Source organism: Thunnus thynnus, chromosome 5 (assembly GCF_963924715.1).
Source record: "Thunnus thynnus chromosome 5, fThuThy2.1, whole genome shotgun sequence".
Classification (NCBI taxonomy): domain Eukaryota; kingdom Metazoa; phylum Chordata; class Actinopteri; order Scombriformes; family Scombridae; genus Thunnus; species Thunnus thynnus.
In genome coordinates, this window is record NC_089521.1 from 12,238,401 (window position 1) to 12,352,478 (window position 114,078).

Consider the following 114,078-nt stretch of genomic DNA (forward strand, 5'->3'; position numbering starts at 1 on the left):
AGAGGGAGACTTCATCCCATTACTCCTCCAGACCCTGTGCCCCAATGTCTGACCTCACATCCACTACAATGTACCCCCAGCGGGGGTAAGAGTGATTGAAGGCCCCCTGAGTGGAACATGAGTCCCTGGCTCAGCTGGTTCAGACCTGGCAGGAAATGGACCACACTGACAGCCCACACTATACCAGGGAGGGAAGTTTCCATCAGTTAAGATGCCATGGAGTGTGTGTGTGTGTGTGTGTGTGTGTGTGTGTGTGTGTGTGTGTGTGTGTGTGTGTGTGTGTGTGTGTGTGTGTGTGTGGAGGGTGCTGGAGGGCAGTTAGGCATTTGATTATTATGCAGTCATAATGTTCACCAGTTGGCACAGGCATTTGTCACACTATATCAGAATGTCCTGTCATCCTGACAATTGACTTGTTTTTTGCCACAAGAAAAAGGAAACCATTTGCGTCATCATTTCATTGGCTGTTTATTTGTTGCTTTGGTCCATCTGACAACTGATATGAAAGTATAGATTCATAAAGGTCAGAACATAGCTATATTGTAATGTTTAGTTTGCACTGCCTGTCACACATAACTTAATTGGATTGTCCAATAAAATAAATTATCAAGTTAAATCGAATCCCATTAACTCCAAAATCCATGTTTTGCAGAGTATTTTATTAGAGTACAAAGTGTAATGTGCAAGGTGTTCCAGTAATATTGTGTTGTCATTTATGCAAGGCAAGTGGTTTGTTGCTGGATGGGCACTGGTTCAAATCCTGGACCAGCCAAAACTCCTGTCCCTTTTTTATCATAATTATTGTCCCTGCTGCAGCTGCTGTGAATGTGCGTACTTGTACTTGAGAGAGTGTTAAGCAGGGTAACATGAGAAAGTAGTGCGTGTCAGTTAGCCTAAACATATACGGTAAAAACATCTAATTTCTAATATTGCAAGTAATTAATGACCTTTCTGAGCTTACTGGGACAACTGAATGTGTTGGCAATCTAGGACACAAAAGAGTGAAGAAACCTTATAGAAATCTAAACTAATAAATCATTAACAATGTAAAGAAATGCACTTAATAAGTGATGAATTTGCTACAGGGTCGGATGTGTGTGTGTTTGTGTGTGTGTGTGTGTGTGTGTGTGTGTGTGTGTGTGTGTGTGATTTCCACATTCTTATGCCCCCTATCTCTCCCTTGGCCTGAACTTGCTGTGGGTGCAGTAGCAGTAGCCGCACTCATTACCTCACTCAGGGTGCCAATGTTTAGCAAGGCTCCAGCCAATGCAGACCAGGCCAGGTCTTGGGGGAGTGGAGGGGGCCAGCAACATGAACCAGTGCAACCTTCAGCCAAAGGTCCGGTCTCACACTCTTGTCCAACTCTGCCATTTATAGACGCGATTCAAGCCTGTTTGTTAATGCACACAGTTGGGATCTTTGATGGAAAACAAAATGTAATTATATTATCTAATTTTACTGGTTGCTTTAATAAGACAAACCTAATTAATGAGGTTTTATTACTTTTCAAATGACCAGGGCAAAACCCTGTGAGAGCTCTGCTGCTCTCACAGGCTTTTTAAAATTTGCTCTTTGTTACTTTTTTTTTTCTTCTTTTGCTTATGGTTCAGTTTTGCAGAAGTCATATTCTTGTGAACGGCTTGGCCACTAAATGGCCTGGCCTTTATAGCTACAGTACTTCATATGTGCCATGTACTCACACACATGCAAGCATGCACACACAAAAAAGCCTCCCACACGCGTGGGCCTATGCAAGCCTGCACACACATGCATGTCATCTATACCCTCCTTAGGTAGTCAGGTACAGTAATTATGAGTTCTGTCATCAATCAGTCATTATTAATTGTTAGTCAGACATTCAGCAATGTCCACAGTATATTTACAACTAAATGAGACTTACACTACTTTGTGTGTGTGTGTGTGTGTGAGAGAGAGAGAGAGAGAGAGAGAGAGAAAGAAAGAGAGAGAGAGAGAGAGAGAGAGAGAGAGAGAGAGAGAGAGAGAGTTAGAGAACTGGAATGAAGGTTCAGGTCTGGGGCAGTGGAAAGTGGGTGTTTGTGCGACAGGACAAAGAGGGAGAAAGTAAGGCAGGAGGAGGGAGTGCTCTAACAGCAGAGGTGGATAGACGGAAACAGTTCGGTCTACAGTGGGATTGTCCCGCCAAGAGCAGGCACTGGGGCCGCATGGAAACTTTCCCCCTTCAGCTCTCAGCAGCCGGGGAGAAGTTGTCGGTATTGAATATCCTAGAGAAGAAAAAAGGGAAACAGTAAATTGAAGATCCAGACGAGAAGATGGAAAAGTTTGTCAGCTGAAGTGAATAGTTTTGCATATAACAGGACCTACTGTTTTACTGTTTCCCTCTGAAGCCACTTAACCATTGCATGAAGAATGGAGCATCCTGATTGTAAATAGTTGGTAAAAAGATTAAGATGCAATAATGACCACTTAGTGACAACTTTTTACATTTACACTTACATACCAACAGTAGTTGCAGCACCTGGCCTGACTGCATATAGAGGGACAGATAAGTGGATGAGAAACAGGAACATGACTAAAAACACAAGCAGCAACAAAATGTGAGAACTTGGAGTCCAGGGCGATTCAGCAGTGGCCTGTCGAAGGCTGATACAGTAGGCTTGAACTACAGTATGTTATGTGTGTTATGTACCGCAGTGAGGGATGAGGAAGAACTGTGTCGAGGGAGTCAATTATCATTTTTGGCAGTAGTTGTTTATAAAACCATTCTCATCCCCTGTTGACAATCTGTAGCAGATGTTTCATAGACTGGAGCCCTCAGTGGCTTGTTATCTATCAGGGGTCATTGAGCAAGTCAGTTGATCCATACTCACATTTTTAGCCACACTAGCAGCGTGGCTACATGGACTGCAAAGTCTGGTCCAGACTGAAATATCTCAACAACAATTGGATAGATTGCCATGAAATTTAGTGCAGACATTCATGGTGCCCAGAGGATGTATCCTAATGACTTTGGGGATCTCCGACTTTTCATTTAGCACAATCATCAGGTCAAAAATTTAATTTGTCCAATACTTTGGTTCATGACCAAATACCTGCAAAAAATAATCACATTCCCATCAGCCTCAGCTGTACTTTGTGCTTAGTGCTAATTAGAAAATATTAGCATTCTAACACACTAAGATGGTGAATATGGTAAACAAAACCTGCAACACACCAGCATGGTAGTATTGTCATTGTGTGCGTGCATGCGGACTTTAGTATTTAGCTCAAAGTTGGGTTCAAGTACAGCCTCACAGAGCTGTTAACATGAGTGCACACTCTTAGTCTTGTTAGATAATTGTGATTGAGATTTCCAAATAGACTCATCAGCACTTGATAAATACAGAGCCATAAATTCAACCTAACTTAATAGAGATCATGCTGATGCTGAGAAAAAGACTAAAAAATCTTAGAAGACCTATTGTGTTAAAACAGTATTACAGGCATGTTTTAAGTATCTACACTTTTGAGAGGAAAACATATTTTCCAAAATATTTGGTCCATGAGATTTGAAGCATCTGAGCGACTGGTGAGAGAGGGTTTAAGATTTCCTCTGCAAGTTGTTTTAATTGCAACTTTGGATTTCTATAGCCTGAATGAAGCAGCAAGTCCACTTGACACACAGAACATAAACCATTAGCCCCTCCACCACACACCTAATTAAATTCTTGCCCCCTTGCCATCAACACTAAATGTGTGGTCAGAGGTAGTGGCCAGTTCAGGTCAGATTCCTCTGTTTTTTCATGTCCCATGTTCACACTCTCGGAGGGCGCGGGTGCATGCCACGCAGCAGTCCTCTGCCTATTAATAGCTGCAAGGGATGGAGTTGGGGGCAATCTGGATGGCGTGTAAATTTAGACCCTCCCCCTTGGATGTTCCGTTGATGTCATAAGCTTGACCTCTGACCCAGGAGCCTGGCTGCCTCAAGGCCCATGCTGAACTTGAATTTCAGGGGTTCGAATGCCGACATGCACACACAAACATACACACACTTATTTATCTATTGCAATTGAACATGCAAACACATGCACTTATAAGATGCAACATCTGAAATAGGTTGAGGCAAAGAGTTATATATATACTGTGCTGTGTATGAATGCATGTGTGTGGGGGGGAGGAGAGGGGGGTATGACTTAAGCCACTTTCAGGGACACAAACCAGACTTAAGACCGGTTGACTGGGGTCAGCTTGTGTAATTGGGGACAAAAGTCGTGTCCTCAATTGATAAAATGCTGATTTTTGGGTCAGTGGTTAGGGTTAGGATTACGATTAGGGATAGAGTAAGTCTCCAGGAAATGAATGTAAGTCTATGTAAATACCCCAAAGTGACCCCAAAAGTGACTTAGGTAAACCTGTGTGTGTGTGTGTGTGTGTGTGTGAGTGCATGCGTGTGTGTGTGTGCATGTGTGTGCGCGCGCCTGCGTGTGTGTGTGTGTGTGTGTGTGTGTGTGTGTGTGTGTGTGTGTGTGTGTGTGTGTGCATGTGTGTGCGCGCGCCTGCGTGTGTGTGTGTGTGTGTGTGTGTGTGTGTGCGTGCGTGTGCGTGTGTCACAGAAGATGCTGAGCAGTCTGTACATTCATTCAGCATGAGAAAGCTCAGACCATCACATGACAACAACTGACACACTAACCGACTGTGAAGCTTCTCTGTCTTTCATACTTAGATAGCACTGTTTGTGCCCTGCAAGAATCAAAGTACATACTGAATCATCTGTCTCACTCCAACCTGAAAATTTGGCACAAAATCATCACAAAGCCACACACAATCAAATGTTGATTTGCAGAGATTTTGAACTCCTCTGCAGTTGGAGTGGGGTGATTAGGTAGAGTGCTCACACAGGTTCCCACAGCCTTATCCAGTGTCCTTGCCTCTGCCAGAGTTATGTGATGGATCGGGGGGGGCTGACATGCATAAACGGGGAGAGGGGCAACCGATCTTCAAGGTATGTCAGCCGACACCCTTAGAATATCTGGTGCACTGCACTGTGGAAGACCTTAACCTACAAACATAACAACATTGTCAAAGCCATGATTCCTTCTGTCTTATTTTTGGGTCCAATATAGTTGCTGTTGGATACCAATAGAGCCATGACCATGTTACAGTAAGAACTGTGTTGAAATAAATGGATAGTGACACTGAATCAAAATGAGTGAACAGGAGCAGTGTACAGTTTAGGTTTCAGAAAGTTATGACAAAGGAAACGCTTCTGTGAGAGCTAAGAGTTGAGCATTAGTTTGAATTGTACATCCACATACTGCACAAACACATTGACTCAGCACACATATTTATTGTCGGTGTGTGTCAAACAGTAGCTCAGCTATACTATGTTGACATTATAACTCCAGACACAATGGATGTTGACAGTCCAAATGCCAACAAATGCCACCTTCAACCAATCACACCTCCACCCGCTCCGCTTGAGGCGCTCATAAACAACATTCCTGCCCATGGATGTCTTTTGCACACCACATGAGCAACACAGCAAAACTTGCACACAATCTATAATGCATTTTCATATTTCACAAAACACCCTGAATCCACTGCAGATTAAGCGCATGTACTTAAAATAGTAAAACTAAATGTTTGGGCTCTACACAAATACAATAAAAACAATAAACAAGAACACAAGACTAAGATGGAAAATGTGTCTGTCGGTAATGAAATTTAGGATACTGTATGCCCTGTGTGTATGGGGGGGGGGGGGGACTAAAGTAATGCTTTACATCAAAGCTACTCTACCTCACTTCCAATGTATTGCAACGCTGTTTTTTTTGTTTGTTTTTTTTAAATTAGGATAAAACAAACCCTCATTATTTGCATATCAAGATGTCCTGAAAAATCAAAAACTGAGTCTCAGTCTTTCAATGCTGGTGAGAAAATGTTTTTGGTGCTTCCGTCAGAATTTTTTAGAATCCAGTGTCCCAACTTGTAAAAAGCAGAATAAAAAGAAAAAGCACTAGTTGCAAGAAAATAACTCTACAAAAAGCCCATCTGTATTTGAGAGAAGATTTTCAGCTATTTCAGCTAAAATTGGATCAGACCCGAATGGGTGGATGTTGTTTGGAAAGTTGACCACCAAGTAATGTGTCATTCATTCAATCCATTGGTCTATTTTAGTGTCTTATGACATGTAATACCTCCATAAAGAACAAATGCTTGGTTGGCAATTGGGCACGTGGATTTTTTCTTTTTCATATGTAGCTTTTGAATGGATTATTCTGGACATTGATACACAAATGAACTTGATATGAGATGACAAATTAGTATGTATTATAAATCTTGGGGATGTGGTGGAATATATGTAATTTATAATGATAAATATTACACAATAGATTTCAGTGCATAGGTACAGTTAGTAAAATGATAATAATATGTAATATACAGTAGGTTATGGTGAACTTCAGAGCATTGCCTTTGGGGCATCAGCAGGTATGTTTGCTGGATGGTGGTTGTTCATCTTGCTTTATAAATGAAGCAAAACTGTCCAAACAAACGATCCAAAGCCAGTTTAAGCTTTACATAAAACATACATACATAGATCCAATATGATTTGTCACCAAATCAAATGTTCAAACTAAATTAATTCCGTCTAAGTCCTTGAACAAGTGGAAGCATTAATTCATTACTGAAAATATATCCTTAACCTCTTGGTCAATTTGATTTAAGAGCCTATTCGTTGCAGCCAATTAAACTACTAAATGCAAACGCACATAGCATATAAAGACAGCACTGGTCCTAAATATGCCTCTGGTAAGATGTTTTTACTTGTCGATTTCAGGCATCAGTCTTTGCTCTCCATGAAAACGTGAAACGCCTCAAGATCAAATTTGGATAAAGCATGGCAAGTGCCCCGACCTTGCCATTCCCAATTTGACGCCTCTGACCGTCGACCAAACCTCCGGCTGACAAGTCTCCACAGTCTTTACGCACGGAGAGCGCACGGAGAGTTTGCGAGCACGCATGGGGATCCCTCCCTTCCAGGCTGTCCGTGGCCTCTTCGCCCCGGCGGGCAGCTCTAAGACTTTGCCAAACCCTCCCGATCCCCCATTTCCCTCTCTCTACCTTACATCTGAAGAAACAGCCCGGCGTTACGTCAGAAAGTGCAGGGCAAGCAAGACAGCGTCTTAGGAGCTATTCGTAGGCATTGCTGCCAAACCCGGCTTGGGACTGCTCACGAGCTTACTGCAGCCAATGCAATTTACAAATTCAACTCTTTTAAAAGAGCAGCAGTATGTGGTAAGTCAATTATTCATTCATACTGTTTTATTTCCCCGCTGTGATTTTTTTGTTCTCACAGCTTTCTTCACATGACAGGTATCTGTTGCTGGCACAATTGCGCAAAAAAATCCCAACAGTATAAACGGTGTAAAGATAAAGAGTACGCTGGTTTACCTTGTAGCCTCACTGAAAACACCATGACATGATGAAGCAACAGAGATTTTTGACGCACAGAGATTTCTGCAGCATTTTTTGAGTTTGATTCTTTGCTGATCTCAAAAACAACATGCCCCACGCTCGAAATAGGAACCCTAGCCCCATCCCAGAGGTAACATGGGACACGGGATTGAAGGAGATGAACGAGACCTGGAAAGGAGCTATAGCTTGTCTCGGGGTGGCCGTCTTTTTTGTAATGACCATCGGAATCATATACTGGCAAGTTGTGGATCAGCCTAACAAAAACTGGATCCTCAGGGGGACTTTTAGCGGACTGATCTGGGAGAGAAGAACCCACTCCTTGGTCATACAGACCTTGACGGAGGACAACACCTATGTGGAAATTGACGTCGGGAATGTGGGGAACCCCGACATTGAGGTTCCCTTCGTGAGGAACCTGTGCTGGCTGAATAAAACGGAGTTCTGCTATACGTGGGACTCGGTGGCCGAGGTGAAGATCTCGCTGGAGGTGAATGAAGAGACGGAGACGGAGTGCTACAGTATGACTTGGACGCCGGTGCACTGTCATGTGGAGTTGAAGGTAAGGTTTCTGTCAGTGTGCACTCTATAACCAGCTCTCACTGCACTAAACACAGTCAGAGCCTTAAGAATATGACGCTTTTACGCAACATGTAACATTTAAAAGGGGCCTATTCGCTTTTAAAATCTGCCAACATAATATCAAGCGTTTTGCTCATATAAATCAGTATACAAGACGTTGTGTTGGTCAAGCATTTGCTTATATGTATATATATATATATATATACAGGTGATCACCCAAGATTTACCTGATTTCAAAACCTGTTTATATAAAATTAAGCCACAAGATACTCTTTAAAAAGAGTGGAATTATCCTTTTCAACTGGAATTAAATAAATGGTTTTAATTCTTTTTATTTTATTTTAATTTTATTTTTATTTTTTTGCATTCAGTGCCAATTATTTGGCTTATACGAATCTGATTTTTTAAATCTGCAATATATAGGCCTATACTAACATTTTCGTGATTTTGCTGATTTGAATTGGAATTTTTGAAATTGTGATATTCGATTAAATTGAAGGCTATGAAGCAAAACACAACCATGACGCTTGAGTAGCTCATTTATACTGACATGATGCTCCAGACAAAAAAAAAGTCCTCTCACTTTTCTCAGTCCTCCATGTAGCTGCTCTGAGTGGAATATATTTGGTGTTAAAACTGCTTCGTCACAGTTGTTGTGCTTTTTTTTTTTTTTTTTACATGCACGGTACTTACTGTACTTTCCCCGCCAGCTTAATTATCAAAGGCATTTAACTATTTGGATGTTTGGGGAGGTTAATCTGTCCCCACTGGAACATTCCTCGCCATAACTCCCTGTCATGTGGTGCGACTGGACACAGAAAATCTTTCCAAACTAAAGTCGCATTTATTTTTATAATTTACAAAATCCGGCTCAGTGCCTCTCAGGTGACCACTTGGCATCCGTTTTGAAAACTCTTTAACAGAGCCTAGATTTGCTGACAGGAAATAAATGAGCTTCTGGTTTTGTCCCTCATGCGTAAAGACGCTTTGAGGGCAGACAAGCTTTCTAAATCACTCTCTGAGACAGTCTCATGTGTCACCTATCACATTCAATATTAGATCTATCCATACTCTTAGACATCAGGTGCATAATGTGACAGCACTCTCACGTTACACCTATAAATGAAATATATACTCATCATTTACTTTTAAGTGTGCTTAAAGTATAGGAGTGCTCTTATGAACTTCATCAATCATTCGCTAAATGTTGGATGAGTGTTTGAAGGTGTGGGATGAAAAACAAGAAATTAAACTTTTCCTCTTCCCTCTACTGTCTAATGTGGCTCTTTTAATTCTCAACTCCTCAACTCTCCACTGGAGTCTCCTCAGCATCGATTTAACATTTAGTTGCTGTGTCAGTTTCTGTCTTTATGTAAACCTTTTTGTACCTCTGTCCTGTCTTTATGTGTCTTTCTGTGTGTCCGTGCATACGCGTGTGTGTCCGTTCAGGACTGTTTCTCCATGACCAACGTGTCCTGGTACGGTGGCGCCAGTGTCCGGGGTCAGACCTGGCCTATCAACGACCAGAACGCCACCATGCAGCCCTTCATTGTCAGTGATCTGAAGGACAATCCCTCTGGCTTTGGCTCGGCTCTGGAACGCTACTTCCTGGGCTCATCAGGTAAGAGGTCATTGTTGGGATCAATCAGTTCAAATGACTATTAGTAGAAATGATCTCATTAGCAAAAGTGGGGGTCATAGTTCTTCTTTACACCTAGGTCTGATACAACAAAGAAGACCTTTTCAAGTCTTTAAAATGACACAGGGTCAGCTGTTTTTCCACAGCTGCCATCAGTGCAGAGTTTGCACCAAGAGCTCGGGAAATCTGACCCCACAACAGCGGGGTGTACGAAGTGTGGCGTGAATCCCAGGGCGTGAGGGAAGCCCTGTGGATGTTGTGTTTTCTTATCCCCCTCCCTCACGATGCGCTTGTTTGTTTGTGTTTGAGTGCAGAAAAATGGTCCAACTGCCTGCAAAAACCAGCACCTCCAAAACACACACCACTGGATAGGAAACTGGCCCACAAATAGACTGAAACACGATACAGTCTGCAGCATCTCGCTTTATTAATTTAGAGATTAGACTACAAAGGGAAGCAAACCACCTTTAGCATCTTAAATTAACTCTTAGGGATACCGGGGTAATTGCCTTTTGTTTCTATTAAAAGGGCAGGTTGGATGAAGGCCCTGCTGACTCTTATAACTCACCCGGTTATTTTGGGGGTGTTAGATTTTATCCTGGGGGCAAAAGGGGGAGGCAGGGACCACTGGCGGATGTGAATGGTTAATGTGACTGATGAGGAACGTGTGGTGTGTGTGTTGTGTGTGTGTGTGTACATGTGGTGTAGCATTAACATCAGGGACTTTGGGCTCTCAAGCTGAGTTTGTGTGGTGTTTGATTACTGAGCTGCTGTTTAAACAAACCAATCTTTGCTCCCGAATGATTTTAGTATAAATATAACATTATCATTATAATCATGCACATTATAACATGTACTTTTTAGGCGTACACTGAATGTTTCTGTTTGTCGGTGTCTTAAGGAGTCCTCTGCATGTGTGTGTGCATGTGTGTGTGCGTGTTTAATGAGTAGCTGAGTAGTGCTGACCAGCTTTCCAGGCAGTTGATTAAGTCAACCAATGAGGTGATACAATCAATCATCCGTTATGACCTCACTGATTGTTCGTACTAGCCTCACACATTTTCACTCACACACCGACAGAAACAAATGCACATGCATGTACACACATACACATTTCGGGATGTTATGTAACACAGTGGCAGGCTTAACAAGGGGGTCACATGCCTTAATTCCCTTTTCCACCTTGTGAGAGGACGGCAGTAATTATCAGGACTGTATAACCCTTTGTTTCTCTCTTTAGCTTTGCAGAGAGAAAAAAAGCACACACAGATGAGATGAGATCCTGATGAGAACACCTGTTTGAATGTTGCCAAGTAACCACTCGCAGACACATACTGTACATAGCCCCAAACATAGAAAACTTATGCTCAGCAATGACAGCGATGCCTATTGGAGCATTAAAGGTATATTTAACACGATATCTTGTTTTCAAGTTCAAGGATGTTTCTTTTTTGGTTCTTAGATCTACATCATGTGCACATTTGGCCTCACAGCGGCCTTTCCTATGCGCAGCGTCGGAAGAAATTATTATTGTTAAATGATTTTCAGACGTGTAGTATGTGTCATTCTTTCTTCATGCATACATCTCATGAGTTAAAAATTAAAGAGACCAGTAATCAGATTTGGCCAATGTGTCAAGAATATTTAATTTATTGGAACATTTCACATCCGAAGTTCATTCACTGAGTCAAGGTGCACAAGTCAGATAACATGACACTCTCAAGCTCTAAAACTCTCAAACCCTGAAGCTATGTTTCTGACTCATTTTCCAACAATGCAATTGCACTGATTTATGTTAAGTACTGAGACTCTGTCCTATATGTATATCACATCGCTAACAAGGGATGTAACAGTCAGACCTGTTGGTGTTTTGGTGATTTGCTATGTGTCCAGGTGTAAGGATGGACATAAATTTAGAAAGTGTCATAGGCAACTCAATTATGCGCTGCTGTTTTGGTGTTAAGACTGACACCAAAATTGACTTTAACTGCATGTCTGTGCACCTTTTATACTCAAACAAACCGCTTTTATATATGTAACTGTATTAGTGTATGTTTCTTATTCATTATGCATTCTTACACCAAAAGAACAGCAGAACAGCGAGAATACACTTTACACATCTGTTCTGGCAATAATGCCAGTATGGCAGAGTAATAACATCTCTCTCCTTACTGGTATCAGTCATCCATAACAAATTGCATGCTTAAAGAGGGCCGTACCTTAAGTCTATTGATTCTCTTGTATGTGTTCCATCTGCAGTCTCTAATTTGTGTGATGTGCATTGCAATTTTGCATGTCAGAGCCACTTGTTACTTTGTTCATAAATCATTGATGAAGGCTTGTACAACCAGCACCAGGCTACTGCAAAATAACCACACAAGCATCTGTGCTCTTGGCCGGCTGGTTGGTTATGGTTCATTATTATCATAACTTTCTCAGTTTATGCACTAAAATATATCAGGGTTGTTTGAGACTGACAGCCTGGAAATATTGCTCATAGACTTTCATGAAAAGCTGAAACACTTAACATCAGAAAACAACCTGTGGACCTCTCAGGAGCTGCGTTTGTCATATCCTTCTTTCCAAAAGGTCTGACAGAAATAGTACCTATTTTAGATTGCACAAGATGACTGTGGCTGTGATAAACAGCATGATGTGATAGAGTCATAACTGTATTATTGTTGCTGTTAATAGTGGTGGGGCAGGAAATAATTATAGCAGCTGTTATAGAGGGAAAAAACTCCGCAGTTATGTGTGGGTAGTAAACAGGACCATAATGGGAAGTGAGTTTATGCTTCTGCTTATGAAAGTGTGTTTATGATTTCTTCTAACGTTTGGCAGCAAAACATTAACATTCTAACTGAATCTAATTGAAAGCAGCACTAAAAATCACTTACAGTTTGCAAAAATAAAGACAACATACAAAGCAATGATCCAAATATATCCATACGTTTTTTTTTATTATAGTCTCAATTTTATTTGTAAATGCAAATGTTTTTGTGTTAATTGTTCGACCAGTAAAACTGAACAGAAAGCACATTGTCTGGCTTTTCAATATGCCTAGAAAGCTCATTTCAACTTCAAATATTCATCATGTGTGGGACGACACTGCTTTTAAAGGAAAAGAGAGGAGCTGATTGATCATGTTTGATACCGGCCCCTAACAAACCCACTGTTACAGTATGATTATGATATAATTATTTTAACCAAGTACTTTGCACCTCTATGAATGACAATAAGGCCCAAAAATATAAGGCATACAGTTTTAGTGTAATGACTTCATAAAGGAAAACAGGTATTCTTCTTCTTCTGTGCTAAGTTTCAGTTGGGTGCTCTGTTTTAAAAAAGAAAACAGCAGTATTCTTGTTTTCCCCAAAACAGATCCAGCAAAGGCAGCAGTCCAGTGGTAATAAAAAAGTAAAAGAGTCACCACATGTCTTGGTCATTCTGGTGAATTTTATTTATAACTGACAAATTTGCTGACGCATTTCGGCATGAAGCCTTCATCAGAATTCTGATGTTGCCTCTTTTTCCTTAATCTGCTTTGAAGAAAACAAACATACTGCAGTTTCTAGTGTGATATCAGGCCTTACAGCTATGTGAACTCATTGACCACTAGCAGCATTTCTGTTGAGCAGTTCTGTTGAGCAGTTCTGTTGAAGCGTTGTGTGTGCGTGAGACCTGTCTTCATTGATTCTAGTTAGTCATAGGAACATATTGTAAATGTGGTTGGGAATATGGAGCTGTGACTGACATTACCAACTTAAAAGGACTCCTGGGAACGGTTAAAGAGCAAGACAGACATACTGAAACATAGAGCAACAGACCAAAATAACGACTGCACGCTGCACTACTATAGTCAATATCAAACTGAGTGAAACTGAGAACAAAGAGTTGCAAAGTAAAGAAGAGGTAGAAGAGTAAAAGCAGAGACACAGGAGAGAAGATATGCAACAGAGCAGGAGAGTGACATTTGAGAGTGTTGCCAACTGTAGGAACTAGTCATGGCCCCACCTGTCTTTATCCATACAAAAACAACTGGGCTACCAAGAACAGATTAGATATCACTGAAACCACATCATGCATTAAAAACATAAGAAGAGACTCTGTGGGAGACATTTTCCAAAAGCTTTAGGGGCTTATTCTTACATTTCCTCTGTAATGTAGGTCCCGAAGATGCAATTTACACACAGCTTTAGTAACCAAATGGAAGCAGAAATAGTGCTTTATAGCTATACTTTGGAAATTCATTACCGCACACAGTCAAATCACCATGACAGAAATTAGTTGCTGTCTTAAAATAATAAACTGAGGATGCATCAACACTTGTCTTTGTTAATTCACACAGATGCCATTATTATTCTTCCATCCTTCTATCCAGGGCCAATATCTACAATAGAGTTTTCCTGCATCAAATAAAGATATAAAGAAATTAATAATTTTACACATACAGTATATAGATCTACTTTTTTATTTATATGTCACAGCTACAATCCATTTATTTTTTATTCATTTCAATTCACCAAACATTAAGCTACATTAAAAAAGAAAGGCTGTTGTTTAGTAGCATTATCTATCTAGAGCTAGGTTTGGCTATTAGATAATGTAAGTCCCTCCATGAATACAGCTTTTTTCAGGCTGAATATTTGTAACACGGCTGTCAGTTTTTTTAATCCTGCAGATGGTTTATATGCAGTTTTAAAAACTTCATTAGCTAATTGATGGTTAATGACATGTCAAAGCCGATAGCCACACCAACATTTCAGCCACATCTTTGTCATTATTACAGTCCCAGATACTGACTTTATTTATTTGAATGCTTATATTAGATTCTGACATCCTATTTGGCACACAATACGCAGCATATTTGCCAGGATTTGTTTTTTACCCTCAAATGTAGTTTAACAAATTTTTCCATTCTCTTCTGTTTTTTATATTAGCATTATTTAGACTCAAAGGGCCTCATTCTTCCATTGTCTGCATGCAGATCCTGTAGTCCTACGTCATAACTTGGCTCTCATCAAAGTTTCCCCAACTCATCATGACAAATAAGGGCTTGGAAAGATTTGTTTTCACAGCAGGCTGTTGTAATAAGTGAGAGTGTGATAGCTATAATTTTGACATTACCTACTTTCTTCACTCAGTTTGGAACCAATAAAAGTAATTTATCTGCTGTCTCCTCATATGTGGCTTTTTTCCATGCTAGCCTTTACAAAGTGAGCATCAGAGATTAGAATCAGAAATTAATTCTGTAAGACACACATGGCTTGACAGCAACTCTCTGAGATATTCGCTGAAACACACACACACACACACACACACACACACACACACACACACACACAGCAAGAGAGAGATACTGTATATACACACACATATACACATTATCTATCTTCTTGTCTGTATGTCTCTGGTCTCTCCATCTTTCATTTTAGCGTAATTTTTCTCCCACCCATTTTTCTTTATTTCTATCTGTGACTTAATCTTTCCATGTGGGATCCAAAGAAATGATGCTTTATTGCTCTTTCTCATTTGTTGTTTGGTCTCTCGGTAGGAACCAGCCAAGTACAACAGACAGATAAAAGTTATGTAACCATCTTGGACTTTGATTTGCTCTTTCAGATAATGATACTTAATCAGTTTTATTTGATACAAGTCTTATGAGTCTTATAATGACAAAGATGGGAACAATAAGCCAAAAGCGCACTGTGTTTCCATTATGGTCCTGGTCATGGTGAGTAATGGCAATGGAAACAAGATAACCACAAAAGAAAAAATAATAGTAAAAATTTGATTTAAAAAAAATGGGTTTTTTTGTTTGTTTCTGGAAGCCAGATTTTTACTTTTCTCCTCAAGCTGCTTGGTTTTGCTGTGGCTATTTAACATCAATAGATTCACATGTAATTTTTTCACACGCAAACTCTTCTTGACATACATGATGTTCCCATCCTATGGGAGCTTTCCAACCAAGACCCAACATGTTTACTGTCTAGGCCTTTTAAATGCACAGGTACATAATTTTGACATTAAACCATCACTTTCTCTGTCCTAAAATCTGATAAAGAGTTGCTGAAACAAGGTTTAGTACTAAATAACAGACAACATATAGGAAATGATCAAAGCTTTTTGTAGCTATGCTCTTTTTTATTTTTAATAGCATCTTTTAGGGTATAGCTTGAGTATTTTCTTGTCTGTATGTTAAGCCAAGATCACTAAGTCATACATATACAGAAATAAATAATAACAATGTAAACAAGCTGCTCAAAACAGGCTTCAGTAACTCAATAGGTCACCGGGAGGTCCTCAGGCAGCTGCCCCGAAACCTTGAGTAAGAGGTGAAACACTTCAAGAATGACTTGCTTAGCCAACTGAAGCTTTGTTAAAAGCTAGATGTCATCTCCTGTATGAGAGGGCTACTGTATGAAAATCATCCCACAAAATGTTCCACAGTCAATCTCCTAGCAAATACTTTCCATCAAGAACAAGCAAGAGTAAGTGAATAGAGACTTTTCTAAATCCAGATTGGACTACATACAACAGCTTCTCTCCACTGATGTACCTGTATGTTTCAGCTCATTCATAACCTTCTCTAGAAACAAAGTGACAATACATAACTAGTCTGTGGTTGTCCAGGTCTGTTCTGTTACCTTTCTTAAACACTGAGCTTTTTAATTAAACCAAAATCTTGCATCTTGTCATCTTACTTTATTAGCTGAGACATCAAAGGGATCTTCCTGTCTGATCTATCAATTATCGTGAGTACATGTTTTATATTTGTGATATTTGTACAATACAGATTGTCTAACACTTGAAACATTAAAACTGATCAATGATAGGAATAGAGCAGAGAAAGTTTCTTTAGTGTTTCATTATTTTTTCAATAAGTGGGATTGGAAATTTACTACTATGGCAAGATCCCAGTTTTGTGGCCATCAATTTCTTGAGGTTGGGCAAAGAAACTAAGTTTCCATTGTTAAGAAAATACATGCCTGAACACACACACACACTTGCTCACATACGTGCGCACACACAGTTAGTATTTGAATACACATTTTTATAACCCCAGACAGGTCTGTAAGCGTGCGCAGGTGTCATAAATAACAGTGTAAATATGACAGGTAAAAGAGTGCAGTCCATCTGGTCCGCAGCAGCAGGGAGTCAGGCGGCAGCGATTTCCTTCGGTTTGAGCCACTCTCTGAGGGCCTAGACGCCACATTAAAACCTTCCTGACCCCTCAGAAGCTGCATGGGGTCACCTCTGCTTCCACCTCAGCTCAGACGGAGCGAGAGGAAGCGCAGAGTCTTTATGGTCCTATAAGTCCCACTATGTTTTTCTTGGAAGTCTACAGTTTCCCATTAAAGAAAGTGTGTGTATGTCTGTGTGTGCGTGTGTGTTTTTACGTGTGTGCAAATCTACATATGTTCACGTGTGTCAAGAGACAACCTTGATTTGTGTGTTCGCTCAACAGCTGTAAAACTGAGGCATGTGTGTGTCAAATCATTGAAATCTGCCCAATAAACTTCATTCACTTTTACCTTTGCCTACCTGATGCTTTGAAGGTGAGTGGATACGCTCAGTCAGGCGTATAATTTTCTTTTGAGAGCTAGTGGAAAATATTCAGGAGAAGCTTGGAGTGTTTAAGGAATTGTTCTAAAAATAGGGTCCTCCTTGCTTCCCCTTTAACTCATGGGCACCCCACCTTGGCTGTAACTCAAGGCTTCAAACCTGCTTCACTTTCTTTAAATAACTCTTATTGATTCCTACTCCTGTCTGCAATATGCATCTAAGGGTACTATTCAGTCAAAGATGTGTGTCTACATCGTATAGAGCACTGAGCTTATATAACCAGGGTTAGAAGTTCATTTTTGAGCAGGAGTTCCCCCAAACTAAAAACACGCACCAGTACATGCAAAATGCTTTGAGTAGAAGTATATAAAGATATAAGACAGGATTGAGTGTATTTAACTTGCATGTTTGGTCAAAGAGGGAATAAAGGTGCAGCCTTTTTTGACCAGATCATCCAATTTCCTTGAGGCCCTGCCATATCATTTCCCATAAAAATTAAACATGACTCAAGAAGTCATGCTTCCAAATCTAAACTCCACTTTCCAGCCCATGTGCACTTTGGTAAAACACATTGTTTGTAGCCCGCTGTATCTGCACATCATTTGACAAGGCTTCTTGGTGTCTGGTGTACTCTGGTGGCCTCTATTTCCACTGCCTGCATTCCACCTCCATCCTCCCATAAAGCTATCTACCGAAAACTAACATTTTCTACACTGCCCCTCTTTTTTACTTCACTGTACATGTGCAGCGTTGACATACGCAGTTTCACAACACCTTTGCCTCGTTAAAAATTGTTTTATCGTTTTTTATTTCTGGCAGTTTAAATATACCACGGTTTTTCTTAGAAAAAAATCTACATTTATCTGCCATTTATGAATATGTAACAAGCAGTTGGGTGGTGACCTAATACCTTGTGAGAGGCAGCTGAGGTGTTACCAGTATCTCTTTGACATTATCCGTTGCAAACACGTGAGAATTACCCTGAGGTTGAAGGCTCTTCACTAAGCTTTATGCAGTACTTGAATACTGATCTCCCAAACTATTAATCTGATTATAAACTGGTACATGAGTATCCTGCCCACTCCTGGTCTCTGCCTGCATGAGAACAGTAAACCCATTGAAACTGGAGAGGGTGACTGAAGTAAGCCAAGCTCTCAGCCTGGGTTCTCAGACTGTCTGCCTGCTTTGGAGAGACCTAATCTGTTCATTGATCAACTCCAAATCCCAAATCCTAGTTTGGCTGCTTTCGAGCAGATTACACAAAACTCGGGTGAGGGACGGGGTCCCAGAAGGCTCAGACTGATACTAGCTGGGTTCTGCTGACCTGAGATGGAGAAGACCTGCAGAGCAGAGCAGAGCGGAAAGGAAGTTAGTGAAAAGTGGTCGGAGGGGAGGGAGAAGGTGGGAGTCAGGACGGGTGAGAAGTGGTGAGGGTAGGGGTTGGGGGTAACCTGAGAGGGAAGAGGCATTCCTTGCAGGGCAGCTACATCTGCGGACACAATTATCTGCTTCGCATAATCTTATCATTTCACACGGCCTCTAAAAAGGCCGTATACAGTAGGACAGAAAATAAGGCAAAAATCTCCCTTGCTGGAGATTATTGTAAGGCTGAAGTTGACTAATTTAATCACTGGTGTTCTTCTTAGTTCTGCCTCCTTGCTGTTTTTGTCACAGAGAATAGAGAGATAATGGTTGGAAAGATATAAAACAGATACGTCACACTGATTGGCCTGATTCAATGCTCTGGAAAAAAACAATGATTAAAAAACGATTAATCTTCACTATCAATGTAACTTTAAACATATATCCGGACTACTTAACTCTTCTTTCAGTGTAACCTGCCTCCATAGAAGTTGCCAGCAGTCCCAGGGTAAATTCATCCAACCGCATACTGCTATATCTCATGCTAGGGAGTGTTTTTCTCACATCTGAGTGGGGTAATATCAGCTGACGCAGCCTCTACACTCTACCACCCACAACACTCAATCCGTCACACATCCAAGTTGCAATAACACTCTTGCACTATGTCATATAAGAGGAATCTGCAATGGACTGTCTCACACAATTTTGCTTCACACTAAAGTCAACATTATACTTACATTAAGGGGCAAAGTAACCATTTATGCTGTTGTTTCAGTGTTGAAATAATGGAGTGACTGCGCTGCATATGCTAAAATTTTACATTATGTGTTTATAGTGTGATGTAATAAATGTCTGTACCCTCTCCTTTTCTGCCTCACATCAATGCAGGTGTTGCAGTGCTGGTATCTCCTGATATCCCCCTGCAGCTGGGAGTGGACAGCAGACAGCAATTCTGCCTGCAGTCACTGCCTAGTATGGAGCGTCTCCCTCTACAGTACTCAGTGTGTGTGGCCCACAACGTGAAAGCCGCGCACCAGGAAGCAGTGAAACAGCTCTCACAGCACAGCAGGGAGCTGCCTAACATGAAGGCACTGTGGTTAGTTCAGTTTAGATTAGTGGGGATGAGAATTTCCTCATTTCTTTGCCAGACAATGGTGTATCTGTGAGCACTGACTGAAACTTTGTGGGTATTTAGGGAGTCATAATCTAATCTACATCCGAATTTAGATCAGAAGGACCTGCATGATCCTACTTTGTGTCCTATAGGTTGCCGTTTTGGAAGCTGCTCACCAATGTGGATTCAGGGCCGAAGGTGGAGAGGGAGCTGAGGACCTTCTCTAATCGTCTGAGGAGACACCATTTGGGGGAGGGAGTCATCAGCCTCAATGAACATTCCACCAACCTCCTCTCTGATATGGTACGTGCTGTACCGCAGTGTATGTCTCTACCTCCAGCCTTGAAATCTGAAGGCACAAAAAATCTCACTGGTTGAGTTAAACCTCAAAGAAACAGAGCCAAAGAATTGTAGTTTTACCTTACATTGAAGCCCAGTGAAGATGGCTGTAAGGTAGCGAATAATATGAAGCTTAGTGCTCATCCATCTAAGTGAAAAAATAACTATAACTTATTGCTATGAACTGTATCTAGGTGATATACGCTGAATGAAACCAATAAGAAATTCAAGTCAACAAAACAAAGACAGAACAATCTTTCACTTACTTCCTAATGGATTTATAATGATATCTACTGAGTAGAAGGACAAAAAGAAATCTAAATAAACAACCAGAGATTTTTGAACAGTAGCCCTCCACATCACTAATCACAAAAACTGTCTCACTCCCTAAAAGAAATCCTGTTGGTTTACACTTTTCAATTTTCCTTTATGTGTTTTCAGTAGGAAATACACAAGAACAAAATAAGATGTCACTTCATGGGGCCTTTCTTACTTTTCATCTATATTTTGAGACCAAATATTTTCATTTTTTTACTCAGATTTGTTATTTATCTTGCCATTTGAAGAGCAGTGATTCTTGGGCTCTGGTCATGCAAGTTTGTACCTCCAGAGATGCCAGTTCCCCAAGAAATGTTTGTATCAAGTGTCAATGTTTAACTTTCTATTACACCTTTGGAACATCTGAAACCAAATATTAGACTATACAGAAACATTCACTACACATATACCTCAGCACAGAGGTCTGCTGCCACGCATATCTCTTTTGGTACAAGTGCTCTTTTTTTCATCTTCCCCCTCTTTCTGCCAATTCTTGTATCGTGTAGCTGTAGACTCTCGTAATCCTTCTCTTCAACCATCTGGGCTGTGAGGCTGGTGAGGGTTCATTGGGCAGAGGCTCAAAAACCGGTCAGGGATTGGGATGAAAGAGTTTCCTTAAGTGGATCTCCAGAGCACTGGAGACAGGCGGAGAATGAAGTAGGGAGGACAAGTTCACCAAAATGTCACAATGTAGGAAAAAAATGGTTTAGGGTTTTGCTTTCATGTTGAAAAAAGCCCACCACACTACCTGTGTCTTGCTCACCTAATGCATTATGATTGAGTTTTGTTTTGGTGTAGGTGTGTCATCACCTAAAAAAATTATTATCGTAATAGAAAAATGGACAGGAGACATTTGTCTCTTCGTTGCCATGCCGGTGCTTTCTGTTATTGTTTCTCATCTATCCAAGTACTTTCCTTGAATGTTGTTTGGCACCCCCAGGAAACAAGACCACCAGGACCACTGTCAAGTGTTGTTAAGTCAATACTTGATGATATTCCATTACAAAATAAATATAGCTAAGAGAAGTCAAACAGAGTTTCCTAACAGATCTCAGGTTGCTCTGAGTGTGGTAACTGTGGGATGGTGAAGAATTGGATGTATTGAGGTTTGAATGGATCTCAGCCAAGACTAACTCGAGCAGGTGATGCTGATACCATCTAGATGCTGTGATCTGACCTGGACCATGCAACAGAAGAGGAGGCAGAGGAGTTTCACAAAATATATATCCATCTGAGAAGTTGACTTCAGCCATCTCACTGTATACACTTAAGAATATGTTTCCATTCTGAGTTCAGAAGGTGTAAAATGAGAAAAAGAGGGGTGGGAAATGGGAGGCATAACACATGTCAGCTGATGGATGCCATTTGGTGAACAAGAGTTTCCTTTACCCACAATCTCAAGTTTTTCTGGTACATCAAAAATATTTAACACCAGTTTTGTTGGCTCTACATCACCCGGTTCCCCCCCAATAACGAATCAGCCAAGCGTACAGTGCTGCATGGAAACTTATGGAGCTCAAAGTTGTCCATGAAGTGTGCGGCTCTACAGAAGTGTGACTGGCAACAATGATCCTCTTTAAAAAACTAGGCTTCTATTTCACTCCAGTTTTACAAGTATTCATAAATTATCAGTCATGCTATTACCTTTCTTTTCCAGTTTCCATATTAGTTTCATGAAACAAAGTCATAATTTGGAACAGCTTGCTGGCATTGGAAATTTGGGTTATTAATAAGTTTCTAAACATATTACTTACACTGTTTAATTCAGGGTTTTTTTTTAGCAAACCACGGTTAAGATTATTCTAGCATGGAGGCAATTATGTTGGAATTCATGTGTACATTCAAATTCAGAGAAAAAGCAGAACAAAGTGAAAGATCAGAAAAGAAATTACATAATATGTGCTAATCTACCCTTTCTTCCCACCACAGCTTCCCCTCCTGCAGTCAGCCTTTGTATTCTTAAGAGATTTTGTTCCACAGTTATGTAATCTGAAATGTCTCTTTGACTTTAACATGTAAATTCCAAAGGATTATAACATATTGTATGTTAAATGGTTCTGACAGAGGTCATATTGTCACAGCTACAGGTCAGAGAGATCAGCAGGTCATCTGTGAAGCTACTAAAATCTGTCAAACCAGTTTATGAATAGTTGAATTGTTCCATTAGTGCATCACATTGTTACATTTAAATTATTTAGATAATCATGTAGGCAGTTATTGATAAAATGAAAATTAAATGGTGTTCGAAATAGGTGCCTTCCGAATGCACACATTAGGCTGTATAGTGTTGACTTTACCAGACTGTTATGTGGTATCATAGTGTATCTCTCTGTCTCTCTGCAGGACCATGACTACCTCAACAGCAGGAAAAGGGGGATGTCCAAGAGACTGACCAGGGACCTCCCACTTGTCAAGCTTCTTAACATTTCCATCTCCCTGTCCCCTTTCCTGGGCGTGGACACCACGCAGTTCCACACCTCCCTCATGGACGGCACTGAGGCCTACTGGCTCAGTCTCCCCTCAGCACCTCAGGGACACCTGGTGAGACCTGAGTGGGGCATATTCATCTCTTTTAGAGCATGTGACTGACCTCCACATTTGAACTTTTCTACTTTAGTTTTCTTTTCAGTTTTCTGGTTGAGAGGTGCCGTCCTAGACAAAAAGAACTCCACATCCTCTCTATTGTGATTGGTCCATTCATAGAAAAACAGACATAGTGTTTTCCAAAGTGGACACTTTCCATCTGCCATGCAGATTCTCTGAATTCACTAGTGGCAGTTTGATAAAAAGCAGAGCTGTGTGAACGTGGCCTTATCCAGAAACTCTATCATTGCAACAGCAGAGGCAATGAATTAGTTAATTATCATTATATTGATAATATGATAATAGTGGGAAATTAACTCCAATCAAAATTCACTTAAGTCCCTCCATCCTACAGATCCCTGTGATGAGTCAGTGGCGAGGGAGGTTCTGTGTAAAGCTGAACATTACAAACCCAGGAGCCGTGAGCTGGTTCCTGGATGGAGTGGGATCCCTGGAGGCCCACTTGGGGATGGAGTACATCATGCTGGAGGGGGGCGAGGGGAATCCATTTGAGGAGCAGGCCCTGCGGGCACCACATGCTCTAGGTGGAGACAAGTACATCAGCCTGCTGGCCGACCTGGCCACCAAGATCGGAGACTCCACCATTATGACAGCAGGGACCCGGTAACGCTTTCAGGCATCTAATCTTGTCTGTATGCTTTATTAACAGACAGATTACCCTAAAGATTTCTGTAATTTTTTAAGAATGATCTTCTACAGTTTAAGATTGCTCCTTCAATCTGCTTTTCATTTTGAGTCATGCGTTTGCTTATTAGGATTCTATTTGTGCCTCAGGTCGAGCCACAAGCCGCTGTTTGTGAGGATGACCCCCTTGCAGTCCGACTGGAGCCCAATGGGCGTGAAGGGCATCATTCCCTCCCTGCTGCACCACACTCTGCTGGGATACAACTTCCTCATTCCTGATGCAGTAGGTAATACCACAGCTTATGGGTCATTTTTCTTACCTTTACTAAGAACATATTGTAGCCACAACTGATGGGCATTTCTACTGTATGCTCTTCAAAAATCTTTCATAGTGTTTGCACTATTTTGAGGGATTTGCTCAGTACATTTATATTCTACCCATATGTGAAAACCAAAAAGTACATAGTAGTTGACTGTGGAATCGCTACAAACAAAAAACACTTTGGATCTTGTTGTCAGGGAGTTGAAACATCCTCTGTATTCCTGCAATATTCGAAATTCCTGTCATAGTGGATCACAGCCAGTCAGACAGCTGATGTCTGTGAGACAACTATTTACTTTGATGTAGAGAAAAAAAAGCTGTCAGTGTTACAGACAGAATTTGTGGTGTCTTGCCCACATGGGCTTACAAGACACCACAAATTAAAAATGAGCAAGAATGCTGAGTGTTCAGTATTCAGTCAAAACTTAAGAAAACTAATGATGTACACAATCAGATTTTCAGACCTTCACACCCACTTTAAAAGTTGTAAATCACTGACTTAACATGTACTGCAAGTTTATAATACTGGAGAATAAATATTAACTAAATAGTTCTCCTCGCCTTCTTTTCCAGACTTTTTAAACAAAGTTAGCTACATTTTTGATCATCTGTACACCCGAATGTTTCAGGGTTTTGTTCAGACATTTCATGGAAAATTCATATTATGTACTTTCCACTTCTCCCAAGTAGCCCACACATAATCTGTTTCCCCTTGAGTATTTTTGTATCTTTAATATTCTCTGCCTCTCTCTGTCTCTCTCCCTATAGGTGGCTCTCTGTCTGGAGACCTGGTCACAGATGAAGAGTTGTTCATCCGTTGGCTTGAGATTGCAGCTTTTCTCCCTGTTATCAGCTTCCACACACCACCATGGGTCTACGGAGAGGATCGGGTATACATCTATAAACCAAAAAAACATTACAAACCAGTCAGAGCACCTCATGTGGACACCCCAACGCACTTAAACCCCTTTTTGTAGACACTTTTTCACGCACATTTGGCCCTCCCTACACCATCAGGCTGAGGTGGTTGTCATTACAGATGCGTCATCCGCATTAGATGTAATTACAAAAGCGACAACGCAGTAGGTTCACATTCTTTTCTTGACCTGATAACAAGATTTTCACTTGTGAAGATTTACAGCGGAGAGATCAAGTGAAGTGATGTGTGAATGCTGCCAATTAGATGTTCTAAAAGGGAGTGAGAGATTATCCTTTCCTTCTCGCGCAGATTGCTTGTGAAAAGAGTAGAGACAGGGAGAGTTTATTGACCCAGCAGCCTCTCTTTAGCTCTGCAGATCACCATCAAGAAGTTCCCACCAGTGTCAGTGAGCCGGCCGGTGTGTTTGCAAAGGAGCACGAGGGCTGCTGAGTGGCAGTCTATCAAAACTCATGCCTGGCTCTCCCCCCAGCAGCAGAGCAAGTACTCCCCTGTGTCCCGCCTTGCAGGAAATCAGAAACGTACTGTTCAGCGTGCATAGCAGGAAAACAAGACCTACAGTTTCAGAGAATCCGGTGACAGTATTGATACTTTCACAGTAAGGGACCAGGGCTCATGTTCCTGAACAGAAAAGCACTTGATGTTTCTCAAGAGGGTGAAGGCTATTTTTCCCTCCCTCGCCCTTCCCCTCTTCCCTCAATAGGAGCGATTGCTTGGCCCCCTCCAAACATCACCTGTGGTTAAGAGTCCATCTGTTCTGAATTACAATCCCTACTCTAGATTTATGGCTCACTCTCGCTCTCGAGAGCCACTTCAGCAGGAATGATAATGAATTTAAGGACAAGTCTTGGAAAAATACTTTATTGTGGCAATTAAGATTTTCCATGAGTAATTGACAAGTGTGACATAGTGGGAGTGATCAACTACTTTTTTTCCTCTAGGAGAGGACTGAGGCAGCGAAATATATTGGTTGTGACTTGTGTTGCGTGACAGAGATAAAAATAGGCCTTTTGGACAGCTAGACATTTGACAGCAGCAATGTTTTCCATTTTGGTCTCTTGCATGGCCTTCAACTTATAAACTCAGATGAAGTGAGACTGAGAAGGCATTTTAGATGGTAAAGTCTTCTGTTTTATGGGCGTTTTACTGCAGTTTAAGTGTGGCACACCTTTTGTTCCAGAGTGTGTGAGACTTCAGTCAGTCATAGACAGGTCACAGCAGTAACCACGTTGAAATCAAATAGCAATAAAACCTCAAAACCACACACATGCCTGGCTTCTCAATTAGAGAAAGATCCACTCAAACCCGGGCTGTGACTTCAAGCTCATTCCTACAAATGTTCTCAATCCCAACTCATAAAAATACATTTTTTATAGATGCGGTCAAGTTTTTGTTTTTGTCATAGGACACTGGAGAGGATGTGACCCTTCCAGGAATGCTGAAGTAATTTGGCCAGAGGGAGACAGGAGAAAGATTTGGACAGTGTTAAAACCACTAAGTCAACAATGAACTGCTCTTAAGTTCTGTCTCCATGTCTGGGTGTAGAGATGGCACAAATGTCTTTAGCAGACCTCATTGTCAATATTATTCTAAAATCTTTGTGGCAGATGATTTGGTTTAGGAAATGACTTTTTTTTTTGTTGGTTTCAGTTTCTCAGTCACTCTGGATTTCTTGAAAATATATTTGGCTGGATATTAATAAAAGACATAAGTGACTGAATGAAAATACAGCTCCATATAAAGGAAGACAATGATCCTACATTGACTTCTTCATGAGCTAGCTTTTGTGATGGCAGGAACAATACACACTAGGTTATTAAGCTCCTAATAATTTTTTTCTGTAATCCTCATTATGTTGTTCTTCTTCTCTCCATTGGTGTCCCACAGGTGCTAAACCTTACTCAGACCTACATAACAAAGCACCAGAGGGATGTGGTCCCACTCATAGAAAAGTATGCAGATGAGTGGCAGATGACAGGAAACCCCATCTACCGGCCGATGTGGTGGCTCAGTCCCAGTGACCCCATGACCTTCACCATCAATGACCAGTTCCTCATCGGAGACGAGGTGACTTAATGATGTTCTGATGGGAGGGGATTGAGTTGCTTCTGTCAGCATCCGCTATACTTGGCATCCAATAGCGTATAAATCAACTCTGGCTGTAACCTGATGCCTTGCTACTTAAGTCTACAATCTCCCTGACATCTGAATTTGTTTTACCAAACTAATGTGTGTTGTTGCTTGTTTCCAGGTCCTGGTAGCGCCAGTGGTGGAGAAGGGAGCAGTGCAGAGGGATATTTATTTGCCTGACGGAGGCTTCCAGTGGCAGGACAGCCAGAACGCTCAGGTGTTCGATGGGGGGACGTTTCTACAGGACTACCCCGTGCCCCTGGAGGAGGTGGCCGTTTTCTTACGGAGAAGCTGAGTCGTATGACTGATTCAACAAGTGACCTGACTTATCCTGTTTCTCTTTTGAATCAAATTCTTTTTTAATATTTGTGCTGTTCTCAACTTGCACTTTTCCACAAAAGACCATTGACCCTGCCTCAAGGCCCTGTCTTGAGACAATATGTAGAAAGATTTTTTTTATACTTGCACTTTACAGTTCAAAATGATTTGTATTTTTTTTTCCCTTTGTGACATTTTTTCTTCCTTTTTTTAAAAATGTTAATCGGTTTTACCTCTTGGCTGATTTGTTTCTGGACTTTTTGCTCTGTTCTGCTTTTTTGTATGTAAGTTCCAGAGCAATCTGTGTGTTTACATACTGCATTTCTACAGTCTTTACATTTTTAGTTGCTGCTGGCTCTCTTGATAAGGAGGAACAAAGCAAGCCCCTTGTTTGCTTTAAAAGCAAAAAATCTGAATCTCTCCAGAAGACCAAATGAAGATAGAAAAGAACAAAGGAGGATGTCTGAAAGGGCTTTATCGAGGGGGAAACGCTTATTGGGAGGAGATGAGCTCACAGAAAGCTTTGTATGGAGACTGACGCATCGTGATACCGTATATATCTTATTGACTCATCGGAAAGGCTTTTACTTGAACTTATCAGGCCGAAGGGCTGATGTTTTATGAATGTACCTCAAGTTACAGTTTTCCACTGCTTTACAGAGTCATCAGACACAACAAACTATCACTTATCCCTTAGCACTTATTCTTAGAATAGTTTAACTTAATTTATCAACATACCACTCTGTTGGACACGCCTGAATGTCCCTTAGTACTGTAGGCCAGATGAACTTGAGGCCACTGTCATTGTAACTATATACTATGTTTGAATTTATCTTCTAGATGTTACCTTCTTATTAATCTGCTGTAGTAAGGGCTTTTAAATTTGCTGCTCTTTTTTTTATACTAACGCTGTCCGATATTGTGTTGCTTTATGCTCTTTCATGAGTGCCAAATGAAGTTATATAGAAAAAGCCTTGTTGATAACACCACAGAAGTGGAAAGGAGATTTGGAAATTATAGTTAGACATTTGGGAAAATTTGCTTATTCACATTCTTGCTGAGAGTCAAATGAGAAGACCAACACGACTCTTGTGTCTGTACAGTAAAGGTGAAGCAACATTCAGAAGCTAGCTAACTTAGCTTAGCACAAAGACAGGAAATGGGGGCAACAGCTAGCTGGGCTATGTCCACAGGTAACCAACAGCTCATAAACATGTTATGTATCATTTTAACATTTTATATATCATTTGTTTAATTTGTACAAAAAGGAAGTGCGAAAACGACAAATTGTGGTTTCACATGCCGGACTAGTTCTTGGCCAGAGGCAGTTACTTCCACTAGTGTCCACTCTTTATGCTAAGCTAAGGTAACCTTCTCCTGGCTATAGCCTTCCTATTTAACAGGCAGATATAGGAAGTGGTATGGATTTTCTCCTTAAACTCATGGTATGAGAGTGAATACATGTATGTCCCAAACTGTATTCACAAGGACGACATGGGGAAAAGAGTCTTTAAAAGCATAACATAACCCCATATGATTTCTGCCTTCATGTGTGCCTTTATTTAGCCTGCTCTGTTGAAGTGCCCTTGTAATCACATCCATTTCCATTGCTTGCTTCAGTTCAGTAGCATTTCTTATTGGGTTTGAACCTGGACTAAAAGCAAATGACATGTAAATGAGAACTGATTCTCTTTTGTGATTATATTCAAAATCAGCCCATGAAGAAATGTAACCACCACGTTTGCACCATGATATATTGCTCCATATACAGTTAGTTAGTTGACAGTACTCTTTGGAAGTACTTTTACCTTATTGATTTGTTCTTCACAAGACAATCTTAACTTGTCAGCGGTGATGATACAGACTTAGTGAATGCTTTACCACTAAATTGACTGTAACTTTGATCTAACAAGTTTACTGTATCAACACTCAGGTCTACTGAAGCTTATCTAATCACCAAATGTCTTAGCACAACACAGTATGTTGTGAACACATCAACGTCTTAATTTCTCCTAAAGCTGAATGTACAATGGACAAACTGTGATTTCCCAACCAAGCCCTTCATGTGAGGAGCTTTTCTAGTTCCCCGTTCTAATGTTTTAAGGAATGCTGTGGTACGTTCGCGTATAAGTTGCAGGAAAAGCTTTGTTATTCCCTCTACAGACTGAGCAAACATGATGTCATTTGCCTTAATATGCCACTCTTAAATCTGGACAACACAAGTGTCTGGATTATTGCAGTATCAGCAATGTACATATTACGATGACTGTGCCATTACAAGTGTTTTTCTCTTCTGTAAATCAGAGAATTTAGACTGACAATGTTGCAATAAAGTTTACATTTTCTTACTTCACCTCCTCGAGTCATTGTTCATGCTTATTTAATGACAATATGATTTTATATATTAGCAGTGAGAAATCATCTTGGACTGGTTTTTGTCACATAGCAGGAAGGTCCCTGGTTCAAATCTCAGTTCTTGTCCTTCTTGTGAAGGTTTACATATTCTTTCCATGATTTCCCTTGGATGCTTTGGATCCCCTCAGTCCAAAAACGTGCCTCTGTGTGATTGACTGTCCATGCAATGAACAGGCGACATGTCCAGGCTGTTTCCCTGCCTGCCACCAAAGGATTGTGGGATAGCCTCCAGCACCCAGTATGACCCTAAACAGAAATATGTGGACATGGAAAATGAATAAATAATAGTTTTTACTTGTGATATTTGTTGCATCTACTTGTCCATGTTTGCTTGCACATGTGCATGCTCCAATGTGGAAAGCTTTTATTATTAACACTCCTTGCTCTTCCTTCTCCTCATGTCAGAAAGTCTACGTCTTTATATCCGTGAGCTTGCTGACGACTAACATCTCCACTAATTCCACTTAAACCTAATAAAAGTTATTTATAGCTTTGTTGAGCAGGCGGTGCAAGCGATTTTCAGGGGAATCACATTCAGCCTAACCTCCTTACCTTCCTCTCTTGCTGCCCCTTGGCCGAGATCCACCTTGGGGCCCCAGGCTCTGCTCCTTTAGCGCAGTTAGACAGGTGCAGCTGGCCGCATACATGCGCCATCCCTACACGCCAACCACCAAGCTCCCCCTCTCCATTTACACCCTTGCTTTAATCACTTAGATTCATAGGGTACTTTTTAAAATCTGGGCGCAGTTCTCAGCCAGATAAAATTCACAAGATATACTAGTGTGGCTCCATGGTTTGTGAGGTGATGAAGTTACAGTGTTAGAGGCTTCAGAGGACAGCAGAGGTTACAGAGCTAATGGAGTTGGAGATTTTTGTGCGCAAAACCTTAAATGACCTTCATCATTCTATATGATTCATTTTTGTCAGTTAATAGAAGTTGACAATGTTAATTTTAATATTGTTATTTCCAGCATTCAACACAATGTGTGTACAATAAATCAAGTTTGTTATTTGTTTGAGATGGATCCTTCCTTCTGAACAGTGAAACTCCCTCTGTGAAGTCCACTTTAATGTTAAAATGTGGCACAATAACATAGTTCCTTCCAGAAAACTTGTGGTCAAAGACATCCAACCTTAAACTAACATTTAGTTGCAGGACACAGTGGTCCAATTATTTTTTCCTCATTCGCTGAATCAACATGTAACATTGAATCCAATTATGTTTGGGGCATAACAGAGCCTTACATAAGTTGTTCAGCATTGCAGGAAAAACAAATTGTCCTGCCAAAACCCAAATCAAGAATGACACAAATCATACAGTAGCTGCAATGAGAACAATGTAATTCTCCTCTGTTAACAGCTAACAGCGATTACCGTCAGACAAAACGGGAACATCCCTGCTCCTGCGTGAATGAATAGCTTATAAAATAGGATATGCAACATTGGCTCTCCTCATTTCTTTGAGGGTGTTGTGGAGCAAGTGGCACATGAATTAAACTGGTGACAAGCACAGGCCACAGATCTCTCTCAAAGTCTACTTTTAGAAAGTGCAAGTCAAGGTTTTAGGTTTCAGTGTCTGCTCTTGAGTGAATGGGTTTTCCAGCTTGCCAATTAGGTGTACAATTTAAAGACTTGTTGTCCGGAGGCCAGCCAGTTGAACACTGTTGATTACGCTATATGGATTTTGCCTGTCTTGTGTTTTGAATAAAGGTACTGCCTTTTTTCTTTATATAAATACTAATCAAATCTGCCTTCATGCACATAAAGTCAGCACACCCTTCATGCTTTTGATAAAAAACCAAAGATTTACAAAGGGCTGGCTTTGAAAGTGATCCTTTTTCTCAAGCGCACAATGCAGGTTCGCAGAGTAAATGAGGAGTAAGCAGACCTCAGGAATGCAGTCTTGAAACGTTAGCCTGCTCTCGGAAGCCCAAGGCAGGGTGACACTGGGGCGGGGGGTGTCATTGTGGAGATGTGTGTGTGTGTGCGTGAGATAGAGAGAGTGAAAAGGGAACTGTGCACAAGTGGTGGATAGGAGCTAGAGCGAAAACTACTGTCACATGTGACCACTTCCTGCCCACGCTCTTCTTGGAAATCTGTCACCTCGCAATGCCTTTAAACGTCTTCCGGTTAATTTTAGTTAATAGATAAATACGCCCCGAGCAGCCTCAGTGAAGGGACATATTAATACCCTGAGGGATAGAACTGGCTCCTCAGTGCCATCCACTTGAGCCCAACCACCTGGCGAGGTGACAGGCCTATGTTGCAGGCAGCTTCCTTGTGATTAAGTAAACACCGAGCTCCGGAAGGAAAGATCTCATTTTAACAACAGTTTTCGGGAGGTTTACAAATTGTAAGAACTAAGAAAAGCTGGTAAACATAGCTATGACCACAAGCCATCCTCAAAATAAAATGCAACCAAGGGCTAAACCATCATCATGTTGCAAAGTGCATGACTTTTGTGCTTGACAGAGGCCATTTCAAATTTTTCACCTGCTGTATAGTCTTGCAGTTCTCAGGAGGTAGATGTTTAGATTCTCTGAGCTAATGGTTAAAGGAGATGGGTCATAATAACACCAAGATAAGCACCTGGTAAATGCTCAAAATTAGGGTGGCAACTAGTGATTATTGGTCGTGCTGGTAGTGTGGCTCCTGCAGGACTAATAACTTTCCCATTAGCCTCAGCTGTACTTTGTGTTTTGGGCTAATTAACAAATAATAGCATACTAACACGCTAAACTAAGACAGTGAACTAGGCAAACATTACACCTGCTAAACATCAGCATGTCAGCATTGTGAGCGTGTTGTCATGCTAGCGTTTAGCATGTACTCAAAGTGCAGCCTCACAGAGCAGTCAGCATGGCCTTACTTTCATAACTGATTTACTTGACTAATTATTTGGTCAATAAAAGGTCAGAAGACAGTGAAGCAAAAAGGAGAAAAATCCCAGATTTTCTGAAGCCCAAGTTCGCAAACTAAAACCCAAAGATATTCTAAAAATAAATTAAATTAAAATTAAAAAAAAAAAAAAACAGCAAATCTTCACATTTACAAAGCTGGAGATTTCTTTTTGGCATTTTTGCTTGATAAAACATTGTTTCAGATTTATCCAAAACTTAATTGTCTTGGTTTTTACAGTCTTCAGCTTGTTTGGCCTTAAGGGTCAATACAGTTCTTCTCTTCCCTAAATTATGACATTATTAACAGGTTGCAAGTAAAATATGACATACTCAGAGCTGATACAGCTGTCCGACATTCACTTTATTGTTAAACTTGTTTTGGTATATCAGCTGCTTGTCTTTTTACACATTTTTAAATTAAAAGGCAAACATATACAGCATCATCTTCAAAAAACATGCAGCAGTGTAAACATGAGGTCTACTGAGATAAAAAGTCATACAACTACAACATACTGGCAAAGTCAGTGATAACAAAACTGTCATGAGGAAAAAAAAAGAAGCAATTTGTCCATTTCACTTCTTAGATCAGCAAAGCTTTGATGCTTATCATTCGCCGCATTCAGCTGGTAAATATGCATGTGTCCAACAGTTGTGTGTATAAAGAGGTTAAAACATGAAAACAAATAAATATGATGTGCTGCCAACATATACATAATAATAGAAATGTTTTCCTAAACACAAGGGAGCACCTCTCTATATCTGCATTTTCTAAGCACTTCCTTTTATACTGGAGGGATACAACAACCTCAAAGTGATTCTGAACCTCACCTTGACTAGGCAACAACAGCTGCGACACCACTATGCTGTAACTGACATTTGACATCTTGAAAGTTCACTCATAAAACTTTACAATTCATCGTGTTTAGAGAAAAGGCTACCAAGGTAGTTAGGAATTTAGTTCGGAGGTTAGTTTGAAGGTCAGTCATGGAGTGCACAACAGAGTACAGTTAACCAACTCTTTTTTTTTTTTTCTTTTTTAAACACAACAAACAAAAAAGCAAGTCACTGTTGGCTACACACTCAGTCTAATTCAACACATTGTGCAAGTGAGATTCATGCCAGACACAAACCCTATCCTTCCTAATCCTTCACTTCAACAGCAAAGTTAATGTTGTACTGCATCTCAACTTTTTTCTTTTACTGTTGCACATGTATCAACATAAGCACTAAGAAGCACCTAGAATACTAGGTCAAGTTAGGAAAACCTGAGTATGAAAACAACAAACACACACGCGCGCGCATTCATCGCTGCATCATACAATCACGGCAGCTAAAAAGAACAAGCACACCGGCTGTGCACTTCAGTCAAAAAAGGCAATGTAGACCCGTTGATTAGACAGTAGGAACAACTTTCCATGTTCTGTTCGGTCTGTGTTGGTATCCAGAATCACACTGATACAGGCTCATTTTCCAGATCAAAGCTCAATATTATATACAGGTTTACTCATACAGGCTTCGTTAGATTACAGATTACTGGATACAACTGTTTAGCCTAGAGAATCAGACCCTGCAGTAACTGAGTAGTATGAAATTAATGGACACCATGCAACATGCAATTTGTTGACATTGGTTAACATCAAATTTGCTGTTTTAGCCAGTTATACATGACTAGGGTGCTGAAACTGAGAAGATGAAAGAAACCTAAAAAACTAAAGGAATTCAAAGGTTTTTCAAAATTGGGACGAAACTATTAAAAAAAAATATTGCACCATCTCTCAACTTAAAACATGATTAAAATATTGGATGATGCTACTGAACAATCCCTCCGCTGAAATGTCTCTTACTGTGTTAATGAAGACTTGATCTCAGACTGGAGTGGCTCTATTTTTTTTCCTCCCTTTCTGCCCTTTTTACATTAGTGGGTCACTAAGGCACCGGTGCATACAGTCCCGTAAATAAACACTTTGATCTTTGCACTACCTGTACCAAAAAGCGCCAGAATCTCACCTTGCCTATACATACAGTACACATAAACGCCTCACAAACATAATAGCAGTGTTTCCAAATACCTTTCAATCATCCTTATTTCTGTAACATCAATTAACTTAAAATAATCCCAAACCCAACATTTGATTCTGTACAAGCTTCAGGAAGAAAACATGTCTTGCTAAAAAGAACTTCTTATTTTCATTCCACCCAACGAGAGGACGATCACTTGGCTTTCTTGTCGAGCTGGAAGAGACCCAGTATGTCCAGCATGGCCTGTCTGATGTTGCCGCCAAAACGGTGGGAGTCCTGATAGGAGCAAAAAAGCAGGAGGATTATAAAACCTGCTTCAGAAAAACCATGGACACAGATTAATCTGAATTGTCTTCAAGAACATAATACCAGTGAACTTACAGTTTCTGGACTTGAGTGTTTGCTGGAGATGTGGAAGTTGATGAGGTCCTCACCAACAATGATGTAGGAGACGCCATAACCGTCATCAGCCACCTTGCAGACACGAGAAGAAAAGCAGGGTGAGTTTCATCTCACGGACAGTGTCAATGTTTCCAAACTGATTTATTTTTTAAGTCAGAACTTTTGCCATTTTCCTACAGTTATTTTACACTCTAATTCAATATGCACATGACAACAGTTGAATGGAAATGTATTCAGAGTGATATGCTATCCCTTGGTGATGATAGGAGTGATTCACTCATCCATAAAAGGACACAAATTACATGACAGTGTTTTTAAATTGCAGGAAGCAAGACTGCATGACCTTCTTCACTCCTCTTCAAAAATTTCTGTAAAAACTGACAACTCACTGGACCAAATCCACCTCCGGAGGACACGTATTCTGGGTGTCTGACCAGGTCGAATAGCTCCACCTGCTGCAATGGGGTCTGACTGGTGGACAGCCTCCATGGCTCAGACAGGACCTAAACATAAAGACACACACAGTGTCTTGGTTAAATCAACAATACCAACAATACCACATAAGGAGGAGGTTGGAGTAGAAGAGGGAGCTGTGGCAATTCAGACCGTATCATTAGAAGAACAGTGATAGAGTGAGTAGCAGGTTATATGGTCCTTGCTGTACACCTGCATGAATATGATTGGTTGCCACATAGCTGTGAATGAACTGTTGTGAAGTATATAAGAAACAGCTGATGCTAGTCAGCCAACACAAGCAGGACTTCAGAGCCCTGCCTAACCTAATGCTATGCCTTGTTAAAATCAAGACTACTTAATTCAATGTAAGACAAGACTAGGCTAAGTTTACAACTATTCCAAATCTCATCTGAAATCATCATCATTTTAAGCGCAAAATTGTCATAGGGGTTACAGGTGTTACCACCCACTCTCAAATTTTCACAGATGCACTCGGACCATAGCTGTAGATAAATGAGAATACAAGTGTGTGTAGATTCAGATGGACAATATATCTGTAGGCTAAAAGAGCAGGTATGTATGACAGCTTTAATAGCAGAAATCCTTCAACCACTTGCAACAACAGCTCATACCTTCTTGAGGAAGGGTGAGTCTTCTCCCAGGTATTTGGAAACCACGTAAAGACAGAAGAGGTGGCGATCGATGCCCTTCCCTGTCATAGCCAGGCGGTACATGTTTTGGTGCTTTTCTGCTGCCAATTTGAGTAACTTCAAACGCTCTTCTATCTGGATTGAAAGGAACAAGATGGAAGTGAAACATGACTAAAAACTTAAGAGCAATGTCTCCATATCGGATTAACAATTAGTGATCGGGAGAATCACTGAAATGACAGCCTTAGCCTTACCGTTTCATCTCTGATCATGGAACGGACGAAGGCACAGGTCTCAATGGTGCAGGAGCGAACCGTTTCTGTTCGGCCCTCACGGAACAAACGCGTCATGGAGGCTTCGTATGTCAGGCAGAACTTCCCTTTGTCCTGTTGAGAGACAGTATGAGTCACCACCAACATAAATTCTTGACATAAAGGCTAAACCAACAACTTGTTAATGAGTTAATAATAGATTTTTAGACATGTTGATAATTATGTTTGGGTCAGTGAGTTCCCGAAGGCTTACATTTACACTTGCAGGAGACTAAATACCAAAAACACCTTATCTGAAGTTATACCTAAACTGACAAAGACAGCAACATAAATGAGTTATGAGGCTAAATGCCCATTTGCATCAGCTTTAAAAGATGTCAGATTATCACAACCTTTATGTAAGTTTTTTCCATCCATCAAATAATCAGCCAGATTAGCAGGAAATTACAGCCTCAAACTACAGCTGAGCAAAGTTTTGATTAAATCATTCATTGTCAATTTGTAACAGTCTTCGATTTGTTGGCTGGCAAGTTGTGACTGCCCTCTGGTGGCATTTAAGAGAAGTGTGATTGGACTGTATCAGTTTCTGCTCTGCATAAAGCTCTTGCACATATCTTTCATCCTCAAATGTTAATAATCTTAAAAGGTATAAGAGTATTCTTCTGTAATATAATACACTTGCATTTCAAAATAATAAACAATAGGTGACAAAATGTAATAAATGCAGAAGTACAGGATAAAAAGGGTAAAATATTAATATTTTATATACCTACAATTGTAGGGAAACCATGGAAAGACTACTAAATATCAAATAAGTAATACTATACAAATGTTAGTAAGATATTTTGTTGATTGAGCAGTGAGATGGATGGACTAACCCTGTAATGGGCCAGCTGGAGGGCGATCTGAATGAAGGCATCGGGACTGGTGCGGCACTTCTTGATCAGACCCTTGCCAAAGTCATTGAAGGGGAAAATGTGACTGTCCACATCATCAGCCAGAGCCCTGGCTACTGTCAGAGAGCTCTCGATGACCTCCTGGCACTAAAGGAAGTGTTGAGTTGGATGTTACTCTTAGCAAATGTAGCATGGCACAACTGACAACATATTTATAATACAGTACTTTAAATATAAAAAAGCTCAGATTGATACAAATGTATATCAGTAGCATTATTAATACATACAACTAGCACCAGTTATTGTAGCGGCACATTTTCAGATAAACAATACCCCTGGCTCTGTACCTTTAAATGAAAGTAATAAAATACAAACACTGGTGCACATAGTTAAGGCTACCAGCAGAGGGAAGCCGAGGCCTGTGGATATCAAATCTCAAGGTATTGGCCTGTAGTATGAGAGATGTTGAACGGTCTTACCTCAGCAGTGATGTCCCACTGCAGCCTCTGGGGACCAGGCAGGTTGGGGTGGGGCTCCCCACAGCAGTGACCATCCTCAGTGTATCCCAGTTTGAAAGGGTCCATGGAAAGTACATGCTGCAACACAGAGTCAAGTTTTAACATGGCTGACTTCATGTTTCTGTGTTAAAATTTCCATGGACAGCATCATGCCAATGAAAACAGAAACAGTTTATTTTTTTTCATATAATTACATTGTATTAGTTGAGACAGTTTGTTTTCCTTGTTTTCCTTATGCTAATGACAAAAGGTAAACCGAGGTATTGCTACGTTTATTCCTTCCTTCCATAATTAGATGCTGCTTTAACGCACAGGTGCGAAATTCATTTGACACAAACTACATTGACACACCTCCCACAGATGGCCAATGATTGGAGCATCGGCCCAGGAATGCTCTGCGTTCAGTCCCATGGTGCCGTTCTTGAAAACTATCAGGTTGAAGGATTTATCAAACCATCTGAATGAAAACAAAAAAGAAACACCTTCAGTTTATTAATAAATTAGCTTGTGCCACACACTCTAGAAAATTTGCAACAACATGTATCTATCATACCTGTCATAGCACTTTCCGTGGAGCAGGGACTTGGCGTAACTGTCCAGAGACTTGACTGGGTTGGCTGCATCGTAACGCTGCTCACTGTCATCAAGGGTTACAAAGAAGGCTGCCTTCTCAATGGTGTCCAGAGCTTGCTTGTTCTTACCACGACTGAAGAAGGTCTCGCGGCCCTTTGCCCATGGGGTCCTGCAGAATTTCAAATCTGGTATTGTTATGTTGCAAACAAGACAGTACAGACACAACTGCATGTTTTTAAAATAAGGACAGCACTTTTGCATTTGTGTGGTCACACCCTTCCTACCTTCAAACACTAAAAACACAGATACATCAGCTGAGCCATTAATATGAGTTCATTTTAGCTTGTCACATTATTGTTATATTATAAGATAATATATATCTGTTGCAAATAAATAACAAGATATTACAGAGCCACAACGCCAGAGATAGGTTTGAGGTAATTAGAAACAGTATTGTCATCACATCAATGCAATAAACGGCACTTCCCATGTTGTGCTGCATAATAGAATGTAAATTGTGCTGCCTCATAACCACTGGCTGAAGCTCATGCTGTGATGTCCCCACCTGTCCCCTGCAGTAAGTGCAGCTAGTTTCTCCTCTCCTGGCATGGGCTCCGACGTGTCAGCCAAGATCCTCTCCATCTGCTGCTCTATCTCCCGTGGCAAAAGCAGCCGTCCGTCATAAAACATCCACACTTTGAAGAAACGGCCCTTATGGTACACAGCTATGTGTTTGCTCTCGTTCATGTGCTGCAAGATGTCTGGGAGAGAGGGACCAATGGTAAGGAGAGAGAAGAAGAGGAAAAACAGGGAAAAAAGGACAAATGGAGTGTCGTGGGTGGTGTGAGGAATAATAGATCTATGTGTTTGTACATGTATCTCAGAAGTCTAAGAATAAAATTGCATATAATTAAAATGCAACCAAAGAAGGCACTAGTTCATACTGGGTATGGGTGACACAGCATTGAATTTCTGGGAACAATAAAAGTAGCAGTAATAAAATAATGTGATATTTGTAACACTAGCTTTCTGTTAAGAGCAATATTCCCCTAGGGCTGTTCAGTAAATATTCTTCTTATGAAATTACATTGACTTGAAAATGGAAAAACAATTCAGTTCATGTTGATGTACTGTGTGATGGGAGGGGACTACATCCAGTTCAAAAACTGAAGCAGCTTGAAATGGGAAGTGCAGGAAGTGAGATGAAAATGGAAAGTAATTTGGGAACAGGGCAGTGGTTTGAAATACACCAAGTTGAGGCAACGTTTGTTTGAACATCACTGTGCATAACCAAGAAACCAAATCAAAAGCATTGTTTGCATGTTTTCTTTACTACAAAGTTAGAATATTGTTTTGGTGATGCTCACAGTGTTCAAACAAACATTGACCTGGTTACAGGCAAGACAAAGGAGACACTAACTTACACAAGGAACAACCCCAAGAACGGCAACAACCTCACATCCAGCCTACTGTGCTTCCTCTTACACTTAGGACACCTCCAGCAATATCAGAATGAATATGGGGCTGACCATTAGTTATTACTATTTGTTATTAATACACTTTTCTTAAGACACATACTACTGTACCATATTTCTTCACTGATGCTACATTCATATTTTAAAAAAAAATCAACTTTCTGTCCTCCTATCACAACATTTAAATTGTATTTTTTGTCAAACCTGCAAAAAGTATTACTTTTCTTTTTTTCAAAAAAAAAAAGGGGGGGACATCACTGAATCTCTCTACTTCTATGCATTTCACTTCATTCACACTTCTGTTCTTTACAACAAGAGAGACAAAAAGAGTATGTCAGGGCTCAGAATGTCTACACATTTATGAATGTACACATTTTGCCTTACATTTAGATGTCATCACAGATCAGAGTCTTGGTTTAAGGTTTCGAGCTCCAAGGACACAGAGTTGTTGATGCTGAACCGGTCTTTCTCTTGGATGTAAGACTAAATGTTAGATCATGCCTTACAGGTCTTTAACACACTGACCGTGCATGTTACGTATCATGTTAGTTCTTCTATGAATGAACAACACTCAATTTCAGCAGCAAAATGGCTTCCTGCCCTCTTGGAGGTCAGTCATTGATCTAAGATAACACATGCCCTTGAGCATCACCCAGGATTAAAGCTGATTATATTTTAATATCTTTCAAGCTCATTGAAACACATACTGAACTCTAGGTGAATTAATGCTCTTAAATTCCCTAAATACAGCCATAAATATATTATCAGGTCAGCCCAGCACTGTTTGATTTCCAGGTCTTACCTTAATCATAACAGTTTTGCCTTCTCAAACCCAAACACTGGACTTCAGTCACATGCAAATTAGTCACTAACATGTGCATAGACCAGTACACATGCATTATGATTTATAAAAAGGTCAGATTATTTCTAATTCAAACTGATGGACAAAATGTCCCAGGGAGAAGTACAGTAGGAGTAGTGTGGAGGAGGCAGCATTACTAAAGACTCTACCTGTGTCTACACCTGGGACACGACTGGTGTTGAACATACGCTCGTATTGGGCTGAACACATGGGGATAGTGTTTAGGAGCATGAGCTGAAAAGCAAAAGGGGAGAGTCAAACACAAAGAGATGACATACTAATTCACTAAAATCCCCAGAGAGCAGCAGACACACACCTACAGGGAAAGGAGCATGGATGAAGTGGAGAGGGAGTGATGAGGATTGGTTTGATAAGCAGTCTTAAGGAGCAGGAGGAACTTCAGAAGGCTGCCAGGCAAGGAGACATGAGCAAGGTCCAGAAACCAGTGGCCTACCACCTCAATGCCACCAGCAAAGCCCTGATATAGTAGTAGGATTTGAACTAACATGTAGATAGTTTTAGGATATTTTGACTGAACACTTTAATCAGATAGATTTGAATATTTACATCTATGAAAAGGTAGTAAGAGGTAGGATTGTCTCAGGGCTTTGCTGTTGAGAAAGAGTCTAGGAGTCAGGGTTTCCAATGGCTGTTGCCTCGGCGATGGCTAGGGTTACAGGGTAGGGATGTCAGAGTCACATTGGAGATGTGCCCTCCTCTTACCTGTCTCCAAACCAGGGATGCGGGTGGTGTTAAACATCCGCTCCCACTGAGCCGAACACAGAGGAACCTTGTTCGCCAGCAAGTATATCTAACGTAGCGTCCGACAAAGCGAAGGGAAAAAACAGTAAAACAGAGACAACTGACTGTGAGTGTGTAACAGCAAGCACATGCATTGGTGTTTGTATAAATGCATACTATCGGTCTTTGCAAGAGACCAGTGTGTGTTTAACCGACATGTTGCAAAATGTGTGCCAGGATTGTGCAAATGTTGTCAGAATTTGCACTTAAGCACCATGCAGGTTGGTCAAGGACAAGAAGCAGGGCACAAAATTAGCACCAGCCAAATGCTGGTAAAATATGTAAGTGGCTGGTAGATTTGCTTCACTCACCAGCCCAAAAAACAATGGTTATCTATTGAGTGACTGGTAAAATTTGAATATTAACTAGTCATTTGGCTGGTGGACAAAAAAAAGTTAATTTTGCACCCTGAAAGGAAGTCATAGAGGTGCAGGAAAAGATGACACAACAGGGTGTCAGTAAAATCACCAGCATTCATTCATTAAGCCTTGTTGAGGAAGGCTTCAGTAAATGCTTATGATCTCACTTTGTCAGTAATCACAGCTCAACTTCCATCAAAACAAGCAAAAAGCAGAGTGCGTGGCTCAGTCAGAGTTAGACACAGTGAGCTGAGGACAATATCAAGAATCTACATATCACCAGTGAGATTGTGGATAATAAGCTAACTCAAGAAAAGGTGGAGAAAAAAATAAGCAGCTCTCATTCTACACTTAACAGATAAAACACACTGAGATAACAGCTGTTGAATCAATAAATCACAAATCAGAAAGTTAAACATTTACATATGATTACCATGGTTAAACATGTACCAATGTAGTTTATATTACAGCTTTGCACAACATCTGTAGATTAAACAAATTTCAAGAGAATCATTTCAGAAGTGAAACAGAGGGACAGACAGAGATGCTCTGTACTCACTGGTTTGACCTGAGCTCTGTCCAGTTTCCTCCTGTACAGCATGATGGCATGAATGGCATTACCTGCCCTGGCAGCCTGGATAGAAGTGGGGTTGACATACAGGAAATCCTGGAGAAAAAGAGATCAATAGTAATAAAATCAATAATCAGTCATATTTCCTCAGACACATCCTGGACACTATCCAGAAAAACACGAGGGCTTGTGCTTGTCCTTCTGTCCTTGGACATGACACAAACAGAAGAGAAAAGAAGAGCACACAATGTAACTGTATGATCTGTCCATCTTTGTTGTTATTTTGGTCAAGGACTGTAGGCATTCATATTGTACAGTAGCTATCATGACCTGCTATTCCAAACATGTTGAGTGCTGCTCCACTGTCCCCATACCAAATCTACCTTCCTACGGCTTTGTAAGCTAGAGCAGAGATGTATTTTTGTGTACAAAAAAATAACACATTTTTGGAGAAGCTGGCTTAGTAATATCCCAGTTATACTATCTGCTTGATGACTACACAAGGACAAAAACAGATCTGCAAGACTGTGTCCCTGGAGGCAGTGATCCATGTCTGCCCAGCTGCATTAACAGTCCACTCTACTGTCTCACTTGTTCAGGCAGACTGATAGAAAGGAACTTGTGGGTCTGTGCCAGAGTCCCTCTTAAAGACCCTCTGTGGTAGTTAGTTCTGCTGCTGAGTTCACTGAGTCCATGATCACAAATATGACAGATTTGGAGCAATCCAACTATCCACTAAGTAAAATCACATTGTAATACAGTGATAGTAGCCAAGCCAGCCAAGATGCTGAAAATCTGTAAAAGACTGAAAGACTGTAGCTGTAGTGAGTTAGTATATCCTATTTCTACACACACAGATGCAGGGGTTTTATGTCTTACAAGAGTGCATCCTTTTTTGCATAGAAAAACCGAAATTACCCAACAATGTAGATCTATAATACAAGATATTAGACTGGTGACAATCCATAAAAATATCATTCAGTCATTTCAGGAAGTTGAGGAGTTTAATTTTAGTTCAGTTGTGGGAAGAAGGTACAACAGTACTTTCACAATTTAGTTATCAATTAGTCAACCTACCTATTCAGACCAATAATAATTCCAACATACGGTTATATTTACTATTTAGATTTACTTACATTTTAGTCTGAGACATGCTTGGCAGTGCTGGCAAAGCTCCTCAAGAGCTCATGTATATGAAATACTATAGATCTCACTTTTAGAATGGTATGTCTGGAGAACACATAGGTTGCACTATAGTGACAAATTATTAAAAGCTTACTTATAAACAGTTAATAATTGAAGAGGAAATAAACTTTGCATATAATTCTCAGCATTCCACAGCTGTGTTTTAGATCATGGCGCTGGCAAAGGGTCACACACACACACACACACACACACACACACACACACACACACACACACACACACACACACACACACACACACACACACACACACACACACACACACACATACACACCAGTGTCACACAAAAGTATTGATAAATTTTGGAATGTACTCTAATGTCTCCAAATAGACAGCAGATACACACTGTCAGAGAATCAATCACCACCTACACGGAGGAGCGTATTGCTCAATGCTCAAACATTGATTCATTGTTTGGAAATGACTAACTACTAAATAAGAAACATTCTTACCATGGCATAATAGTTGCTGTTGACCATGATGGGCCCACGGCCTCTTAGGTAGATATACTCTTCCCACCAGTCACTGACCTGTGTCACACAAAGAGAGGCAAGGGAGAAAGGAACAGAAGGTGGCATTAATGGAAACACTGCTTTCACTAACCCTTCCTTGAGGCCAATTCAAGACCCAGGACACAAAATCCCTTGAGAGAGGAGAAGAGAAAAAGGGAGAGGAATTCTTTCTGACTCACATAGTTGGACGTCCACCAGGACTTGAGTTTGACGTACCACTGAAGTCTAGGTCCAAGGTTCTTCTCAAAGTCTTTAGTCAGTACCTTCGTCTGTTCAAACTCTTCATCATCCATCAGTGGGCGTACTGACTCCAGGTACTGTACAGAGAAAAATAAGTTGTCACAAAGAGTGAAGCACAGGTTGGTTAAACAAAGGAGAGAACAGAACCAAACCTACACCGCTTTTTGTTTGCACTTATTCAAATGCCTAGATTTGAAATTTGTTAAGAGTCTTACTGAAATTTAAATAGATAGTGAGGAAGGGCATTATGAAGTTGTGTGACATTTCATTGCTTAAAAGGAAGCTCTTAGGCCGTATTCAGACCAAATCAGGCGGTGTGGCAAAAACGTCAGTCCTCCCATTCAGAGAGAGAAAGAGAGAATCGGTGGTCGAGTGAGCTAGAGAGTGAATGAAGAGAGGGAGTGCTGGTAACGATAAAGCTGGTGAATCAGATCAATAAAACATTATTTTCTGATTGTTTCACAGCGGTTCCTTTCTAGAGCACAAACACACCCACACACCTCCGCCCAACCCTGTGACAGTGAGCCACTCCGCCTGATTTGGTCTGAATACAGCCTTACTCAGAACAAAACAAGAGCCCTTGACTACATGCTATGATAAACACAGATAACCCTTTACATCTGATTAAATAGTACTGAATGGATTTTAATTAACTGATCATTCACTGAAATTTTAATGGACAAACTTTAGTTACAATCCAATAGCTTGGACCATTATGACCAATCAGGAATGTGCATTAAGAACCCATTCAAACAGGAAATGACATGACATGTAGAAATTACCCTTCTGCAGGTGTCCTTGACAGAGGGAACAGGTAGCCTTGGCAAGGAGTTCTGGAAACTGTAGAGCATTGGCTTCCTGCCAGAGAACACCTTCACTAATAGCTGGCGAGCAGGACAGATAAGAAAGAGAAGAGAGGGCAAAGGTCATTTAACGTTACACTTTGTGTTTCACCTGGAGATCTGCAGGTTATAAGGGCAAAGTGCAAACACATAACTAGCCACGCAAACTAAAAGGACCAAAGAAATATGTAGTCATAAGTTAAATAAATGCTTGTTCCACCTCTTGTGTCTCTTACATTTAGCTCCCACAAGCTGTAACAATGTCTTCCATTTGGTGTCAAACACTGCATTCTTGACTCATACGGAGCAGTATACCACAAGGACATTCCACTATGAATCAGCTCTAAAGTGACTTGAACAGAAAACACATTGTCTCACCATCCACATACGAGTAGACCAGGACACAGATCCATGGCGTGCATACATCCAGCCGTGCCATGACAACAGGCACTTTAGGACATTCCTCATAATCATGATTATGGTCACCCACAGGCCTGTGCCCACCAGAACTCCTCCAACTATCCTCTGGCTGTCTGTGGATATGTATTGGCTGTGGACAGAGAAACAATAACAGCAGAAAATAAACACTTTCTTATTTAACTGCACAGTGGAGGCATTGAAGTATGATGATTGTTTCCTCCCACTGGAATACCGAGTGGGAAAAAATGTGATGTGATTGTGATAAATTAATATTCTGAAAATCTTGGTGGGGGGGGGGGGGTGTAACGGGACAGTAAACTCGGCAGCCACACATTTCTCTGTTCTGTATTTCTCTGTTTTGTGGTGGGGGTTCTCGTTGTTATCAATATGGAGAAACACAGATTCAGTAAACGTCCAGTATGGTCAATAAACGTTGAGTACAGTTAGACCCAGCAGTCTCCATTAGGTTGGGCGAGTTCAAAGTTTTGAAAACGACGGGGGTGTTTTGAATACACCCCCGTTTTCACAGGTAATTTGTTAGTCTGTCCCTCCTGCCGCAGGAAATAATGGATTACTCCTGGAAAGCTATTGATGTAGCACTTTTCTCTTTATGAAAATAACACAGAGATTATTCGACCAATGAGAATTTAGTCGGACGAGAGCATATCGACCAACTAATCGACTAGTCGACCAGCAGACTACAGCCCTAATATTCTGGCTACAAGATAAGAGGACAATGAGATGATATGGTATTCAGTATAATTATACAGGCCATTGTGTTTTCAAGCTTGACCAATTGAGCAATCTAAACAAGGTGTGCTCTACAAAAACACAATACAAACATTAGACAATTAATGTCATATAGCTGCTTCCAAACTTGCTCCAGTCCAAAGTCATATTAAATCATTACTAATAGACAATGCATGTCATTTATCTTGATAGGATTAACACACAGAGTCATGATTGATTAACTCTCAACTTCAAATGCTTAACCTTTATTAGTCAGTGTTTTCAGTGCCACTATTGATATTTTTTATAAACTTAAGCAGTTACATGGCTTATATCTGTAATTTGTATTATGACAAGTTGTTATTAAAATTTCTGAGCTAGTTAATGGGATAGTTTGGATTTTTTGAAGTTTGGTTGTATGAGGTACCTGTCCATAGTCAGTCTATCACCTACAATAGATGGGGGGTCAGCACACTCCCAGTTTGGAGTAGCAGACAGAAGTATCGGCACTGTTGCTAAGCAATGTACTGCAGACAGCAGCAAAACATATTTTAACCACCTAAATAAAGGCTCACCTAAAAAAAAAAAAAGAATCAATATCAGTTTAATGGTATACTATATCTAGAATATTTTCACCACTTGCTGTCCGATGGCAAGGTAAAGGGGGGAAATATTCTAAATATAGCGTACACTTAAACTGATATTGATTTTTTTAAGTGGGCCTTTATTAACGTTTGTGTGCTGGTACTTCTGTCTGCGTGCCCCCATCTACTGTAGATAATACACTGACTATGGACAAGTACCTCATACGACCAAACTTCAAAACATCCAAACTATCTCTTTAAGGTAATTACTCTCAGAAATTTTAATAACGACTTAATAATCACAATGCAAATTACAGATTCAAGCCATGTACTTGACTAGAGGGAAAATCCCCAGCATTGTTGATAAGAGAAGCATTACAATTGATAGGAAGTGTTTGCACAATATCACTAAACATGAGCAACACTGTTAGCAAACATGCAGATGAGGTGTGCTGGACAGTTGAAACAAAATGTTATGCTGGAAAGAGACAAACAAAAACAAACCAATTACTTTACTGTCTGTAAGCATGACTAAAGATTCCACTGAAAGAGGAAAGTTACTTTAATTGTTGGCTGAGGCTCTTTCCTCATAAATACCTGTAACCTGAGGCAGTACTCGTACAAGTTTGATGGCACTGACTCAACTGCATTCCAATACCATTTGGATTCTTTATCATAGTCTATAATTTGTGTCTATTATCTTTTCTAGCTAAACTCCAGCCACTTTTAGTTGTGGCACAGAACATGGCCAATCACCACTGTATTTGTTTGGGACTTGTCCTCTATCACTGTACCAAAGTGCGAACAAATTAACAAGGTGGTTATGTGTAGACATTAATAGAACTCTTTCATGTTCCACGTTGTTTTATGGCCTTACCTGATAGGCATGTGTTGGCCCAGCTTGGCAATCAACCCAAGAGATGGATCCAGCTGTCTATATTTGTTGTAGGACATGTAGGACACAACCACTACCATGAACCCAGCAGGGCTGCCTGGGTACACACCAGTCATTACCCCATTCTGTGGAAAAGGTAGAACAAATGGAGGGTTACAAAGGTCAACGGGGTCACAGCGAGCAAAGAATCTATAAGGATATAGTTCATAAAATCACCGATATCATAACGCAGTGTTTTGCATTCTGCTGACACATGTGAGCTATTATTAATTACCGACAGCTAAACAAAAGAGGAATGTGTGAAAATGCTAGCAGGTCTTTGGGTTTGAGTGACTCAGTATGACTGTGTGTAAACACACAACTAGGCCAAAGGCTAGGACGCAAAGAACAGACAGGAAGGTCACTGTTTATGTGAGTGGGTGACCTTCCAGTGGGTGCAAGTTACATAAACCAACAATCAGATTTACAGTAGGTTAGCAATTACAACAAAGCATAACTGGGGCTGTTATGATGCTGTTTATCAACTTAGTATTTACTGAGAACAAAAATGAGCAGAAACTGTTGTAAGATACTAAAAGTAGAGAACAGGCCGATAAATGTATTTGAGATGGAGTTAACAAAATTTGCCTCATACTTGACAGAAACCCTCTGGACTTTGCCTCCATCATACATCCAGCACCTCTCACCTTGAAGCGAATGAACCTTTTCTTCCAGGAGTGGAGTCCAGAGAGGTAGATCTGGCGTAGAGCCTCGTGGCACAGCTGTAGGTCGATGCCATCAGGTGTGACGGTGAATTGAAAGGCCACCGCCTGGTGAGCTTCTGCCATGGTGGCTACTACTGTACAGGGTCACTGAGGGAAAAGAAGGTACAAGAGAATCAAAGTTTATATCCAAAGGTAAAACTTAGATCAAAGATACAGGTCAAAAATAGAAACCCATTCACATCTTTATTCTTGTCCCATTTGTTTTTTTCTCAATTTATGTTCATGCGGAATGATGAGATCAAATTAAACAAGCATGTCCACTCACCACATCCTGATATCATGATGATTTTTAAAATATCTTAAGTAAAGTATAGGAAGAATATTTGAAATTGACCTGTTCCTAATCACAGTTCCTTAAAATCAATAGTGTTTGTTCCTCAACACTACTGTATAATCAATTTCAAAGATTTAATCAATTTAAGCTTTTTGTAGAGAAACAACCTCTGAGTGGGAAAGGATTCTTAATGGATTTGAAAACAACACTGGGGTAGAGTTTACAGTGAGTTAGATGGATGAATGACTACATGTGTATTCAGACACACAGTATTCAGGTTTACAGGCAACCTTCGTGCTAGATGAGCAGCTGTTTTGAGTTACTAAGAGGGACATTTTCCTCTTCATATGGTTCAAGATTGTAAGCAGGCCTCCTTCATTCAAAGTCAGTTAGTGCGGACCAACACTGGTCTCAAGATCACATATTCAATGGTCTCTTTAATTATCTTTGTCTTGCTTGCAACTTTACTTTGTCTTCATACTGTCTCAGACCTGAGGACTGAGCTTCGTCTTTAATGAAGACCAGCCAATTGCACAACTGTAGCACAATGAGTTGACTGTCTCGAAGAGCTATCTTTTGTTTGTGTCCTCTCTGAGAAGCTGTCATGTGAGCAGCACTGAATCTTATTATTTATAAAAACAAAACATCAGATAAAAGCATTTGGAGAAACCTAATCACCAAACTGATAACATTTTGCATAAATGCAATAGTAGAATGATTATAAACTATCAGCAGCGTAATGAATCTAGAGGCTCCGTATCACTTCTACAAATATCATGAATAAAGGGAAAGTCCCCCAAAAATAAGCTTGATGTGCATGTTTTTGTAATGAATTACGAAATCAAATAAACGGATTCCTGTTAGCGGACACCAAAAAAAGGAGCACTGAGAGGTCATTATTTTCAACCACTCATCAGAACTGGTTAGGCGGGTGTGAAATCTTATCCTTTACTACTATATGACAAATGACACATAGCTGACATTTTTCAAATCTGAACTAAAACTAAAATCTACCTTAAAAAAAAAAAAATCATAAGCCTTATTTGAGATATCAACTGTTTAAATAAAGTTTAGATCCAATTTTTGAAATGAATTATTTCTATGATGAGAACAGGTGTGGAGACAAAGAAGTAAACTTAGTGGGAACTGATTTTAAGCCTGAAGAGATGACATGACGATGTCTATTCTTTTACTGCTTTCAGTCTCCACCTTCAGTGCTGGAAGGCTTCTTGATACAAAATCGAATTTTGCCAAGTGTGTCTTGTCAATGCTTGTCAATCAGTATCTAAGACTGCAGATTTCTTGTCTCTCTTACTTTTTGTAATTCAGCAACTAATATTAAGATTTTACTGGTATTCTTCTTTGTACTGTACTGATTGTGTAGCTGGGGCTCAGTAGTTAGCATTGCAAAGGTCTTAGCTATAAATTTCACAAAATTTGAATCTATTAAATAAACCTCTAGATGAGATTTATATTTCTAAGCTATCCTCAAGGATTTCTTGTAGACTTTTTCTCATCAGAGAAAATATTAGTATATGACATGGTATAGAAATGGTAACTAGTAATGTAATGGATGCTTTCCCTCATAATGAATTTAGCAGGGATGATATTCTTGGGTAATGACAAGCATTTTCAAAGGTTTTAGAGGTATGTGTTACTTTATCACTACACTAGTGAAGCCTTTCTTTACCTATTGGTGTACTAGACCTGCGCTATGTGTGAGCTACAAAACCACCACCTGGATGATGACACTTAGGTTGTGGTGCTGTGAGGGACCTGGTTTTTCCAGTTGCATTCAAATGCTGCTGGAAATGTAAACACCACCTGAGCATATATGATGCTATATATGATAACTAAGCTAAAACGTTTGGTTAAGTGTTGCATTGACAACTCAGTATCAGACTTATCCTAGAAACGGTGTTTTTTAATGTTTGGGCATCCATGTCTCAGGCTGTACTGTGTTAAGTTTTCACACGCTTGCTTTTCATTAAGATTGGCGGCTACAGCAACGTTTCTAGTGCAAAAGGTTCAGGTCGTTTCTAAAAAACACTGCCTTTTTGTTTACGGAGTCCATTTTTATTTCATTCAACCAAGAGCAATCGGAAAACAGGACACGTCGTTTCTGCGTTTTCAGCCCTGGGAAGAAGCAGCATCATCCAGTCCCCTCCCCCAGCTACTTTCTAACATCACATGATCCACCCAGTGCTGCAGAAACTAGGGGAAAGGTCGCAGCGCTATGCCGCTTAGATACCCGGTTAAACAGGCAACATAGTACTCACAAATGCTTGTATGCCTGCAAGCATATCCCATTGTTGCTATGCTGAAAGCGCTGAAAGCATACAGTTTGCTTTGAATATTGCAGAATTAGTGTCTGTCCATTTTTCTGTATTTCAAACCCTGTCGGTTATCGTTATTTAATCATGTCAACTACCCCCCACTGTCTTCATGTACTTAATGTTGCATATTTGCATCATGATTCTGACCTCAAAAGCCAAGTCATCCTCTTCATTAAAGCTTTCTCTAACTGCCATTACCAAACACTTCGACAACAGGCGCAATTTCACTCCCCACACATGCACCCAGCATATGTAGGTTACATTTGTCTGGTATTATATCAGGTATCCTGCCCACGTGGTCTGTGTGAAATGGGGTCACTAGTGTGCACCCCTAGGTGTCAATAAAGCAAAATGTATTTATTAATTATAATATCCAGCCTTTTCAGCCTCATCTAAATGAATAAAGTGTATCACCTCTACAACTTGCTCCTACAGAGAGGACACTATGACAAACCCGCTTTTACTGACCTTCACGAGCAGGTGACATTTCTCCACTTATCTGACTGTCTCTCTTTTGCTTTGTTAATACACATCAAGGCCACTGTCAGGTACAGACCTGCTATACTGGATCAGTAGTGAATAACAGAGCATATAATATGTATTATAATAGAGCTGCCAGGTGGTTGTCAATGAATGACCTTTATTTGGACTTTTGCCTACATCGGTGTCATGTACAACACAGGAGTGCGTCCAAGTCCCTACCTGGATTGTTCAAAATAAGGCCGCGATACAGAAAAATGAAGTCATAACAGTTGAAACGTTTAATGTAGAGGCCTCTTAAACGTATAAAATATGTTCACAGCCCGCAGTTTAAAGAAAACAGAGTATGGCTGTGAGCGCAACAGTCAGTATTTCCCTCTAGATTCAGTTTTCACTTTAATAAGACAAGATTAGCCGGTGTGTAAACTTGATTTCTGACTGCCACCGGGGCAACCGGGAACACGAACCGCCCCTTTATGTCAATGCGAAGGTAAGAAAACCTATGCGTCATATAAACACCGCACAGCTCTACGCCCTGCGCCGACAAGAAAATACTACAAACTTGTATTTAGCGCAAACTGCGCAGATAACGTCAGGTTTCATTGGGTTTTTCCTCTACGTTTAGCTAGTCGAAATTTCTTTCCTCAAAACCCCTGCAGCCATATTTGCAAAGCTGCCTTTAAAACTATAGAGAGATAGAGAGAGAGGGAGGGAAACACACGCACTGAAAAGGGAAAATTAGTACTCACCGAGCCTTTCTAGTAGTCCGAGAGAGCAGAGCTTTCTGTTTTGACGAGGATGTGACACGTCCTGGCTGTCGACGGAGACTGCTATACAATCTACATGAATGAGAGCACAGACTTGTATACACGGCCTGCCCCCTTTTGCTACGTCATATTGTTCTCCTTTACTGGCAAACAGGTCTAAACGGCGCCCCCCTGAGGACTCCCGTGTTATTGTTATTGTAAGGGTTGAATGAGGACGCACGGTAACCAATGTATTGTGTTATTGAAGATAAGTTGCCATTTAACATACAGAGCTGATACTATTAATTATAACTCTTGTAACTTCCAAACTGTGGAGAACAAGACGTGCTATGATAGAGACTGACTTTAACTGACAGTGACACCTTAACCAAACAGATACTCACTGACCAGAGGAGTCATACTGGACTTATGAACCTACAGCACTTTTTATAAGTTCAACTCTATGCAGTTTATTGATGTTTTGCACTTTGGCACGGGTTGAACTTTATTGTTAAGGTAACTTACTGTTTTTGTAAATTTTACTTGTGTGAAATTCAATAAAGATCTTAAAAAATAAAAACAAAGAAAAAGAAAAAAGAAAGTCATGATGCTGGAAATCACAATGGACACAATATAACAAGCACCTGTACAATCACAGATGAGAACTTTCCATCAAATCAAACAATCACAGGTGGTTTAATTATTAATATACCGCTTATCAAAACCAGAGATTTCAAAGTGCTTAACAAAAAGTAAAATATGTCATTTAAATCCATTTAATTTAATAATAGCAACACCCGTACATGTAATTCAATGCAATAGCCTTGCAACAAATACTACTTTTGTGAGGCTTAAATGTAGAGTTTTGTTGACAAACATTTTGCCTCCCTTGTATACAGTCAATGGAGAGGACAAAACATTTGATATAGTGCAATGCTAAGTAACACTTCTATAACAAAGTATCAACAACTAAAACAACATATATTTCACCATGGAAGTATTTTTGCAGAGTAAGTGTGATATACTGCGTTGTATTATACAATATACTGTAAATATATGTTCATTTTTAATATTGTGTCCAGCCCTTTTATACCATGTCTTGTCTATGTCGGACAATGTCGGATACACTGTTGTCTTCCAAATGTAGCCTGTAAAAAATTATCTCCACTGGAGCTGCAAAGATTAATCAATTAGTTGTCAACAATTACATTAATCGCCAACTATTTTGATAATCAATCAATTGTTTTGAGTTATTTTCTAAAAAAATAATTTCCAAATTCTCTGATTCTAGCTTCTCAAATGTGAATATTTTCTGGTTTCTTTAGTCTTTTATTAGCCTACTATATTCAGTAAACTGAATATCTTTGACATTTGAGGAAGTCACATTGGTTTTGGGAGACAGTGCATCATTTTTCACCATTTTATGGACCAAACAACTAATCAATTAATCGAGAAAATAATTGACAGATTAATCGGTAATGAAAATAATCGTTAGTTGCAGCCCTAATCTCCATTGACTTCCTTAGAATTGTAACATTATAAATCATTTAATTATCTTAAAGAACATAACAATGCAGATGGGCACATTTTTGGAATTGTCATAACATGCTGTAATTGTAAGAACTGTTATTCCATAATAATTAAAGGCCTTACACACTAACTGCACAGTGGTACATCCACACAGTTGTTTACACTTTTGGATAATTTGACCTTCTCTTTTTTTCCCCTAATGTGGAATGTCCGACAGGCCTTTCTGCACAGCAGGCAAGGCCTTTCACAGCAGAGGTGGATGTAATTACATTAATGATGGCTCCGGTCCATTTAAGTGGCATAGCAGTAAGGTCCAGGTAAGCAAGACAAGAACTAGTTCATTTCATGTTGTCCGACCGCATCAGAAGGCAAGAGTGTTCATAACTGTTCTGAACAGCCACACTTGAACGTGGGTTGAAAAGTCAGCTGTAATAGAGAGGGGAGAGACGCAGTATCGTTTAAATACGGGGATCATGGCACACATTTTCAGGCAGCCTCTCTGCATCAATGTCGTACTTGGTTGTACAAACAAAAAGTTCCGGGAATAGTTGTGTAACGAATGAAAAAAAATCTCAGTGTCAGTGAGTCAGCATGCACAATAGTTAGAACTGGCACACCTAAAAGAAATTCAGCCACTATTCATGTTATTAAATTACTTAAATGCTTTTCCAGCTTTTTCCCCAATTAGAAAGACCTATCCCCTTCCTCTGTTCCTGCAGTGTTGGCATAGGCAACTTCAAGATGACAGATTTCGATTTTGTATTAAACTGCATCGCATCTGTTCTTTTACATTACATTTACATGGATAAAAGTACTTGTAAACAAGACAATGAAAACTGTTCTTCTTACTCTATGGAAGTAGTACTCTATGAAGACAGAAAACACTCTGATTTAGAGTGATATGCACTAATCTGTAGTAGAGGTCATCACAGTTAGAGACACCTGTAAGATTGAACTGTTTCGCATTTAAGACTACAAACAACACTGTTTTTGTCAACAGGACACGTTTATATGGTGTAACACTGCACTGTTGAAATACAACAAGTGCAGTTAGAAAAGTAAAATACATCTGAGAGAGCTAGAAGAAAAGCAGAAGTTGGCTTTTGAACTTGGCTCATTTTAATGTGTTACTCAACCAATTTTACACGTCAAAGTTTGTTCACAGGTCTTGGGATGTACTACTGCATATGTGAAAAAAATTGTACGAAGCCGTTTTGTGACTCCAGAGGGAGCTGTGCAAAGTCTGATAACATATGTAGTCTGAAGACTACAAATTTGAAAATGAAAACAATCTGTGGGTGTGGAGTTAAAATTAAGTGAGATTACCCAAACTCTGTTGCTCTCTCCTCATCTCTGCTTGAGGCTAGTGGCTCCAGCCTGCATGAGCAGCATAACAAACCAAATCTATAGCCTACAGTCAAGAGCACAGAGTGGAGTTGCATTGTGGGTAACGTAGGCAGGTTTTGACAAGGACGAAGAATGCACAGATGTGTAAACAATATCTCTGGTTCTGCTGCACAGATTTTGATCCTTTTTTAATTGTCCATTGTGAGTCCGACAATGTTAGGAGTGCAATTCTAAATCTTTTAAGTATTTTTACTACTTTTGGACTTGAAGGCACCTTTAAATTCCAATTTTAAAATAAGCTAGATAGATACCACATGAGTCCCTGCCATTTAGTCCCCACAGCAAGTTTTATCTGGAGCTGAAGTTGCCCCCTTTTAGTTTTTCATCCCTGCACCTGAAAGTGTCTGTGACACCACCCATCATCATCACAGCTTTATTGGGCAACATACTGTAGTTTAAAACATTTAAGAGTAGAATTATTCTTAAGAAAAAGGGCAGAAGTATTGTTGCAGTTGTTTCCTGGTTCTTCTACTTACTCCTGATGCTAGTTTTTAGTAAAACAGAAAGCTGTCATTAATAACCTACTTTTTTCAGTCTAGATCAGAGGTCCAAAGTGGTCCTGAGATAAATATATGGGATCTCAAGATGATTCATGTGATGAATAAAATATATATAACAAATGTATATATTTCTGTTACACTTTTTTTTTCTTTTCTGTATTACAGTATTTAGATTTTTTCTTGTGAAATACAAGACATGTTCACCTCTTTGGTGCCCACAAATAGCCCTTTTTCAAATGAAACACCCTGAGAAGGGAAAATAACTCTTTGGTTGATGTCCAGATTTAGCCCAGAATATAACCTGTGATTAAGGTCGTGAGTAAATCTTGCTTCATTTTAAGCCTTTACAAACCAAACAGATGAACTAGATCCAGATAATCTACTGGCGGCAAAATTCCAGCATCACCTGTATGTGTACTCTTTATCCAACAGAGGGCGCAAGAAGACAACTTGTTGTAAAATAGTTTATTCATCCAATGAATATGCTTGTGACTACTTTTTTATCGTTAAAATCCTGTTATGTGTTTACTAAATACCTAAAATAACATGAATGTGTCAAGCTAAAACAACTTAAAGTTGCAGTTAACAAACCATCATTCAACTAGCGTTAAATTATCACATTAGAGAGATTTCTGCTGTCAGCGAGCAAACACCGCGGTTTACAACATCTGTGCAAGACAAAGAGAAGGAGATGAAACTACCTCATTGTGTGACTTTATCGAATTAGGCATTGCGTTCAATTGCTTACCGTGTTTGAGGTCAGCTCCCGTCCATCAAACACGGAACCGTTGGTTTGTCGGTCCGCGAGAGGTGCGCCTCCCTCCCTTTCCCTCCCCTCGTGCGCGTGCGTCGTTCTGTCACTGGTGTACTGCGTGCCAGACAGCTGCAGCCAGCTCGCGGCATGAGGAGCTGTGCTGGAGGGTTATCAGTCCGTCTGACCAGCATCGAGTTCAACCGGTGAAGCTAGTCGACAGTCGGGGACAAGCCTTCAGCACAACGGCAGCGTTTGGCTCCTCTGGACAGCGAGGGAGAGAATGAGAATAGTGGGTTTAGTTTGTAATTGTAGGTACAGCGCAGCAGAAGAAGGGAAGTCACTCCGAAAGGTAAGCAAAGCGACGACGGGTTTACTACGAGTGAACGTTAGCGTCCCCCACTACACTATTTAGTCTTCACTCTCTTCACACTTATTAGCACTGGAAATGCTGGTATGTGTGTGGCCCAATATACTTGTCGCCTGGGTGTCTTTATCTGGTCCTTTTGTGTCTTTACAACTCGGCTAATTCGCTACAAACCAATAAAGGAAGCAGTAATTATAACGGCTAGCCGCGCGTGTAACGTAAGTTACAGCTGTACACATGATTTTTATATAAATATTTATGTTGGTATTTCTTCTGATAACACATACCATTTACTGTAAGAGTAGATGGCTTACCACAGAGGATTTGTTGGACAGTGAATGAGCGCTTCTCTTTGGGGAATTTCTGTTTTTGCATCACTCTTCATGGGCTTTCCAGCTGTTAAATGGCATGTAAACCCTACAAGGATGGTGAGAAATGTGTCTATGATGGGTACGTCTCTCTATCTTCTGGTTATCCACTCTATCAAACAGCTATATGTTTACTGTTTGGTTGCGAGGTCTGCTTATTAAGCCAATTCTCTCTTTATTTTTCCTCATTTCACTTTAATTTATTTACATAGCAGGTGAGAGACATATGTCAAAAACAGGTAGTTGTGATCCAAGTAACGGGGCAAGTGTATTTAATTATAATTGGAGCAGTGGTTCCTGCCAGTGGAGACTAGTATTTTACCCCATGTAGCCCACTATACAGACCACAGATGTTCCAGCATTCAGAAGTAGGCCAGTGACCGGTCTGTGTGTCATGTCATGCCATGTCATGCCATGCGTGGTCCCCTTTAGAGGGTTAACTGGGCGTCTCACTGGTTCGTATATGGAGTGGGGGAGGTTACAGACAATCTGATTGAAAGATCCCCAGCAGGATCAAGCTCTCATCCTCTGCCAGATGTCTGGTCTGCACATTGTTTTACTGTCATTTGGCCCCCCCTGTCACACCCCCTCTTTGTATTTTGGTTTTCAGTGTAATGTAGCAGATGTGCATGTTACTCTCTCAAGCCATTTCCCCTGTTTTAGATATGCACCGTCATTCACTTTTTTGAGCAGTGGTAGTTGTACAACATGTCTCTGTGAAGATATGTTGAAGTTGAAGGAGACAGATACTGTACATATGTTAATCTGAATGGCTTGGTGTGTGTGTGTGCACACATGCCTATGGATGCAAAATCTACAGTCCACAAACTGTTATCTAGAGGCTTCTTATAACAATGACTTCTTTTTTGTTGGGCTGTACATGCAGACTTAAAATCTGTCAACAGGCCTATAGCATGGCTAGACCAAGAAACATTTTTTATAGTTGCTTATTTTAAGCCTTTAGTGTGAGCGTAAAGGTTTGCATAAGTGTTTGTGTGTCACGTTGTGTGTCATTTCTCTGTTTGTGGTTTGAGGAGGAAATCCCACATTAGAAAAGTGACTGCTCTGTTGCTTTACTTTTGTGTGACGATTAGCATGTGAGAGCCCCCTCAACTATCCCTCAGCATTTCTCTCTCTTTCATTGTGTTCCTCTCTCTGCTCTGTGTTCTTCCCCCTCAGATGGTTATTGACTTCAAGTCATGAGTCAACCATCTACTGATGGTAGAAAATCCATTCTGCCACAGATTATATCATCATATTCACTGTGATGCCCATTTACAACTAGGGCATGACATCCCAAAAAAGGTGGTAATATTGACATGATGTGTTTCTTATATGCTCTCTGGGGTTTGAAACATTCTTCTTAATCACCAAATCAATGAAAAGCTGTAACTTCGTGCTTTCCCAGAGAAGCTTGATATTTGAAAGGCTGAATCCAGCTGCGCAGTTGAACTTTAAAAAATGCGTGCAAACAGAACTTTTTATTTGTAGAAAGCTTTCAAGTACTTGAATGTGCTCTCGAACAGTGACCTGACTGCCCTCTCCAATGCCAAGGATGTGAGCCACGTGTAAGGCAGAGCATGTGATCCCTCGTTTTGTGTCTATGCCCGTGAATGGGCCTCAGTAAGCAGCATTAAGCTTTTTTGGTACACTTAAAGATAGTGATTGCCTCTCTGTCATTTTTCGACTGTTCTATTGCACTACTACACTCCAGTTATCTCACTTTGAGGTATCAGAAGATATTGATGAATCTTTATTTCCTGGATGAAAGCCGTGGGACAGCAACAGCATTGCAAATAATCAGTTAAGATATGATTTTGTTAACAAATTGTACTCATTAACTTGCGTCTGATTAAAAAAAACATATACATTTTAAGTTTAATAGTTTATTGAAATCATAAATTGTAACTGAATCTTGATATCTTACTTTGTGACCAAATTTAATGTTCATCTATCATTCTCTCATAGGTCTTTTCAGTCAGCAGCCTTCATTGTATTCTGTTGGGGTAATATTATCTCAGTTGAGAGGCATCAATAGCCTTTTTGTCTGCCTGAATGGCGGCTTTATGACAGACGTCAAAGGCTCAGTGCCGGGTGTCACAAAACGCACCAGATAGTGAAGCATTTTGCCAACCATTAAAAAAGACAGAAAGGCTTTAGCAAATCTGAAATGTCTTTTCAGACTTTCATTTGTTTCTCTTCAGATGTCTTGGAAGATTAGTTTATGTCCATATCACTTCTTATTTTATTCAGGGTCTCAGGGACCTTGAGCCTGTCTCAGCGTCCATCGGGTAGAAAGCAAAAGTGCAAGCTGGACATGCTGTCAGTCTGTCACAGAACTATGTTATAGACACAAGCACATCACACCCATATTCACACCTAGGTGCTATTTTGACTTTTCAGTTTACCAAACCGCATGTCTGAAAGCCTTGCAAATATGAGAAGAACATGCAAGCACAACGGCCCCATGCTCATAATATTTCTGACCTCATTCTTGGATGTTCACAGTGCCACTATGATGATGATGATGATGATGATGATAATTTACACTTTTCATAGGATATTCATATGCAAGACAGAATGTGGTTATGATGGTCAAGCAGGAAGAAGCATTGTTTTCCATTTTACTCAGCTAGAGCAATATAACATGTTTAGAAAACTAACCACAGTACTTTTATGTAAGTAAGGCCAAAAAAAACATTTTAGCTATATCACCATATTACAAAAGCCAAAATCTTCTCATATCATCTCATATCATGATACACTATTAATTGTGTAATTGTAAATTAATCGCCCAGCTCTAGTTGTTTTATATGCATAGAAGCCTTTTTCCCTTTAGGCTGATTATAATTGCCAGTATAGTACTGAAATGGTTAGACAAATAATCGATTAGTCAATCAACAGAACATTAATTGCCAACAATTTTAATATTCAATTAATTGTAATTCAGCAAGAAAAATGTCAAACCTGTCATTTTATTGAATGACTACTCACTTATTTAAAAAGTGACGTATTAATTGATAATGAAAATAACAATTAGTTGCAACCCAACTTGCCACACAAAGTGATAAACATACTGTACTGTCACATGCTGGTTTATTACATTTGGGACGTAGAGTAATCTGCCAGAAACAAGTGCTGCATTTGCATGAGCTAGTTTGTCCATAAATAAACCAAATCTATTCCTTACTCTGTCGTTAGTGAAATGGAGGTCACACTACTGTTGTAATAGATTGTCACTCAGACTGAAAACTGCTGCTCTACTGAGTGATGGTTCCCTGGGATAATGGCCCAAATAGTTGTTTGTCTTTTGGCATTTGTATAAAGGCTAAATTGGGCTATCTTGGAATTTCCCTTCTATGATTGTCCCTATTCTAGTTTGTGTCTTTTGCAGATGCCACTTCAAATTTGTTTTTGCTCCAAATACTTAACCTCCTTCTGATGTCGAATCATGGTGGAAGACTTCTCTTCTCCAGTGTTAAGACTTCCCTTTCCATGTGCCAAAGACTTCTTTTTTTCTGTGCTTGTAAACATAATTTGAACATGAAAAAAAACTTTAATAACCACACTACCAGTGGTGAGTCTCTGCTTAGCTTTTGACTTGAGACCAGCTGACTTTGGTCCTCATTGGGCCTTTCTCATTCGGTAACATGCTCTGTATGTGTTCACCTTCTTGAATTATTTAATCTGTTTGGCAGTGAAAAAATAGTGCTGTGTGGTGCAGTGTAGTCATATACAAACAGTGAAAAGTGTCTCTGATCTCATTTAGCTATGAGCTGAGCAGGGCACTGGATTTAGGGATGTATGAAGAGGTTTGTTATGCAGAGAGATTTGTTAGGATATTTTTGAAAATGGTTAGATAGGAGCTGGAGTTTAAATATAACATAACAGTTTGCATGAGGTTGCATAACATCCCTAAGCATTGTGCATTACCCTTATTATTTATTAACTACACATTGATTTTTCAATTTCATATTCATAGTTGACAAAACTTAGTATAACAGAATAGCACTAGTTTATAATGTAATAGTCCTACTTTGGATGAGTGCTTTTCTCTGGGTTCACTGCTTGTATTATGACTCCATTCTTGCCAGGAAGAGGATCCATTTATGAGAATGTGGCTTTCTTAGCCGGGTCCTGTGGTTTTGTGTTTATGAACACTGTTCCCTTGACATTCCTGTCCTCCTCATACCACCCCTCCAAAACATGCTGCCACTCTGGGAAACAAGGCCTCTCTCTGGCTGGCGTGCCATTCCAGCATCTCAAACTTTGTGTGGTCATTGTTATATTTAGACACCCCACCATCCTCCCCCAGGTAATCTTAAGATAGCAAGGACCAGTTCTCAGGCTGGGGTCAGATGCAAGGTGAGGTGAAAGAGAGCCCCCTTCCTCAGTCTCCACCTTGTTATTTCCTTTGTTAGGATAGAGAAAGGGTTAGATAGTTTGGGATGGTAAGTGTTGTTGGCAAATCTGTGTTCTGTGTGGTCAGCTTTGGAAAAACGATAAGGCAGAGTGACAGTGGTAGCGGAGCAGGACAGAAAAGCCCCTTGGGGACATAAAGCTATTCTGAGCCTTGTGCTTTTTCCCTAGTCCCTTTGCTCTGGATTTTTTGCTCCTGGGTCACACAGTCTCTGTGTTGCTGCTATTTTCTATGCATAAACACAAACTCTACAGCTGTACAAAAGAAACCGAGGGAGACAGGGGAAAGAGAGACTCAGACAGCAAGGAAGACAAGGAATCTCTTGTTAAGGAGACTGTGGTAAGTCATCAAGCGTCTCAGCAGTTACAGTTTTTCTCATTGGCCTAATTTGGTATCATCCTTCTCCCTCTTCTTAAGTTCATTACCTATTTTACATGGTCTCAGTAGCGGCTTTAACCCAGTAAAGAATAGATTGAGTTAGCACACTGTTTGCCATGCTTTGTTGTGAGTTAGTAGCCACTAAGTACAAGTCCTGAGAGGAGCCACTGGGGAAAGGGTAGACAATTGGCCATTGTCCCTGCACCATCACACCTGCAAAACACATGTTTGGTAGCATACTGCTTTGACACTTTCATCATTGTTATGTCTCTGGAGGGTGCAGATGGTACTGAAGCATCTGGGCTTATGCCTTGAATGTAGCCTAATGATTGGTCATTATGTGCAACATGCGTGAAGATGGCAAACAAGATAAAATTGAGTAGTACAACTTGTTTCTATACCACTTACTTGTAATTGTGTATTATGAACTCTTACTGAATCACTCTCTGGCCTACACTAGAGCCTCAAGCATATAGTTATTCAGTCTGAGGAAGTTTACTGTATCTCCAGCTGGACTCCATACCTTCCCTTAAAGAATGGGACGGCTGTTGAAGATCTCGTACCAGCCTTCTTAGATTTCCTGTGGGGTGAGTTAGTGATATTCATAGACTCCAGGCGTCTCCCTTACATTCATATTTTAAACTGCCAAATCAATGTTATGTTAAGAAGAAATTAACAAAAGACCAATATGCCCAACTATTCTGCTGAACAGTTCCTGAGGTACGTTTTCTTTTCTGTGAACAAAAGATCAGTTGAAGGTGAACTTGACTGCAGGCTGTTGCAGGAATATATGAACCTGAAACAGGAGCTGCTGTATCATTAACATGGAAACTTCCTGCCCATCATCTACACAGTAGAGCACAAAGAAACCTAATACATCTGTGCAAGAAACTATTAACTCAAATATGACATTTCTGATTCATTTTCATACCTGCTGAGCTATACAGAAATAAAAGAAACCCCCTCTCAGACTAATCACCATCTCTTCCTCTGCTTTCTTTCATTTTCTGCTTCTTTTGGATTCATGTATGCTTACATGCACACACTGTGTGTCTGACACCCATTAAAATCTGGAGCTCTGTAACCATCTGGGACTTCAGACTTCTTCATGTGGAAATTAGAGCCATGTGGTCGCTTGTTAGCCTCCTTCTCTCCCTGAACTGGAAATGGTATGCTTGCTCTCCAGAATCACAGTATTAAGGTCATGTAGTGACAGGGATAATAACACAGACTGCATTACAAGACATGCTTTGGAGTTTAATGTTATAAATTATAGTAGTAATGACTGTAATAATTACTGAAATTAATACCATATCTAATCCTGAAGTCAAAAGATATATATATAAAACCACCAAAGTTGCAAAAGTAATACATTTAATGTTTTTTGTGATTTTGTGTGGATGCTAGCCCTGTCCAGTCACTTACTGAAAAGCTTGGATGTCATGGGATTTAGGTATACTGAAGACGGAGAAGGACTCAGTCACACAAATGAAAGGCATGTGGTAAGGTTTACCGTTGGCTGTCTGTTAGATTAGGAAAAAGCCTTTTATCTACCACTGTGCATTCTTTAATGATGTGAAATCTCAAGTATAGATCTTTTAGAATGAAATAGAAAAGCCAACATTTTGTGATCTTTCATTTATGAATCATTAAAGTATTTACCCAAAGGCACTTGGTGGTTGGTAATATCAGACCCCCAGATGAGGTAATGCAAGCCTGTGAAGGACAGATGATGGTTTAAAACACACGCTGATAATAAATAGCATAGGTATGGGAGTGTGCTTTGTGAGGTTAGTCAGGTTGAATGAGCGCATGGCTCTAGCTTGTCCTTCTGCAGAGCTAGCTGTCTTTTGGCTGACCACACAGACTAATCATCCAGTGGTTTAAAAAAAAAAAGAAACTAAACATCTGTCGTCATCTCCTTCGTCGTGCCATCAGCAGTTTCAGGACAGGGTTTGCGTGCCAGCCACAAAGAGGATGCACTGTGAAAAATGTGCTCTGATCTCAGTATTGGATGAATCTGTCCTTTGGGGTTTCAATGCAACATCTGTAGAAAACTTCTTTTATAGCGGTTTGTTGAGATGAAACAGGTTGAAGTCTCCAGTCCAGTGACTTCAGCTCTGCTTATCTCCACTTTGTAAACGTTCCACGCCCTGATGTAGTTTCACTCTGTGGTTTCAGTTCAAGATGTCTGCCTTTTGACAAACACATATATCAGAATCAGAATCATCTTTATTGGCCAAGTATGTTTACTCACACAAGGAAATGGACTCCAGTATCACACACGACACAACACAACAATCTTGAGGAAGATACACAAGGAATGTCTATACACAGGTGAAACAGCTTTTATGAACTGTAAACAGGATACAAATATTGCAAAGAAGTGAAGAGTGCAAGGAGTGCTGAGATAAATATTAAATGGTAAAAAAGTGAGTCAATGTTACTTTATATAAATATAGTAGGTGGTTATGTGCAATATACACAGCATTTTCAAAATGAAATGTCTAACACATTTTGTATTGTAAATACATACATGCACACACTTACCTAACCCAAACTATCAGTCCAGTGTAGCTCGCTCTCAAAGTTTCCAAGGTCCTACAGTTTACAGTTCACTACTGCCAAACTCCTCCTAATCTCAGACATTTTGAATCTGCTCTAGTATAATCGTCTGCCTTAAATCTGACTGCTACTTAGATTCAGATTGATTATAGACCAAAAGAGAGATGATCATGGATCAAGGAAAAGTAGAAATGTGTAAAAGAGGACTTGTTTTTCATCATACCAGTGAAATAGATTTAAAATAAGCAAGAATAACAATGTTAAATTTGAGTATGGCCTGTTTGGGTCTCCCTAAGTCACTTTAATACAATTGTCCTAATAATTCCACTTCTTGATAGTCTGACAGCTATAGCTTTATCAATGACAATTTAGGACATGTGGGTCATACCTGGACTGAACACAGCCAGCGGAGGACATACATTTAGATATAGGGAAATTTTGGTGATAAATCAATAGAAGACATTTTGACTGCTTACAAGCATGTAATTAGCTAGATGTGATTCAGAACGCCTTGCAAAACATTTGTGGTTACAACATAGCACTCAGAGCTTATATACGCAAGCTAGATTTAGAGCTCTATGTCATAACAGGAAATGATGTCACTAAGGCCCTAGGCTCAACGTCTTGTATCCTGTAAGCAGGTTATCAAAATGTAGCCATACAGGAAAGTGGTTTCTTACTGCAGTTTATTCCGTCTCTTCAGCTATCTGCAATTCTCTTTGCCCACTGTCTACCCACTGCTCAAACTAGCCCACTTACCACTTACTCACCCCCCTCTGCCTCACTCCACCTACACTTTGAGAGATATGTGAAAGGATTATACTGTTTTTCTTTTAAAAAAATGTAAATACTGTACCTTGTTGTGTCTCTACACTTGACTCCCAGCTCACACTTTCAACTTGTAATGTACTAAGCAGAAAGTCTCTTAAAAGTTATAAATAATTTACTTCTTAATTGATCTTTTATTTTGTCTTTTTTTTTTTCTACACACTCCTACGAACTATACACCCCCCCAAGGTGTGATGCTTTATAGTTTTTTGTTGGATCTCTTTCCCACTCAGTGACCTTCTCTCATGCTTAGTCACTTTTTTCCTTCAGTTTCCAACAGTTTGACACCCTGATCCCCACCACAGCTAGCCACCTTTCCAGTCACCACTTGAAAAGAGATGTTCAAAGTGAAATTCTTTCAAACTAACCCTGAGAGATGTAATGCTTTTTGACAGAACGCCCATTGAGGTGGGCCTCAGCTGTGTGGTGACTCACAAGCAAAATACCAGCAGTGTTAATGTGAACTGACCATCCTGTGGTATTACTCATGTCTTTCTTGCTGACTACTAACACCAAGTCTGGATAATTTGAGGCTTTTGTCAGTAGAAGAGTTTCCCCTTGTAGGAGGAAGACCCATTTTGTTGTCGCACTCTTTTTGCGGTTTTGATTGAACCTGTTGTTGAAGGAGTGGCAGTCACTGGTTTCCTTTTCTTCCTGACCCCTAAACAATACTATCAGCAGTCCGGAGACTCAACACAGGAAGTAAGCAGCTGGAACCTAAAGATGAAGCATAACGGAACTTTTACACACATTGACTTAGTGGACAGTGATTGTAAAACGGCCCACAATCCCCCACGTGGAGAATGGATGAAAAACATCTCAGTTTTGCTCCAGGTTGAGTGTTGGAGTTAGTCTTGTTTTTATCACAACTCTTGTTAGTCATGTACGGCCATGCTGAAAATTATTCATCTGTGAAAATTTAGCCAAAAAAGGAAATGAGGATGATGAATAATAGCTTAAACACAGCCATGATCATAAGGTTTGCCTGGTATCCAAATTTTTTTTATTAATGAATACATTTTTAGTACTATCCATGTGTTTGGTCAACTATTATAAAACAAGAACTGCCACAATAATTATGCTTATTTAGACATTCCCTTCATACTCTGCTATTGAGAAATGTTCAACTTGTCAGGGTGTAACTGTCCGGTTTGAAAATGCAAATGCAAAGTATAAATAACTGAGCAGGTGCACTAAATGTTGCACTTTATACAATGTAAAATTGTGCTGGTTGAAATAAACAACAGACACAAACAGGCTTCAAGTAGGTTTTTACAACTTTAACATCAACTCAGCAAGTTACAAATTTTGCCTTCCTCTGCAAGCCTTTTCACCTTTCACTTTTAAATGAAGCCTGCATCCAAAGTTCCAGGCAGGCAAGTCTTCCCTCATCCTGTGACAAGGTGAGAGAAGGGCTAATAGCACCACCTTGCAGACAGCTTACCCAACTGTCCAGAAAAATATGCTGATGCCTCCAAAAACCTGAAAATAGCTTGACCGGGAATGGACGAGAAAGGGAAAATTGTTGAAAGGACAGTCCATTTGTTCAGTGGTCTGGTTTCACTGACCACCTGTTAGACAAGAGGCTCAGCTGTTGTTTTAACGGAGAAGACAGGATGCTGGGGCTGGGGTTTTTGAGATTAGGCTGACACACATGGTACCTGATGAAAAGGAAATAACACATCTATACTAACATATTTAATGATTAATGCTGATTGTAGGAGAAGCAGAAGCAAAATGAACCATGGGTCGGGCTCTTACATAGTTTAAAACAGGTGTACAGAGCAGATCTACAATTTTTTGACACTGTGATAAGTGAAACAAAGTATTGCATCCAGTTCAAACATGTTAAGGAAGATAAGCACAAATTAAAAACAAGTTACTACATTTTTTGTTAGAAGACAAAAAAATGAAATGACTTTTAAGTTGAATTAGGCAGTAGATTGTGAGTGTTAGAAATATGGGGAAAGAGACACCAAGTGGCCTACATGATATTTGAGGAAGTGTGCATACTCACAAACAAACTGCGTCTTGAAATTTGATACCCTGCCACCTCCCAATATGGCCACTGTTGCGTGACATCAAGATGTAAACATAATTTACATCTTGATGTCACGTTGCTTGATACAAAATGTCTCCCAGTCAGCGTGAGGCAAAAGTTAAAGGGTCTTTATGTGACGTGGCAGGTGGCATCACACCTGTTGCTGCAAGGCATGCCAGACATACTGTACTGCCTGAGGCCTCAGCTGGCTACACATGCTGTCAAGCATCAGTGAAAGTACTCCTCAATGGACTACATTTGTAGCAATGCGCCAGCCTGTAGACTGTTCCTTACAGTGTCACTGAGTGGGTTTAAAGTGAATACAAGTTTAATTTTAGGCTGACACATTTGTGAAAAGTTAATTTTATATTTCAATTGCCATAACCTGCAGTATGAAACTATTTAAAAATCTGTTTCACTTATATTTCTTTTAGAGTAACACAGAAGACTTTTATTTCCTGTTCTGTCTGTTCAAATACTTTGATTTTAGTTTTCCCAGCTCCGGCATTTGTCCCATGACAGCATTTAAATGTTAAGCATGACAAAGGCCTTCTTGTCTAACCTGTTGCTTAAAATAAACTAATAGGGTGGTTCTTAACCCTGATGCTTTAAAGCCTGCAGTATATTCAAAGGGTGCGACAGGCCGGGGTTTTGAATGTGTTTCTTTTATCTCCTTTCATCCACTGTGCCTGCTAGGCATAGCTTGCATATTCTTCATATCCAAACATCATTCTGAGATGCTGATCTGGCAAAGGAATGGTGAGGCTGTTCTCTCTCAGGCGATTATTCAGCCCTGACAGCTGCTAAACAGCCGAGCCATGCTGCCAAAGCACATCAGGCCAGGGAAGGCTAGAAGCAGGCTTAAAGGGGCAGACCGGGGTCAGGTTGGGGTTATAAATGTGAGAAAGAGGGACGGGAAGAGGCTCCAGCAGCATCTGAGTCTTGGTTGTTGTCCCCCTCCCTGTTTCTGTCATTGTGGGCTCAAGACATCCTGTCGATATCCTCCAATGCGACTGTGCACTTAGGCAGAAACAAAAATGACTGCATACATGTACACACACACACAAAGTCCCATGACTGTCATTCTGTGACACACTTTCATATATGCCTGTTATATTCGCTGGCCTACTGTGACCGTCTGCTTGTGATTAACCCTCAAATAGCCCAGAAATGACACACATAAACAACATTCTGTACATTTTCTTCCTTTTACCTACTTTTTTACAAGGGTTCTAGTTTGAAAGTTTTGATCCCATATTAACAAACCTGTTAATGAGTCTCGAGACAGACTACAGCATTAATAGGCTGTTATACCTTGCTTTGTTTTTAAAGAACATAAAGTAATGTGATGCCTTGAGAACCCATTCTGTCGCATTAGCATTAGCATAGCTCTGGCTTTTACAGGTGATGTGTCATATTTGTATCTTTGGTCAGGTGTGTTTCTATTTCGTTTGGGTTTTGGTGATGGATAAGTAAGAACACAACAAGTAGATCTGAATTTGAGCCCTGTGCAAAGGAGTTATAGCATGCTGTGTGGTCTTTTTCAGTTCAAGGTTTAAGCTGGCGGTGGTGGTCTCACCACAGAGAGTGACGTCTGTTCGGTGGCTTTAAAATACGTCTTGTACTTAAGGTACACATAATGAACAATTCTCACCCCTGCTGATGTTTCCTTTTCACAGCACATTTAAATCCTGCCAGCTTAGCACTGCTCTGTAGCTAAGATATGTGATCACTTCTCCATACCCTCTCCATATTTCACACATACACCAACAACCTGCAGTGCATCACTAATCTACAATATCTTGTCAGTTCATTTATCCAATCAGATTAAAATGATTTGGCCTAATTCTAATGATTATTTACAACATTTTGTGTTTTGTCTGCTTCCTGCCAGATTTTGACATGAAGAAGGACATAGACATAGACACATTGATAGCAGTGGAACGCGCTGAAATCATCTCCAAATATGAGAAGGTAAGTGTGTGCATAGGACATCTCCTAATTCTGATTATGATGGCCTCACTAATGATAATAATTCGCTTAAGGTTGTGTAACATATCAATTGACTAATTGTCAGTTAATTTTGGTGGAGACTACAGAGAGGAGCATTTCCCTGCAGTGCGTAGATTTGTTTATGGAGAGATTTCAACTACTGCCAAATGTGAGGAGCAGAAAGTGTACCATAGCTCCTGAAAGCCTTCATCATAAAGAGGATCAGATCTCTAAAGTAAAATCATGATCCTTTGGAACATAATATTTACTCAGAGAAGGGTAGCTTCAGCTCACTGAAGCAGTGGAGTTGATGGTCTTCCATGTTCAGTGAGGCCCTGAGTGGTGCCTGAAATGTGTGAACTCAGAATAGATCTGTTACCAACATGCAGTGGAAATGAGATTACAAGGAATGATCAATGAATGAAACAGTGACTGTGAATATTTGCATGTGTGAATTGGGGTTAAAGCACTTTCATTTGCACCCATTGGAATAGCAAAACAAGACGACCGCATGTGAAAGAGTACACAAAAAATAAGAAATTTTATTTTGTTTAACATAGTTTTAATGGCTATTGGACAAAACATTTTGATTTGAAATTTACTTTTCCACTGTTGTCCCAGCTCTGCCTGTAATACATGTAAAACTATACAACTATCACCTCTTATACTATCATTAGTCCATACATTTATACCTCATCTCAAAATTTCACTTAACATAAGTATTTTATCCCACTTGTTCAGTCTGTGTCACTTTAGTTTTAAAGTTTGTTTGCCACTCTTAAGTTCCATTTTAAGTAAACAGTTTATTTTGCGTACAATATTTTCTAATGGGATTATGATATGTTGTTGTTTCAGGGCAGGCAGGAGGGTGTCAACATTGACCCGTGGGAGGATGCTGACTACAGCATCTATAAAGTCACTGACCGCTTCGGCTTCCTGCAGTAAGTTAAAGGAGTTTAAAGTTTGACAGCTTCCTTGTAGTAGTTTGAATTCTTGGAGAAAACCTTGATTTGTATCCAGTTTATTTCTGCCCATTTTGCTCCCTCATCTTGCTTCTTTTTCCCCACATTATGATGATGTCTTATGTGACTTAAATTATTCGTAATACTTGTTGTGTATTTCTGCATTCTTGCTCCAGTGAGGAAGAGCTGCCGACACCCAGCGCGCTTGAAGAGAAGGTACGTATTTTATTTGCTACCCAGCGAGTCCAGGTTTGATGTTTATGCTCTGTCACATATTCATTGGACCACATCCGTCTTTCCTCTCCCCAGCAAAAGCAGCAGGAGATTGAGCGAGTGGAGAAATGGGTAAAGATGGTGAAGAACTGGGACAAGTATAGGAACAGTGAAAAGGTGTGTAACTCATAAGAACACTCAGGCTCATTCAGACACACTAACATACTGTCTCAATTTAGCCCTTTGCTTCCCTTTTTTTTCTCTTACTCATCTCCGTGATGTATTATTTCCGTTTCTGTTTATATACTGTTTTCCATTCCCCTTTTAAGCACAACTCATTCCTTTATCCCTCCCTTCTCTCTGGTCTAGACAGTTGAAGCATGAACATAAGTGCATGTGATGAGTCCTTGTCAATCAATAGGGTTAAAAAGGCAACACCCTATAAAGCAGCATTTAGATGTGACCCTCTGCCTCTTCCCTCTGGTTGTTGTGAATACTGTCTCTTTATGTTCAGAGAGTGCCTATTCATGTCTGTTCATATGTCTCTCTCACATGTGTTTCAGTTGGTGAAGCGTGTATATAAAGGCATCCCTCTCCAGCTCAGAGGCCAGGCCTGGGCCTTGCTTTTGGACATAGAGAAAGTCAAAGAAGAAAACGAGGGAAAGTATGAGGTATGAATCTTAGAACTGTCAAACATTTCCCATCAACAATGTGATCACTGTGAAAGGGCAAATTCCCTGCGTTTTTTGTAATTTTTTTTTTTTTTTTGTCTTCCAGAAAATGAAGCTGCAGGCACGTAACTACTCCACGGAGATCAAACAGATAGACTTAGATGTCAACAGGACCTTCAGGAACCACATCATGTTTATGGACCGCTTTGGAGTCAAGTGAGTCCTTGACTTCTATCAGCAGAAGACTTAATCATGACAATAGTATAACTTTCGATAGTGTGTCAAACATTAACATTATGACTTATGTTACTAAAATTGAGTGGTGATACATGACTAAGTGGCTCTATAAATATTACTGTTGTGGTGATTTCTTCATTCCACTCTCTACACCATTACATCACTGCCACCCAAAGGAGTCACAGTAGCAACGTTGAGTAATTTGAGTGTCTGACACATTTTAGCGTTTATCTAAGCAAATGACGTTCCTGTGGATCATATGAATACTCGCCTGACCTTTGTCTCGTAAAATAAGTGACACAGTTCAGTTAGCTTTCATAACAAATATCTTCAACCCCTTTTGTCCAAAGTTCTTGTTTTTGTTTCTTTTGTCACCTCACATGTTCAGGTTTGCTTTTGCTAAGTCTCCTGTAGGGTGTGACCTCTGGCCTTAACCTTGAGGCAGCCCCCCCCCCACACACACACACACACACACGCACACACACACACGCACACAAAACCAAAGCGGTTGTTTCCTCCTCTCGGTGTTTTATTAGCCTTCCTGTCAGTGCACGAAGCCCCACAGGAAATGGCATTCATACAGAAATGTGCACCGACATCAAGTGCACATGTACAGAATAACAATGCTCACAGTTGTTTATTCCGACGCAACACGGAATGCATACATGGAAAAATGATTTAAACATATGTTAAGCTGCCTTCAAAGCTCAAACACTGTATGTTCATTCATAGCATTTGCTCGGTTATTGTGGGTTAGTTGTGACTCTGTGAAATCCGCTGGTCTTTCATAGTCGGTTTAACTCTCCGAATGTGTGACAGAGTGCTCTCTTCTTGCTCTTTGTAACGTACTTCCCCTTCGATTCAAAGCCACTGACTCCAAACAGACCAAAACACAGCTCCATCCTGCTTGGCTGCCCACTCCTTCCCTGCAAGTCAACAGCTGTCTTACTCACACAGAGACACTGACAGCTATTTAAAGCTCCTTTCCTGTCTCTGTCAGTGTCTGTAAGACATGTATTTACTATGGCCTGCAGTGTAGACATCCTCTCCTGTCCACATTATATTTGTTAATGCCCCTGCTGCACTCACAGACACATTCACTCACACACACACACACACACATAGACACACACACACACAATGGCTGCCTTGTGTTCACTGTCTGAAACTGTTGAGACTCCAGATGTAATCAGCAACGCAGCACAGTCATAGAAGCTGCATGCTTAAGAGGAAATTATGTGATGAAAATCTTATGGAGGATTTTCATATCTGCGTATTGCAGCATCTGCTCACATATGTCAAATCATATTAAACAAAAGCTCCACTTTAGATGGTGCTGTATTGATCCCTAAAAACAGAAAATCAGAAAAATGCATGTTCTTTATCAAATTCTGGGTCACAGAAGTCCTTTTACACATCATTTTTGCAAAGGGCAGAGCTGGAAAGGTCATGTGTTGGACTAGAGGGGGAGGTATTTACTCACACACACACACACAGGATGATAGGATGCAGCCAGGGTTTGTCAGCCTCCCCAGAAATATTTGCAGCTGCTTTCAATCTTTCTGTGCTGATTAATTTAGGGATGAGGTGGTTTAAGCTTGAGAAATCATTCCTCATGTGGCTTTGGGGTATTTTCATTTAATAAACTCCACTGTATTCCAACATGCTCTGTCAGCTTGCTCAGTTGTTGCAAAAGTATCATATCCTCATTTTAACTGGCGGCTTCTCTGTTCTGTCTCTAGGCAGCAGGCACTGTTTCACGTCCTTGCAGCCTACTCCGTCTACAACACGGTAAGTTTGTTTATCTGTTTGTATATGTGTGCTTTCCCAAGCACGTGTTACATAATATGGAAGAGTCTTGTGTACATGCAGCACATCAGCAGCGCAACAGTTGCGAGTCCATCAAGCGTGTTAGTTTTCTGTACAGCCAAGAACAAGCCAAGCACTCTAAACCCATCTATGCTTGTGCTTGTTTAGAGCCTTGGGTGAGATGTTTTATGTATGAATGTGGCTTTTCCTGGATGTACAGCAACACAGTATATCACTCAGACCACCAGTGAACCCACATTCACGCTCAGTGTTCACATCGTCAGACTAAGTTCCCCTTTGACACTAACAGGTAGTCCTACTAGTAAGACAAATTACTATATACTGTAATGTAGCTATTAACACAGTACATATATTCCTGTTTTCTTGATTTAAGATACACCATCAGAAAAATGACAAACATACATTTATTGTACCTCAAGTACTTATTTCTCATGACACCACAGTTTCATAATTTTTATTTTAACAACATTCAGAAGCCAGAGTTTGTCTCCATGAGGTGAAATCTGGCTTTTATAACTCAGCAGGAATTATTTGTGTCAACACATTTACAAAAATACAGTAAATGTTCATATGTGTTTGCAGCCTATATTTTAACATATGCATGTATATTAATACATGTATATTAATTCTTATATAAGCACAGATTGCTGCCATCTGGGATGGATGGAACCATTAAAATTAATCTAAAGACAGTCTTTATGAATACATGCGCACAGTACATCTGAGCACACTGTCCAGGTCTGTTTTTCTGATAGGGTTGTGTAGTCGGTTCCTGTGTGGTAGAGGTGTTTGAGCCAGAGGAAATGGGCATGTGCTGTTCCCTTTTTCCGTTTTCCCCTATTCTCACACACTGCTCATAAGAAACTGGGTCAGTAGGAGAGCGCGAGAGAGAGAGAGGGAGGGAGAGGGATAGACGGGGGGGGGAGTATGTTTGTCCTTTCGCCTATGTGATGGTAGAGAAGAATGTGGAGAATGCGTAGTTTAACCTCAGTGTAACCCCAATTAAATTTACAGTTTTTCCTTGAAAGGATACTTTGGAGTGTCCATTTCTAGCTGCACAATAAATCAGCCTTAATATGGACAAATACCAAATCAGCGTCTGGGTTTGTGTATCCTGTGAATGCCAAGGGCGATTTGTTTTGTGTAAATCAATGAATCATAGTGGAGTGGAATTGGCGGTAATTCAAGTTGAAGACATGACATTTCCGAGAATATTGTATAGTTGACTACAGTAAATATTTGAATTACCTTGGTAAAAGTGTTTATAATAACGTAGCAGTATGTACAGTAGGTCTGTGTCTCCTCGTGTGCAGTATAACCACACGCATATACAGTCTGCCTTCAGACCACATCAGACATTCAGGTGCTCTCTTCCTCTCATCTCTGGTCCTGTGTGTGCTCTATTAAATTATGAATAATTCTTCTCATTTGCCCATTCTGTTTAATTGAACCTATCTCTTCTCCCGTGTTCCCCCAGGAGGTGAGCTACTGCCAGGGGATGAGTCAGATCGCTGCCATCTTGCTCATGTACCTGAATGAGGAAGACGCCTTCTGGGCCCTGTCCCAGCTCCTCACCAACAGCAAGCATGCCATGCACGGTGAGACACAGGAAGTAATGAAGACCAAATAAAGCAGAGCTGATACATGTTTGGGCATAAACCAATTGTCTTTTATTAAAAAGGACAGAAATGTATGGGGCTAATACTGCAGCAATATAATTTCCAAATGTGTGTGGAAAGTTGTGAAACTGGATCCCAATCCATACATATGTACTCAGATTTGTGGACGCTTTAACAAATTTGTAAATGCATGCACAGATTTGTAAATATGTGCAAGAATCTGTAAATGCAGATTTGTGAATGTGTACACAAATCTCTAAATGTGTCTGAAAATATATATTTAAACAAAAAAAAACATGTACCTGTAATTCAAGGTCTGCATGACCTGCAAATTGCAAATCTTCACACACATTTGCAAATAATCACATCACAGGTCTTTTCACTTTTTCTCAAAGTGCCTTTCATCAAGTCTTTTAAGAGGAAATACTGTTGAACTTATAAATATTATGTCTCCACCTTCACCGCACTATTTATGGTTTGCTCATTTATTTTTTCATGGTGCTAGGGTTCTTCATCCCGGGATTTCCCAAGCTGCAACGTTTCCAGGCCCATCACGAGCTGATCCTCTCCAAAATGCTGCCTAAGCTGAAGAAGCACCTGGTGAGTTACGCAACATCTGTATGACTGATGCTTTCTGTCCATTGCAAGAAGTCTGGAGCGAATTGATTGCTTAGAAGGTCCTGGGCTGCAGTTGATTTAATCAGGTCATTTCTCTTTATCTGATTAATTTTTGTTGCAAAAGGCCCAAGTTCAGAATGTTACTGCAAAGAAATGAGTCTTAAGCGTCCAAACTGTTTGGAAAATGAGATTTATAACTGAGAACAGATTACGTGGAGTGATTCCCATAGAGACTATTCCTCATTAATTCCTGCCCCACAGGACAAGGAGCAGATGACAACGGGGATTTACACCACCAAATGGTTTCTCCAGTGCTTCATTGACAGAGTGAGTATTTGGATTTCCTCAGCTGTTAAAAGAACATGAACTGCATGATTGTTCCGTCTCCGGATCTTTGCTGTTCATATCCAGTCCCCAGATGTATTCTGCAGTCATTAATCAGTATATCACAGCATATTCCCTTGCTTTCCTTTTGAACACGGAACCACATCTGGGGTTGTTTTATTATTTTTTAATCAGACTGACTCTCTGCTGTTGTGTGTCTTACGTAACAGACCCCTTTCACCCTCACCCTGCGTTTATGGGACATCTACATATTGGAAGGAGAGAAGATGTTAGCTGCCATGGCTTATACAACCCTCAAGTTACACAAGAGTGAGTATGAGGCTGATTGAATTATCTTCCGTGCCGTGCAGCGCTGCGCTAAATGAGTCAAGGAAACCAGCTTCATGCCCATGGCTGCTGTTGCTATACCAGTGAGTGTTACTTTGTGGATTATACCACACAGTGCCTTGTGGTTGGCTGCCTCCTAACTGGATGGCTTACATAATGCAAGTGGCCGGTTGCTGTGGAGAAGAATCGAAAGCTGACTTTTCATTGGATGCTTGCACAAGCATTGTCTCAACACATATTCTTCCAAGACCAATCTCTTGACGGCCACTTATATACTTATTTTAAAGTTGTGTTACATGTGTTGAAGCTTTGTCTTTAACAATATAATTTCTATTTTATGGATCACCATATCATAGATGTTACCTTACCTTTGACCTTATAGATTAGTGTCACCTGTTCTATGACTTAACTTGTGTCTCTGGTGTGTGTGTGTGCAATCAGAACGCCTGCAGAAGCTTCAGTTGGAGGACCTGAGGGAGTTTCTTCAGGAGCAGCTGGCTGCTTCTTATTTCCTGTCTGATGATGTGGTGGTTGAACAGTTACAGGCTGCCATGGCTGAGCTACGCAGCAAAAAGCTGGACCAACCTCCCCCAGGTGCAGTTGTGTTCTTTTATTTCCTTTATTTTTCAGTGCAAAGCTATGTTCACCTCTTTGTCTGATTCATTGTATTTATTTCAAGTATTTTTTCCTTTGCTGATGCATTCTCTATCTCCCATTTCCTTTTATAGCCAAGTCAGAGGAGCTGCCAAAGAAACCTCTGGGTCAAGAGCGACCAGTTCTCCTACTGCCTCTGCAGCCTGACTCACCTCTGGAGGTCAAAATAAATCTGCAGCCCCACAGCCAGCCCAACGTAGAGGTGCCGCAAACAGATAGCATCACTCTACACCAGACCCCGTCTCCTGCTGAGCCCCAGGACTCGAGAAGCCTCTCCGGGGCAAACACACTTTCTTTGCCTTCACCAGATCCAGTTGTAGTGCACACACAGGAAACTCCTTCTCCTAGGCCTTGTAGAGCACCTCCAGCACCTCCAAAAGCAAACAAATCCTGTGCTGAGGTAGATGTGCAGGAGTCGGTCCCAGAGGTTAGCCAGACAGAAGATGGGGAGAGACAGCTTGGAAAACCAGAGACCAAGGATGAGCCTGTGGATTGGCCTCCACCCTATGAGCCCCCTGCTGTGGAGGCTCTTACAATGCAGACTGAGGAGGAGATCATGGACCTTCCAGATCTGCCACCTCCACCTTTATATTACACTGACCAGAATGACCAGTGTCTAGGAGCTGGGACTGGCCCACAGAACCAGCGTCGCTCTCCTTCCCCGCGTTCTGCCTCACCACTGGTCAGTCAAATCAAGCTATCTCCAAAAATACTCCCAAAACCCCCCACATCACTCGACCTCACCCAGAAAAAACCTCTTCCCCCAAAGCCCTCCCTTCCCCGTGCCATCACAGCATCCTCCTCCTCCTCCTCCTCCTCTCCCATACTCCCTCCCCCAAAGCCAACCAAGTTCCCAGTCTCTCTTTACGTCCCGCTTTCTGCGGGAGACCGGCGGCCTTCTAACACCTCCCAGTACGACAACCTGTCTGAAATTGATGAGGACGACCGCTATCCGGAGAGGCTACTGGGCTCCACACCCGAGGAGGTTCCCAGCATGCACTGCAATCCACCTACTGCCATTGACAGGGACTATGACCCCGCTCTCTACCCTGTGCCTCCACCTCCTGTGTTTATCCCCCCTTCCCCATCTCCCACTCCTCCCTTGCTGTGCACTCTCCCCAGTTTGCCTCAGGAGCCAGAATATGAAGGAGAGGACACGTGGGTGGAGGACTCCATCATCCCCCCTCCTCCACCTAGTTTTGCTGACAGACTCAGTCCCTTCCAGTGTAGTGCTACCAGCTGTTCAGACACACACAGAGCCACCTCTCCCAGTTACTCTAAGCCTTTCTCCAGGGGCCCCAGGGACCATTCTGCCTTCCCAGCACCTCTGTTGTACACCGGGTCTCCCCCCGGCCACTCCAGGCCCTCAGGACAGTCTGCAGGAGGGGTACCCATGGTCCGATCCAGCCCAGACTTTTGCAGGATGCCTCCAGGTGGACAACAGCTGCCCAAATCAGTGACCTTTTGAAGATTCCAAGTATCATTCAAGTGTTACTGATTATGTCTGATTCAGGCTGTTTGATGATTCAGGCTTTCTGTTATGCTTGATTAGGTTTCAAAGCCATTTAAGAGTTGAAAGGCTTTCACAAAGGCCAGTAGCTATTTCCTGTGTTTTTTTGTGTGTGTTTGAAAGGACTTTTTTTTATTGATATGTACAGATTTCTGTGATATTTGCACCTTTTTTGTAAGGGCAGTTATCTTTTCTAAATGTCAAACTTATATTTAAAACTGCTGTTTGCGTTACTGTTTGCTGCACAAAAAGCGAGTGTATTATGTATAGCTTGTGAGAAACCGGATTTGGTTTTCAACAAAACAGAAGTAAGGTATCAAAGTTACAGGAATAAGGTGTTCTAATACCAGCTGCACCTTTCACCATCGCTTCATCTCCAGTTAGTTTCATTTTGTTCAAGCAAAGTGTCTTAACCTGATCGCAGCGCACTGAGGGTAGCAACTCTAACACAAGGGCTTTTGAGGCTGCCGAGTATCCATCATCTTTGCTAAAGCACCCAAAGCCTGTACATTTCTACTGCATTTATAGTGAATGGTGAGCAGGCTCACACATCTTAACAGTATGTCAAACTGTAAAGAGAAACTGTTAATGACATAGTTTCTTTACTGTATCATTAGGTCAATACTTGATAATGAAGGACCACAAAACCAGGTTGCATCAAAGTAGTTGACATGCAACTTTTAAAAGAATTGCTTAAGCTGAAACAACCAGCAACAGGGGAAGTCAGGGTGCAATAGGTCACCGGTGTAAATACTGAAACTAATTTAATTCACATGGAACCCGGTGCAGTCATTTATTTCCCAGACAGGTAGCAGTAGGTGCTCTGTAGGTATTTTGCTGATTGTTAGGTTTGTTTTAATTAGATTTATTAGGGTGCTGTCAATTTTAAAGAAAGTATTACAGTGTGACATGTTTGTCTAACACTTTAGTGACTTCACAACAATAATGTACCGTTTCATGTATATGTAGGTGCATCTATCAAGGTTAAATAAGTTTGAAATGTAAGAGTTACGTGAGGATTTCATGAATGCAACATATCAGCACAAACTTAATATAGGTCAAAACTCCTATTACAATATTTGTGAAGAGTAGCTCCATCTAGTGGTCAAAACAGTTAGATTGACAGTTATTGGACGTAAGCTCTAAAATGAAGCCCCTGCATTTTTCAAACATGACCAATGAAAAGACGCTTTTGGAAAACAGTTCTGACCATGACATAGATGCCAAGTAAACTAGACTTCAGAATATAAGGACAGATCCATAATTACATTGTCTCCAATTTTTTTCTGACTGGGGAGAGAAGTAATAAATTTCACTCAGATGCACAGCCATATTTTACAACCATAGCAGTGACTTTTGTGTTTATTTTAAATGTTCAGAGCAAAAGTTCTTGACAAATGGAAGTTGAGCCATATTATAATAAGGACCTATAGTCAAATATGTTTATACCTGTTGTTGTTTCACTCAGTTATATATTACATTATATACTGTGTCTGAACATCAGTTTTTGTTTTTTGCACTGACCTTTATTATTACCAAGAGGTTTTGCAGTTCTCTGTAAGTATTCAGTTCTGTTCTAAGGGAGTTACATCTAAAAACAGCTTTCATTTTAGGGAGTGATGTTAACAGATGCTTTATTATTTGTTCATGAACTTTGGTCTGACTGCTGCATAGGTTTGTGAAGTAGATTCTTCCCCAAGAACACACATATTTGTCTATTTGGCTTGCTGGACTATCTTAAGTCATGTGACCTTATCACCGATTATGACTGTGGTTGACATCGGTGAGACAGGGGCTCAGACCAAAGCTTGTGTACATATATGCAACTACTTATTTGAGATTTATAAAGAGATCAACCTCAGCTGTGTGCCGTCTTCTCTTTCCCACAGAGACAATCATCATGTTTCAGATATTTATTGCACAAACCCACAAAATCGTGTGGTCTCACTGGACGTAACTTAAGTTCCAGCTGTCCAAAGGCTTTTTGCATGAAGTAAACAAAAGTAAGGCATTTTAAATATTAAGGCATTTTAAGAGCTTTTTGATACCGACATTAAATGTGGAAATATACAAGTAGGTCAGCAAAGAAAGTATATGAGCTGTACTTCATCAATGAAGAATCCACTGACTCACCATCTGTACTGCATAAAATCTACATGCTTCATACTTCATCATATATACATACCTGTAAATTCATCTTTGGCAAAATTGCACCTGGCCAAATTCAACTTATTATTGACAAAAATATAGTTAGTAAAAACTAAAAGCATCACTGTTATTTAGATGCTTTTGTAGAGAGTTTTAGTGATTTCAAAAAATATAACAGTACCATTTTGTATGTAACAAAATAAGTAATCCGTACATTGTTATTTCAAATTTTGACCCGCAGGAATACACAGCATCAAAGGATGACAGAGAAATTTATCTTTTGGTTAAATTAGACATTCAAGAGAGCAATTTAGTCCATAACTTCAAACTTCCAGTATAAGCAGCGAATTGAAACTGCACTCAGCTTCAGCAGTGGGACAGTCAATCCTCTGATGGTGTTTTACCACCAACAGCAACAGCCACTCCCAGAGGGTGTAGCTGTTTGCACTGGAACTGGGGTTACAATCATATCCTTCATATCCTGAGCTGACTCATGAGGTTAGAGAGGGAAGTGACGGTGCTCCTCAGTTTGGAGTCTTCCTCTTGTCCCAGTGACACTCCAGCCAGGCGTGTGGACCCATTCGATCCAAGGATGCACGGCAGGCTGAGGAACACCTCTGCACCTATGCCACCCCAGCCCTAAAGCAGACAAAGGCCACTGATCAAAAAGTGTGTATTTCTCCTCCTGAGAAATACCAAGTACAGATTGTGATCTATTCAAAAGGCACAAGTCCCGGTTAATGTGACATCAGACAAGCAAGCTTAACGTCAAAACAAGTCTTTTTTTGTGTTCTTTGTGGATGAGAAACAACAAAACTACACCTCAGAGTTAAAGCACTGAAGCTACTGACTTCATACAGGCAGGGAAATGAATGTAGTGAAACATAACATATAACATATGATAATGCTGGGGCTGATAGTGAGAATAAATGAGACACACCTGGGCTAGTGTGGAGACAGAGTGGGTCTTCATCTTATCTGTCAGGATACTGTTTGTGATGTCAGCAATGGACAAACCTACAGACCACGAACGCTGACCTCGATTCTTCATGATGTCAAACGCTCTGCAAGCATGGAAAAATGTACTGTACATCAGAAAAATATGTACGTCTTACTTTTAAACTTTTAAATGTTATTGCAAAAATGATCGTAAATTGGTGAAACATTATTTCCCGCCTTACTGCGTGATTTTTCAAGTTCTAAACAACTCCACAATTTCAGATCCAGTTGATTCATCTACAAATTCTTTAAAAAAAAACAAAAAACAGATAACACAATGTAAATCCTTCACGCTAACTAATTCATGCTGATACCTGTCTAACAATGGTTTGGTAGAGCTGGATCCTGGAGCGATCTCTGCCTGCACACTGGAGCTCAGCCCAGTATTACTCATCACAGCAACTGCAAGACAAAAACACTGACAGGCTCAATCACGCGTCATTAACACATGGTGTTTGCAAGTCTTGAGCATGGAAAAAGCATACGAGATTAGCCGGTAGAGCAGCATTACTGGTTTCGTCATTCCAAACAAAAACTATAAAAGCAGCTGAGCAAACAATAGCCACGGACTTTCCATAATAGTCTACGGGAAGTCAGACATTCACCATGACAATTAGGGTCCATCTAAATATTTAATTGATTGGTCCTCTCTGGCTCACCTTTGTTGTCAGAAAGTTCTCCTATGACCCAGGCTTGTTTGTGAGTGTTCAGGTTAATATCCAGAATGTGACTGAGTCGCTCCGAGTCCAGGTTACACCCTGCCCCGATCACCCGTGTCGGTGGCAGGCCACTCTGCCTCCAGGCGACGTGGGTCATGATGTCCACTGGAATTCAAGCAGAGAGAGAATAAAGTTAACGATGTAAAATGTTTAACGAGCAGAGCTGTCAGTTCCTAAGAAGGCCTGTCTGTGTCGCCATTACTGACCTGGCTGAGAGGTGATGAGCATTACGGCGTTGGGGCTGAGACGTGCCAGATTAGGAATGATTCCTCGGTACAAGTCGACGTTAGTCTGAACCACGCTTACGTACGACTGCTCACTGCTCCACGCGTTTGCAGTCACCACGACAACCCTGGAGCCCGCAGAGGCAGACATATCTACCAGAGGAGAGAGAGTTAACCATAGAGAAATAAAGCTTTGTTGTTTCTAGCTGCAAACAAGACAGACAGCTGATTGTTTTCTTTTATCTTTCTGTGTAGAAAGGTCAAAGTGCAAGGGCAGCTACAGAACAGCTGCTGGTAGGGAAACAGTGACCAGGTTTTAAATGTACAGTCTCCCTAAACATAATGCAGCATCAGTGGTGACTCAGCAAATAAGCTCTCGGACATTGTGCGACAGTGCAGAAAGTAACGCACCTCTGGAGACCTCGACCTTTGGCAGATTGAAAATCTCCAGGTCTGTGCTTCCTCCTTTGGTGGAACTCTCAGCAACGTCAATGAAAACAAGTTTATCCACTTTACACTAGAGAGAAATAAAAAAAAAAACATGAGGGATTGAGAAATTTGTTAAAATATTCAGTATCAATTGAAATCTCTGACATGAAATTTAAATAGGAAGTGATTACCTTTGCCAAAATGCTCATCACTGATGCCATTCCTAAATCTCCTCCCCCGATGACTGAGACTTTGTTGATCGGTTGATCGTGATGTCTGATTCCACCTGAAATGGACACCAGTTAAGCCAACAATAGCACTCTATTTAATGATCATCAGCGGCATAGCTGCACAAGTGAAGTACCGTCATTGATCTGGATATTGGAGACAAATGCCAGAAGCTCATGGGGGTCTTTGTTGTCTCCTGTGGTTTTTGAGGACAGTGGAGGATCCTCCTCAAACTTGCTGATCATCTCAGTCAGAAGACCCACCACAGATGACTTGGGCTGTTCGAAAGCAAAAGAAACAGCAGCCAAACTGATAAGAACAACGCAAAACCACCTACTTGTAATGTCAACTTGTAGCAAAAAAGGGCAAAACCTTACAAAATCCCAGTTGTGCAGCCCTGGCAGGTAAATCCGTCCTCTGGGGTCTACATGCTTGCCCACTCTGATGACCATGTCAGGAGTCGGTCTCAGGAGGCATATTGGAGGGGTGAAGGGGAACGAGTCCATCAGCCACAGTTGAATGGGGAAGTTGTAGGAGCGGCCTTGTAGGACAGAGTGGCTGCCGTCAGTACATAATAATGACCTAATAATGACTCAAGAATCACATGTTCCTTTCAAGCAGGCTGAGTCTTTGTACAGCTCCAGTGTCAAGAGGGATACCTTACCTTCATACTGGACTGGGATGTTACCAATTAATTTCAGGAGATCTTTCTGGGTGCCATCACTGAACGCTGAAATTCATAATGGAAGCAAATCACCTCTCAGCGAGATCCAGTTGTGATGTGTATGAGATAAATGTGAAGCTGTAAAAGAGATGGATGAAGTACGCCTTCCAAAAAAAAAATTACTCACTGTATGTGCCTGCAGATGGTTTCATTCCAGGGTAGATGCGATGGACTTTCTGCAGCTCCTCCACTGCAACATCGTGGAATTTGTACTAATATCAGGAGGTAAAGAAAATACTCATATCATCAAATACTATGATTGTGATATATGAATGTCTGTAGACGTGTGTATATTAATCAATAACTTTGATCCATCGTCAGAACTGTACATTTTGCATTTTGTGAACGTGAGAAAGCATAAAATTCAACAGCTTCAGCCCTCACATTTTCAATCATTGTTAAAATCTCTTTCTGACTCTTGATTCATTATTTTATGGCTGTGTATGCAGTTTTTAACCTCGACAACAAAGTGAAGATGCAGTAAACGATCATGGCTCAATGATGTTATATTGCCGGTAGACTGAAGGGTTCAGCAGATCATTCAGGTTTGTAATTGTGTGATATGCTGCTTCACATCACACATACTGTACATACGAGTTGCTTTGTAACGTTACAACCTTCAGATACTGCGGACTCACCAGCTACAGCACATATTTATTTTTAGCTGCTGGACACTTTGACAGCAGGAATTAAGGGACAGGATGACCGAAACGTTAAGCATTAGCTCTCACATGATACCTTTTAGACAATTTTGTACATTATTCAATGAAACGGGGGTAACAAGCCGCCATAGACAGTGATTTATACCTTCACTGCATCAATCGAGGCCAGATTTAGTTTGACTGAATTAAACCGGGAGAAATATGACAATGAACATTTTGTCCTCATTTTATGTTAGATAACATTTCCGTGTTTCCCCCGTTTCTCTGGGACAAGCTGAGTAACAGAGCAGGTTCAGCCAGTTATTGAAGGCTGACTGAGTTTAACCTGCTATGCTAGCCGGTTTTCATACCTAAAACATTTCCATTGGTTTCAGTTTGAAAGTTCAAAAAACTGTTCATGTGATTTATAACTGACCTTGGACAGGATCCGCTGCACTTTTTCTGAACGAAGGTCCATCTATTGTAAGTACAAGAAATAGAAATCACCGTTTCTTCTGATTGTGTTCCTCTTCACGACTAACTTCAACTCCAGCAGTATAAACAAACGTCCGCAAACTTTCTGGAGTAGCTAAGGAAGTCAGCAGGCTCCGCCCACTGAGGTACGGCAGAGCGAGAGGGACAAAACACACGCGACGACAATATCCTAGTGGACTAAGCAAAAATTCTTCAAGATCCCCCCCATATGAGACATATACAAATTATCTACTTTGATCAATAATGTGTGTCTAATATTTTTACCATAAGTATAATTTCCACATTCATATCCTTAAAAAGGCATCTACTCCTACCTCATTAAAAATTCCATAATCTATAAATATGTACATTTTGTTAATTTCAAAAGTTTTCCTGCTGGACACAAGGTGTCACCTCCTTCACTGTAAAGTCCATTACTCACCGTATGTGCACTGGAGGCTTCAAGTCTCTACATCTCACTTGTATAAGTTGAATACTGAACCACAATTGGCTTCAAAAATTAGTTGTGATGTCACAAATCCTGCTTTTAGGCCTACTCTTTAAAATCTGATTTTCAATGAGCTCAGAGAAACTTTCCTCTTTCAGTAGATTAATGTGAAAGCAGCCTTCTAGTGTCAAACTCTGCACATATAACATTTTGCACAGTGAAGCTCAAACATCAAACTGTAGGAACAAAAAGAAAAACATATTTTTGAATGAAGGGGGACTTTAAAAACCATAATCAATGCTTACACAACCACATTAACAGTCAACAGTTTCTGCCAAAATTTGCAACTTTGAAAACAAGATTAAACAGTATTCCACACAACAAATGGCACGAAAACAATATTTTATTGCTTTCATTGATTTCTAGAATCCAAGTATATATTACTGAGATTGTCATACTCTGACATAGCATCCATAACATGGACATTTAAATAAAAGCCTTAATGCAATCACTTCTTTCAAATCATTTTTAAAGAGAAACACGCAACACATCTGGTGGTAATGTTTTCTGCATATTCAATTGACGTTTACAATCAAAGTTTGTGTGAAAAAGTTTGCAAGTTCTGCTCAAAAATAGCTTGTCATGAACACTTGATATTGTATACCATTGTTGGTCTAAAAATCACACCTTCATATTAATACGTCGCTTCACAGCTCAGTTCCTTTCAGAAATTAGGACTGTTGAAAGGTGTAAACGCTGCACTCAATGGGGGAAATAAATAATATAACGTGGGGGAAATGAAAGAACTTTTCATTATATCCTAGCAGCCTAATGCCTGAATGATTTGTGCATATTTAATCTTTGAGTTTTCTCTGGTTGACTTTCACTAAAATTCTTCTTCTCTTTTCCTCTTGTGTCAGTGTCATGTGTCAGTCCACTCAGTTTTTGTCCGGACAAAGGGAAAGAAGCGGAAAGAAAGTAACAGAGGCCAAGGTGGACACAGTCTCTGGGCTTTATGTGTTCAGATAGCAGACCCATTGTCCCATCTTTTAGGCAACACAGTTCATCTCAGTAGGAAAAAGGCTTCAGTTCCTTCTTTTCCTCTTGGCCATTTGTCTTTTCAGCTCCTCTTCCTCTTTTCTCTCCTCCTCCTGATCTTCCTGCACAGCCATTTTCAGACTAATGTAGCAAGGGAGAGAAGATAACATTATGTTAAAGCGGTAAAAATGTTCAGCTCAAGGGACACTAAATACAGATCGACAGTAAATGACTGAAGTTTATTTCCAACTTACCTCCTAGCTTCTTCTTTCTGCATATCTTTCCAGCTGCTCTCCATGAATTTAAGTGCATAGTCACTCTCATCCCTGTATCTGGGAGCAAATGACATTTTTTTTTGTATAGACGTTGTTTACATACAGTGAAATGACAGAATATAAGGAAACAACCTTTACCTGTTTCGATCATAACCGAAGATTTCCTTAATGTGTTTGGAAATTTCCTCCTGCTCGTCACCTCCATCATCGATAAAATCGTCCATCTCTGAGTCATAATCATCTTCCTCATCCTCGTATTTCCTCTTGTACGCAGAGGTGATAGGTGGTAACATTGTACCTGGATGACAGATACAGAAATGTATTTGTTTTAATTTACTTTATGAAGGGGAATCTGGTTTGTGGAGTAAAGGAATGGTAAAGCCAGCAAACTAGTGATTCAAGAATTATTCTATCAGTCATATTAGTGTTTACAAAGTCAATTTCATCCTAGAAGGTTAATAACATTGAAATTACTTTTTGTTTATGTGTTAAAAGGGTTACTGTTCTCTGACCCAGGAATAATGAGAAAGGCTGCAGAGTGTTGCTGACACGCTTCATTCAGTTTGGAAAACAAATCCATTGCCCTGTAGTACTGATTGTGATGTTACAGGCTGTTTGCAAAGTGTCAACAGCTGTTTGTTATATTATATTTGACTATATTATAATATCATATGCTTAACTGCATGCATCATTTCCTACTGTTCATTGTAATGTGTAACTATACAAAATTGGATGCTTGTTGCACTATGTATGAGCAGTGGAATTAATACTGACAATTTCTGTGTCGTTTACCTTTTACATCTTCTATACTTTGTTGTTATTTTATGTCTAAAAATTGCATTCATATCACACAGTATTAATGCAGTCATTCAATTTACATAAAGTAAAGTGACTTGAGAATGTTTTGCTGCTGTGACCAGAGAGAATGTTTTTTTTTTTTGATGGGAGTATATGTATACAGACAGCCCCTAAAACAAAATGGTGCAGTCTTCATATCCAGCGGCACCAACAATATGCTTGACATGCTGAAAGATACTTTACTTATATGCCAAGTTGCTTTTATCAAAATGCCTCTTTTCAAGTTGTGACATGCAGCTCCTATCCTAACTATTGCAGTGCATTGTCATACAATATCAGTTTCATCTATATTTTACTGGTAAATGACAACATTTTGTAATATAGTATTGAAAGGTGTTGTCCAACTTAAAGGTGGAGTCAGTGATTCTGGAGAAAGATCGTTCAATACACTTTTTGCCAAATTCAGCAAATGTCTCCTCATGGTCCGCTAGCTGTCTGTTCTGTGCACACGCTGAAAAAAAAAATCCAGTGTTCATACACAGCACTGGTTCTAATGGGAAATAAAGTGGCTTGGACTGAACCACACAACACTATTCCAGCCAATCAGCAACAGTTCGTGCTCATGCACAGGACAGGGTGAAGTTATCAGAGTAGCTGTCAATGTGAGGACATGACTGTCTCAGTCCATCTCCAGCACCTGTTGAATTGTGAGGGAGGGCTGGTGAACTGGAGAGAGAGAGAGGCTGTGGCCAATTCACATAGAAAGTGTTTTCTCACAGAACAGATATGCTTCCATTTTATTAGAGGTATCGATCCACACCGATTCCAAGACAGTCTCACAGTGACCCCTGCGGTTTTTTTACACTCTGAGTCTGTTTCTGTTGCATTCAGCGAAGTGTAATGTGAGCAGGCAGCTGTTTAAATGGCCTGTTTAATTCACACAAATATCCCGCTGCGTATGTGTTTTCAACTTATTAACCGTATCTACATTGATTGATCAGGCTCCCAGTCTTCCTGTGAGCTCACGTGTTTCACTACAGATTCCCCTCGCACGCTACAGTGGGCGGGGAAATAAATTCAATGAATCAATAAATAAAAACGCTGTTGGTTTCTTCTCATGGAGCCGATATGCAAACTATTTTGGTTCAGTAAATTTCTGCAGTTTGAAGGCAGTTTGGCCGCTGGGGGAAGGGGGGGGGGGGATTCTGAATGAGTACTGAAGGGAGGGGTGTATCTGTTTGCTTGTTCAGTTCGAATATCAACAATCTTTCTCCAGAATCCCTGACTCCACCTTTAAGGTTACTATTAATGACATCTGAACAAAAATAAAGTTCTTTGGTAATATTAAACCATTATTCTTGTTCCCTTCCTTACCTGGTGGTCTGTTCATAGGCCTGGGTGGCATTCCTCCTCTAGGTGCCATCCCAGGTCTTTGTGGCATGCCTGGCCGAGAAGGGACTCCCGGTCTGGGTCCACCAACATTCTTGGACGAGATGGTCTCTGACACCACAGTGCACTTGGGTCTTCCAGGTCCTGATCCTAAGCTGCCTGTTGGTCGTCCAGGTATTGGTCCTCCATTACCAGGTCGGCCAGGTCCAATCCCTGGAGGTCGGACTCCTCTACCTCCAGGGTGACCCTGTAGGTTACTTCCACCAGGCCTGGCCTGTGGGACACCACTGGCTTTTGCCTGGGGTGTTCCTCCAGGCCTTGCCTGAGGTTGGTTCCCTGACTTAGGAGGGCCGCTCGATGAAGGTCTCATCACTGAATTACCACTTGATTTTACTGCAGAATTAATTCCTGACCTTAGTGGTTGGCCCTTTCCAGACTTGTGGCCTGCGACTGTAGGTCCCTGCTTCATTGAGCTACCCTGGATGGGCCTGGTCTGTTGGGAGCTCCCATGTTGAGATTTTTGTCCTGTTACAGACGTACCAGGAGGCCTGGTCCCAGGAGTACCTGAAGGTCTTCTGTGAAGTGATGATGAGCTTTCTTTTTTGAAGCTAAGGTCACTTGAGGTGCTGGATTTGTGGCTAGATGAGGGCTTGGGGCCCCCTTGTTTGGCTGAAACCTGAGAAGATGTGGCTTTCGAAGGAACTTTACTATTTATGGCACCTGATGAACCAGACAAGCTTGTCTTGTGTCTGTCTCTATCACTGTGAGACATCTTGGGTCTATCTCTTTCTCTGTCACCAACAGAGGGCTTAGAAGAAGAGTGGCCTTTATCGCTTGTTGGTGTTGGATGTGACTTCTTTCCTGTCCCACTGGGCTGACTTTGCTTTTCTAAGGAGTTCTTTTGTGGTTTGCAATTCTTCTGCTCCTTCTCTGAAGTGTTTTTTCTTATTGAACTAGAGCTAGATTGAGACTTGTGGTCTCTTTCTCTTTCTGGCTTCGAGTCTTTGTCTCGTCTCTTAACCTTGCGTTCCATCTCCAGTTCCCTTATCTCGTCAGCTGTGCGGAGCCTTTCTTCCTTTTTCACGACCTTGGTTTTTAGCTCAACAGGCTCAAACTGCTTCTGCTCTGCCAATTTGAGCAAGGCTGCAAAGTTCATGGGAGGAGGAGCAGGCTTGGGTGGTCCACTGGATTTTTTAGAGGAGGGTTTGCTGCTGCTACTCCCACTAAAACGTGAGATTTTCCCTGGTCTCAGCGGCTCTGGCTCCGGCTCCGGCTCTGGCTCTGAATCTGTCTGTTCATACTCATAATTATCTTCATCATCCTCTGGGTCAATCGAGTAATTCCTAAATGTTTCCCCATCCGCTGATTTATCCTCCATTTCATGTTTTGATCTCCTCTTTTTAGGACCCTCCACAATTGGGATACCATTGTAACCTCTAAAATTGTCCTTCGTTCTGGAAGCCATGGCTCGTGCTTTACGATCCGACTTCAACTCAACCCTCTTTGCAAGAAGTTCCACCTTCTGTTTCTTCATTTGCAATTCTGCAGAAATGTAAAGAAATGTTTTTAAAAAATAATAAATAATTATTTCATGTTGTGTATAGTGTGTATGATTTTTCAAATTCCAGTAAATTACATAAAACTAATATTTTTACCTTTCTGTTTGGTCTCAATGTGTTGCTTCTTCAGAAGTGCCTGCACAGCAGCAGAACTTACAGCTTTTGACTTTGGGTCCTTTTTGGGTGGTCCAGCTTGTAGACTGTATCTCTTATGCTGTAAAGGGGAACATATTACAAAATAGATTTACTTAATATGAAGCACTTACTCAATTCACTTTGCTATTCACAGTACTCATAGGTCTTAAGGAGATAAAATGGTATGTATGGGGCTATTTTTCATTTTTAAATAGCATAAATCTCAAATTTTGGGGTGGATTGGTGCGCAAGTTTTTTGGGGAAAAGTCTCCAGAGCCTTGCATTCAGGGTCACGACGGTGGACGTTAGCAGCTAGCTGCATTATCAGATCCTGACAGATGAGCTGGCATTTGTGTGCTCACAAGGTTGTCCACGAATCCCCATTTTTACTGTTTGGCCTGAGAATATGAGTGTAAGCGATAGCTTTTAACTTACCTGCACAGTGCTGAGGCCCTGGTTTTGCGAGGCGATTGACAATATATTATCAAAGTCCATCATGTTAGCAGCTGGTAATGTAAGCTGGCTGTTTGAGACGATTCACGCAAAACTCCAGGAGCGTTTAGCTTACAAACCACGTTAAGTCAGCTAGGCGTTATAAAAACGCCAATATCAAAACGCCACCAGCAACAGATAGCTATAAAGAAGCCACTTTGTCAAATACAGCCGCTGGGAAGTCAAACTGTACATTAAACAGTTAACGTGACTTTAATGTTACTTCTTCAGCTTACGTTAGCACACGTTAGCGAAGTTAGCTAACCTCGCGTTGAGCCAACAAATCTAGCCTACCAAGAAAGCCTGAAAGACGAACTTTCCCTTTTATACTAACACAAACCAACAAACTAGGGTCACATCCTTTAAAATAAGGCCAACTGAAATAAAAACTGCGAAAACTCAGCCATAACAAACGCCGGGTGTTGGTAGAGACTTGAGCGAGAAACACAGAAAAGGCAAAGTGTCCAGAGAGCACTGAGGAAGTGAGATGATTCACTATTGCGTACTTCCGTCTTTGCGACAGCACAACGAGTCAGCAAAGAGTTCATCAAGTTCGCTATTTTCGGGTTGGAGTTGATATTATTTCGCCAAGGAGATCAATACAAATTCCCAAGCAATATATTAACTAAGTTGTTAGAAGTTTATCAGGGAAAATTCCTTTTGTTGAACAACTGTATCCGTCTAATATCTAATAAGCGACATAATGCTGATGTCACTCTTGGATCAAGGATTTTGTCTGCATGAATAATCCAGTACTCGTGTAAATTAACTGGCTACAGTGGAGTTTTAACATTTAATGTCTGTATATCTGTGGGCTTGTTTGATGAGGAGGTTGTCATAGAAATGTATTATTACAGGCGATTACGATGTTGAGTCTGAAGGGGTGATCCATCAACAGTTTGGTTAGTGAATCTGTGAAGTTCATTTGTTTAACAGTGTTTAACATATGAAAACAGGCCTATAACATTTGATGCATGACAAACACAACATAGCTCTGAAATTTGTTCACACCAAACAGATTTAAAGTGGTTATAATTAGCGAATCATGCGCAACTCGGCTAAGTAAAAGTAAGCATAGACCACATAATTAAAAAATGATGAGAAATCATGAGCCACATTAGTGTTCATATTTAAATTGTGACTTTCAGATTTATTCACAGTACTTTCACTTGAATCCAACCATAGACTGTATATAAAGATTTATATAATTTATATTTATATACAGTCTATGAACCCAACCCGTTAATTTCGTGTTTTATTTTCATGTGTGACTGGCATTTCCCTGGTTTCCTTACGCAAGATCCTTCCAAAATTGATTTCGACGTGTTTGCGCCACATGATGTCGCTACCACTGTGGATACTGCACTTACTGAATCTAGACCACTCCAGAAATGAGGCGTCCCCAGGGCTCTGTAAGAAACTCTTACAATTCCTTCCTCGTCAAATTCAAATTCAGAATGGCCCCTTTCAGAGGGGTATTTTAATATAAAATGATCGAATTTCATTAGCTTCACTTAAACACTAAACTGTAGCTTCAGAACAGATTAAGTGGAATAAAAGGAAAATATTTCCTTCTGAAATGTAGTGTAGTAGAGGTATAATAAAAAATGTAATACTCCAGTCAAGTACAATTACCATAAGTACTGTATTTGAATGAAATAGTTACCTTTCACCACTGATTTTTTCCCCCCGTGATTCAAGCCACAGAAACAAAAACGTTGTTAAAATACATCTGTCATATGGTGTTTTTGTCAGCCAGTGTGTAAAAACTATATTCATTCTCTCTCTCTCTCTCTCTCTCTCTCTCTCTCTCTCTCTCTCTCTCTCTCTCTCTCTCTCTCTCTCTCTCTCTCTCTCTCTCTCTGTATATCCTGTATATCTGTATTCTTTTTAGTGTCCCACATATATAATTCAAGTTCTCAGTTTGAACCACTGGTTTATTAATTTAAAATGTAGCAGTGACATAACAAAAGAGCTAAAAGGGAGAGACGCACAGAAAAAAGAAAGACTTCATAAATTTTGAACTTGAAATTTAAATTATTCTTCAAAGCTAATTGTACAGAAAAACTGTATGGCGGTCATGGGACCAGATTATTGTGTCTATACGCTCACTTAATATCATGTATGTCATTTTTTTTGTACTCTCGAAAGACGGATCAGTGATGAATGATCTGGGGCTTGTTTTATGAAACTTTTATGGTATGTTTGTGTTTTGTGTTGCTTTGTATGTACTTCGTTGTTGAGTTTCGTGTTGCAATGTATGCATATGCATTGTTGAGTTTTGTGTTTTGTGCTTAAACATACGGATATGTATTGTTGAGTCTTGAGTAGTTTCATATGTAATTTCTTGTTGAGTTTCGTGTATTTTAAAAGCCTATCTAGGGATGGGCATTGCAAACTAGCTTAGGATACCAATGCTGTGGTATGTGACATAAGTTCATGCCTTTTACTTGTCCCTATACAAATAAACATTAAATAAAATAAATACCATGTCTCTTGATGTGAAAACGTTTGGTAATGCAGACAAGCTGAGTGGAAAGCCCATTCACCTCTTAAACAGGAAAAATAGAAAATAGAGAAATTAGACAGAAGATCTGCACACTTTCCTTTTTGTCCGATTTCGAACGCCTAAGGGAGGTATTATTAACACAGGATTGTTAGTGCAGAATAAAATATATGCTCGAAACAAACGTTTCCAACAAGCTCAAGTCTACAAAATGTAAATAAAGGCCATCTGCTCTGATATGTAAACAGAAAACTGGCTCCTCCTATCCGGGCGTCCCTAACGTCTAAGTCCCGCCTTCTACGTGCCACTCTCCGCTCCTATTGGTCAATAGTTAAAGTCCTGCGCGTTACGGTTGGTCCCTCACCTCCCACTGGACGTCGCGACCCGCCCACCGGAGAGAGAGACAAAAACAAATCGGCATCCCTCACACAGAAGAATATAAACAGGAGCACCCGAACCGAGTTTAGATAGAATAAACCTTTTCACTGACATCAACACCACCGAGGGAGAGATGGTTTCCCCGGTTACCGTGGTGAGTATCAGCGCCAAACCAGCGTTGACATTTTCCTGCATGAAACAGGACTAACAATGGTTGCTAGTTTAGCTAAATGGTTTCCTAAAACAACACGCTCCATCCTCATTACGAATGCTTCTATCGTTTAATGGTCATTATCGAAAGCTTCGAGTTACTAATTCAGCGTTTAACGTTTTCTTTAGCTGCGTAATTATTCATAGCATAGCATAGTCTAAGCCCTTTAGGCGATAATGTAATCACCAGTAAAGAGGAATGTCTGTTAGCGACATTTAACATGTTTTAAAGGAGCCCTTGGGCACCCACGCTGTTGACAGTGTCTTATTGGCTCGTTATTTTGAAACTATGCATCTGTATGTGTGGGAACTTTTCTGCTCAGTAGGTTTTCTTATCATTGCGCGTTATAGCAGCGACTGTTCACGCTCTGCCATTATCGGTTTTCCACAACACAGAGAGATGTTTCCACACATTTCCAAAGGCAGCCTCTGACTAAAAGAAAACCTGTCATGTGACGACCTTTTTTGTGTGTTTTTTTTCTTCCCTGTACCCCTCTAGTAACGCATGCGCAGTCTTTCTTTTCATCTCTGCTGTAGCTTTGACTTTACATAGACTCTATTGTTTAGCCTGCCTATTTGCGCTATAATCGACTCAAGTTCCACTGAAGGAAACTGACAATTTTAACAGAAGTGTGACAGCTGCATGAACCATTTAACTTGGCCTCAGCATCCTCACTGGTTCCCAACCTGGGGATCGGGACCCCCACAAGGGGTCGCTGGATTAATCAAAGGGGTCGTGAGATGATAGGACAGGATAGGATACACTAAAAAAAACATATTTTGGGTACAAAATTGTGATATATTTCGAGCTTTCTCCTATTTTTTGCTTTATTTCTTGTGAATTTCTGTATTTTACTTCCTTAAGCGTCTAAATAATCGTTTTAGTCATTTTTTTAAGCAGAAATGAAAAACATCAGCTGGTTTCAACTTCTCAAATGTGATGATTTATTGCTTTTCTTTGTCAAACATGGTGATAAATTGAATATTTTTGGGTTTTGGACTGTTAGTCAGACAAAACTAGACATTTGATGATGTAACTTTGGACTGCGGGGAACTTAAACAGACATTTTTCACTATTTTCTGACATCTTGTGAACAAAACGACTAACCAATGAATCAAGACAATCATTGGTAACTTAACTGATAGACAACGCAACATGTGACAAGGGGTCCCAGGTAGACTTTGCTTTATTTTAAGGGGTAACAGGCCAAAAAGGTTGGGAACCACTGCTCTTACTTTTACAGAGATGCTATGAAATTTTACCCCTTTTGCAGGGGCCATGAAGGATGGTGTACGGTAACGTAGCCACAGTAAACTCTGATGTGCAACCTGTGTGACTGCTGTGAGAGGAGCTTGTGTGGAGGAATGCTTGCAATACAGACTAGTTGCCGTAGTGATGATGATGATGACGATGATGATGATGATGCTGTGCAGTTTCTTGGGTCTTTATTAAGAGACTAACTTATTCTAAGCTGTGGCTCCAGGGTGACAGTGAAAGGGAAATGTAGAGGCATGTGCTGTCAGAGATAAAGATACTATTGGACAGTATAGATATGAGGACAAATATTTGTGTCCACCAACACAGTGTTAAAGAATAAAGTAGGCAAGCAGTGTCAAGGATTTTTTTAAATATCATTAAAGCTTCACATCCACTGTAAACAAAAATCAATGTCCTTGAATTTTAGTTTTTATAAGTCTACTTCTGGAAAAAAAAAAAAAAAAACTATGTAAAGACTTTCTTTTTATTTCTGACTCTAAATGAGATTTTGATAAACACTGCCACGCTCCATGCCATCTGGTGAGCAGACTGTTTCAACATTTCAGAGACTTTTCTCCTTTACAGATGACGTAAAATCAAGCACTCAGAGCACATGCAGTCTCACACCAGCACATGCTGTCCTTGACTAATGTGGACCGGGAACCTGTTGGCAGGTGTCTGCTGTAGCCTAGAGATACAACAGCAGCGTCACGTCCCTTTTTGGCTGTGGAGACATCTGACAATTGCTCCACTCAGTATTACTGACTCATTTACTTAAGAAAACATAAGCATTTAGAAATAGCAGAGCATAGGTAATGTTACAACAGGTCTTGGTGTTGAAGAACCCATACATCTAGTGTACTACCCCTGGAATTAAGGCAGCTGTAAGATGGAAGGAAACAGAGTTGTATGATGCTGCATAGAAATAACATTGTCAGTCATGACTCATATGCCAGTGTAGCCTGCCAGGGCCATACTTATGTTACAGTTACCCTCAGCTAACCACAAGTGTTTACAGGTCTTTCATATGTTTCCATGTATCTTGTTCCTGACACTCGACTAACATAAGACCCAGAGTGGCTGAATAGATGTCATCCTGACTGTATGTTATTCACTGCTTCACTGCAGTGCTTTTGTTGGTTCGTGGGTGCTGCAGATGGATACTGGACACCAGGCTATTTTGGAAAAGGGAGCCATTCCATCCTGCTATTCAATCCAACAAAAAAAAACTCTATTGTTGGTTAGTGACCATGCAAATACAGTCAATCATTAACTATATTATTCTTTAACAGGGGGCATGTGAAGCAGGTGTTTACAGCCAGTCAGCTGTGTCAGGGCACTTCTGCAAACAGCCTTTATTTATAATGCGATCATTCAGACCATCACATTATAACACAATGATTCATTTCGTTTGCCTCCCAAATGAGGCAGTATGTTCTGTTCTTTTATGCTGGCGACAGCTGACTCTCACACAGGGCAACTTCACCGTCGCTACAATTACAATACAGTGCCGCAAAACCCCGACAAGAGATACAAGATACAAGACACAGGAGAAATAAAACCAATACACCCACTTTAGACCAGTTTATGAATTCTAGAAGGCAATTAGGCCTTTATGATGGAACAATTTTTAGCTTAATTGGATAGGGAGCCATGCGTTAGAGAAAAACAATAACATCAGATATTACAACAGTAATTAAACTAGGTTGAGACACATGGCCTATTTATAATTTGAACACTGTTTATTAGAGATTTGAATCCAGCTAAAGAAACAGTCGGATAAACATTTCTTTGAAGATTTGAAAGCGTTCCTTTTCTATATTTTGTGGCTTAGGTGTTTACCATGTACTCTGAGCTGTTTTGGCCTTGTTTCTCTACTAATGCAGCCATGCTCTCATTGTGTAGATACAGTAAGTTTACATGAAAAACAATGGAAAGGGAAACTGCAAAGTATGGCTCAAACAAGGCATGAATAGGACCAAAGGTTATGAGAATCTTTGACTCCCTCCAACCCTCCTCCCTATAATCTGTACTCCAACACTCCAAACCCCTTACCAGACACAGATTTGAGTTTTTTCCACAGATAATAAAATATTTGTCATCTTGGATTATTTAACTTAAATTTTATTGGACCTTTGCTTGCAGATGTCAGTGAAAGCAAGTATAATCACAGTGCTTGAAGCCAACAGTCACACAGAAATATGTTGTTTTCTTGTGTCCTGTGTTTACCATAAGTAGCTACCCATGGCTGGATAAACAGAGTTTTGATATTGGCTAGTCTGGGAGTGCTGCCAGGGTTGTCTCTATCTGCTTGGCACCCATTTTGCTTTAATGGGACAGTAGACTTCCCATACACTTACACGCACTGAACTATCTTTAATCTTAAGTTATGTCTCCATTTGTTTTATGAAGGACAGGCAAAGGACGTAATGGAGAGAGGAGTGCATTAGTTCATATTATATACCTAGGTAGAGTTTTGCCTCACTGGAAAGATCCTTCTCATGCTACTTGGAAGAGACTGATAATGTCATAAGCAGAGGGTAAAAGGTTCATCTTCAGCACAAGTCAGCATAGATACAGTATACCAGCTTATTTTGACACTTATCTCAATCTTGTCAGATCAGATGCCAGGCTCTCGTGATAGTGGCAAACCTGTTATTCTTCTTTTTTGCCCATTTGGTAAGCAGCTCACACTTGTATAAGATCAATGAGAAAATGAAATTCACACACATACACAAACACAGGAAGAGAGAGCCATTGTTGCAGTTATCAAACAGTGAAGCCCATAATAATAAAGCTGGGTTACATGTGGCCCTTTACATGAAGAATCTAAAGTAGTTCAAAGTAAACAAAGATAAGTACACTGAAAAATAAGCAAGTATGGAATAACACCAGTAATAGTCATGAAATAAAATACTAATTAGAGCTACAGAAACAGGAAAACATAGCAAGTTAAGGGACTAGTTGAAAGCCATCTGATATACTTGCATAGTATTCCACAGTTTGGGAGCATTGCTGAATCTGAAATGTCCAATTTTCTCGGGACTGTGGTTCTGAACATTTTCCAAAGCAACAGTAGAGGATCTGCATGAATGCGAAGGCACATAAAACAACAGGGTGGCTGCAATCTTGGCCAGTTCGCTTAGAACTTTACATATAATCACAGCTAAATGATACAGAGAGCCAGTGTAGTTCAGCTAAAACTGGAGTGATATGCTCTCACTTTTTAGTTTTGGTCAGGAGCCTTAGCAGAAGAATTTTGAATACATTGACTTTTAGTATATAACTGTAGTCTAGCCTGCTTGAGACAAATAAATATGAATTAGCTTCTAGTATAGTAGTGCTTTTGGTGAGTCTATGATTTGTAATTGGAGGTATATATCACAGTAGATAACACCTGGCAGGCTTGTGTTTGGATGTCTGTGTTTGTGTCTGAATGTTCTCATGACTGGTCTTGCGTGTCACATCCCTATTGTTTTTCCTGCTGTGATGGTCAAATCAAGTACATCAGAGTAGGTGTGAGGTCACTGAAACATTGTGCTTGATGCTGTACTGTAATGTGGTCCGCTGTTTTATTGAGTAGTTGTGCAATAAAGGGACCTCCCCTTCTTCCCTTCCTCTAAGGAGTGTAAACTGTATGAACTGGAGTGACCCCTCATTCTTTTCTCACCTCTCTTCTCTCTCTCTCCTCACTTACCCACTCCTAAATCCAGCTGTCATTTGAATGCCAGTAACCCCATCTCACTCACTCCCCCTCCTCTAAAGCTTCACTTCTTCCTGCTTCTCTCCCTCTGCCCTACTTACTTATTCTTTCGTGAACAGTGCAATCGGAGCAACGCTTTCATTTGCATCACTTTATGTTTCCACAGAATGTTTGTGGAGAGAGATGGCAAAATGGCCTCTGGAAAACAATCATTTGGGACATGGAATAACAGCACTTGCCCAGCTCTCTCTCTCAACCTTTTCCCTGCTGCACTACGACCCCTTTGTCTTCCTCCCCTTCATGTCTCACTCTGATCTTCCTCATCTCTCCTCCACTGATCTCAGCTCTAGTGAACCCTCACTCACTTCATTCCCCACCAAACTCTCTCCTCCCTCACTGATTCTCTGAGCCCTTTGATTCTCAGAACCACAGGTGGGTAGATGTTACAGAGGTGTTGTGAAACCTCTTTCTAGCTCTGTTTTTCCTCGACCCTGTTGGGCCTCATCTGTTTGGACAGAAAGAGATATGACCAGCGACACAGTCGGGAGGAAGAAATGGGAGACCTGAATATGTGACACAATTCTCAAGAACATGAGATGCAGAGAAGAAGGTGAAGTGTAGATGAGGAGAGGAGAAAAGCAAGATAGAAAGTGAGCCAAACAAAAAGAAAAGAAAAGGTTATGTGGAGTCAAAGGAATAGCGTGTGAGCTTTTTGCATTTCCCCTTCTGCTCGCTGTTTCTGCTGAGTTTCGCTTCAGCCGCAAAACACGTGCATGTCTGACATAGTGATGTAAACCAGTGACAACCCAGAGGAGGCCAAAGGTTGTTCCAGTCCTCACTCATCCACTCTCCCAAATAAGGAGAAGTACTTTACTTTCAAGTGCTTTGAGATTATTGCTCCCTGTGATATATTTCATGGCCTCTGCTTTGAGATAATAGCCCCTTTAATAAATCTAGTTTAAGACATGGTGACAATGGTATCATGTCATTCTGACTCACCTCATGTAAGGGCAACCAGCCATAACTCTATTAATAATGTAAATATTTCATCTTCTTTTCAGGTCAAGAGCGAAGGCCCCAAGCTGGTGCCATTCTTCAAGGCAACCTGTGTATACTTTGTCCTGTGGCTGCCCACCTCGAGCCCATCCTGGTTTAGCGCACTGATCAAATGTCTGCCCATCTTCTGCCTCTGGGTGTTCCTACTGGCCCATGGCTTCAGCTTCCTCGGTGCTCACTCCAGTGCCCGCAAAATCTTGGCCGGCCTCATCTTTTCTGCTCTTGGCGATGCCTTTCTCATCTGGCAAGAACAGGGCTACTTCGTCCACGGTGAGGAGAATTATTCACTGATTGTCACATCTACAGCTCTATCCTCTTTCATATGGATTTTACCTCTGAGAGGACAATTCAGTTTATTGTAACATGTTTTATTGTTGGAGTTTTGGCCATCATTGGTATTGGTAATAGCTCAAGAGTGTCTGGGAATGCAGCAACATCACTAAAAAGAGATAAAATGGAGGAAAAAACAGGTGCGGTCAGGTGATCTTACAACACTTTTTTAATCAAACTCCCAGGTTAGCCAGATGTATTTGGTGAACTACACAAAGGGGAACAGCAAATTTATTATTCTGGTTCAACTTTGACTCTCCATGCTTACTGTAATACTCAGTTTTCCTGTGAAGTGAGGGATTGTTATTGCCTTTTTGGAGTCTCAATTTTGGTTTTAGCTTCAACACTTAATTAGCAAGGTAGCAAACCTGACTAAACCGTTGGCTTGTTTTCAAGTTATTTGATCTTCTGACTACTCATGTTTTTTGCCCTGTTGGACTTGTTGTGACTTGTTGCTGTTGTTGCAATATCCCAGATCTCAGAAATGACTTTGGTGAGTATAAAGGTATCATAATCAATTGAAACAATGGCCAAAACAACAAATATAAAACCAACAGTAAGTTGTAAGAAATATGAATTATCCCATAAATGGAAGTAAATGAGCTGCTTATCTCTTCATTGGGTGTCATGATGATTTTCACGTGAGATTTTATGTTAAATTGGATGGATAGATACTGTTTTGTTGGATCATATCTGAACTTTACAAATCATTTATCCACTATCCCGCAGGCCTTCTGATGTTTGCCATCACCCACATCCTCTACTCGTCCGCCTTTGGGATGAAGCCCATTAACATGCGTGCTGGCCTGGTGATCACTGCTGTGTCCAGTCTGAGCTACATGCTGCTGTACCCCTACCTGTCCGGCCCCTTCACCTACCTGGTGGCCGTCTACATCGCTCTGATAGGCTTCATGGGCTGGAGGGCCATCGCGGGCCTGCAGCTGACCAATGACCTGTGGACCTGGACCAAGCTGTCAGCTTGCCTGGGCGCTGTGCTCTTCATGGTCTCCGACCTCACCATCGCCGTCAATAAGTTCTGCTTCCCCGTGCCCCATTCGCGCGCCATCATCATGGCCACCTACTACGCCGCACAGATGCTGATAGCGCTGTCGGCCGTCGAGTGTCAAGACGTGGAGGTGGCCAGAAAGAGAACATGAGGAACCGCAGTCTCCACAGCAACGAGGCTGGGAAGGTGGCAGCCGCTCCCCCTTCGGCCCTGAGCGATCATGGACATATCTCACTGCCAGATCCCCAACCCTCAGCCTTCATTTCAGTGTGGTGCCCCCACACCGTTGTTATCATGGCGACTGGTCCACCACAGCCTTCACGTGGCTAATACCCTACTACCCCACTAGTATGGTAGTCTCACACCTGTCTTCTTACCATGAAGACATGATAGTATTATCCTCAGCCTCTCCCGACAACAGTCCTACCTGCCTCTTCTGATCCCTAGAACCGCTGTCTCTTAACCTAGTTACCATGGAGACAAGTGTTGTAATATTAACCTGCTATATAGAGTATTACTTTACTTTTAACTGTTATGTTTTAATTTAAGGGGAGCATGTCACTGGGGACCTTCAAGGAGTGTGTGTGGAAGAGCGATTGTGTGTGCATTCAAGTGTGTTTGATTAACACTCTTACCTCGCTTTCCGCACAGTCCCATCACACACAGTCACCACACTGACTCCTAACACACGTCGACTTCATGTGGTCCATTAATGCAATTTAACTTTTGTGAGCTTTCACAACTCTTTATTATTTTTGTCATTTGTTTTGTTGCCTTGTTTAAAAGAGATTTTTTCTTTTTGTCTTTTTTACCGACTTGCCCATGTTTGGCTTTTCACTCTGTTGCCCTGTGTTCCTGTGAATTAAGGGTGCTATTTTTAAAGTCAGGAGCATATCCACACCTGTTTTATTATCTGCAGTCCCTTCTATTTCACTCACAGCAACCACAGCGTTTTTGTCCATTCTGCTATTCTACATCCTCAACAAATCCACACCCAGTTTCTGTGGATTCATTCTTTTTTTTTGTATTAGGATGTCCTTGAACAACTAGATGGGCAGAGAAAGAAAGACAGGGAGACAGAAACAAAAAAATAAGGCAATGATGTGAAAAGTCAGGGAGGGAAAGTGGCGTGACTGCAGTAACGTCTGTGTATCGAAGCTTTACTACGTTAGAGGAGGTGGAGGTTGTTTGTGGAAGGTAGATTATTCTTCCTGCTGAGATTTGTTGACTGTCCTGTTGTCCCAGAGAGAACACAGCGGACATTGCAGTCACAGCACACATCTGTACATATAATAACATGCTGTACTGTGCACCTGCTACTCCTTTTTGGTCCTTCAGGCATTTTACAGAGTTTTAACTGCCAGCAGTTTTTCCAGAAACGATGGTGCAAATGTCAACACGCACACACACCTGACAGCTACAGCTCCTGCTGGTTGAGTTATTAAGAAAAGTTCACGGGGTTCTTAATGCTGGACTAGATCAGCCAGCCCATGCTGTCATTGGCCTTGGACCATGTTATGATGATTGAAAAGAAAAGGGCTAATGTAACGGGCTGGAATCTTTTGTTTATAATGGAACAGTAACGCACACCAAGGGTTGTAGTAAGGTGCTGATCACTGGAGGTAGACTTGAGAGTAGGAAAAAAGTGTTGCACACTCTGGCTCAATATGCATTTCTCTTTTATTCAGAGAATGTTTCAGCCCTCGGGCCTTCTTCAAGATCAACAATCGTGAAAAAGGCAAGGTGAAACGAGAAATACGTATGCAGCCAGCATGTGCAACACTTTTTTCCTACTCTGGAATTTTTTGTTTATTAAACATACACATTGTCCCAGGTCAGTCTGACCGGATCGTGCCCAAAAAAAATTCAGAGACAAGGGATCTGGCTTTTCATGTGAGGGAACAGTTATCCCATTATAGCCAATAATTCCCTTTCATAGGACACTTCATCAGCGTTAATCCTGCAAAATCCACCGCAGCTAATCCCTGACAGGTTGCCTGATATTTTGTCTTTCATCTATCGCACATCCCCCCTCCCACCTACCTTTCATTTGTTTTGCAATCCAGCAAACCTTTATATTTCTAACGTTAGAATGAAGTGTCTTATTGAATATTTAAGAAGTATGCTGTAACTCTCTCTTCAGATGTCTACATATATGCATGTTTTTGAGTATGTGTGCATGCATGAGAGTGAGTGTATAGTCTCTGTCTTTGCTGTATGAGGGAGTGAGTGAACGTCTGTGTCTACCTGTGATGAGTCAGAACCAACTCAAGGCCAGGAAATGCTGTGAACCATCATAGTTTATATGTAGTAGACACACTACTGGACATCTCACAGTTCTCACAAAGCTCTTAAACCTGTTATACCCATCATCAATACCCCAGTGTTTTTGATTAAGGATGAAGTTAGTATTCGATTGGGTTCATTCAAACTTGGGGCTATATATTTTCATGTTTGATTTTACCATAATAGCGAGTATTTCCATTGCTGGACATGCCTCCTCTTGACCGTACCCTTACTTATTACAAGTATAAGTCACTGGCTTTATTATTAATACCACTAACAGTTTGTACACTGCAAAGAAAATCAGTTTGCAATCACACTCACAGTCTTAAGTATTAACAACCTACATAAAATTAACAAACACAAAAAGGGACAGGTTTTGTTATATTGACAGATGTTCAATGGTTCAGTCCAAGTGCACCAAAACATGACATATAGTGCTGTATATAAAACAAATGGGCATGGAAAAGAGACAGACCCATGTTATGGGTTCAGTGACCCCTGGAGCTGTCGGTAACACACCCACATACGCACAAAAAAAAACCCACATACACCAAAATGTGTTTATGCATCACTTCAGCCACCATGAAAGATCTGCAGGCAGACCGTGGTGTTGACACTCATCAAGGTTTTTTTGTTTTTTTTAAATAAGTTATATCAACAACAGTGCACAGTCTTGGTTTGACTGGGTAAGACATTCCTCAACCCGAGCAGCTATTCCTGACTACTGCTTTGCCAGAAAGTTCCTCAATCTCCTTTCGGCCTGTCAGCATGCTTGTCAGCATGATATTTCTGCTTTGTCAGTCCAAAGTGTTTCATCAGTCTGTCTGTGTGACCACTTGTCTTCCGTTCCATCTTTTTAATTTATCCTCCCAGCATTTGTTTCCTACTTGGCAGTACTCTTAGCACAGTGGTTCTCAAACTTTTCCACATAAAGGACCCCTAAACTGACACAAATTAGACCACAGACCCCCATCTGATAAGATTTTTGCTTTTAGATGTTTTATTACAGCAAGTGTATGAAACCCATGACCAAAATAGTCATACATTCTGTCATTGTGCTACTTATGGATGGAATTGTAGTGGAAACAAATTATTCTCCTTTTTTGCTGGGGACCCCCCTGGAACTCCCTCAAGGACACCACTTTGAGAACCACTTCCTCCTCTCTTCTCATTTCATCCACCTCACCAGCAGAGCATGTTCTGTCAACTATTAATATAAGCGCTGAAAGACACCCATAGGGGCTTGCTGGCAGATATGCATTTGTTTGCTTATTCTGTCTTAAATGAGGGTTTAATGGAGGAAAGATGCTGGTCAACATGATTGACTCCAGTATGCAGCCTCAAGTCAAACAATGAGGGAATGACGAGATTGAGTCGAGCAGTCTTACTCATCCTTTGGGCAATGTGGGCAATTTATGTTGGCACTACTTTCTGTCCTCTGCCACATAAAGGCTCCTGACTTTTGTTCTTATGTCCTAATGGCTACGTGCCAAGAGACAGGCTTTACTCTGAAGTAGTTTTGAGATTATTTTTGTTGGCCAACCCACACTCTGGAAAATCTCCATGACTTTGGAAACTGAAGTTGCTGTTGTGTGAGTGATAGGCTGTAAAGCAGCAAACAAACTCAAATACCATATTGAGTCAGAAAGCTGCCTGTTATGATGCCTATCTGAAGGACTTCATTCTAATATTCACTCTTCCATCATTTCTCCTTTTATTTGACTTGACAGATAACCAAACCTGAAAGCTTGAACTCTTTTTGTTGAGTGGAACCTCCACAGCGAGCGTTAGAGCCTTCTCATGTATCAAACACGCCTTTGTTTTGCAGGAGAGAGAGGTCCCCCTCGTCGGTGCTGGAGTGCTTTTGGACTTCCACTTAGGAAGGAGGTTATTGTCGAGTGTTACAGTAGCTGGAATTAGGTGAGGAGGTGAAATATGACACACAGGGGAAGACTCCCCTTCCATCTGGCTTGTTAGCTACCATCCTGTCCCCCACAGATGGCAGGCCAGCAGGCGCATCATTTTACCTCAGCCTGTCAACAGCCCTGTTGTTCTGAGCTTTGTGTGTGCAAACAAAAGGGACCTGAGAGAGCTGTGGGAGGCCAGTGCGGTCTGGCTTGCACTGTTATGAGTAATGAGCTGGAACCAGTGGCTGTTGTAGTAGAGAGGCCCGTGGTTTCACTTAGTCTTCTGAATAAGTTGGCACTTTTTTTTAATTTTAAAGTTTTCTCTCTACCGTTCGTTTCTTGTAGTTGCGGATTTGAAACCTTTGCTGGTTGTGAGCTCATTATCATGCAGCGGTTGACATTCGAAACATAGAGCTGTAACGTTTGTGTATCTTTACTCATGCATGACAAGTAGGTTTAAATTGAAGTAAATCTACAAAGGTGGAAAAGTGCACACCACACAGCCAGGTGTTTTCGTTACTACGACTGATAGTCCACCAACATCAGTATGAGCTTGTGGGAAGTGTGTAAAACAATGCCAACTTTTCTTTGTAATATTAATCTGAACTTTCTGTGTGCTGCACTTTTCTGTACCCAGAGTAAGGCCAGTCAATCTCTCATAAGCACTAGTAGCTATAGTGTTTAAAACAAGGGATTGTTGTGTACTGTATTCTTTAAAGTATTTGCTCCTTTACTCTTTCCATTTCTTTCTTTTAGAGAGAAAACTGAAGTTACTCTTTAAAGACAGTTTTGTTTTGATGTTGGTGGTTTAAACACAAGAAGTGATGCATCAGTGAGAGAGAACCAGCTTTCTTCTTTAAAAGGCATGAATTACTCTTGAAGTGTTACAAACCTTTATGTATATTTTTTTTTTCATAAAAGGGTTATTCTTCTATTCTCAGAAAAAAAAGCAGCCCAAAATGTTATTTTCGCCTGTCAATGTGGGAAAAGCTGGGTTTGTTTTCCACAAAAGACTTATGATTTATTTTATTGAAGGCCCATTGCAATGCATCATTTTACTTTATTTTATGAACAAATGCTTATTTTCCCCTTATTTTTATTCTATGATATATTTTCCTTTGTTGTCCTTGATTTCACTTTGTGATTTATTTCTTTCATGACTGTAGAGTTGAAATAGTTTCTTTGCTGTAGTGAAACTGCTATGAATGTGAATATCTATTGAAGAAATAAATGCAATTACAATGCAACTTCAACGTACTGTCCTTTGGTCTGTTTTTTGTTTTTCTGTTTCCTAAAATCAGAGTTACTGTGTTCAAAATGTCAGCTGATATTTATAACTGTATGTTTTGTGTTTCTACAGAAGCTGTTGGCCCTCAGCAGCTAAAGTGCCATTAAGGCAGAAAGGACTGGAGGACAACAGAGAGCTCTGTTCTAGTAACCGCTGCACTCTATTGTCTGGCCGAGGTGGAAAATGTGCTTTCGACAGCCTTTAACCCTGTGGAAACTCACTCACAGACTGCTACGGATGAAGCTCTCTCTCTTCCTTTTTTAATGTCTTCCTCATGTCTTCTCTCATTTTGTCTGCTTTTTTCTCTCTAATTTTTTTTTAACACCCACACACATCACATCCCATGGTTTATTCCTGAAGGACCCGTGCCAGTTCTTTCCGAATGCATCTCATTCACTCACAGCCAAGGTCTTACCATCAAAGAACTCCAGTCTTCTACTAAAGGCATCTCTGTAATGGCCTTTATAAAAACAAGGCTTGGTGACACGCACTTCCACTGAAATACAAAAAAAAATAATCTGAAATGTGAAAGTAAAACGAGAAAAGGAAGACACTATAATAAACTCACTGCTGTATAACACTTCTCCATTCACATTATGCAGTGGAAAACGTCATGTAAATGCAATTCAGTAAAACATCAGGGAAACCGATCTGAAAAAGCTGGAGCATGTGGTTCCCTTTGGGTGCAGCAGCCTTTAGTTTCTGTTGGATTGACTATTCATCATTTCACTCCAAAGTACTTCCACCTTATTGTGCAATAGCTGAGCAGTGAAGAGGCTGAAGGTACCAGTGACGTCGGTTTGGTGCTTAATTGATTTGAACCTGGCAACCTGACACTGGCAGTCCCTGCTGGCTCTATAGAAATGGAGTTTGTGTGAGCCAGCATAGTGACGTCAGGGTGGAGAGGGGTTGTAACCTCTCTCTGTCAGTTTGGCAGCTCCTTGCCAGACCACTCTTAAGCAGCAGCAGACCACTCAGAGGAAACGCCTGCAGAGAGGCTGTCAGGCTTCAATAACCTGAGGGAAGCTGTCATACACTGCGGTCAGAAAGTGTTAAGACAGTTTTACGGTAAGTTATTCAGAGTTTCGGCTCTGTACTCCAAGTAAAGTGGAATTAAATTAGGTTTAAGTGCAGACTATTTTCAAGGTGTTTACATTTATACAAGATGAACAGTGTACAGTGTAGTAGGACTCTAATCCTAAACATAAAGTCAAGGCAACTAAATCATTTTTTATGGCAAATACTGGGATGATCTCGATTTGCCGAGTTTGTCACCTGACTTCAGTCCAACCGATCATGTGTTTCATTTCCTGAGACTGAGGGGGAAAAAAGCCCTGAAACAAGCCAGCTGTACAGGCCTGTCAGAGCATCACCAGAGAAGACAACAAGTCTTTGCTGATGTCTGTGAGAGGGAGACTCTAGCCAGTTATTACCTGCAAAGGTTCTGCAAAGAAACAATTTATAAAAAAGGATGGGATGATGATGTAGATGATAAATCCCTTAAAGCTCAGATTCAGAGCCTTAACCTCACTGTTTGATTTCAAATCCAATAATGTGCTGGATTACAGTGCCAACACAAAATAATGTGTCACTGTCCTAATACTTTCTGGCCGCACACTATTGTATGAACAGTGGCACATAATAGGTAGTAAATTTATTTACATTTTTGGGCATTTGTGCATTTATTGTCTACAGTGGAATGAATTAGGGAGAATTGTGATGGTAAAAAGAGGATCGCATATGATTAAAGCTGTGGGCTAGATTCAAAAGTTACATGATATACAGATTAGCAAAATAAGCCACCAGGACATCCCAAACGGAGGTGAGATTTTGACGAGCAGTTGCATATTTTGCAGAGTTTATGCCACTTTCCTCAAACCACTTTCACTCTTGAACTTTGGCATTGTGGATATAGTGCACTGTGGATTGTTATATTAAATGATGATTTAATAATGATGTATGATGATGTTTTTCTTTAAATTCCTTTATAGAGAGAAAAGCATTTGTGACCATGAGTACAATGAGTACTGTACAAGTACAATCTCTTTGGCTGACTGAGCTGACTGGTAAAAATCTCTCCAGAAGAATGCCTATACAAGAGTGGGAGCAAGTCCGACCTCTAGTGTTCATATTGTGTATTACCAGAGCCAGGAAAATTGAGTACAAGCAAGTTGAAAGATGAAAAAACAGCATTTTAAACAGATGACAAGCAATCACAAGCAATGACTCAGGTCAATCGTAAATCTGATGTATATGTTTCTAATGTCCTAAAACTTCAACCCTAGCCAAAGTTATTGTAAGTGGTGACAGTACATGCAGAAGGTATGTGGCCAATCAAAGTGCATCTGCCATGGCATGTCTTACAAGATAAGCTTCTCTTTGTTTGCCTGGTTGGTCAGGCTCTCCAGCAGGCCTTTGTCATCTTTATCTGGAAGACATTGTGACATACAGAGAGATAAAGAATTAGTTCAGCAAAGCTTAATACACATTTTTTTCTGTATTAATCCATCATTACACTCTACTGCCCCTCTCTAAAACTTACCAAAGATCACCAGGCTGCAGGAACACTTGGCCGTCCCCAGTGGATTCTCCAGCACTAGCGTGTATCTACCTCCATCTTTAGCTCCACAGGTAGGGATGACCAGGGTGCACACTCCGTTGGCTGTGCTGTGCCAAAACCGAGGGTTGTCAGAGATCTTTGATTCCCCTTTGTACCAGCAGGCCTATACATGGGAATAACCAACAGATGTTTTATTAATGCAAGGATGTTTTGGGCCAATGCACCACACTGATATCAGAAACATGTCTTTCATACCTTTGGAGTTGGCATGCCTTGATAGGCGCAGCTCATGGTGCAGTCATGGCCTTTGTATACAGCATGATCCTTCAGTGGCAGCAGGAAAGTAGGTTTCACCTGACGTGATGGTGGAGCATATTCCTTCAACCGAAGGCTGCTGATGCACTCTTAGACACAAATATATAAACAGACATATATACATGAAGATACAAGTACAGGAAAATGAGCAAAAGTGCTCATTTGACACGCCAATCAAAGGTGTAACGCTGAAATCAAATGTCCACCCTCTCACCTTTCTCCTTTGCGATGATGAGAGGTTCCTTGGAGTCCAAGGGGTCACTATCTCCAATAGAGTTCTGTGCAACAACCCTGAAGTAGTACTTCCTCCCAGGCAGTAGTCCGGTGACAGTGTACTTGCTGCTGAAGACACGCTCAGCCACCGTAAACCAGGAAGCTGTGCTGGTATCTCGTTTAAGGATGACATAATGTGCTCCCTCATCATCGTCAACCAGGTCTGGGGTGTGATCCCACTGCAGGGTCACCGTGCCTGGGACCTCCTCCACCAGGCGAAGGTTCTTCGGGGGTCGCGGAAAGTCTTATGGAAGGGGAGCAGTTGAAGGGGGATGATGAGGAGAAGAAATATTTTATTTGAGCTGCAATGACCTCAAATTTGTCAAATTTCCACAAAGTCAGAAAAGCAGAGATGTATCCTGAGTGATTTGTTGTTGGGCAAAATATAGTAAAAAACATTAAAGAAAGCACAAAATTAAAAGATAGATGCATAAACAATCAATCCTTCATCACTTACCTGTAATCCTGACATTAACATCATAGTGAGCCTCTCCGTAGTCGTTCTTCAGGTGGGCACGGTAGACGCCAGAGTCAGACCGCTGAGACGAGGAAATGAGGAACTGGGAGTGATTCTGGCTCTTGGTGATGACCTCTCTTCCTGTGGTGAGGATGCCATCCTTGAACCAGGTTACCACCGGGGGAGGTGAAGCCTGTGATGGTGAAGAAGGAAATGAGTGATGACTTGTATTAGTTAGTCTTGAGGCTCAGAAAGACATAACCGATTGTAATCTAACTAGTTCATCTGACTGATGGAGTCTTACACTGAAGCTGAGGTGAAGGCAGAGGGCTGTTCCAGCACGGACCACCATCTGGTTCTTCAGCTTCCCCTGGAGGTCAAACCTGGGTGCCACTTTGAAGGGAATTAAAAAGAAATAAATGAATAGAAAAGAAAAAAACAAATAGAGAAAAGGGGGATTTCAACAGAATGCATTTATATATTACCAGGAGGAGGCAGAGCCAGTACACCCTCCGACAGCTCAATAGGCTCCCCCAGCCCTCCTTCGTTGACAGCCCGAATACGGAAGTGGTACTTCATACGCTCCTGAAGTCCTCCCACAGTGAAGCCAGTACCAGCGATGGGGATCTTAGTGGCTTTCATCCAATCTTTAGCATCTTCAGAGCGGACCTCTAGGATGTAGCCCGAAGGCTCATCTCCCTGCTCTGGAGGGGTCCACCTCAGAGTAATGGAAGAGTTTGTGGAGTCAGAAACACACAGATTCCTCACCAGGCCAGGAGCTCCTGTGAGGGGAAAGCCAGATTTTTTAAATGATGTTAGATAGTCTAGATAATACAGATAAAGAGAAGAAAGGAGGGGAAGGAAATGAAGAAGGCAGCAAAGGACTCACGTATTGGGTCTTTGGCCAGGACAGAATTAGAAATGGTGCTGGGACTTCCTGCTCCAGCCCTGTTTACACTGATCACTCTGAACTCATACTCCACATCATCCACCAGCCCATCCACCACAAATTTAGAATCTAGATAGATACAAATGCAATAGAAGAGTATGTACTTTCAATACAGAAATGAAAATCATATAGGTTAGACACTCTGCCCTATTGCCACTTCTGATGAGTCATGACTTGGTTGACACGTTAAAATGTCCTTACACATGCATTTCTGTATTGTATGTATACGCAAGTTAAATATTATCTTACATTTATAGTAACTAGGGCATGATATCTTATTTTACTGCCCTTTAGTCTGACCTGTGAGCAGCTCCTTATTGACCTGCAACCACATGTTGCTGCCCTTCTTCCTCCTCTCGAGATTGTAGCCCAGAACTGGGGCTCCACCATCGTGGCCTGGAGGTGTCCAGCTCACTGTCATGGTGTCCTTGGTTATGTTAGACACCTGGGGCTGGGATGCCATCCCTGGAGGCTCTGGGTGGGTGGATTTAAACAAGAGAAGTATTCTCAAATGCTAAGATATGAAGAAAAGGGAATGTATCTAACAATGAAATGATAATTTCAACGGCTGTGATGATAAAGACAGGGAAGAATAATGATGGTATAAGTCTCAGCTTTCCTTTGCACATGCATCTGGGTGTTGATTTTGATTTTGATGATAGCAGCAATGATGATGATGATGATGACAGCCCTGTGATATGTTCAAATGAGCTCTCACCTATCCGTTCTCCAGCACGCACCTCCTCTGTCTCGAGGGGGTCACTCATTCCCTCCACGTTGACGGCCCTGATGCGATACTGATACGCCTGCCCCTCCTCCACTTTGTCATCGCTGAAGATGGTGGTGCTGCTGTCCACTTCTCCAACTCTGTTCCAGGACTTCTTCCCTGCCACGCGCCGTTCAATCACAAAGCTAGTCACCTGCTTACCCCCGTTGTCCCGGGGAGCCTTCCACTTCATCTTGATACACTTTCCTGAAAGCTCCTGGAACTCAACTTTCCCTTGAGGAGGCTTAGGATGGTCTAGAGAACGTGGCAAAAGAGGAGTCAAGTATTTCAAATCAGCATTAAAGAAAACAGTGTCAACATTGGTTGCCAAAAATTGTCACCCACCAATCACGTTGAGGTGCAGGTTAGCAACGGCAGTGCCACAGTCGCTCTTTAGGCGAAGCATGATTGCACCGCTGTCCTCTCGTACACATCTGGTTAAACAGGCAGAGTGAGTGGAAATGTTTATAAATTTCAGTGCCTTTTAGAAGATCAGGAAATATCTGAGTAGGTGATGCCCTTCTCTGCTCACCCACCTGCTGAGTACCAGAGTGGTGCCGTCAGCTGTCCGCTCCACCTTGGTCCTCTCATCCTCTGTGACCTCTACACCATCCTTGTACCAGGTGACCTTGGGAGGCGGTTTACCTTTGAAGGGGATCTTAATGGTGGCTGTCTGGCCTGCCTTCACAGTCACAGGTTGGGCCCCCAACAAGTCCAGTGCAGAGGAATCAATCTCTGGAGGGTCTAGTAAACAATTGTTTTTAATGGATATTTGGATGTAGTTTCAAGTTTTTATTTCATTTTTATTTTAGTTTAATTCATTTCTGGTATAGATTTGGTAGCTTTAGTTTAAACCCCTTGTGTGTAGGATTTGAGACCCCCCACGCCCCCACCCCACACACACACACACACACACACACACACACACACACACACACTCACCTGCAATAGTAAGCACAGCCTCACTCTCTGCTCCTTTGGCTCTGAAGGTGTACTTGCCCTCATGGGCATCAGACACACCTGTGAAGATCAGCTTGTGGAAAGCTCCTTGTTTGACCACCTGAACCCCACTCTGCTCTGAAATCTGTCAAGTGAAACCCGGGAAAAATACACAACAATGTTTTTTTTATCATGTGTTAACAAAAAATAAATGCAATTGAAATGGTGGTGATGAAGTAGAGTTTTTAAAGATGGTAGTTTATCACAAAAAATACACCTAATGCTATGTTTGCTTGATATTTAGGTATGAGAGTGGAAGGAGCAAAGACTAGTCAGATAAATTGACAGAAGAAGGATGCATAATGAGGAGACTACAACCTTTTCTTCCCATCATCTCTTACCTCCAGTCCATCCTTCAGCCACACTCCATCCACTTTCTCATCATCAAGGACAACGCACAGCTCTGCAGGGGAGCCTGTCGGACACTGAACATCTGACATACCGCTCTTCACTGAGGCAAAACGCTCTGACATAAAAACATAAAAGAAAAAGAGC

At 40.7% G+C, this 114,078-nt stretch overlaps 7 protein-coding genes across 15 annotated transcripts in view; 3 read left to right on the forward strand and 4 right to left on the reverse strand.

The window, feature by feature from the left end:
- Positions 1-6,918: 6,918 nt before the first annotated feature.
- si:ch211-236l14.4 (SITS-binding protein) lies at positions 6,919-29,639 on the forward strand. 3 transcript variants are annotated; one of them, XM_067589288.1, is made up of 11 exons: positions 6,920-7,254; positions 7,333-7,993; positions 9,463-9,634; positions 19,469-19,676; positions 19,847-19,997; positions 22,695-22,892; positions 23,290-23,558; positions 23,730-23,866; positions 24,670-24,791; positions 26,726-26,905; positions 27,090-29,639. In XM_067589288.1, exons 2-11 carry the CDS (start codon positions 7,523-7,525, stop codon positions 27,261-27,263), a joined length of 2,082 nt encoding a protein of 693 aa, XP_067445389.1. In that variant the 5' UTR covers positions 6,920-7,254; positions 7,333-7,522; the 3' UTR covers positions 27,264-29,639. The 3 variants fall into 3 exon arrangements, with proteins under 3 accessions (XP_067445391.1, XP_067445390.1, XP_067445389.1); XM_067589290.1 differs by lacking the exon at positions 27,090-29,639 and having other exon boundaries at positions 6,919-7,993; positions 23,730-23,862; positions 26,726-26,864; XM_067589289.1 differs by lacking the exon at positions 27,090-29,639 and having other exon boundaries at positions 6,919-7,993; positions 23,730-23,862; positions 24,670-26,868.
- Positions 29,640-32,941: 3,302 nt separating this feature from the next.
- Positions 32,942-56,754, reverse strand: cpt1ab (carnitine palmitoyltransferase 1Ab (liver)). 3 transcript variants are annotated; one of them, XM_067589286.1, is made up of 19 exons: positions 56,669-56,754; positions 48,570-48,734; positions 47,866-48,008; positions 45,634-45,805; positions 45,196-45,297; positions 44,353-44,490; positions 44,114-44,191; positions 42,444-42,551; positions 41,448-41,535; positions 38,953-39,148; positions 38,368-38,556; positions 38,166-38,271; positions 37,776-37,892; positions 37,279-37,443; positions 36,383-36,514; positions 36,111-36,263; positions 35,412-35,525; positions 35,002-35,094; positions 32,942-34,896 (listed from the first exon to the last, which is right to left on the reverse strand). In XM_067589286.1, the coding sequence occupies exons 2-19, from the start codon at positions 48,708-48,710 to the stop codon at positions 34,813-34,815; spliced, it is 2,319 nt and encodes a 772-aa protein (XP_067445387.1). In that variant the 5' UTR covers positions 48,711-48,734; positions 56,669-56,754; the 3' UTR covers positions 32,942-34,812. The 3 variants fall into 3 exon arrangements, with proteins under 3 accessions (XP_067445387.1, XP_067445388.1, XP_067445386.1); XM_067589287.1 differs by lacking the exons at positions 41,448-41,535; positions 56,669-56,754 and adding exons at positions 40,874-40,958; positions 52,487-52,576; XM_067589285.1 differs by lacking the exon at positions 56,669-56,754 and adding an exon at positions 52,487-52,576.
- A 44-nt stretch (positions 56,755-56,798) lies between these two features.
- On the forward strand, positions 56,799-80,477 carry si:dkeyp-19e1.3 (USP6 N-terminal-like protein). Of its 2 annotated transcripts, none has more exons than XM_067589283.1 (14): positions 56,799-57,023; positions 69,533-69,612; positions 70,486-70,571; positions 70,769-70,808; positions 70,902-70,982; positions 71,369-71,476; positions 71,583-71,692; positions 73,456-73,504; positions 75,021-75,141; positions 75,668-75,762; positions 76,042-76,107; positions 76,335-76,434; positions 76,894-77,046; positions 77,181-80,477. In XM_067589283.1, the coding sequence occupies exons 2-14, from the start codon at positions 69,541-69,543 to the stop codon at positions 78,572-78,574; spliced, it is 2,475 nt and encodes an 824-aa protein (XP_067445384.1). In that variant the 5' UTR covers positions 56,799-57,023; positions 69,533-69,540; the 3' UTR covers positions 78,575-80,477. The 2 variants fall into 2 exon arrangements, with proteins under 2 accessions (XP_067445384.1, XP_067445385.1); XM_067589284.1 differs by lacking the exon at positions 56,799-57,023 and adding an exon at positions 69,247-69,268.
- Positions 80,478-80,514: 37 nt separating this feature from the next.
- uevld (UEV and lactate/malate dehyrogenase domains) lies at positions 80,515-85,327 on the reverse strand. Its single transcript, XM_067589292.1, has 12 exons — positions 85,165-85,327; positions 84,215-84,299; positions 84,028-84,093; positions 83,741-83,904; positions 83,500-83,641; positions 83,327-83,421; positions 83,118-83,223; positions 82,689-82,859; positions 82,423-82,587; positions 82,078-82,165; positions 81,705-81,828; positions 80,515-81,403 (listed from the first exon to the last, which is right to left on the reverse strand). Exons 1-12 carry the CDS (start codon positions 85,204-85,206, stop codon positions 81,239-81,241), a joined length of 1,413 nt encoding a protein of 470 aa, XP_067445393.1. The 5' UTR covers positions 85,207-85,327; the 3' UTR covers positions 80,515-81,238.
- A 708-nt stretch (positions 85,328-86,035) lies between these two features.
- spty2d1 (SPT2 chromatin protein domain containing 1) lies at positions 86,036-91,832 on the reverse strand. Its single transcript, XM_067589293.1, has 6 exons — positions 91,280-91,832; positions 90,806-90,923; positions 89,136-90,692; positions 87,102-87,261; positions 86,943-87,020; positions 86,036-86,829 (listed from the first exon to the last, which is right to left on the reverse strand). The coding sequence occupies exons 1-6, from the start codon at positions 91,340-91,342 to the stop codon at positions 86,736-86,738; spliced, it is 2,070 nt and encodes a 689-aa protein (XP_067445394.1). The 5' UTR covers positions 91,343-91,832; the 3' UTR covers positions 86,036-86,735.
- A 2,376-nt stretch (positions 91,833-94,208) lies between these two features.
- tmem86a (transmembrane protein 86A) lies at positions 94,209-107,229 on the forward strand. The gene is made up of 3 exons (XM_067589294.1): positions 94,209-94,374; positions 100,453-100,717; positions 101,507-107,229. Exons 1-3 carry the CDS (start codon positions 94,354-94,356, stop codon positions 101,932-101,934), a joined length of 714 nt encoding a protein of 237 aa, XP_067445395.1. The 5' UTR covers positions 94,209-94,353; the 3' UTR covers positions 101,935-107,229.
- A 2,153-nt stretch (positions 107,230-109,382) lies between these two features.
- The window catches only part of LOC137182805 (immunoglobulin superfamily member 22-like), a 15,870-nt gene continuing 11,174 nt past the window's right edge, over positions 109,383-114,078 (reverse strand). For all 4 annotated transcript variants that reach the window (XM_067589297.1, XM_067589296.1, XM_067589295.1 and 1 more), the window contains 14 exons: positions 113,925-114,049; positions 113,527-113,668; positions 113,121-113,328; positions 112,930-113,018; positions 112,537-112,839; positions 112,119-112,292; positions 111,759-111,887; positions 111,355-111,651; positions 111,174-111,262; positions 110,870-111,062; positions 110,354-110,656; positions 110,080-110,228; positions 109,807-109,987; positions 109,383-109,692 (listed from right to left, as the gene is read on the reverse strand). In XM_067589297.1, coding sequence (XP_067445398.1) covers positions 109,625-109,692; positions 109,807-109,987; positions 110,080-110,228; positions 110,354-110,656; positions 110,870-111,062; positions 111,174-111,262; positions 111,355-111,651; positions 111,759-111,887; positions 112,119-112,292; positions 112,537-112,839; positions 112,930-113,018; positions 113,121-113,328; positions 113,527-113,668; positions 113,925-114,049 — 2,450 coding nt within the window. In that variant the 3' untranslated portion in view covers positions 109,383-109,624. The remainder of the gene's footprint in view (positions 109,693-109,806; positions 109,988-110,079; positions 110,229-110,353; positions 110,657-110,869; positions 111,063-111,173; positions 111,263-111,354; positions 111,652-111,758; positions 111,888-112,118; positions 112,293-112,536; positions 112,840-112,929; positions 113,019-113,120; positions 113,329-113,526; positions 113,669-113,924; positions 114,050-114,078) is intronic.

Bases quoted from the DNA above. Each gene is read 5' to 3' on its own strand.
- si:ch211-236l14.4 (XM_067589288.1), top strand. From the start codon at position 7,523: ATGCCCCACGCTCGAAATAGGAACCCTAGCCCCATCCCAGAGGTAACA. The intron at 9,635-19,468 runs GTAAGAGGTCAT...ACATCAATGCAG, and splicing joins CTACTTCCTGGGCTCATCAG to GTGTTGCAGTGCTGGTATCT. The intron at 26,906-27,089 runs GTGACTTAATGA...GCTTGTTTCCAG, and splicing joins AGTTCCTCATCGGAGACGAG to GTCCTGGTAGCGCCAGTGGT.
- si:dkeyp-19e1.3 (XM_067589283.1), top strand. From the start codon at position 69,541: ATGAAGAAGGACATAGACATAGACACATTGATAGCAGTGGAACGCGCT. The intron at 71,477-71,582 runs GTATGAATCTTA...TTTGTCTTCCAG, and splicing joins AAAACGAGGGAAAGTATGAG to AAAATGAAGCTGCAGGCACG. The intron at 73,505-75,020 runs GTAAGTTTGTTT...GTGTTCCCCCAG, and splicing joins CCTACTCCGTCTACAACACG to GAGGTGAGCTACTGCCAGGG.
- cpt1ab (XM_067589286.1), bottom strand. From the start codon at position 48,710: ATGGCAGAAGCTCACCAGGCGGTGGCCTTTCAATTCACCGTCACACCT. The intron at 44,192-44,352 runs GTGAGTCAGAAA...TGTGTGACACAG, and splicing joins CCTGGTGGACGTCCAACTAT to GTCAGTGACTGGTGGGAAGA. The intron at 42,552-44,113 runs GTAAGAATGTTT...CTTTTTCTCCAG, and splicing joins ACAGCAACTATTATGCCATG to GATTTCCTGTATGTCAACCC.
- tmem86a (XM_067589294.1), top strand. From the start codon at position 94,354: ATGGTTTCCCCGGTTACCGTG. The intron at 94,375-100,452 runs GTGAGTATCAGC...TCTTCTTTTCAG, and splicing joins TGGTTTCCCCGGTTACCGTG to GTCAAGAGCGAAGGCCCCAA. The intron at 100,718-101,506 runs GTGAGGAGAATT...ACTATCCCGCAG, and splicing joins ACAGGGCTACTTCGTCCACG to GCCTTCTGATGTTTGCCATC.
- uevld (XM_067589292.1), bottom strand. From the start codon at position 85,206: ATGGACCTTCGTTCAGAAAAAGTGCAGCGGATCCTGTCCAAG. The intron at 84,300-85,164 runs GTCAGTTATAAA...TCCTGATATTAG, and splicing joins TGCAGCGGATCCTGTCCAAG to TACAAATTCCACGATGTTGC. The intron at 83,642-83,740 runs GTAAGGTTTTGC...GCTTTCGAACAG, and splicing joins GGCTGCACAACTGGGATTTT to CCCAAGTCATCTGTGGTGGG.
- spty2d1 (XM_067589293.1), bottom strand. From the start codon at position 91,342: ATGATGGACTTTGATAATATATTGTCAATCGCCTCGCAAAACCAGGGC. The intron at 90,924-91,279 runs GTAAGTTAAAAG...TCCCCTTTACAG, and splicing joins AGGGCCTCAGCACTGTGCAG to CATAAGAGATACAGTCTACA. The intron at 86,830-86,942 runs GTAAGTTGGAAA...TTGCTACATTAG, and splicing joins CAGAAAGAAGAAGCTAGGAG to TCTGAAAATGGCTGTGCAGG.